A 116,457-nucleotide genomic window follows, 5' to 3' on the forward strand; every position below is an offset into this window, starting at 1 on the left:
GAGAGACGAGTCAAGGATGACACCGAGATTGCGGGCCTGAGAGACGGGAAGGATGGTCATGCCATCCACGGTAATAGGGAAGTCTGGGAGAGGACTGGGTTTGGGAGGGAAGATGAGGAGCTCAGTCTCACTCATGTTGAGTTTCAGGTGGCGGGCCGACATCAAGGTGGAGACATCCTGGTGGCAGGAGGAGATGCGAGCCTGAAGGGAGGGGGAGAGGACAGGGGTGGAGATGTAGATCTGCGTGTCATCTGCGTAGAGATGGTAGTCAAAGCCGAGAGAGCGAATGAGTTCACCAAGGGAATGAGTGTAAATGGAGAACAGAAGAGGGCCAAGAACTGACCCTTGAGGAACTCCAACAGTTAAAGGATGGGAGGGGGAGGAGGCTCCAGCGAAGGAGACCGAGAATGACCGGCCAGAGAGACAAGAGGAGAACCAGGAGAGGACGGAGTCCGTGAAGCCAAGGTGAGATAAGGTATGGAGGAGGAGGGGATGGTCGACAGTGTCAAAGGCAGCAGAGAGGTCAAGGAGGATTAGAATGGAGTAGGAGCCATTGGATTTGGCAAGAAGGAGGTCATGGGTGACCTTAGAGAGAGCAGTCTCGGTAGAGTAGAGTGGAGTGAAAGTTAGCATTAGAGGAGTGAAGTGTATGAGCTGGATTATAGTAGAAGAGTAGCGAGGTGAGGAAGGAGGGGGTCAAGGTGATTAAGTGCTTTAAAGTCAAGAATAAGGAGTTTCTGTTTGATGTGGAGGAGGATAGGGAACCACTGGAGGTTCTTGAGGAGTGGGGAATCATGGCCTGAATGTTTTTGTAGAAAAATGGTGCGGGCAGCAGAGTGAAGTATAGACTGGAGTGGGGAGAGAGAGACAGGAAGCAGGGAGGTCAGCAAGGAGGCTGATGCAGTAATCAAGCTGGGATAGGATGAGTGCTTGAACTAATGTGGTAGCAGTTTGAATGGAGAGGAAAGGAGCAGATTTTAGGAATGTAGTACGGTCAAACTGACAGGATTTAGTAATGGATTGAAAATGTGGGTTGAATGAGAGAGAGAGGAGTAAGCATAATGCCAAGGTTATGGACTTTTGAGACAGTTGGATGGTGGTGCTGTCTACAGCAATGGGAAAGTCAGGGGGAGGACAGGGTTTGGGTGGGAAGAAAAGGAGTTCTGTTTTAGACATGTTATGCTTGAGGTGATGGTGGGACATCCAAGTACAGATGCCTTGAAGACAGGAGGAAATGTGAGATTGCAGAGATGGAGAGAGATCAGAGCTGGAGATGTAGATTTCGGGATCATCCACATAGAGGTGGTAAATGAAGTCACGTGAGTGAATGAATACTCCAAGGGAGTTAGTGTAGATGGAGAATAGAAGGGAACCCAGAACTGAACCTTGAGAGACACCCATAGTTAGGAAGTGGGAGGTCAAGGAGGAGCCCACAAAAGAGAATGAGAATGAGGAAACAGAGAGACGAGGAGAACCAGGAGAGGACAGTGTCAGTGAAGCCAAGGTTGGATAAAGTTTCCAGGAGAAGGGCATGGTCAGCAGTGTTAAAGACAGCTGAGAGGCTGAGGAGGATTAAGATGGAGTTGAGGCCACTGGATTTGGCAAGAAAGGGATCAAGGAGATCATCTCCACATTCTGGCACCCCACTTTTGAGACCAGCCTCTCCTCAAAAATAAAGACAAAGAGCAACCAACAAGAATTCTATAAACATTTTATATTTTTTAAGAAATCAACTTGAGAAAAACAGAGGAAAATAATCTAGATTATTTCTTGAGAGATAGATTTTTTTAATATAATCTTCAGGCAACAGACCATCAGTTACCCTGAAGTTTGGGTAAAAGGCAGGCAGTTCCGGGCAAAGTGGGCAACCTTCATTCCTGCAGCCAAGCCCTCATGTGATGAAGGAAAGGGAGGAAGGCAGGGGTAAAGGGGACTGATTTCCTGCTTGAGCCAACTGCCAGTGTGTGGCTCTGGCCCCTAGGTCGCTCTTCCTCGATAACCCAGAGTCTGTGCCTACCATTCACCTCCCCCAAGATGCCAGAGAAGAAGCAGAGGTGGCAGGTTCGGGTGCTGTGGGACCTCAAAAGGGTCCTTCTTGGGCAGGTTGGCCCTGACCCACCCCAGTGGCCCCCGATTGCTCTCAGACAGTCCTGGGGGACAGTAGCTCAAGAAAGACGAGACAGTTTTGGTTGGAGGCAGACTTGCTCTCCTCTGGGTTGCTGCTTGGCTGGGCATCATGTGGTTTTGGGGATCAGGCAGGGCAGAATCTAGGGAAGGTATTTGACATGTCTATAATCCCCTCATTTGACATAAAACTCGGTTAAAACATCCAATAGGAGGATGGCAGGGGCCCAGGCCCGGGCAGAGCCTCTAACTTCTGAGTGGACTGGAGAAAGACACATGGAGTAGGACTGCCTCCCTCTAAAAAGCCCTCTGTGTCCTCTTGGCCCCAGAAAGGAGGGCAGGTCCCATGTTCTCAAGCCAGAAAATTCACAAACTCCAGGTTGCTTGCCCTGGACTCTGCCTCAGGTCTTTTACTGACTAATAAAAACCAAAAACAGGCATATGATGTTGTTGAGGATTCTAGAACAGAAGCTTGAGTCTCAGATTCCCCCCACATCCCTGTCCCACAAGTTCATTCATTCATTCATTCAATAGTATTTATTGAGCGCTTACTATGTGCAGAGCACTGTACTAAGCGCTTGGGATGAACAAGTCGGCAACAGATAGAGACAGTCCCTGCCGTTTGACGGGCTTACAGTCTAATCGGGGGAGACGGACAGACAAGAACAATGGCACTGAACAGCGTCAAGGGGAAGAACATCTCGTAAAAACAATGGCAACTAAATAGAATCAAGGCGATGTACAATTCATTAACAAAATAAATAGGGTAACGAAAATATATACAGTTCCAGTAGCACTGAGGGGCCAGCCTCCCCATTCTCCAGAGAAGCTATGAGCAGGACCCTCAAAGGGTGCTGCCAGTGGAATTAAGGCAGGGTGGCCTTGGGCCCTGGAGCTATAAAGGGTATGGGGGACTGGGGAGGGGCCGGGGAAGGAGCATGGACCCAGAAGTCAGAGCACCTGGTTCTAATCGCGACTCCACCACATGTCTGCTGTGTTACCTTGGGCAAGTCACCTAACTTCTCTGTGCTGCAGTTACCTCATCATTAAAAATGGGAATTAAGACTGAGCCCCACATGGGACATGGACTTTGCTTGGTACAAAGTAAGTGATTAAGAAATACATTTAAAAAATGATGTGTGCGTTTTATCTTGCCTTAATGTATCTGTTGCCTGTTCATCTATCCCCATTATTCTTAGCCAGTAAGTCCCTTTGGGACCAGGAACTATGTATAACTCTATATCTCATATTTTCCCCACAGTGTTTCCCACAGTAGATGCTTCACAAACACTACGGAATGAATAAAAGGACTCAATCAACCAATCAAGTGTATTTATTGAGTGCTTACTGTATGCAGAGCACTGCATTAGGTGCTTGGGAGAGTACAACCCAACAAAATAAGGGACATATTCCCTGCCCATAATGAGCTTGCTGTCTAGAGGGAGGAAGGCAAGTTGTCACACTGGAAGTGTGCTGCTGATACTGGAGGGTATGGCACCAAATGGCAGGGTGAGGGACCTGAATTCTACCTCCTTTTAGGCCCCAGAGCAATTCCCCTGAACAGCCCTCAGCTCCTTCCACACCACAAAGAGAAACTCCATCTCATGCTTAGGGAGCTGCTACAGGAAACCCAGGAGAGGGCAGAAGCCACTGACTAGTGAGTGGACTGAGCCTTTCGTGACTCTACTGGCCACTGTTGGCGGTGGGCAAGAGGGATGGAAATGCCAGTGTCAGGGTTCGGATGCAAATCAAGAACCGGGACCCTGAAACCTGTAATGGAAATATCTTGCCTTCTGGAGATGTCTAATGAGTAGATGGAGAGCTCAATGTGGGTAGGGAAGGTGTCTGCCAACTTAGTTGTATCATACTCTCCTAAGCACTTAGTACAGTGCTCTGCATATAGTAAACACTCAGTAAATACCATAGATTAATAGATTGATTGTGGCTTGACTATAAATCATCTTTGGGGAATCTCATTTTTAATGTTTCTATTCTGTCAACAGTTCTTGAAATCATCCAAGCGTCTTGTTCCCCTTAAGCACTTTGATATTGGCTCAGTGGAAAGAGTACAGGCTTGGGAGTCAGAGGTCATGGGTTTGAATCCCAGCTCTGCCATTTGTCAGCTGTGTGACTGTGGGCAAGTCACTTAACTTCTCTGAGCCTCAGTTACTTCATCTGTAAAATGGGGATCAAGACTGTGAGCCTCACGTGGGACAACCTGATGATCCTGTATCTATCTCAGAGCTTAGAACAGTGCTCTGCACATAGTAAGTGCTTAACAAATACTAACATTATATCCACTCCCCTCCCCAACCCAGTCTCACATCTCTTAGGTACATACCTATCTGTAATTTCTCTTAATGTCTGTCTCCCCTTCTAGTCTGTAAACTCCATTTGGGCAGGGATTTCTCTATCTACTCTTTTGTATTGTACTCTTCTGAGTGCTTAATACAGTGCTCTGCACAGAGTATGCACTCAGTAAATTCAATGGATTGATTGATCGATTGACAAGTATCTATTTGACACTGGTTGAGACCAGATGACCTGGGTCCAGAAGCAAGTACAAGGCTTAAAATGACCATCCTTTGAGCTACTCATCTCTCTACACCCTGTTTTTCTGAGAATTAGAGGAGAAACTTATGACAGTGTGCCACTCCATACTGTGATGGAATGGGCAGATACAAAAAAAGAAATCATTCAATCTTCATCTAGTCTCCTCACCCATTTCTGGTTGGGTTGTAGAGGAGGCTCCCTTTGGAGAGCACTTGAAGTGTGGGTGGTGGGGGAGGGCACAGCACTGAAAACCTGTACTTGCTAATATGTGCAGTCCAGGTCATTCGGTTACCATGGACAGTAAGGGGCACTATAGAGGGCATGTTACTAGAGCAGGGATTTCAGGATTTAAGAGCACAAGGAACGAGGGTTTTCTGATAACAGGAGGGACACATCCTTGCCGACAAGGATGAGGGACACATTTCCTATCCACAGGAGCTTAAACTCTGATGGGAGATTAACATTCAAATATTTTCATTTATTAGAGTGGTCGAAATAAATGAGCAGCTATAGGTAAGCATGAGTGCTACAGAGGGTCTATTTAAATTTAGAACTACTATTTCCTGATACTGTTCCTGCCCTACCTCATGGGTCCAGAGCACTGACAAGAAAACCTGAATGGAAAGTGAAACTGAGACATGCAAATGATAAAGGGGAGAGAATATGGGTAGGTGATCACCCCTTCTGCTGATAAGATAGCGAGTGCCTTCAGCCAATATGAGAGTCCATTCTGGCTTGCCCCTCCCTTCCCATTTTCTGCTTAATAACTGCAGGTGGGATGCTGTCCTCTTTACAAATGGTCCCCAGCCTCCCACTGACCCTGTAGTGTGAGAAGATGCTCCAGAGATCAAAACAGGTGAGTTCCTAATTTCTCTTCTCCTCTCTCTCTTTTTCAACTCCCCTTGAGATGGCGTCTATTTCCCCCACCACAGTTCCTGTGAGCGATGAAGACAGGGTTCCACAGGGCTCCCACGAACTGGTCATCACAACATGCACCAAGTAGGCGTTCACTTCATGTCCTTGATGAGGAGGATGGTATCAGCTGAACAGGTTGAGAGAGAACAGTAAGGAATGCCCCCAGGCTAAGAAGATCCATGATATCATGGTACAACCCCACCCTCTCTCAGGCCAAGTGCTCCAGGTCTCCCCACCAATTGGGGACACCTGCTCCTCTCAGGGAGGCTGTGGAGGCTACATTAGGCTTGGCTTAGGGAAATGCAAATTATCCCAGCCAGAGAACTGAGTGAAGAGTGAAAGCATTCTTGGGTCTCCCCACTTCCACTCTCCCCACCCCCTCCCATCCGCCTCCTTACAGAACAACTCTCCACCCCCCAGTGGCCCTATCCTCTGTTCCCCATTGGTCACACCCTCTGTCCCATCAGGTCCAGCCACTTACCAACTCATGCTCCACCCCTCACTGGTCCCGCCCTCCTGCCCTGCCCTTCCATCCCCTTCTCGTGCCCCCAGGCCCCTTTCTGTCTCCAATACTGGGCTTCTGTCCCCCCGCGCTCCTAGTCAGTCAATCGTACCTACTGAGCACTTACTGTGTGCAGAGCACTGGACCAAGTGTTTGGGAGAGTACAATATAACAGACACATTCCTTGCCCACAACAAGCTTACAGTCTAGAGAGGGAGACAGACATTAATATAAATAAACTATAAATATGTACATATGTGCTATGGGGCTGGGAGGGGGAGATGAATAAAGGGAGCGAGACGGTGATGCAGGAGTGGGAGAAGATGAAATAATAATAATGCTATTTGTTAAGGGATTACTATGTGCCAAGCACTGTTCTATGCACTGAGGTAGATACAAGGTAATTAGGTTGTCCCACATGGGGCTCACAGTCTTAATCCCCATTTTACAGATGAGGTAACTGAGGCACAGAGAAGTTAAGTGATTTGAGTAACTTGCCCAAAGTCACACAGCTGACAAGTGGTGGAGCAGGGATTAAAACCCACAACCTCTGACTCCCAAGCCCATGCTGTTTCCGCGAAGCCATGCCGCTTCCCAAAGAGAAAGGAGTGCTTAGTCAGGGATACCCTCTTGGAGGAGATGTACCTTCAATATGGCTTTGAAATAGGGGAGATAAATTTTCTGTTGGATATGAGGAAGAAGGGTGTTCCAGGCCAGGGGCAAGATGTGTGCTGGAGGTTGACAGCAAGACAGATGAGGTCGAGGCACAGTGAGAAAGTTAACCTTAGAGGAGTGAAATGTGCAAGTTGGCTTGTAGTAGGAGAGTAGCAAGAAGCAGCATAGCTCAGTGGAAAGAGCATGGCTTGGGAGTCAGAGGTCATGGGTTCGAATCCCAGATCTGCGTGGCTCAGTGGAAAGAGCACGGGCTTTGGAGTCAGGGCTCATGAGTTCGAATCCCAGCTCTGCCACTTGTCGGCTGTGTGACTGTGGGCAAGTCACTTGCCTCAGTTCCCTCATCTGTAAAATGGGGATGAAGACTGTGAGCCCCACGTGGGACAACCTGATTCCCCTATGTCTACCCCAGCGCTTAGAACAGTGCTCGGCACATAGTAAGCACTTAACAAATACCAACATAAAAGATCTGCCACACTTGTCAGCTGTGTGACTGTGGGCAAGTTATTTCACTTCTCTGTGCCTCAGTTACTTCATTTGTAAAATGGGGATGAAGACTGTGAGCCTCATGTGGGACAACCTAATCATCCTGTGTCTACCCCAGCACTTAGAACAGTGCTTTGCAAATAGTATGCACTTAAATATTAACATTATTATTTTTATTATTATTAAGTAAGAAGAGGCAAGATGAGTGAGTGTTTTAAAGCAAATGGTAAGGAGTGGAGTGGTGGATTGGAAACCACTGGAGTTTCTTTAGAAGTGGGGAAACATGGTCTGAATATTTTTGTAGAAAAATGATTCATGCAGCAGAGTGAAGTATGTCCTGGAGTGGGGAGAGACAGGAGGCCGGAAAGTCAGCAAGGAGGCTGACAAAGTAATCAAGGAGGGTTAGGATAAGTGATTGGATTAACGTGGGAGCAGTTTGGATGGAGAGGAAAGGACAGGTTTTAATGACGTTGCGAAGGTCGAAAAGACAGGATTTAATGATGGATTGAATATGTGGGTTGAATGAGAGAAGGAGTCAAGGACACTGCCAAGGTTACGGGCTTGTGAGACAGAAAGGATGGTGGTGCTGTCTACCATGACGGGAAAATCACTGGGAGGACAGGGTTTGGATGGGAAGATAATGAGTTCTGTTTTAAATATGTTAGGTTGGAGGTGATGGGAAAGTAGCCAAGTAGAGATGTCTTGAAGGCAGGAGGAAATGCGAGACTATAGAGAGGGAGAGAGATCAGGGCTGGAAATGTAGATTTGGGTATCATCCACATAGAGGTGGTAGTTGAAGAGATGAAAGAGAATGAGTTCTGCAAGGAAGTGAGTGTGGATGGAGAATAAAGGAGACCCATAATTCAACCTCGGAGGGAGATGGGAGGAGCCCACAAAAGAGACTGAGAATGAGCAGCCAGAGTGATAGGAAGAGAACCAGGGGAGGACAGAGTCAGCGAAGCTGAGGTTGGATGGTGTTTCTAGGAGAAGAGTGTGGTCAACAGTGTCGAAGTCCATTGAGAGGTAGAGGAGGATTAGGAAGGAGTAGCAGCCACTGGATGTAGCAAGAAAGAAATCATTTGTGACCCTTGAGAGGGTGGTTTCAGTAGAGTGAAGAAGACAGAAGACAGATTAAAGGAGAGAATGGAAGGAGAGGACTTGAGACAGTGGGGTGTAGACAATTTGCTCAAGGATTTTGGAGAGGAATAGTAGGAGGGACATGGGGCAATAACTAGAGGGAGCTGTGAGGTAAAGGGAGGGTTTTTTTTAGGATGGGGAGACGTGTATGTTTGCAAGCAGTGGGGGAAAAGCCACTTGAGGGTGAACAGTTAAAGATGGTAATTAGGGAGAGAAGTTGGGAGGGACAAGTGTTTTGATAAGGTGAGAAGGAATGGGGTCAGATTCACAGGTGGAGGGGGTGGATTTTGAGAGAAGTCAGGAGATCTCCTCTAGAGATATTGGTGGGGAAGATAGGAGAGTTGAAGAAGGGAAAGAAGGGTGGAGGGACTGTGCAAGGGCAGGGGAGATTTAACGTAGAGCAGGTCTGAGAGTTTCAATTTTCTCAATAAAATAGGCGGTCAGGTCATCAGAAGCAAGAGATGGGGAAGGCAGGAGGGGGATTGACAGCAGGGGCCCTGAGGAGAGAGTTAAATGTCTGGAACAACTGGCAAGGGAGATGGGCATGGATGTCAATAAGGATGGAGAAATAATGTTGCCAGGCAGAAAAGCGGGCAAAGTTACTGCCCGTGAAGATAAATTTGAAGTGGAAGAAGTTAACGTGATATCTAGATTTCAGCCAGCAGTGTTCTGCTGCTCAAACACAAGAGTGAAGGAGTTGGACAGTGGAGATGAAAGACCGGAGGTCTCTGTGGGTGAACAGCAAAGATTTGTGGGTAGGAGGTGCATGGGAAAGAAGGCAGGTGAGGAGGCTGTGGTCAGATAGAGGGATTTCAGAGTGGGTGAGGGGTGGATTTTGTGTCTTGGCTAGAGATGATGAGATCGGGTGTGTGCCCAAGTTGGTGAGTAGGTGAGGTTGGTGGGGTGACACCTACGCCTTTCCCAGTGAGTCTGGGGGAGTGGGTGAAGATCAGGCCCCTCTGGAAAGAGCAGCAGAGGAGACCATGCCATCTGGGGAGAGCCAGGTTGCAGTGATGGCGAGGAGGAGGAGTGATTGGGTCAGGAGCAGGTCAAGGATGAAGGGCACCTTCCCCATGATGGAGCGGGGATTCCACAGGCCGCATACTTGGTTGAGGCTGTAAGGGGTGAGGTTCTTGGGGAGGAGATGGCAAGAGGAGTGGGGAGGGGTAAAATGGGAGGGATAGAGGGAGCAGGGATAGAGCCAGGGAGAGAGGTGGGGACGGTGCAAGGGGTGGGGGGAGGTTTGGTGGAGGAGGAGGGGTAGAAATGAGGTGGGAGGGGAAGACTGGAATAGGCTGACTGGAGGGAGGGGATTGAGGGGTCATGGTGGAGTCAATGAAGTTTAAGTATTTTAGGTGACAGCAATAACTACTTAATCTGGTGATACCCTGAGGAGATGGTTGAATTGGATGCAAATCCTTGGGTCCTTGAGAGTGAAAAGGCCGGGGTTTCGGAAAAAAATAGGGGCTGGGTTAGTGTGAAGGGAGGCAGTGGCCCAAATATGTGTCGTTGTCCCCTGGGGGATGAGGCAGCCACTCCTGATCTGTGGGATCTGACCTGACTCCCCAGAAAGGGGGAAGAGGAAGAAAGGGCCATTTCTTAGCCGCAGAAGATTGGCAGTGAAATGTCAAAATCCAGAAGGATGCTAGGCAGTTATTCCAAATGTCGATGACCTGGTCCAGATGAGGCCTCTGAAGAGATTTCGTGCCCTCAGAAAGGACTCTGTCCTGGGCTATGATCACTGGTCCATGACAGTTTATGGCCTCTCGGCGGAGAGTTCTCTGTGTCTTTGGGCAGGTCTCACTCCAGGAGAGCAGGCCTTCATTACAAACTGTTCCTTGGTTACAAACTGCTGTAATGTGCACAACGGTTGAAAAGTTGGGAAGTCAGACTTCTGCTCACCCTCCTCCCATGATGGGGAGTGGATGAGGAGAGGAGGGAGCCATTCCTGCAGTTCCTGATGGGAAGAGAAAAACCAGGCTGTGCACACAATGTCCCAGGAACTCTGCAGTCTCAATGGCCTGGGCCCCTGGGACCAGGTGGTTGTGAGCTTCCGTCCACCCTCTGCTCTTCTCCCCCACTCCTTCCTTTCATCCATGAGGTGTGGACTGTGCCTGGACTGATGAACTGGTAAGTCTACCCCAGCGCTCAGTACAGTTCTGGGCACATGGTAATCGCTTACAGGTACTATAAATAATGATAATAGCATAAACTCTAAATACATGTCATAATGAAAATACAACACGTAGCAGATACTGGTTGGGGGAGTACTCACCGAGCAGCTCAAAACCAGTTGAGGGGTGGCCCAGCATTTGGAGCAAAGGAGCACCTAAGACTCCCAACGTCTCCCAAGGCCTTGGGGTAGCGTTTTGCGAAGCCACTGAGTGATCTTGGCCTCAGGAGCAGGGAACCAATTTACCGGGCGGGACTCTCTTCCCTCCGGATTAAACCTTTCAATTAAGAGGATCAATTGAAAAATTAACTAGCGATCTGTCCAAGGGGGGCCTGGAGTTGTTCCTTTAAAATCTACTGCCTCAGCCTCCTCTTCCTCTGTCTCAGTTAGGCCCCCAGGGTAGTGGTCAACACAAACAGATGATAAAGACTCCTGCCCCCTAGAGATTTGTGAGAGTGCCTTGGGGAAGAAAATCTTGTTGATTTCTCTGTAAGGGGAGGTCATGAAGCAGGTGTGAATAGGGAAGGCTAAAAGTTAGTTTTGCATGTAGTAGGCAGTTTGGAGATTAAGGTGAAAGGGAAATGAGAAATCTCCTAGGGGTAGAGGTGATTGGATGTTCCCCCACCCTTTTTGGGGTATTCACTCAGTGGGGTGCTGTGCCACTGCACTGGGGGGTGTCCCCATGGCTGGGGGGAAAGAGCGCACTCATTCCATCTGATAACAGTGTAATGATCACATCTCAAACTTAATGTGTCTAAAACAGAATCTCCCATCTTCTCACTGAAGCCCTTCCTCCCTCTGACTTTCCCATAGTTGTAGGCATCACCTATCAAGCAATCAATGCAATTTATTGAGTATTTACTTTGTTCAGAGCACTGTACTAAACTCATGCCATTCAACTCACATATTCAATCCATCAATAAATCCTGTTGGTTGGACCTTCACAACATCGTTAAAATCCACCTTTCTTCTCCAGCTAAACTGCTACCACATTAATCCAAGTTCTGATCCTATCCCACCTTGATTACTGTATCAGCCTCATTGCCAACCTCTCTGCCTCCTGTCTCTCCCAATCCAGTCCATACTTCACTCTGTTGTCCTGATCATTTTCCTACAAAAACATTCAGGACATGTTTCCCTACTCCTTGAGAAACTCCAGTGGTTGCCCATCCACCTCCGCTTCAAGGAGAAACTCCTCACCACTGTCTTCAAAACACTCGATCACCTTACCCCCTCCTACCTCACCGCACCACTCTCCCACTACAACCCAGCCCACACATTTACCTCCTCTAATGCTAACCTTCTCACTGGACCTCCGCCTCATCTCTCTCGCCGCCAACCTCTCGCCCAAACCCTGCCCCTGGCTTGGACTCCTCAAATCCGACATAATTTCTCACCCCAACCTTCAAAGCCTTACTGAAGGCACATATCCTCCAAGAGGCCTTCCCTAATTAAGACCTCCTTTCCTCTTGTCCCACTCCCTTCTTCATTGCCCAGACTTGCTTCCTTCATTCTTCCCCCTTCCCAGCCCCACAGCAATTATGTACATATGTGCAATTTATTTTAATGTCTGTCTCCCTCTCTAGACTGTGAGCTCGTTATGGGCAGGAAAAGTATATTGTTATATTGTACCTTCCCAAGGGCTTAGTACAGTGCTCTGCACAAAGTTAGTGCTCAGTAAATAAGATTGAACAAATGAATGAGTGAATGAATACAATACAACGAAGTTGGTCTATCCCTACCTGCAGCATAGAGCTAAAAGTCCATCATCCTTCCCATCTCACAAGCCCATTACCTTGGCATTATCCTCATCTCTTTCATTCAAGCCACAGATTCAACGACACCATTCCTGTCCATTCTACTTTCACAACATCTCTAGACTCCACCTTTTCCTCTCCATTCAAACTGCTACCAAGCTTGTAACCCACCTAGATTACAGCATCAGTATCAGCAGACCTCCCTGCCTCCTGCTCTCCCCTCTCTAATCTAGACTTCACTCTGCTGCCTGGATCTTTATTCTGGAGGCCTTCCCAGACTAAGCACCCCCTTTTCCTCCAATCCCCCTCCCCTCCCCATCACCCTGACTCGCTCCCTTTGCTCTACCCACCTCCCCGCCCCACAGCACTTGTGTATGTATGTACATACTTACAATTATAATTTTATTTATTTTTATTAATTATGCATATATACCTATAATTCTGTTTATTTATAATGATGCTTCTGATGCCTGTTTACTTGTTTTGATGTCTGTCTCCCCACTTCTATACCATGAGCCCATTGTAGACAGGGATTATCTCTATTTGTTGCTGAATTACACTTTCTAATTGTTTAGTACAGTGCTCTGAACACAGTAAGTGCTCAATAAATATGATTGAATGAATGATTCAGTCCATATATTCCTATTCCTCAAAATCCTCCAATGATTACTCACCCAACTCTTCATCGAACAGAAACTTCTTACTATTGCTTTTAAGACACTCAATCAGCTCTCTCCCTCCTCAGCTCTCTCCCTCCTGACTCACTGATTTCCTACTGCAACCCAGCCCACATGCTTTGTTCCCCTTTTGCCAACTTCAATCTCATCTATCTCACTGCCAACCCCTTGCCAACATCCTCCCGCAGGCCTGGACCTACCTCTCCCTTCATGTCTGACAGTCCACCACTCTTCCCACCTTCAAAACCCTCCTAAAATCCCATCTCCACCAAGAAGCCTTCCCTGACTAAAGCCCTCATTTCCCCAATCTGCCTACCCCATTGAGTTGTCTATGCAAATGGCTGTGTATCCCTTAAGCATTTTGATACTCCCCCTCGCCCCACAGCATTTATGTAGATATCCTTTAACCCTGTCATTTCCTCTATCTGTATTTTATTTTAATGTCTACCTCCCCTGAAGACTATAAGTTCCTTGTGGGCAGTGATGTGTGTCTACCGATTCTATTTTACTGTACCTTCCCAATCACTTATTACAGTGCTCTGCATGTAATAAGAACTCAATAAGGATTCTATTTTACTGCACCTTCCCATTCGCTTAGGACAGTGCTCTGCACACAGTTGGAAATCAATAAATATAAATGATTGATTGAAAGCACTATGCATGATGTCATCCATATCTCAGGTCATATAGAGGGATCCCCTTGATGGTCTGGGTCTGGGCAAGATCATATGAGGGTTGTTGTGGCAGGAGATGCTAATGGAGCTCTTTGTAAACTTTGGAGCCAGTGCAATGTAAACATCCTAATGGCTTTCACAAACTCTTCCCAAAGCTGGGCTATCGATCAATTAATCAATCATATTAATTGAGTACTTGCTGTGTGCGGAGTTATGTGCACTTGGGAAAATACAGTACAACAAAGTTGATAGATGAGATCCTTGTCCATAAGGTGCTAAGGAGCTGGGGCCATGGTTTTGAGTCTTCTTAGAAGCATAGAACCTGTCTTCCATCTATGTAGTCCAGGAAGCCCCTAATCTTACGAAATTATCATACCTCAAAAGCCTTGTTTTAACTGCACATTGACATGAGAACATAAAACTACGCACCATGTCATTACTGGGTCAGACCAATAATCCATCTTTCCCAGGATTCTGTTTCTCAAAGTAAAGTCAGGATGCTGGAAGGAACTGTGAGATGGTTGCACTCCTGAACATCCATGATTAGGGATGGATTACTACCATACCTTACTTGGGCTACTCAGCCCCAATGTCCCTCCAGCAGCCCATTACAGCTGTTCCCTCATTCTTTCATCTACTTTTGAAACTCTTCTGGAGAATCTTTTGTGGAATTAATTTTTTGAGAATGTAGTGGTCTTATTTATAAAGCACTTACTACTATATGTAAAACATTCATTCATTTGATCATATTTATTGAGTGCTTACTGTATTCAGAGCACTATATTAAGCACTTGGGAGAGTACGATGAAACAATAAACATTCCCTGCCCACAATGAGCTTAGTCTGGAGCACTGAACTGAGCACTAGGAAAGAGTACAAGGATGAGAAGCACATGAAGTCACTGGTACACAAGTAGCTTCATAGCTAAGAATAAAAGGGGGAGAGGGACCTGGCGACAGTCACATAAGGAGAGATGAGACACAAAACAACCTAAAGACAATGACAAACTAAAAACAAAATATCAGTAGGATATAAAGGAATTCTGAGGGCTACAAAAGCAAGATCTCCATTTTCTAATTATTAACAGAAACAGGACTCCAGGACCCTTAGTAAACAAAATATTTCCTCACTTTGTTCCCCAGAGGAACAGGGTTGACAGATGGTTAAGTTGAAAAATACCACATATATCCTTTCCTGGAGGGACAGTGACATTCAAGAGGTTTAGATTAGTCCCAATTAATTTTGTTCCTTGTAGTTGTTTTGAGTATTACCGGTATGCTATTCCCTTCTAGGAACGACATCCATAATTTTTCCACTGCCATGTCTACTCCACAGGCATCCCAGGAAGACTCCTCTCTCCCTGGGTCAGTACAACAGTCGAGGTCTGAGGAGAAGAAAGGTTTATCTTTGGAAGCAAAAAAACAAAAGAGCAGGCAGGAAGCATTCAAGAACAGGGAGGGAGAGATGATTCAGACTTTCTGAGCCTGATCCGACTGCTGGGCCTGGACCAGTACTACCCATGGAAGATGGGCAGAGAGGGTTTCCACCTGATTTACAAAGCCTCACTGCATGACAGTTAAGCCCCGCACTGACCTGGAATTGCCGTTTTATTTCCTGCAAAGGCTGCTAATGCTGGACTATCGGCTGAGGTATCTGGTCCATGAGGATGATGGGAAGACAAAACAGACAATGGTTGAACCCCTGAGCTCCACAGAGAATGAAAGGAACACCTCAGATCTCCTTGAGGACATTTATAACATCTTTGAGAAGCACACGGTTCCCCCCAGCATCACTCAGGCACATGTTCATCCAATGGACATCCGATGGCCATTTTCCATTATGCAGATGATTTCACAAGACAATTTATTTCAACCTAACCTTTTATCTGTCAATTTACTCTTCCATTTGTGGTGCCCAATCCCTGTACTTCCCAAATCAAATACCCTCTCTGGTCTCTGCACCAAGTCAAGAAGATCTGGTGAAGGGTGAAGAAATTAGAGGAGAAGATAGAAAACTACAATAGCAAATTGATCTGCAGGTCACCCACCCAGATCGTGTCCTTCCTGAGATTTGGAAATTCCTTCTCTTCATCCAAGTCCCAGATCCTAAATTTACTGCTGAGTAAAACAGAAGCATGACATATCGTTCCACCGTCACTGCAGGGGGAGCAGCAAAGACGTTCTCCTGATGGGAGGAGTGATGGAGGTCTGCTGGTACTGTTATGGAGGAAGGACGATGACAGCTTTGACAACTGCATCACCTTTTCCAATCTCCACGGAGATGTCCTAGAAGGCCCAGCTCAGTTTCCTGCAGAATATCTCTTCTGTCACCGTCGTCCTCTTGTCAGCTTCTAAGCAAAGTGAGAGGAACAGGCAAATGGTTTGCGAGCTTCTGCAATTGCCAAAAGCTTTCATCTGCCTGTTTGATGACAGAGAGAAGATTGTGGGTGGTAACTATGGCCTCAAAGTGAGATTTGGGATCAAGAACCAAAACGAAGCAGAGTTGACGGAGGAGCTGAGAGCCACAATTGCACGCCTCCTTAAGGTTCAGGGAAGATTTCTCAGCCTTGTTGACTGTGCCGAGATTGCTCGCTGGCATGGGTTTCTCATAGATGAGGACCAGAATGAATGCAAGGAGGCTGAAATATTGGCCCAGAAATTAGTGGATCTCTTGTCAAAAACCAATTTATCAGCAATGAAGGAAACATTCCTGCCCCTCCAAGGAGAATTATGGCATCAGTGGTATAAGAAGGACTATATATAAGAACTCAGTAACCTGCATGTGAAAGACAACAAAAACATCGAAAGCACAGGAGTGCAGAAAAGCAGGAAATTTGAAGTACTCAGTGAAAGAAAGCATCTCACTTCGATGCTCCAGGGAGATCTATGGTTGACAGTCTCCTGGCCCAGTCAACCACAAACACCCAGCTGTACTTTCTGGAGTGGTTGAGCATATTTCTGAAGAATCTGACTGCAGGTCACCTGGAAACTCATCAGAAATACGATGAACTGTTGTCCCAAATGTCAGAAAAAAAGCAAAAAGAGATAGTCAGTGATTCAGTAAAGCATTTACAAAGTGAGTTAGAATCTATATACAAGGAGATAGATGACTCTACAGTTGGGATTGATCATTTTCTTAGGGAAGTTGGACAAATTTATGAAGCTGTGATTAGGCATTCACCTGAAAAGGACACATTAAAGCATCAGTGTGTCCCTTCCCCAGATTGCCACCGACCTGTTGGTTGCCAGATATCCCAAGGAGCTTATGGATGGGGATGCTTCCTACGTACCCCTGAAATGGATGACAGCTGTTTTGGGCAGGTTAACTGAGAATCTGGGAGACAAAAGACTACTTGTGCTTTCCATTCTGGGTCTCCAGAGGAGCGGGAAGTCCATATTGCTGAATGCCATATTGGGTCTGCAGTTCACTGTCAGTTGGGGGGAGATGCACCAGGGGAGTCTATATGCATCTCCTCAAGGTGGAGAAAAAGGTCAGTGAAGACCTATGGTTCGACTTTGTGCTCGTGGTGGAGACTGAGGGTCTCCGGGCCCAGAGCTCACCAATAAATCACTGAATAATGACAATGAGCTGGCAACCTTTGTCATCGGCCTTGGTAACCTGACCGTGATCAACAATTTTGGAGAGAATCCTTTAGAAATGCAGGATATCCTGCAGATCGCAGTCCAGGCCTTCCTGAGAATGAAGAAAGGGAGATTCTCCCCCAGCTGTGTGTTTGTGCATCAGAATGTGGGGAGATCATGGCAAAAGATCAAAATAAGGAAGGGCGCAGGAGACTGCAGCAGAGGCTGGATGAAATGGCGGCAGCCACTGCAGAGCAAGAACAGATCTCCTACGTCACCCAGTTCAGTGACGTGATCCAATTTGACCTGAACACCCAGGTCCATTACTTTACACACCTGTGGGAAGGGAATCCTCCTATGGCCCCTCCCAATCCCAGTTACAGCCACAACATTCAGGATCTGAAAAGCTGGATTCTTACCATGGCAAAAGGAGAGTCTCAAGGTCACATCTTGGCACCTCTCAACTGCCTAGAAGGTAAGAAAGAGGATTTCTTCATGAGTTTTAAGATTTCCTGTCAGGTTCGAAGGACCGGGTCCAGGATCTGTGGAGAGCCTTGGTAAATGAGAATTTCATTTTCAGCTTCAGGAACACTTGAGAAATTGTGGCCATGAGCAAGCTGGAGGTGAAGTATAACAGCTGGACCTGGCAGTTGAGGAGTCATCTAGTGGCCTTGCAGAATGACCTGAACAAACAGATTCAGAATGGAAAAATAAAAAATCTCACTCTAAGTCTTCTCGAGAACCAGTATCAGAGAAATGTATGGCTATCCAGCAAGAACTTGAAAAGTATTTCAATGAAGATGAAGATAGTGAAATATTGATTCAGTGGAAAGCAAATTTTGAAAGTAAACTGCAGGTGCTTAAAGAGACAATAGTCTTAGAAACAAGAAGAAAAACTGAAGAGCTTATTGCCTTTAAAATCAAAGTGAACCAGACAAGAAGAAATCAGAATATGAGAATGAGTTGCTGGACCAGAACAGAGAGCTTGCATGGTCGTTATGAGATAAAGAATTATGTGAGGAAGAACTGAGAGGAAAGTTTGATGACCTTTGGGCAATGTGGGTGACAAAATTATCCTCAACTCACCCTTCCATCAGAGATCCCAACATTGGGTTGGATTTGGAAAACATCCTCCAGGACCAGTTTAAACAGGAGCACGATACTGGGAAGATAATTGGTGATATTTCCAGAAGGGAAAGGTTTTCTATGAACTACTCCAAATATGTAAAAATGAATAACAAATATTATGCTTCCACCCAGGCATTAGATGAGGGTGATACAATGGATATCAGTTAAACCACAAAACAAATTACCTGAGCTCCCAGACCATTCCAGCTTCCGACCTCTGCTTGTCCAATCTCCGCCTCCCCCTTCCTCTATACCTTATTTAATTGGTGGGGGTGGTGAGGGACACCTTCTCTATTCCTTGTCTGTGATGTCAATCTAGCAGATTCAGCTATGGGGGAGGTGTCCTGTGTGCAATTCCGAGTACCTCTTTGCTGGCTCAGACAGTCACAAGACAATGTTTGACCTCGAGATGGGGGGTACCTCGGTTGACCTTGGTACAGTATCTTACGTACAGGTAGAGGGGATGATTCAGAGAGCAGGTGGAAGATTTCCTTTTGAAAAACATCTGGAAAGGAGAAGAAAGATCAGGAGAGAGATATAGAGGGGTGAGGAGGTAATGGGGAGACTTTGGGAAGTTGGCTACTATTTAAAAAATTAAGGGCTAGGGAGGGAATCAGTAGGGGCTTTGAGGGACTCAGGAGGTTGTTAAAGTCCTGGAAAATTTGGTGGGGGATGTGGGAGTGTGGGTCAAGGAGGAAGGAATAGAAAAGTTGTGCAGTAGAGTACAATAGAGTGAGACAGCTCCCTGATCTCCAGGAGACCTGTTATCAATGACTACTCACATAATTTCTTCCCACATTCCATGTGTGAAATTGAATTTGAGGTGAAATCAAACTTGGAGTGACTTGGCACCTCCCCCATGGACAGAGGAGCCAGACCAGGTCCCCGGAGGTATGATTTCCCTTCTTGTCGCTTCCCTGGTCACCTAGAAAAAAGACAGCATCACTGTTAGAGATACCCTCACCACTTCTGCCCTGTTCCTCCTTTAATTTACACAACACACGCATACACACACACACACACTCCTCCCTCCCAAGACATTTTTGTGTTGGATATTTATTGGACTAAAACACCACTTGCATATCCAGAGGTTTCCAAAGACCAGCCAATAATTATGAATGGGAGTCACTTTCCCTAGTCCCACATTCAGATTTGGGGAATGGTAAAGAAAGACTCACTCCTCCAAGACTCCCCTCCTTGAGGAAAGAAGGATAAAAAGACCTATCAGATGCTGACACTTGGACTCAGCCAAATCTAAGGGGAGGATTGGGAAAAGGATAAACAAGGGACACTAGATAGCAAACAGAAGTCCTTGCCAATTTTTTTTGAGAGGGAGAGAGAAAAAGAGAGAGAAAGAAAGAGAGAAAGGAATGGAAGAAGGAAGGAAGAGTGGGAAGGAGGGAGAGAGGGAGGGAGGGTGGAAGAAAGAAAGAAGAAAGAGAAAAGAGGGAGGAGAGGGAGGAAGGAAGGAAGGAAGGAAGGAAGGAAGGAAGGAAGGAAGGAAGGAAGGAAGGAAGGAAGGAAGGAAGGAAGGAAGGAAGGAAGGAAGGAAGGAAGGAAGGAAGGAAGGAAGGAAGGAAGGAAGGAAGGAAGGGAAGGGAAGGGAAGGGAAGGGAAGGGAAGGGAAGGGAAGGGAAGGGAAGGGAAGGGAAGGGAAGGGAAAGGGAAAGGGAAAGGGAAAGGGAAAGGGAAAGGGAAAGGGAAAGGGAAAGGGAAAGGGAAAGGGAAAGGGAAAGGGAAAGGGAAAGGGAAAGGGAAGGGAAAGGGAAAGGGAAAGGGAAAGGGAAAGGGAAAGGGAAAGGGAAAGGGAAAGGAAAGGGAAAGGGAAGGAAGGAAAGGAAAGGAAAGGAAAGGAAAGGAAAGGAAAGGAAAGGAAAGGAAAGGAAAGGAAAGGAAAGGAAAGGAAAGGAAAGGAAAGGAAAGGAAAGGAAAGGAAAGGAAAGGAAAGGAAAGGAAAGGAAAGGAAAGGAAAAAAAGAAGGAAAGAGAGGAAAAGAAAAGATGGTCTTCTTGAATGTGATCCTGAGGAGAGAATGAGGACACAAGGTGGGGAGATCTGAGATGTAAGCTAAAGTGACATGTCACAGGAGAAAGGTTCTCCCCTGCATGGGGAAAGAAATCTTGGAGAAAGGATTCCTGAGGAATAAGCTCCTTCCCAGGGGAAGGAGAAATGATTGTGAGGATCATATAGGTGGCAGCAGAACAACTCTGACATTCAAAGATCCTGAGGGAAGAACTTGGAGAGGGTGAGACTAGAGCCTGAGACCTCAAAAGAGGTCTCTCCCCTCTCAACTCTCTCTCTCCCCCTTGCCCTGCCCCCCACCCCACCTCTCTCCCTAGCCATTTTTGTGTTGAATAATAATTGGCCCAATGCACCTAATGCATTTCCAGAAGTTTCCGAAGGCCAACCAACACTCTTGCATGGCAGTCACTCAAGCTAGTCCCACACTCAGAGCTGGGGAGAAATACTGAAGGAAGGATCTCTAAGGAATAAGGCTCTTGCCTTAAAGAAGGAAAAATGATTGCAAGGATCGGATAGGTGACAGCAGGTCTACCCTGGCATCCAAAGATCCAAAGATTTTGGGAGGGAAGGACTAGACCCTGGTTCCTCAGTAGGGAGGACAGGGAAAGCCCAGGAACCCATATGAACTAGGACACAGACAGGAAAGGGGAAAGGGTTCTGGGGTAAGAGGGAAAAGGTTAGAAGAAATGGGAAAGACATTTTGAATTGGAATTCTGTTCTATTTGGTACCAAATTGATGTTTTAATAATACTTGCCATTCTTCTATTAAAAACCCACTTGGAGCTCTAACCACTGGGTCTTCTGGGGTGCAGACTTGGCAGGTTCCAGAGTGATTCCAGAGGCCAGGGAGAAGTGCTTGCCTGGTAAGCTGCGGGAGGGGAGGGAGTCCTGTCTTCCCTGAGCTTCCTGCAGCCAAACCCAAGATGGGGGCTGGTGGCTGGCTGGACTCTGACTAATGAACCTGACACTCTGGGGTCGATAGGTGGAAAGGCAAGGGGGTGCAGAAATGGGATTCGCTAGGCAAGGAGTTCCAATCCTGTCTGTCCCTGGAAGAGAAGAATGGGGGGCTTTTGGATTTTCCTGAGGGACATCGGGGCTTTTTCGGATAGGATTCAGGCCTGAAGATTCCTGAAAACACCCATGCCTGTTCCCCCTTTTCCCTTCCTTTTTCCTCCCTTAACTTCCACCTACACCTCCTCCCTCCTTTCTTCCCCCCCTTCTTTCCTAATCATTCTCAGGCTGAATATTGACTGGTCTGAAATATCTGATGCATATGAAGAGGTTTCTAATAACCAATCAACATTCTTGCTGTACTAATACAGTAGATAAATGTCACATTATTCAATTTGTGTTCTAAAACTGATATAGCGGGCAAATACTGATACTCTACATGTCTAATGAGTTTCATTCCTTTTGTCTGAATCAATCCAGAACCTGTACCTAGGAAAATGTCCACTCAAATCTCCTTCCCCAAGCCCTTGATCCAGTATACTAGGTGTTAGGATCAGAACTCTCTCCGTCACTCTCAATTCCCAGCCCCAGGACCCCTCCCCAGTCTCCAGCTCCTATAATCCTGAGCCCTCAGACCCAGGGCTGATCCCTAAAACCTAGGACCTCACAGTACAGATCCCCACATCTCTAAGTTCTGGCCTTTCTCTGCTGCCCAGGGGGACCAGACCCAGTCCTGAGTTCTCAGCAATGCCCCTAGGTTTCCCCTGCTCCAGTTCTCAGGTTCCCCACCAGCTAAGAGTCCACCCATCCCTTCTCACCCATTTCCTTCTCCTCCAGGTCCCTTATTGACCCTTTTTCCTCAGCTCCAATGGCCTCCTACCTCAGCTCCCTCCCCACTGGAATTCCACAATAAACATTCCTGAAAGGAAAGGGTGAAGTAATCCCTTGTCTTCTTATCTGTTGCCACGACTTGTTAGATTGTTTCAACCAAGTCACTATTTCAGAGATTTTGCCCCCAGCAGATTCTGCCTCTCCCTCTCCATTATAGTATCAAATCATCTTTCTCTTAGCCCTAGGCTGCCATCCTGTGTGGCAAGAGGGACCCCTTTCTATAATTTCTAAGCCGACACCCTCTCTAGCAGGAGGGGCCCATTCCTGGAAGGCCTAGGTTGGTACTGTCTCTGGCAGAAAGGGCCCCTAATCTGTAGTGCCTGTCTGGTACCTTCTCTGGTAGGGGTGGCTAGCTCCACTCCCTTAAAGAATTTCTCTCAACACCTGGCTTGAGCTCTGACAACTGATTAGTGCAGGTGTCCACCCTGGATAAACCCATGAGATTGGGAGAGTATATTAAACGTTAGTGGGACACTTTAGGACATATACCACAGATCTCCAGACAACAGCACAGCACAAGCAACATGGCTGAGTAGAAAGAGCACAGGCCTGGGAGTCAGGGGACTTGGATTCTAATGCCCACTCTGCCACTTTTTTATGGCATTTATTAAGGATTTACTATGTGCCAGGCACTGTAATAAGCTCTGGGTTAGATACAAGTTAATCAGGTCAGACAGACTCCCTGTCCCACAGTCTCAATCCCCATGTTACAGATGAAGTAACTGAAGCACAAAGTGGTTAAGTGACTTGCCCAAGATGACACAACAGACAAGTGGCAGAACCTAACTAGAACTCAGGTCCTTCTGACTCCCAGGCCCTTGATCTATCCGCTAGGCCATGCTGCTTCCCAATTGCCTGCTGTGGGATCTGGGGGAAGTCACTTAACTACTCTGGGCCTCATTTTCCCCATCTGTAAAATGGAGATTAAATACCTATTCTCCCTCCCCGTTAGACTGTATCTAATTTGAGTATCTACCTCAGCGGTCGGTACAGTGCTTGGCACATAGTAAGCAATTTAACAAATATCATCATTATCGTTATACTTTCCAAGTGTTTAGTACAGTGCTCTGCACACAGTAATCGCTCAATAAATACGATTGAATGAATGAATTATCATCATCATCATCATCATCACAATCAAGCAGTGCAGTTACAAGCCCAGAAGAGCCAGTACAATCTCTCAGGCCCCTTCCCCTCTAGCTCTGTCCAGGAATAAAGGTCAGCCAGGGACCGCTTTCCGTTCTGGTCGTGCCAGTTTCTGACTTTGGTGGTGGCAGGTGCCCTTCTGTGAAAGGGGCAGGTCTTGCACCAGTCTTGGCTCTGCAGGGGCACTGGTTGTCCCCCAGCTTTCTAGGGATCAATGGGTCTTACGGTTGGGCCAGGATTTCACTGGGCTGGGCTACTGTCCCTTTTCCAGAGGTCTCACAGAGCCATAGGCCAGCCTGGTCCAAGCTGGTCCAATCTGGTCCAGCCTGGCTCCACTCACCTTGGGATAGGGACCTTCTTTTTGAGGTATTTGTTAAGTGCTTACTATGTGTCGGGTGCTGTACTAAGCGCTGGGGTAGATGCAAGCTAATCAGGTTGGACACAGTCCATGTCCCATGAGGGGCTCACAGTCTTAATTCCCATTTTACAAATGAGGTAACTGAGGCACAGAGAAGTTAAGTGATTTGTCCAAGGTCCCATAGCAGACTAGTAGCAGAGCCGGGATTAGAACCCAGGTTCTTCTGACTTCCAGGTTTGTGTTCTCTCCATTAGACCACACTGTTCCTCCCCCAAAGTGTCAACTGGCTAACCCTAGCCCTCCTAAAATCACTTCTCCAAGAGTCCTTCCCCAACTAATCCCTCATTTCCTCTTCTCCTTCCCACTTCTGCATCACCTATGCACTTGGATCTGAACCCTTTAGCCACTTGATATTCTCCCCAACCTCACCCTCACAACACTTCTGTACACATCTGTAATGTATTTAAATGCCTTCTTCCCCCTGTAGACCATAAGCTTTATGTGGCCAGGGGGCATGTCTAGCAATTCTGTTGTATTGTTCTCTTCCAAGTGTTTATTACAGTGATCTGCCTATAATAAGTGTTTAATAAATACCCGGGCTTTCTTTGAACCAGAGCTCAGGGAGTTTGCAGCTCCCACCCTGTGGTCCTGGGGCCAACCTGGGTCAAGGGGGACAGAAATGTCCTGACACACCCATCTTGTTGATTGAAACATCTGGCTGGGCTGAGCCGGGGTGGCCAATTGGGCTAGGCACTGACTCTCATTCATTCAATCGTATTTATTGAGCGCTTACTGTGTGCAGAGCACTGTTCTAAGTGCTTGGAAAGTACAATTCTGCCAAAAAGAGAGACAATCCCCACCCACAATGGGCTCTCAGTCTAGGGTGGGGTGATGGACATCAATACAAGTAAACAGACATCAATATTAATAAATAGAACTATAGATATATAGATATATTCATAAGTACTGTGGGGGGGGGGGGAAGAGCAAAGGGAGTGAGTCAGGGTGACATGGAAGGGAGGGAGCAGTGAGGAAAAGGGAGCTTCATTTGGGAAGGTCTCTTGGAAGAGGGCTTTGAAGGGGGGAAGATTGGCGGATTTGAGGAGGGAGGGCGTAGATAGGATGTGGGCCAGGGGTCGGAGGCGAGACAGGTGAGATAGAGGCACAGTGAGAAAGTTAGCATGAGAGGAGCACAGTGTGCGGACTGGGATGTAGGGGAGAAGGGAAGTGAGGTAAGAAGGCACAAGGTGATGGAGAGCTTTGAGGCCAATAGTGTGAAGTTTTTGTTTGATATGGAGGTTCATTCATTCATTAATAATAATAATGATGGTATTTGTTAAGCGCTTACTATGTGCAGAGCACTGTTCTAAGCGCTGGGGTAGACATAGGGGAATCGGGTTGTCCCACGTGGGGCTCACAGACTTCATCCCCATTTTACAGATGAGGTAACTGAGGCCCAGAGAAGTGAAGCGACTTGCCCACAGTCACACAGCTGGCGAGTGGCAGAGCCGGCATTTGAACTCATGACCTCTGACTCCAAAGCCCGGGCTCTTTCCACTGAGCCACGCTGCTTCTCTAGCCACGCTGTTTCTCTTCATTCATTCATTCAATAGTATTTATTGAGCACTTACTGCAACAGATAGAGACAATCCCTGCCCAATAACGGGCTCACAGTCTAAACAGGGGAGACAGACAGCAAAGCAAACAAACAAGACAAGCAGTCTGGCGTAAATATCAAGATAAATAGAATCATAGAAATATACACACCATTAACAAAATAGAGTAATAAATAATATATACAAATATGGACGGTGCTGAGGGGAGGGGAAGGGGGAACAGCAGAGGGAGGGGGGGAAGGGGAGGGGAGGAGGAGCAGAGGGAAAGGGGAGCTAAGTCTGGGAAGGCCTCCTGGAGGAGGTGAGCTCTCAGTAGGGCTTTGAAGAGGGGAAGAGAGTTAGTTTGGAGGATTTGAGGGGGGAGGGCATTCCAGGACAGCGGTAGGATGTGGGCCAGGGGTCGACGGCGGGAGAGACGTGAACACTGGACCGTGAGGAGGTGAGCGGCAGAGGAGTGGAGTGCATGAGGTAGGCAGTAGAAAGAGAGAAGGGAGGAGACGTAGGAGGGGCCAAGGGGATGGAGAGCTTTGAAGCCAAGAGTGAGGAGTTTTTGTTTCATGCGAAGGTTGATAGGCAACCACTGGAGGTTTTTGAGGAGAGGAGTGACAGGCCCAGAGCGTTTCTGTAGGAAGATGATCCGGGCAGCGGAATGAAGAATAGACTGGAGTGGGGAGAGACAGGAGGAAGGGAGATCAGAGAGGAGGCTGACACAATAATCCAGATGGGATATTGTGAGAGCTTGTACCAGCACGATAGCAGTTTGGATGGAGAGGAAAGGGTGGATCTTGGCGATATTGTGAAGGTGAGACTGGCAGGTGTTGGTGACAGATTGGATGTGTGGGCCGAATGAGAGAGCCGAGTCAAGGATGAAACCCAGGTTGCGGGCCTGTGAGACGGCAAGGATGGTAGTGCCATCCACAGTGACAGGGAAGTCAGGGAGAGGACAGGGTTTGGGAGGGAAGATAAGGAGCTCAGTCTTAGCACTGGAGATTTTTGAGGAGGGGAGTGAATGTTTCTGTAGAAAGATAATTTGGGCAGCAGAGTGAAGTATGGACTGAAATGGGGAGAGGCTGGAGGTTGGAAGGTCAGGAAGGAGGCTGATGCAGTAATACAGTCGGGATAGGATGAGTGATTGTACTAACATGGTAGCAGTATGGATGGAGAAGAAAGGGCAGATCTTGATGATCTTGTGAAAGTGAGGAGAAACGGATGGTCCACAGTGTCAAGGGCAGCTGAGAGGTCAAGGAGGATTAGGATGGAGTAGGAGCCATTGGATTTGGAAAGAAGGAGGTCGTTGGTGAACTTTGAGAGGGTGGTTTCAGTGGAGTGAGGGGACTGAAGCCAGATTTGAGGGGAACCAGGAGAGAGCTGGAAGAGAGGAATTCAAGGCAGCAAGTATAGACGACTTGCTCAAGGAATATGGAGATGAAGGGTAGGAGGGGGATGGGGCAACAGCTGGAGGGGGCTGTGGGATCAAGGGAGGGTTTTTATAGGATGGGGGAGATGAGGGCATATTTGAAGGCAGTGGGGAGAAGTCTTTGGAGAGTGAGCAGTTGAAGATGGTTGTTAAGGAGGGAAGGAGGGAAGGGGAGAAAGTTGGCAGAGCTGGAATTAGAACCAATGTCCTCTGACTACCAAGCCCATGCTCTTTCCCTTAGGCCACGTTGTGCTCCCTGCCCACAAGGAGCTCACAGTCAAGATGAGAAGACAGGCATTAAGGCCCGACCCAATGGTCTTTTCCCACCATCACCATCTCACCCCTTCCAGAGATGGGCCCCCAGGTCTAGGCAAGGATCAAGGAGCAGATTGCTCTCTCTCCCACAGCTGTTTAATTGGAGCAGTGGGAGCTGGCAGGTCCAGCTGGGAGTCTTCTCGAGGAAGCTGGGAGGGGCCTCGAGCCAGGGATGGGGAGGGGCGGGAAGCAGAGCCAAAAGGCTGCACCTTGGCCCTCTGAACTTGACCCCCACCCCGGGCATTAACACTGCTGAGAGAAGGGTGAAGGTTTTAGGTGGGTTAACTGATTGTGTGAGAAACAGCATGGCTTAGTAGAGCAAAGCCCCAGGAGTCAGAGGACTTGGGTTCTAGTCCTGGCTCCACAACTTCTCTGCTGGGCAAATCACTAATAATAATAATAATAGTGGTATTTGTTGAGCGCTTACTATGTGCAAAGCACTGTTCTAAGCGCTGGGAGAGATACAAGGTGATCAGGTTGTCCCACATGGGGCTCACAATCTTAATCCCCATTTTAATAATAATAATAATGTTGGCATTTGTTAAGTGCTTACTATGTGCAGAGCACTGTTCTAAGCGCTGGGGTAGATACAGGTTAATCAGGTTGTCCCACATGAGGCTCACAGTCTTAATCCCCATTTTACAGATGAGGGAACTGAGGCCCAGAGAACATAAGTGGCCTGCCCAAAGTCACACAGTTGACAAGTGGCGGAGCCGGGATTAGAACCCATGACCTCCGACTCCCAAGCCCGGGCTCTTTCCAGTGAGCCACGCTGCTTCTCCAACTACACTTCTCTGTGCCTCAGCTATCTCATCTGTAAAATGGGGATTTAGACAAGTGAGCCCTATGTGGGCCCTGGACTGTGTCCAATCTGTTTAGTTTCTATCTACCCCAGGACATAGTACAGTTCTTATTATTGTAAAAAAGAAAAAACCTCGTGAACTATTATTCCACGTTGATGCTGAGGATTCGTGCATTCGGCCACAAGAAGGCAGCGCCGCTCCACACATTCTCGTCCTTGACAGCTATTTCTACAACTAATAATAATAATAATTAGTATTTGTTCATTTATTCATTCAATAAATCATATTAAGCGCTTATTGCGTGCAGAACACTGCACTAAGCTCTTGGCAGAGTACAATGCACCAATAAGCAGACACATTCCCTGCCCTGAAAGTGCTCACAGTCTAGATTTGTTAACAGTTTACTGTGTGCCAGGCACTGTTCTAAACACTAGGGTAGATTCAAGGTAATCAGGTTGGACACAGTCCCAGTCCCATACGGGGCTCCCAGTCTTATCCCCATTTTATAGAGGAGGTAACAGGTATAGAGAAGTAAAGTGACTTGCCCAAGTTCTCACAGTAAATCAGTGACAGAGCTGGGATTAGAATCCATGTCATCTGACTCCCAAGCTCATGCTTTTGCCCCTGGGCCACGCTGATTCTCCAGGTAAGCTACTAGTTCCCGATAGAGGCTTTTAGAGTGATGCAGAGAAAGCGTTTTTTGGGGTTCGAGTAAACCCAAGGTGAAGATGAGACAGCTACCTTTGTCCTGCTGCCCTTAGCTACCCCTTCACACTCCCCTCAGGGGTAATTCCTTTCTTCCCCAGAGCTCACACTGTGGCTGGGAGAGGAGTCATCCGATAGGCAACGTAATGATAATCATTTCCGAAAAGCACTTACTACATGTAGAGCTCTGTATTAAGCGCTGGGATAGATACAGTGTATTCAGATCAGACACAGTTCCTAACCCACATGAGACTCACAGTCTAAGTAGAAAGGAGAACAGATGAGAAACTAAAGCACAGAGAAGTTAAGCGATTTACCACAGTTCACCCAGCAGGCATGTGGTAGAAACAGGAACAGAAACAGATCCTCTAACTCCCAGGCCCATGCTCTTTCCACTAGGTCACGGTGCTTCTCTAGAGAGGGGTGGGCTCGAGTTGGAGTGAGCACAATGGCTGTGACCTGCACCTGACCCCGTCACTGTGAGGTGTGAACTCCCTAAAATCTCCCCTGCCCCTCTTCAACTCTCCCATCTTTCCCAGCAGTAGACCTCCTGCCTTCTCTCAAAATCCACCCTCTCCACCTGTGCATCCTACCCTATTCCTTCACACCTTATTAAAACACTCGCCCCCTCTCTTCTTCCCTCCCTAACAGCTGTCTTCAACTCTTCGCTCTCCAGTGGCTTCTTTCCCACTGGTTGCAAACATGTCCATGTCTCCCTTAACCTAAAAAAAAAGACCACTCCCTTGATCACATGGCTCCCTACAATTACCACTCCCTATCCCTCCTGCTATTCCTCTCCAAACTCCTTAAGCGACTTACAGAGCTCCACACTCAGAAGAACAGTGCTTGGCACGTAGTAAGCAAATTTGTTAACTATGTTCATTATAAATACGATTGAATGAATGAATACACCTGCTGTCTCAGATTCCTCTCTTCCAATTCTCTCCTTGACCCTCTCTAATCTGGTTTCCATCCCCTTCATTCCACAGAAACTGCCCTCTCAAAGGTCATCAGAGATCTCCTTACCAAATCTAATGGCCTCTACTCCATCCAATCCTCCACGACCTCTCAGCTGCCTTCGACAATGTTCCCCCTTCTCCTGGAAACATTATCCAACCTTGACTTCACTGACACTGTCCTCTCCTGGTTCTCCTCATCTCTATGGCCACTCATTTTCAGTCTTCTTCGTGGGGTCCTCCTCTGCCTCCCACCCCCAACTGTGGGGGGGGTCTCTCAAGGTTCAGTTCTGGTTCTCCTTCTCTTCTCCATCTACACCCACTCCCTTGGAGAACGCATTCGTTTCAGTGGCTTTGACTACCACCTCTATGTGGATGATACCCAAATCTACATTTCCAGCCCTGAACTCTTTCCCTCTGTCCAGTCTTACATTTCCTCCTGCCTTCAAGACACCTCTTCTTGGATGTTCTCCCATTACTTCAAACTTAAAATGTCCAAAACCTAACTCTTTATCTTCCCACTCAAACCCTGTCCTCCCCATGACTTTCCCATCACTGTAGATGGCACCACCATCCTTCCTGTCTCGCAAGCCTGTAACCTTGACTCCTCTCTATCGTTCAACCCACATATTCAATCCACCACTAAATCCTGTCAGTTCCACTTTAACAACATCGCTAAAATCTGCCCTTTCCTCTCCATCCAAAATGCTACCACATTAATACAATCACTCACCCAATCCCACCCGGAATACTCCACCAGCCTCCCTGCTAAACTCCCAGCCTCCTATCTCTCCCACTCCAGTTCATATTGCTCTCTTCTGCCCAGATCATTTTTCTACAGAAATGTTCAGGCCATGCTTCCCCACTCTTGAAGAACCTCCAATGGTTGCCCATCCACCTCTGCATCAAAGAAAAACTCCTCTCCATTGGCTTTAAAGCACTTAATCACCCTGCCCCTTCATACCTCACCTGACTACTCTCCTACTATAACCCAGCCCTCACACTTTGCTCCTCTAATGCTAACCCTCTCATAATAATACCAATAATTATGGCATTTGTTAAGTACTTACTGTGTGCCAGGCATTGTTCTAAGCACTGGAGCAAATACGAGATAATTGGGTTGGACACAGTCCCTGTCCCACACAGGCTCACAGTCTTAATCCCTATTTTACATATGAGGGAACTGAAGCAGAAATTAAGTGAGTTGACCAAGGTCACACAGCAGAAAAGTAGCAGAGTCAGGATTAGAACCCATGACCTTCTGACTCCCAGGTCTGTGCTCTATCCCCTAGGCCATGTTGTTTCTCACTGTGTCTAGATCTTGCCAGTCTCACTGCTGACCCCTTGCCCACGTCCTGCTTCTGGTCTGGAACTTCTTCCCTCCTCAAATCCGACAGACAATACTCTCCCCCACTTCAAAGCCTTATCGAAGGCACATTTCCTCCAAGAGGCCTTCCCTGACTAAGCCCTCCTTTCATCTTCTCCCACTTCCTTCTGCGTCACTCTGATTTGCTCCCTTTATTCATCTCCCTTCCCAGCCCCACAGCAATTTTGTACATATCTTTAATTTATTTATTAATATTAATGTCTGTCTTTCCTTCTAGATTTCAAGCTCACTGTGTGCAGGGAATATGTCTGTTTATTGTTGTATTTTACTCTCCCAAGTGCTTAGTACAGTGCTCTGCACACAGTAAACTCTCAATAAATACGACTGAATGACTGAATGAAGAATTGGAGGAGAGGAACTTGAAACAGCGGGTGTGGACGATTTGCACAAGAAGCTTGAAGAGGAAAGGTAGGAGGGAGATGGGGTGATAACTGGAGGGAGCTGTGGAGTCAAAGGTTTTTTTTTTATGATGGGGAGATATGGGCATGTTTGAAAGCAGTGGAGAAGAAGCAACTGGAGAGCAAGCAGGTAGGGAGAGAAGAGAGCGGGTGAATGGTTTGATAAGGTGCGAAGGAAGGGGGTCAGGTGCAAAGGTGGAGGGAGTGGATTTTGAAAGAATGCGGAGATCTCTTCTAGAGATACTGCTGGGAAAGACGGGAGAGTTGAAGAAGGAGCAGCAAGGTGGGAGGGACTGGGGAGGGGCAGGGGAGATTTTAGGGAGATGATGCCTGAAAGTATCAATTTTTTCTTAGTAAATTAGGTGGCCAGGTCACTAGGGGCAAGAGATGAGGGAGGCGGGGAGATAGGGGGTTTGAGGAAGGAGTTAGACATCTGGAACAACTGGCAAGGGCAATGGGCATGGGTGTCAATAAGGAGGGAGAAATAACTTTACCGGGCAGAGAGAGGGCAGAGTTACAGAACATAAGGATACACCTGAAGTGGATGAAGTTGGCCTGATACCTAGACCTTGAAAAGCGTCTATCATCGATTGCAGATAATTTAGCATTCCTGACCCTTTGTTGACATCATTCTGGTTGCAGTGGGTGGACCCAAATCAATCCCTTTCAGAAATAACTCTCCCAGTTAGCGTTCCTGACCCTCTGTAGACATCATTCTGGTTGCAGTGGGTGGACCCAAGTCAGGCCCTTTCGGAAATAACTCTCCCAGTTGCCGAAGGCTTCTCTCCACCCTGTCTTGGTGAGGCTGGATTTTCTTTTCACAGTGATTAGGCCTGGGCCCAGGACACTTTTTCTGTGGAGTCAAACTAAACAGGCTCCTCCTCTTCTCCAGTTGACCTGGAGCAGTGCTTGACGGGAAATGTAGAGGACTTTCACTCCTTCTTCATCCATCAGAGGCCTGTTGAGGGTTTTCTCCAAATTCTCTTGTTCCCATTTTGGAGGGAACAATTGTTTTATTGTTACTGTCATATTATACCCTCCCAAGCATTCAGTGCAGTTTTCTTTTAAGGTTTTTGTTAATCAATCAATCAATGGTATTTATTGAGGACTTACTTCATATAGAGCACTGTTCTAAGCACTTGGGAGAGTGTAACACAAGAGAAATAGCAGACACCTTCCCTGCCCTGATGAGCTTACAGTTGGGGGGAGTCAGACATTAATATGAATGAATAAGTAATTTATAATGAATAATTTCAAGATACATACGTAAGTGCTGTGGGGCTGAGAGTGGGACGAATAGAAAATGTCCTAAGGTCACAGATCCAAGTGCATACTTGACCCAGAAGGGAGAGCAAGCTGCGAAAAGAGAGAAGGACTCATAGAGAGGATGTGACCTTAATTCAGTCAATCATATTGAGTGCTTACTGTGTGCCGAGCACTGTACTAAGGCTTGAGAGAGTACAAAATAACAATATAACAGATACATTCCCAGCCCACAGCATGTTTTGAAGGTGGAAAGAGTGGTGATCTGCCATATATGGAGGGAGAAGGAGTTCCAGGCTAGGGGGAGAATGTGGGAAAGGGGTCAGTGGTGAGATAGATGAGATGTGTGGGCTAGCCTGTCCAAAGGAGCTTACTAATAGGAGCTGTAGTTAAGAGCTTACTATGTGCCAGGCACTGTTCCAAGCGCTGGGATAGATACAAGGTAATCAGGTTGAACACAGTCCATGTCCCACGTGGGGCTCACGGTCTTAATCCCCATTTTACAGATGAGGTAACTGAAGCACAGAGAAGTGAAGGGACTTGCCCAAAGTCACACATCAGACAAGTGGAGGAGCCGGGATTAGAGCCCAGGTCCTCCTGACCCCCAGGTCCCTGCTCTATCCATTAGGCTACCCCGCTCTCAGAGTACTGAGTTCTGCACACAGTAATCGCTCAATAAATATGACTGATTGATTGAAGGCAGGGCCCACCCCTAGGTCTCCTTCAATGGGCAGAAACCTGGCACGAAAAAAATCCTCCCGCTCTGAAGCCCCCTAGGAGCACTCAAGTGGGTCCCTTGGAGAATTTGGCTCGACTGTCGGAATAACGCCCCCCAACTCCCCGGCCGCATTCTAGCCAAAGCACACGTGGAAAACCAGGGCTCTGGCAGGGCTGAGTGTCCTGGGGTGGATCCACAGAGACATGTGGCCAGTTGAGTTTGGGAAGCTGTTTTCAAATATTTTCCATTTCAGCTCACTCAAATTCCTTCACACATTTTGAAAGCTCCCACCCAGCACGGAAACCCCTTCCCCGCCTCCACGCCTCCCCCTCGTCCCCACCCCTACCACGGCATTCAGCCTGCCAAAGCAGCTCCCCCGGCCCCTCCCTGAAGCTGCCCCCCCTCAGGGTAGGGAAGACCCACAACCATGTAAGGGCCAAGGGTGCCCGCACTGGGGGAAAGGCTGGGGTCAGTAGGTCAGAGGCAGCAGAGGGGAAGACGCTGAAGTGTGGAACAGGCGAGGAGGCCCAGAGGCCACCAAGGTCAGGGAGCCCCTCCCCTGTCCTCTAGGAGAGAACCCAGCTCTGGGTATGTTTCCCCTCAAAGGGGAAATAGCTTCTGGGTATGTTTCCCCTCAAAGGGGTCCCCACAGTGAAGTGGGCTGAAGTCGTCAGAGCAGCCTGCCAGGACTCAGGCTTTGTTCAGATTACTCAGATCAGTATGGTCTGAGCCCTGGGGCAGAAGAGGCAGGGAGCACTAAGGGGGAAAAGAGGAAGAAGTGGAGGGAAAAAAGGAGGAAGAGAAGGGGGAAGGGGAGAGGTTTCCCAACTGCGAGATCAGCAAGGGGAGTCCATAACCAGAGAGGAGTGGGAGGATGCCCAGCTGTTCCCCATCTCCACTGATGATGAACTCGAGGAAATGGACTAAAACAACTGTAGCAGGAGGGATTTAGGTTAGACATGGAAAGAATGTCTGGGCAGGCCCTGACAGCAAAAGTTACAAAGATTGGAACGAGTGACCAGGGGTGGCTGTGGAATCCTAGGAGGCTTTTAAAGTATGTTTCCCTGTTTCCACTCTCAACTTAAAAGCCCATCTCTTTTACGAAGCCTTCCCAGATTAAGCCCTACCTAGTCCCTCCTAGCTTCCTGCTGGCCACGCTTCCTACGTGCCTGTAATTGCGTCCCTGGTTCCTCGTGTTTACGTTTGTGCCATTTGGGTTCAGAGGGTTCTCTGTTTATTTGTTCAGTTGTGTGTCTGTGTCTGCCTCATCTCTCCTGCATGGGGATCAGAAATGCGACACAGATCTCAAATCGAAAACATGGAGCGGAGTTGCCCTGCCCAGAGCGTGAGCCTAAGCCTGTCCCCAGTCGACTGTCCACTGGACATGAGGCTACCGAAGGACCATTTCCTGCTACGCAAGGAACAGGGGGAGCTGGAGAACTCCAAGGACTCGATTTGGGTTTTAGTTTTTATTTGAATGAAAACTCAAAACAGACAAAAAGCAATACTCTTCTCCGTCCAGTGGCTGGTTAGAGCTTCCCATTGGAAGTCATGTAGCTGAAAAGGTTCTGGAAGGGTTTGGATAGAACTTTGGACAGGTGGTCCATTCAAAGAGAAGCAGCGTGGCTCAGTGGAAAGAGCACGGGCTTTGGAGTCAGAGGTCGTGGGTTCGAATCCCGGCTCGGCCACTTGTCAGCTGTGTGACTTTGGGCAAGTCACTTAGCTTCTCGGTGCCTCAGTTACCTCATCTGTAAAATGGGGATTAAGACTGTGGGCCCCACGTGGGACAACCTGATTCCCCTGTGTCTACCCCAGCGCTTAGAACAGTGCTTGGCACATAGTAAGCGCTTAACAAATACCAACATTATTATTATTAAAGTCACTGCAGTGGGCTGGACTGCACCATAGAAGAGGAAAAGCAGCACTTTGTCTTCAGTACAGAAGCAGCGTGGCCTAGTGGAAAGAGAAGTCCCTGGGAATCAAAGGACCTGGGTTCTAATTCCAGCTCCTCTACTTGCCCACTCTATCACTTAACTTCTCTGTGCCTACCAGTTACCTCATCTGTAAAATGGAGATTTAAGATTGCGAGCCCAATGTGGGGCAGGGACTGTGTCCAATCTGATTGTCTTGTGTTTACCCTAGCCCTTAGTATAATGCCTGGCACAATAAGCGCTTAACAAATACGGCTTAGTGGAAAGAGCATGGGCTTGGGAATCAGAGGTTGTGGGTTCTAATCCCAGCTCTGCCACTTGTCTGCTCTGTGACCTTGGACAAGCCACTTAACTTCTCTGTGCCTCAGTTACCTCATCTGTAAAATAGGGATAAAGACTGTGAGCCCCATGTGGGACAACCTGATTACCTTGTATCAACCCCAGGACTTAGAACAGTGCTTGACACATAGTAAGTGCTTAACAAATACCATAATTGTTATTAAATATCATTTTTTTAAAAACAGAGCTCAAGAATGAGAGTCAGGAGGCCTAGGTTCTAATCCTACCTCTGGCACTTGCATGCTCTATGGCTTTGGCAAGTTTGTGCCCCAGTTTCTTCATCTTTAAAATGGGGCTGAAATTCCTATTTTCCTTCTTTCTTAGACTGTGAGCCCCAGGGGGGCAATGTCCAATCTGCTTATGTAGTATCTATCCTAGAGCTTAGCACAGTGTTTGGCACACAATAAGTGCTTGGCACTATGTGCTTGGCAAGTAGTAAGAAACACGACATAGTGGATAAAACACGGGCCTGGGAGTCAGAAGGTCATGGGTTCTAATCCTGACTCCGCCTCATGTCTGCTGTGTGACCTTGGGCAAATCACTTCATTTCTCTGTGCCGCAGTAACCTCATCTGTAAAATGGGGATTGAGACCATGAGCCTCATGTGCGACAGTGACTGTGTCCAACCCAACTTGCTTATATCATCCACCCCAGAGCCTAGTACAGTGTTTAGTACATAGTAAGCATGTAACAAATGTTATTATTATATCAAATACCCCAGATATTATTATTGTTATTATTATTATCATCATTATTATTGTTACTGTTGTTACTTTTATTGCTATTCTAGACCATAGGCCTCTCCCTAGACTGTAAGATTGCTACGGGCAGGGAACGTGTTGTATTATACTTTTCCAAGCGCTTATCACTACAGTGTTCTGCTCTGAGTAAGCACTTGGTAAATAATCACTGATTGATTATTGCTGCTATTACATTTTCCGGTACCCTGCTGAGACAAAGTCATTTATCATTTATTTCCTTGTTTACTCATTTTATATTGGAGTGTGTTTAAAGAAAGACTTTGATGCCCTGATCTAGTTTGTTCTTTTTAGCACCTTCCCCCACCTCGGAACCCCGAATCGAAGCTGCAGTCATGGCAATCCGACCACCCAGCTGCCTGATGACTGAATCCCACCAGAGTGTGGGATACCAGTATCCTGGCATAGTGGATAAAGCACGGGCCTGGGAGTCAGAAGGTCATGAGTAATAATCCCAGCTCCACCATTTGTCTGCTGTGTAGCCTTGGGCAAGTCACTTCACTTCTCGGGGGCCTCAGTTACCCCATCTGTAAAATGGGGAGCCTCAAGAGGGACAGGGACTTTGTCCAACCCCATTTGCTTGTATCCACCCCAGCACTTTGTACAATGCTTGGCACAGAGTAAGCGCTTAACAAATGCCACCATCATCAATAGCAGGGTTTTGAGACCTTCTGCTCACTGAACTCCCAGCTTCACTGCCATGTCCCTTGGCTCAGAGAGACTGCCCCATCAGGCTCCATTAGGGCCCAGCTGGGATGGTGACCTTCAGGGGATGGGGAGGGGAAGTGGGACATGCCCTCCTCCTGCACACAAACTACCACCTGCCAGCCCGGAGAGATCTCCTCTGGGAAGGGATGGGGAGAATAGATCAACGACTGTCAACTACGTGTAGAACACTGGGGTAATAATAATGTTGGTATTTGTTAAGCGCTTACTATGTGCCGAGCACTGTTCTAAGCTGGGGTAGACATTGGGGAATCAGGTTATCCCACGTGGGGCTCACAGTCTTAATCCCCATTTTACAGATGAGGGAACTGAGGCACAGAGAAGTTAAGTGACTTGCCCACAGTCACACAGCCGACAAGTGGCAGAGCTGGGATTCGAACTCATGAGCCCTGACTCCAAAGCCCGTGCTCTTTCCACTGAGCCATGCACCATGAGAAGCAGCATGGCCTATGGAGAGTGCCTGAGAGTAAGAGGTCCTGGGTTCTAATCCCGGCTCCACCACCTGTCTGCTGTGCGACCTTGGGCAAATCACTTAACTTCTCTGGGCCTCAGTTACTTTATCTGTAAAATGGGGATTCCTTAAACTGTGAGCCACATGTGGGACAGGGACCATATCTAACCTGATTAGCTTGTACCTATCCCAGTGCTTAGGACAGTGCTCGGCACAGAGTAAACGCATAACAAATACCATTTAAAAAAACACTGAGCACTCTACTGAGCTCCTACTGCATGCAGAGCACTGTACTAATTACCTACTGTGGGTAGAATACTGTTCTGAGCACGTACTGCATGTAGAGAACTGTACTGAGCGACTACTACATAAAGAGCACCCTCGAGCACCTCCTGGGTGCAGAGCACTGTAGTGGCCATCTACTGAATGTTACTTGGTACCTAGTATCTTTTTAATAGGCACTTAGTTTGGGGCTCTATTAGTTTATTTGTCCTTTCAGTGTCTTAAAGCAGTGTGAGGTACCAATATTCTGACCAAACTGAACTTCATCTCCTCTATTCCACCCATACCAATGTCCTATGATCCAGAACCTCGAGTGGTAATGCGAGATCACCTGCCAAGGGGTCCTGGATGGCAGCCAGCCCATCAGCAATGAAGTACTGCTTGCCACGTCACACTTGAATGGGTCGGACCCTGGCGGAGAAGTTTGGAGAACCAAACAGCTACTCCCAATAAACTGCAATGGGGAAACCATAGAGTAGGTGAGCCAAAGAAACATGTTAAGGAGACAAGGAAGTAAAAGCTGAAATGAAATGAAATGAAATGAAATGAAATGAAATGAAATGAAAGCTCTGGGAGACAGCAGCAGAAGATGGGTGGGAGGCAATCAGAAATGGAGGTGATTGCCTTGGAGTAGAGGTTTTGGAAGATTATGATACCCAGAGGGGGAGACAAAATTGGAAGTAGGCATGTGGGCACAAAATACCACCATGCTTTGAGGGACATGGCCTTATGAAGGGAATGTCAGTTCCTCCTGTGTCATCAGCCACATCTGCCCTCTCCAGTAAATAATCAGTAGTGACATTTTCTTATCCAATGGATGGAGAGATTTACGTCTTCTATTCTTTTAATGGTATTTGTTAAATGCTTACTATGTGCCAGGCACTGTACTAAGTTCTGTGGCAGATACAAGATAGTCAAGTTGGACACAAACCATCTCCCATGTGGAGCTCACAGCCTGAATCCCCATTGTACAGATGGGGTAACAGCGACACAGAGAAGTGAAGTGACTTGCCCAAGGTCACACAGCGGACATGTAGCAGAGCCAGTATTAGAACCCAGGTCCTCTGACTCCCAGATGCTTGCTTTTTCCACCAGGCCACACTATTTCTATTTTACCTATTTACATATCCCTTAACTCCCTAATTAACACATTCTTTCCATTGCCTAACCTCAGCACCTCTATTTAATAATCAATCAGTGGTATTTGTTCAGCGCTTACTCTACAGAGCACTATATTAAGCATTTGGGAGAGTACGATATAACATTCTCTGCCCACAACAACCGTACGTAATCAGTCGATCAATCAATGTTATTTATTGAGTGCTTACTATGTGCAGAACACTGTACTAAGTGACTCATCTCTCGCTGCAGGAAGGGGATGTAACAGCTAGAAATAGGGGAGTGCCTACTAGAGCTGTATCATCAGGGGTGAAGGTTCTGGACCAAAGGACCACCCAGAGTGTTCTGCAAAGTAAACTCAGTAGGAACCCTGAAAAGAGCTGGCCAATGTGGGCGGCCAAGACCGCAGCGGCTGCTAGTTTGTGGCACTTCAGCACAGCATTAACACTACATTGTGGTCACTTCAGCTGTAAAAGGGTCCTGCATGGCAAAAGGAACTTTACGTGCATTTCGCAGTGCCCCCCTTCCTACTCACCCATCACACTCTGTGCCCCCTTGGGAATGCATCTGGGCAGGGGCTGAGAGCGGGCACGTGGTGCTGCTGCTGCTGATGGTATTTGTTAAGTGTTTACTAGGTGCCAAGCACTGTTCTAAGCACTGGGGTAGATACAAGGTAATCAGGTTGCCCCACGTGGGGCTCAAATTCATTCATTCATTCAATAGGATTTATTTAGCGCTTACTATGTGCAGATCACTGTACTACGCGCTTGGAATGTACAATTCGGCAACAGATAGAGACAATCCCTGCCCAGTGATGGGCTCACGGTTTAAACAGATAGATGAGGTAACTGAGGCACAGAATAGTTAAGTGACTTGTCCAAAGTCACACAGCTGACACAAGTGGCAAAAGCTGGGATTCGAACCCATGACCTCTGACTCCCAAGCCCAGGCTCTTTCCACTAAGCCACGCTCTCTCCCCCACCTCTGGCCCAGAACACAACCCAGACCCAAGGACCAACTCTTGTTCTGAGACCCAACATTCCTCCCTTCTCCTCCCTGCCCGGGCTGGGGTCACCCCAACAATAACTCTCCACAAGACCGCTTCCCTTCCCTTAACGGCAGTGGGCCCTGCCAACTCCAGCAGTCCCTGTGCATAACGTCCTCACATGAATCAATTCCTTCGCCCAGGCTCTCAGCCTTGAAGACTTCTACAGGAGCGAGTCTCCCCCTGTCATTTTCCACAGGAGACTCCATTACCCCATTGGAGAGGGGGAAAGAATCAGGCAGACCAATGGAGCCAACCAAATAATGACAGAGTAAATCGTGCTAGATTGAAAAAAGCGTGCCTCAAAATAATATTCATTTTGGTATTTGTTAAGCGCTTACTATGTACAGAGCACTGTTCTAAGCACTGGGGGAGATACAGGGTAATCAGGTTGTCCCACGTGAGGCTCACAGTCTTAATCCCCGTTTTACATATGAGATAACTGAGGCACAGAGAAGTTAAGTGACTTGCCTACAGTCACACAGCTGACAAGTGGCAGAGCCAGGATTCGAACCCATGACCTCTGACTCCCAAGCCCACGCTCTTTCCACTGAGCCACGCTGTGGGCCAAAGCCAAGTCAGTCCTCTAGATTGTAAGTGTATAGTGGGCAAGGAATGTGTCTATTGTTATATTGTATTGTACCAAGCGCTTAGTACAGTGCTCTGCACATAGTAAGTACTCAATAAATATGATTGACTGAATGAGAGAGTATAATAAAAACAGAGTTAGCAGACATGTTACATGAGCCATTGCTCATTTTAATGTCTCCTAGATAGAAAGGGATTTTTCCCAGATGATCTATTAATGCCCCTCTCAGGGTTGCACCTGGGGAGTTTCCAGTCCTCTACCAGTCTCGACTACTGGAGGGAGAGTCAAGCAGAGGCCTATCCATTCCATTCCTAGCTTGGGCAGTGGCTAGCGATTGGAACACAATCTGCTACAAGTCAAAATTCCCCTGTGCTGGGCAGTGGCGGCGTGGGAGAGTCGGGGGCAGAGACTCAAGTTTACCACGTGGAAGGCGGCAACGGTAAACCACTTTGAGATTTTTACCAAGAAAACTCTGAATACACTGCCAGAACGATTGCAGGTGGAGGTCGGGCGTTCCGGGAGAGATGTGTCCACAGTGTCGCTATGGTCACAGACAACTCAGCGATGTAAGAGAGAAGTATTGACACTCTTGATATATTAGCTAACTTCTACCAATTCTACCAAGCTGCGTGGAAAGAGAGGAGAAAAAAGACTATATCTGGAATATATTCATATTAATATCATTCTCTCACTTTAGTTCGTAAGCTCTTTGTGGGCAGGGTATCTGTTATATTGTTATACTGTACTCTCCTGCGAGCTTAGTAGAGTGCTTTGCACACAGCAAATGCTCAATAAATATGATTGACTGACTGACAGATACAAGTTCAAGGGTACAGAAAAAGAGGTGAAGGGTCGGTCAGGAAGACGCACAGTACTCTGCAGGCAGTAAACGCTCAGTAAATACCACAGATGGATTAGCTTGCAAATGGACAGATCTGGGGCTAGCTGGTGCCAGGGCACCCTGGTTGTTTAGTGCCCCAGGATGAAGATTGCTTGTATCTAATCAGCTGTACTGCCACTGCTCATGTGGCTGGACGGCCCCTGAGTTAATCATCTCAAGAATATGGCCCGTTCCATCCATGAGGGGCCTCCGGAAGATACCCTTTGTGACTCTGCTGACTTGTTTGATCACTCTCAATGCCAACCCTGCCCTGCCACTCCTCACTTCCCAACCAGGCCAGAGAGCTCCAGGATCTTCCCCCTCCCAGTCTGCTTTTCCCTTCCCCAAGATATTGTCCTGCCCCATGATAGTTCTCCGCGACAGATGGGCCCCGCTGGGATACAGGGGCCAGATTGGACTCTACCCTGGGCATGGCCTTGCTCCTAGGCCTCTCCCACTGAATCCACACTCAGGCGTGAGGAGGGCAAGAGGTTGTCGGTAAGGCCTGTGATGACATCAGCTCTGCAGCTATGGGGAGAGCTGTGGGAATGCCTTGGGCCTCAGCGGAGAACGACCATAGTGAGGAGGAAAAGTCACCGGCTGCTTTTGTGTATGCCCAGGAAATTAAGTGCTCCCCTACCCCCCCTTCCTTCCCTCCCACACCACTGTCCCAGCCAGAGCCCAGGTAGCAGTGCCAGAAAAAGGCCCTTCAGCTCTCTGCCCCTCTCCTTCCCCCTCTGGTAACGATAATATTTGTGGCATTTGTTTAGGACTTACCCTGTGCCAAGCACTGTATTAAGCACTGGGCTAGATACAAGATAATCAGGCTGGATACAGTCCCTGTCCCACGTGGGGCTAAAGTTGAAGAAGAAGGGAGAACAGGTACTGAATCCCCACTTTACAGATGAGGAAACTGAAGCACAGAAAAGTGAAGTGACTAGCCCAGGATCACCCAGCAGACCTGTGGCAGAGCTAGGGTTAGAACCCAGGTCTTCTAATTCCCAGATCTGTGTTCTTTCCACTAGGCCACCCTGCTTCTCTGGTTATTTGTGCTTCTAGCATTAGGGTCTCAGAGCTGGGTCCAGAGGAAATGATTTGTGTGCTGGTACTCATCACCCCACTGACTAGACGGATATAGATTCCCAGTGAGTCACCTCTGCATCATCTCTGAACCAGCCCAGGCTGCTTCCTGCACCCAAGTGGGTTTCTGCTTCACCTCAGCTCCAGGAATTGCCTCCAGTCTTTCTCCACCCTGGTCTGCACTTCATCCTGCTGCCTGGACCATTTTTCTAAAATATACTACTAAGCACATCTTTCCGCACCTCAGAAGCCTCCGATGGATGTCCATCCACCCCCGTGTCAAACAGAAACTCCTCACCATCAGGTTTAAGGCACTCAATCAGCTCTCTCCTTTCCCCCTGTTCTCGTTCCTCTCCCACTAAAACCCAGCTCCCACATTCGCTCCTCTAATGCCAAACTACTCACTGTCCCTTAATTGCACAGCTTTTGACATCAACCCCATGCCCACACCCTCCCTTCTTCCTGGAACTCCCTCTCCCTTCATATCTGTCAGATCGATCAATCAATCAATCATATTTATTGGGTGTTAACTGTGTTTACTGGGTGCTGTTCTTGGGAGAGTACAATATAACAGAGTTGGTAGACCTGATCCCTGCCCATAGTGGGCTTAATGTCTAGAGGGGGAGACAGACATTAATATAAATAATAATAGTTATTATTTGGAATCTGTTAACCGCTTACTATGTGCCAGGCACTGCACTACGTGCTGGGGTGGATACGAGCAAGTCAGGTTGGACACAATCCCGGTCCCATCCAGGACTCACAGTCTCAATCCCCATTTTACAGATAAGATAAGGTAACTGAGACCCAGAGAAGTGATATGCCCAAGGTCACACAGCACAGAAGAGGCAGAGCTAGAATTAAAACCCATGACCTTCTGACTCCTAGGTCCGTGCTTTATCCACTATGCCATGTTGCTTCCCAATAAATTATGGATATATACATAAGTGCTATGGGGCAGAGGGACCACTGCTCTCTCCACTTTCAAAGCCCTGCTAAAATCGCATCTCCTCCAGAAACTCTTTACTGACTTAACAACTCATCTTCCCCAGCCAACCCCATTCTTTCTCAATCCTGTGTCTCCTAGAGGAAAGAGCAGAGGCCCGGGAGTCAGAGAACCTGGGTTCTAATCCTGGCTCTGCCATCTGCCTGGTGTAATACCTTAGGCTAATCATTTAACTTCTCAGTGCCTCAGTTTTCTCATCGGAAAAATCAGGATTAAATACCTGTTTTCCCTCCTACTAGACTGTCAGTCAGTGAGGGACGGGGCCTCTGACCAACCTGATTATCTTGTATCCAACCCACCACTTAGAACAGTACTTGGCACATAGTAAGCACTTAACGAATTCTATTTTTAAAAAAGTTCATACCCCCAAGCACCACGCCTCACCACAGCATTTATGCACATATCCTCACACTCTTTGCTTCTACTTCCTGAAATTCATTTTAAGTTCTGTGTCCCCTGCTAGACTGTGAGCTCCTTGCAGGCAGAGATCCTAACTACCAACTCTATTCTATTGTAGAGAAACAGCATGGAAAGAGCTCTGGAAGTCAGAGGACCTGGATTCTAATACCAGCTCTGCCACATGTCCGCCGTGTGATCTTAGGCAAGTCACTTAACTTTTCTGTGCCTCAGTTATCTCATCTGGAAAATGAGGATTAAAATCCTCCTCCCTCCAACTTGGACTGTGAGCCCCAGGTGGGACAGGGACTGGGTCCAACCTGATTAACTTGTGGCTACTCGATGCTTCATATAGTGCTTGACACATAGTAAATGCTTAACAAGTACTATATCATATTACTACTTTTCCAAGACTTAGTAAACATTCAACATTCATTCATTCATTCAATAGTATTTATTGAGCGCTTACTATGTGCAGGGCACTGTACTAAGCGCTTGGAATGAACAAGTCGGCAACAGATAGAGACAGTCCCTGCCGTGTGACGGGCTTACAGTCTAATCGGGGGAGACGGACAGACAAGAACAATGGCAATAAATAGAGTCAAGGGCAAGAACATCTCGTAAAAACAATGGCAACTAAAGAGAATCAAGGCAATGTACAATTCATTAACAAAATAAATAGGGTAATGGAAATATATACAGTTGAGCGGACGAGTACATTGATTGGGCCATCTCTAGGGAATATGATACTGTTCCTCAAACCTCCCTTCCCTCCATCCATGGATATGAGTCATTGATTCCCGAGGGAATATTGACCAATGTCTACCAGAAACTGGACGTGACCCCGACTTCACAGAACCACGGGCCCTGGAAAACCACCTGAGAGGCAGGACAGAGGGGAAGCCACAGAAACCGAGAAGCGGCCATCATGTTTGCGCAAGAGAGACAAGGTCCAAAGACCTCTGAGGCCAGGAAGCAACTCCAGGGCTGCCAGGCCTGTAGAAGATCTCAGGTGTTCTCAGTGATCACTGGCAATCGGAGTGCTGTGGTTCCCCCAGCTCCCACCAGCGTGGTTGGGGAGGTTTCTTCAGATGGGGGAAGTAGCGAAAGTGGCAGTGTTTGGCAGACTTTTCTGCCTCTGCAAGCCTGGGTTATACTCCCCAGAGAGTTTGATCCGCCCTCCAAACATCGGGTCACTCTACAATTTGGGGCACTGAGAATTTGCCCGCCCTTCTCCGGGGAATCGACCCAACCTGCATTAAGGGCCTATGGCCTTCTGCTCCTATCCACCACCCTCCCTTTCCCCTCCTAGCCACTGCTGGGAGGAGGCTCGGGAGATGGGCTGAGGCCCGAATCATCCTCATAATAATAATAATGGTGGTATTTGTTGAGCGCTTACTATGTGCAAAGCACTGTTCTAAGCGCTGGGGGGGGATACAAGGTGATCAGGTTGTCCCACGTGGGGCTCACAGTCTTCATCCCCATTTTACAGATGAGGTAACCGAGGCCCAGAGAAGTTAAATGACTTGCCCAAAGGCATGCAGCTGACAGGCGGAAGAGCCGGGATTAGAACCCATGACCTCTAACTCCTAAGCTCAGGCTCTTTCCACTAAGCCACGCTGCTTCTCATCCTAGGGGGCCAGGAGAGTTGCCCGTGGGAAATCAACCACTCTTAAATCATGAACGCTTTAAGGTGCCAGGGACCTCGTCTCGTTCTCACCCACAGATTAGCACAGTGCTCTGCCCACAGTCAGTACCTAATAAATATTTTCGCTACTGCTACAACTATTAGCATCCACCTCCGAACCCAGCACGCCTTCTGAGTACGGAGATGGGGCAGCCAACCCTGCCAGCTCCAATTTTTGATTGGTTCCTCTGCCAGGAGCCAGGCCTGGGAGCTAGACTTGCTCCTTCACAGCTCAGCCAAAGGTCACTTCCTCCAGAAAGTCTTCCTTGATTCATCACACTCGCTATCCAACCTGACAGAACAAGAAGAAGCATGGCCTAGTGAATATAGCAAAGGCCTGGGAATCAGAAGGATCTGGATTCTAACCCTGGCTCTGTCACTTGTCTGCTTTGTGACCTTAGGCAAGTCGCTTCACTCCTCTGGGCCTCAGTTACCTCATCTGTAAAATGGGGATTAAGACTGTGAGCCCCATGTGGGATATGGACTGTGCCCAACCTATTCATTATGGGCAGGGAACGTGTCTACTAATTCTCTTGTACTCTCCGAAGTACTTAGTAAAGTGCTCAGCACATAGTAATGCTCAATAAATACCACTGATTGATTGACTGATCTACTCCAGCACATAGTACTTTGCCTGACATAGTAAGTGCTTAAAAAATACCACTTTTTAAGAAAACTATCCACAAACACCCTTCCCCTACAACTCCCTCCTGTTTTTACTGCACCAGTGTGAACTCATTTATGATGATCCCAGGGGAAAGAGGTTTAAATTGCAGCTAGGGAGATTTCAGTTGAGCAGGAAGATCTTCCTGAGAGTCAGGTGAAAAAACTCTAATGTCACTTGTGGAGGGAGGGGTGGGGTCCTTCCCCGGAGATACTTCAGAAAGGAACAGACACCCATCTGACTTGAGTGGTTACTTCTTCACCTTTGTGGAAGCAGAGGGCTGGATCAGATGACCTCTTGTGGGCCCATCTGATTCCAGGGTTCTTTGACTGTGCCCAGGACTGGCCTATCTCCTGACGCACTGAGAGCTCCCTGGGACCAACCTGGAGTCTTCTCTACCCTAGCTCCCACCTCCTCTTCCTCCTCCCCAACCCCTGACCCCTGCCTCACTGGCTCCCGAGCTCAGTGCAGACCCAGAACAGGCCCACTGTTTTCTCCCTCCCCTGGACATTTCCTTCCCCTTTGTTGGTTTCAGTTTCAACTTCAGACACAAAGGGCTCAGTGTGCATCTGCAACAGAGTTCCGTTGGGGTTGGGGAGGGAGGTCTGTGCTGATAGACAGAGCCCTAACTTGTGGCTACGGTCCTGGAATAAAATCCCAAGTCCTCTACCTTCTCCGCTCCCTCCTGGATGCCACCCGGTGGCCCTGATCTCTCCGGCGTGGTCTGGGAAGGGACTCCCAGCTCTGGACCCTGAGTTGTCCCTGAAGAAAGAGAGGGACAACATGGCAAACCCCAGGAGGGTGAGTGCCCCTCCCCCCAACCCCTTCTCCCTCCCTGACTCACTCTCCAGTTCAGTGGAGGACCTACTATGGGCTGGCCAGCTTCCGTCCCAGGGTTGGGTAGGGGTGGGAGGGGAAGTAAAAGAGGGGTGAGGAGGGGGCCTTCAGCAGATTTCAATGCCAGGGACATTGAAGAGGGAAGGGTGAGAGGGAAGTCTGGCTTACTGCTGCTTCTGGGGGGTCAGTGAATTTGCACCCACAACCCCGGCTCCCATCCCCAGCCCTTACTCTCCCAACAGTCTTCACTGCTGTCTCCTGCAGCAAAAGGTTTCCAGATACCTCTATGGTTGGTGCGTCAGGGCGCTCAGGGCTAAGGTCCTAGGGGGTTTCTGATCCCCAGAAAACAGATCTTGATGCCTCAGGATCAACTCCCCATTCCAGACCTGTGACTGAATGGAGAGGAAATCTCAGCAGGGATGAGGGGGAGTGTGAGTTTAAACCCTCCCCTTCAAGACTCCCTTTCTAGTCCATGTGGGGTTGGGAGTCTATTCTTCACTCCGCTGCCCGGTTCATCTTCCTGCAGAAACGATCTGGGCATGTCACTCCCCTTCTTAAACACCTCCAGTGGTTGTCTATCAACCTCCGCTCCAAACAAAAACTCTTCACTCTAGGCTTCAAGGCTCTCCATCACCTTGCCCCTTCCTACCTCTCCTCCCTTCTCTCTTTCTACCGCCCACCCCGCACGCTCCGCTCCTCCGCCGCCCACCTCCTCACCGTCCCTCGGTCTCGCCTATCCCGCCGTTGACCCCTGGGCCACATCCTCCCGCAATCCTGGAACGCCCTCCCTCCTCACCTCCGCCAAACTGATTCTCTTCCCCTCTTCAAAACCCTACATAAAACTCACCTCCTCCAAGAGGCCTTCCCAGACTGAGCTCCCCTTCTCCCTCTACTCCCTCTACCGCACCCCCTTCACCTCTCCGCAGCTTAACCCTCTTTTCCCCCCATTTCCCTCTACTCCTCCCCCTCTCCCTTCCCATCCCCTCAGCACTGTACTCGTCTGCTCAACTGTATATATTTTCATTACCCTATTTATTTTGTTAATTTTGTTAATGAAATGTACATCGCCTTGATTTATTTAGTTGCCATTGTTTTTACGAGATATTCTTCCCCTTGACTTTATTTATTGCCATTGTTCTCGTCTGTCCGTCTCCCCCGATTAGACTGTAAGCCCGTCAAACGGCAGGGACCGTCTCTATCTGTTGCCGACTTGTTCATTCTAAGCGCTTAGTACAGTGCTCTGCACATAGTAAGTGCTCAATAAATACTATTGAATGAGTGTGCAGCGCTGAGAAAGAGTCAATCAATCTCATTTATTGAGTGCTTACTGTGTGCAGGGCACTGTACTAAGCACTTGGGAGAGTACAACACAACAATACAACAGACGCAATCCCTACAACAATGAAAGAACTCATCTTCCGGGGCCTGGAGGGTCCCTGGAGCCAGGAGTGGGGTGGGACAGAGGGTCCATGGCCTGGGCGATCCAGACCTGGGAGCGTCCCTTGCCCAAGTGTACCCCACAACTGAGCTGCCCCTTGTTGGCAGCTTCCCCAAGCCCACCCAGTGGAGAGGTCCCAGCCTTAGAGCCGATCTGTGTCCCAATGTCCCAGGGGTCAGCCGGGGCCCTAAAGCACAGTCCCTCCCTGAGCGATACGTGGGGGACTGAGAGGCTGGCAGCAACAGAGTCGGCGGGCCGGGATAAATGCTGAATTTACTGAATTCATTGGGCTGGTGGAGGAGAGGAGGAGGGCGACCAGAGGAAGGAAGTGGTCTGCCTGCGTCTTACATTACCGACACACAGGGCATGAGGCAAGAAGGGAGAGGGAAAGGCGGGGAGAGGGAAAGGTCAGGGGAGGAGATGATAATAATAATAATAATTTGGTATTTGTTAAACCCTTATTATGTGCCAAACACTGTTCTTAGCGCTGGGGTAAGCAGGCTGTCCCACGTGGGGCTCACAGTCTTAATCCCCATTTTTACAGAGGGGGTAACTGAGGCCTAGAGAAGTTAAGTGACTTGCCCAAGATCACACAGCACAAGTGGCAGAGCCAGGACTTGAACCCACATCCTCTGACTCTCAAGCCCGTGCTCCTTCCACTAAGCCAAACGTGGCACTGTAGGCTGGGACAGGAATAGGGACAAAATCAGGGGCAGGTGTACAATATGACACATAACACAGCACACGCCCTCCACTCTGCCCTCCACACTAGGCCCAGACTCAGCTCTTCCACTTTTGAGCCAAAGCTCACAGGACCCTACCTCATTCCCCAACTTGGGAGTCCTTCCCCGTTTTACTCTGCCAAACCACATCCTGCTCCCTTTCAAGGCCACCTCCTCCAGGAAGTCCAGCTAGCTCAGTCAGACCAGCACCCCTTGCTTCCTCAGCACTATCTAAGCAAGATAGTAATCTAGGGTGACATCCGGTGTGAGGGCCGGGAGGAGGGATGGAAGGAAGAGGCACAGAGGGCCAGGACAGAGGGCAAGGACAGGGTCAACCAGATAATATGGGGTAAGGGCTGGGGATGGGCACAGGCCAGTGGCAAGGATAGGGAAAGGACGAACCCCTCTTTGACCCCCCATCCTTTCCAGCAATAGTGCTTAGAACAGTGCTTGGCACATAGTAAGCGCTTAACGAGTACCTTAATCATTATTATTTCCTCAAATCTATCCCCTCTTCCTGTGTCTCCAACCCCATCCCTTAGCACCTTAACCAAACAGCTGCTCCCCTGTTCTTCCTCTCCATTTGCTCCTTCCCCACTGCTTTCAGATACCCTTCCATCAATCAATCAATGTATCTATGATTTTTGTTGAATGCCTACTGTGTTCAGTGTACTGTTTTAAGTGCTTGGGAGTCTACAATACTGCAGAGTTGGTAGACAGAGTCCCTGCCCACAGGAGCTTACAGTCTAGGGGGGAAGACAGGCATTAAAATAAATCACAGATAGTGGAAGTGGGACAGAATGAGAATATATAGATAAGGGCTCTGGAGCTGTGGGAGGGGTGGACCCTCATTTACCTTCTCTGCCCTCCCTTCTGTGTTGCTTATGCAGTTGAATTTGCATCCCCTAAGCACTTGATATTCACCCCTCCCTCAGCTCCAGAGCCCTTATCTACATATCCTCATTCTTCAGGTTATCACCCCATCCCCCGACTCATCAGTCCTTTCCAAACTCAAGCAAGTTGTTTAAACCCACTGCCTCCACTGCCTCTCCTCCATTTCTCTACCTTTCATTCATTCATTCAATAGTATTTATTGAGCGCTTACTATGTGCAGAGCACTGTACTAAGCGCTTGGGATGAACAAGTCGGCAACAGATAGAGACAGTCCCTGCCGTTTGACGGGCTTACAGTCTAATCGGGGGAGACGGACAGACAAGAACAATGGCACTAAACAGCGTCAAGGGGAAGAACATCTCGTAAAAACAATGGCAAATAAATAGAATCAAGGCGATGTACAATTCATTAACAAAATAAATAGGGTAACGAAAATATATACAGTTGAGCGGACGAGTACGGTGCTGTGGGGATGGGAAGGGAGAGGTGGAGGAGCAGAGGGAAAAGGGGAAAATGAGGCTTTAGCTGCGGAGAGGTAAAGGGGGGATGGCAGAGGGAGTAGAGGGGGAAGAGGAGCTCAGTCTGGGAACGCCTCTAGGAGGAGGTGATTTTTAAGTAAGGTTTTGAAGAGGGAAAGAGAATCAGTTTGGCGGAGGTGAGGAGGGAGGGCGTTCCAGGACCGCGGGAGGACGTGACCCGGGGATCGACGGCGGGATAGGCGAGACCGAGGGACGGCGAGGAGGTGGGCAGCAGAGGAGCGGAGCGTGCGGGGTGGGCGGTAGAAAGAGAGAAGGGAGGAGAGGTAGGAAGGGGCAAGGTGATGGAGAGCCTTGAAGCCTAGAGTGAGGAGTTTTTGTTTGGAGCGGAGGTCGATAGGCAACCACTGGAGTTGTTTAAGAAGGGGAGTGACAGGCCCAGATCGTTTCTGCAGGAAGATGAGCCGGGCAGCGGAGTGAAGAATAGACCGGAGCGGGGCGAGAGAGGAGGAAGGGAGGTCAGAGAGAAGGCTGACACAGTAGTCTAGCCGGGATATAACGAGAGCCCGTAATAGTAAGGTAGCCGTTTGGGTGGAGAGGAAAGGGCGGATCTTGGCGATATTGTAGAGGTGAAACCGGCAGGTCTTGGTAACGGATAGGATGTGTGGGGTGAACGAGAGGGACGAGTCAAGGATGACACTGAGATTGCGGGCCTGCGGGACGGGAAGGATGGTCGTGCCATCCACGGTGATGGAGAAGTCTGGACAGAGTCCGTGAAGCCAAGGTGAGATAAGGTATGGAGGAGGAGGGATGGTCGACAGTGTCAAAGGCAGCAGAGAGGTCAAGGAGGATCAGAATGGAGTAGGAGCCATTGGATTTGGCAAGAAGGAGGTCATGGGTGACCTTAGAGAGAGCAGTCTCAGTAGAGTGGAGGGGACGGAAGCCAGATTGGAGGGGGTCTAGGAGAGAATGGGAGTTAAGGAATTCTAGGCATCGATTGTAGACGACTCGTTCTAAGATTTTGGAAAGGAAGGGTAGTAGGGAGATAGGACGATAACTGGAGGGGGAAGTGGGGTCAAGAGCGGGTTTTTTTTAGGATGGGGGAGACGTGGGCATGTTTGAAGGCAGAGGGGAAGGAGCCCTTGGAGATTGAGTGGTTAAAATAGAAGTTAAGGAAGGGAGGAGGGCAGGGGCGATGGTTTTAAGAAGGTGAGAGGGAATGGGGTCCGAGGCGCAGGTGGAGGGGGTGGCACTTGCGAGGAGGGAGGAGATCTCCTCTGAGGATACTGCAGGGAAGGATGGGAAAGTAGGGGAGGGGGTTGTTGGGGGGGAGGGGAGAGGTGGGGGGGTGACTTTGGGGAGCTCAGACCTGATTGTGTTGATTTTCGTGAGGAAATAGGTGGCCAGATCATTAGGGGTGAGAGATGGGGGAGGGGGAGGAACAGGGGGCCTAAGGAGAGAGTTAAAGGTCCGGAACAATCGGCGGGGGTGACGGGCATGGGTGTCGATGAGGGAGGAGAAGAAGCTTTGCCTGGCGGAGGAGAGGGCAGAGTTAAGGCAGGAAAGGATAAATTTGAAGTGTGTGAGGTCGGCTCGGTGCTTGGACTTTCGCCAGCAGCGCTCAGCAGCTCGAGCATAGGAGCGTAGGAGGCGGACGGAGGAGGTGATCCGGGGCTGTGGGTTAGTGGAGCGAGAGCGGCGGAGGGAAAGGGGGGCGAGAGAGTCGAGATGAGTAGAGAGGGTGGAGTTGAGAGCGGAGACCCGATCGTCGAGAGTGGGAAGAGAGGACAGGGCGGCAAGGTGAGGCGAGATGCTATTGGAAAGACGGATGGGATCGAGAGAGCGGAGGTCTCTGTGGGGCAGTAGCGAAGATTTGCAGGGGGAGGGAGTGTGAGAGATGAGGCAGGTGAGAAGGTTATGGTCAGAGAGAGGGATTTCAGAGTTGGTGAGTGAGGAGATAGTGCAGCGGTAGGAGATGACGAGATCGAGGGTGTGACCGAGTCGGTGAGTGGGCGCGGTATGGTGGAGGAGGAGGTCGGCAGAGTCGAGGAGGGATAGCAGGCGGGCGGCAGAGGAGTCGTCGGGTACATCCGTATGGATGTTGAAGTCTCCAAGGATCAGAGTGGGCAGAGAGAAGGAGAGAAGGAAGGTGAGAAAGGGGTCAAGGTGGTTGAAGAAGTCGGAGGTGGGACCGGGAGGGCGGTAGATGACGGCGACAAGTAACTGGAGTGGGTGATAGAGGCGAATGATATGGGCTTCGAAGGAGGGGAAGGAGAGGGAGGGGGGAGGAGGGATAGTGACCTACTGCAATCTGGTTTCCAGCTTCTCCACTCCAGTGAAACGGCCCTCTATAACTAAGTTCACCAGTCATCTCCTTCTTGCCAAATCTAGTGGCTTCTATGCCATCCTAGACCTCCTCAACCTCTCAGCTGCCTTCAGCACTGCGGACCACTTCCTTCTCCTGGAAACACTAACTAACCTTGGCTTTGCAGACACTCCTGGTTTTCCTCCAATAATAATAATAATAATTATAGTATTTGTTAAGCACTTACTATGAGTCAAGCACTGCTCTAAGCGCTGGGGGAGATACAAGGTCATCAGGTTGCCCCACATGGGGCTCACAGTCTTCATCCCCACTTTACAGATGAGGTAACAGATCCAGAGAAGTGAAGTGATTTGCCCAAGGTTACAGCAGACAAGTGGCGGAGCTGGGATTAGAACTCACGCCCTCTGACTCCCAAACCCAGGCTCTTGCCACAAGAGCGTGCTGCCTCTCCTATCTCTCTGGCCATTCCTTCTCAGTGTCTACCTCCCATTCCCTAACTGTGGAGGTACTTCAAGGCTCAATTTTGGGACCCCTCCTATTCTCCATCTGTATCCACTGCCTTGGAGAATTAATTTGCTCCCATGGCTTCAACTACCATCTCTACATGGATTATTCGATTAGACTGTGAGCCCATCATGGGCAGGGATTTTCTCTATCTGTTGCCGAATTGCACATTCCAAGCGCTTAGTACAGTGCTCTGCACATAGTAAGTGCTCAATAAATACTATTGAATGAATTAATTATTCCCAAATTTACCTGCCCAGCCCCTAACCTCTCTCTTTCTGTGCAATCTCAGATTTCCTCCTACCTTCAGGACATCTCTACTTGGATGTCCTCCTGATATCTTAAACTTAACATGTCCAAAACAGAACCCTCATCTTCTCAACCAAACCCCATCCTTCCTGAGACTTTCCCATCATTGTAGACAATGTCCCCATTTTCCCTGTCTCACAAACCTGTAACGCTGTCCTTAACATTTCATTCATTTCTCTCATTCAAGCGACACGTTCAGTCTGTCACCACATCCCGTCAGTTTTTCCTTCACCACGTCGCTAGAATCTTTCCCTTCCTGTCCATACAAACTGCTGCCAAGATGGTCAAAGCACTTATCATATCCTGCCTCGACTACTGCATCAGCCTCCTCGCTAACCTCCACACCTTCAGCCTCTCCCTATTTCAGTCCATCGTGCTTCACTCTGCTATCCGGGTCATATTTCTAAAAATCTGTTTTGTACATGACTCCACACTCCTCATAAACCTCCAGGGATTATCCATCCATTTCCACCATCAAACAGAATTTCCTTTCCTCAGCTTTAAGGTACTCGGGCAGCTCTCCCGCTCCTACCTTCCCTTGCTGATTTTCTACTACAAGCCAGCCCACACACTTTGATCCTCTAATGCCAACCTACTCACTGTACTTTGATCTCACCTGTCTTGCCTCCCACCCTTTGCTCACACTCTCCCTCCTGCCTGGAATTAACTCCCCCTTGCTCCAGCGCTTAGAACAGTGCTTGGCACATAGTAAGCACTTAACAAATACCATCATCCTTCTTATTACTATATCCAACAGACCACCATTCCCCTGACTTTGAAACCCTACTAAAAATCATATCTCTTTCAAGAGGCCTTCTCTGCCTAACCACTCATCTCCTCACCCTTTGGCCCACCTTGGTCTCTGCTCACATCCCCCCACAGGTAGAAGTGAGAGTCATTAATATCACATTTGAATAATACTCTCCCAGGGGCTTAATACAGTGCTCTGAACACAGTAAGTGCTCAATAAATACCATTGATTGATTTGGTTTGAAGGTCCAGTTAATGCACTAGTGGTCCAGGCCTATTGGTTCCAATGCATGAATCTCTTGCTCTCTTTCCTGCCGTGATAACCCCACCTTCTCTACTTAGCAGTCTCCCTCTAGAGCACACTCTCAAAGCCTTATTAAGGTCACAGCTCTTTTGAGAGGCCTTCTCCCACTAAATCTTTTTTTCTCCTGCTCCCTCTCCCTTCTATGTACTTAGATCTGTACTTTGGGCATTTGGTATACACCCCGACCTCAGCCGCACAGCATGTGTGTACAGATCTCTAAATTATTTTTATTAATGTCTGTCTCCCTCTCCAGACTGTAAGCTCGTTGTAGGCAGGGAATGTGCCTACCACCTCTCTAGTACTGTACTCTCCCAAGCGCATTGTACAGAGCTCTGCACACAGTACACACTCAATAAATACCACTGACTGATCTCTCCCTTATTTGAAGACGCTGCTGGGAATGACCAGTTTGGGACGAGGCTCACGGAAGGGGTCAATTAATCAGAGATGAGGAAAGGGGCCAGGTCTGGTCACTGGGGAGAGGCCAGGCAGGACATTTTGGCCGAAGAAGACAAAGGGGCCTATGCCCAGGGGCACGAGAGGGTGGGTTCAGCTCAGGGGAAGGTGATGATATCTGGGGACTCTGGCACCCTGACAAGCCTAGGGCAGAAGACCAGGAAGACCTTGGCTTCTTGGGGTTCTTACAGGTGAGAGAGGAGGATGGGAGCATAGAGGTGTCAGTAGAGGGTAAGGCAGACTGGTGGAGTGGTCTCCTTGTTCCTGACCTGGAGAAATCCTTGGGGGGCTGGAACCCAACTACAGGTGTCTCGCTGGACGGCCTTTCAATGGAAATCAACTGGGCACTGACAGCATGGTCAGACCAGGAACTTCCTGTGTCCCTCCTTGGGGAGGCTGGTCTGGACCGGGCCCGAGAGTCATGGAGACCAGGCATGGACATTCTGTTTCCTCCATGTGCAGTGGAGGGGAGGGACAATTGTCCTCCGTGGATTGAATGAGTGAAAGAATCAGCGTCCTGGTCTGGGCAGGGAGAGGGGTCCAGGTTGGGGGTCATCTTCCTGAGGTGGGTTGGAGCTGGAGAGGGCGAGGAGATGGCTTTTCCCGGAGGCATCACATCCCTGCTAGTCACCTTCCCTCTTTCCCTCCATCCTTCCTTCCCTCCCTCCAACCCATCCACTCCCAGCCCCCACTTCGACCTGTACCAATCTTGAGGCATCAGCTTGCTTCCCATCCCAGATTTCTCCCACTGCCAAGGGCAATGTTTCCCAGATTACCTCTTTCCAGTTGCCACTCTGTCCTAGACCTACGATAATAGCCTCCTCACTGGTCTCCACTCCCTGAAAATTTCCAATCCTGCCCCGTCTCCCTCGGCATCAAGCAAAAACTCCAGATCATTAGCTTCAAGATTCCTGACAGTCGCCCCATTTTACAAATGGGCTGTCGTCACCTGTTCCTCCCTAGCCTGTGCTCTTCACTCCTACCAAACTCACTTTCTAACTGTATCTTTTTCTCCACTCCATTCCTGCACAAACACTGTTTCCCTGGCCTGGGACTCCCTCACCCAAACAAATCAGCACTACCTCAGCCCTGTCCATCTTCAGAGTGCTCCTAAAATCCCATCTTCTCAAGAAGGCTTCTCAGATTAGTTCACAATAATCTAGTCCCATCAAGCCTACCTTACCTTACCTTACTCACTGCTCTCCTACTACAACCAAGCCCACACACTTTGCTCCTCTAACGTCAATCTGCTCACTGAACCTCAATCTTGTCTATCTCACTGCCGACCTCCTGCCCACATCCTGCCTCTGGCCTGGATCGCCCTCCCTCTTCATATCCAACAATTTTTCTCCCCACTTTCAAAGCCTTATTGAAGGCACAACTCCTCCAAGAGGCCTTCCCTGTCTATGTCCTCATTTCTTCTCCCAATTCCTTCTGCATCACCCTTCCACTCAGATTTACTCCCTTTATTCACCTTTCTTTCAGCCCCACGGCGCCTATGTATCTATCTGTAATTTATTTAACTTATTTATTGTCTGTAAACTCATTGTGAGGAGGGAATACATCTCCCAAGTGCTTAGTACAGTGCTCTGTACACAGTAAGCATTGAATAAACATGATTGGTTGATGGATTGATCTGGGCAACACACACTCTCAGAACTTAAACTGTAAGCTCGTTGAGGGAGGAAAATGTATCTACCAACTCTATTGTATAGTACTCCCCCAAGCACTTAGTACAGAGCTCTGCACATAGTAAGCCCTCAGTAAATACCATCGATTGATCGACTGATTATCCTCCGCACTTCTATACAGAATTCTATTCCTCTTTGTATTTTCGTTTTTCTATTCAATTATTAATTCAGCTATTTATCCTGATATAACTTGATTTGTACATTCCAAGGGCTCAGTACAGTGCTCTGCACATAGTAAGTGCTCAATAAATAATATTGAATGAATGAATAACTGTACTACTTACAGTCATATCCCCTGTCTCCCTCCTGTTTCCACTACCGATACATATTTTCATCTGCCTGTCTGCCCCCTTCCCACTCAAACCTTTTCCTTCCCACCCACACCCCTGACTTTCCCATCACTGAAGATGGCACCACCATCCTTCCTGTCTCACAAGTCCGTAACCTTGACATTATCTTCGACTTCTCTCTCTCATTCTATCCACATATTCAATCCATCACTAGATCGTGTCGGTCCCACCTCCACAACATCGCTAAAATATGCCCTTTCCTCTTCACACTGCTACCACGCAGTGTGGCTCAGTGGAAAGAGCATGGGCTTTGGAGTCAGGGCGCATGAGTTCGAATCCCATCTCTGCCACTTGTTGGCTGTGTGACTGTGGGCAAGTCACTTAACCTCTCTGTGCCTCAATATCCCTCATCTGTAAAATGGGGATTAAGACTGTGAGCCCCACGTGGGACAACCTGATTCCCCTATGTCTACCCCAGCGCTTAGAACAGTGCTTGGCACATAGTAAGTGCTTAACAAATACCAACATTATTATTATTATTATTGTTACTCCTCTGCATCACCTATGCATTTCTCCTATCTGTAATTTATTTTAATGTCTGTCTCCCCAACTAGATTGAAAGTTCTCTGAGGGCAACGATCATGTTTACCAACTCTATTGTACTGTGTTCTCCCATTTGCTTAATACAGCGCTCAATAAGTGCTCAATAAATACCACTGACTGACTGACAGATGGAGATGGGAATGGGGCTGTGCAGAAAAAGAGAAGGAGCAAGTGCAGGGCAGGACTGGGGGGATAAGGAAGGAGTGGGGATAAGGGCCTCTAGAGACAGAGGAAAATCCCATGTTAGGAACAGGACATGAGCTGGGACAAGAACCAGAGGAGAGGGGGCAGAGGGGGAAGAAGAGAAAGACAGAGAAGATAGGGAGAAAGGGGGAAGAGGACAGAGTGGGAGAAGATGGGAAGGAGTAGGGGAAGAGGAGAGAGGAGGAGAAGAAAAGGAGGAGTGAGGGAAGAGAGGAAAGAGGGAGAAGAGAGGAGGATGAGAAGAGAGGAAATGGGGAGGAGTGGGGGAAGAGGGGAAAGAGAGGAGGGAGAGGAGGGTGAGAAGAGGGGAAATGGGGAAGAGAGTGGGGGAACTGGGGGGAGAGAGGAGGGAGAGAAGAGTGAGAAGAGGGGAAATGGGGAGGAGTGGCGAAAGAGGGGGAAGAGGGGAGGGAAAGGAGGTGAGAAGAGGGGAAATGGGAAGGAGTGGGGGGAGAGGGGAAAGAGGGGAGGGAGAGGAGGGTGAGAAGAGGGGAAACAGGGAAGAGAGTGGGGGGAAGAGGGGGAAGAGGGGAGGGAGAGGAGGGTGAGAAGAGGGGAAATGGAGAGTAGTGACAAAAGAGGGGGAAGAGAGGAGGGAGAGGAGGGTAGAAGAGGGGAAATGGAGAATAGTGACAAAAGAGGGGGAAGAGGGGAGGGAGAGGAGGGTAGAAGAGGGGAAACGGGGAGGAGTGGGGGAAGGGGGAAAGAGGGGAGGGAGAGGAGGGTGAGAAGAGGGGAAGAGGGGAAAGAGAGGGAAGAGGGGAGGGAGAGGAGGGTGAGACGAGGGGAAACAGGGAGGGGGAGAATAACAATAATTGTGATATTTGTTTAGTAATAATATTTGTGGTATTTGGGAGAAAGGACAGAAGGCTAGGCAGAGGAGGAAGAGGGGGAATGGGAGGAGGGCAAAGTAGAGAGAGAAGAGAGGGGGAAGAAAGGGGAGGAGGGAGGGAGAAGGCGGAGCCGGGGCCTGGGAGCCGGTGTGCTCCGCCTCGCTTCGTTTCCTGGCCCGGTTAAGGGGGGAGGGCCGGGGCCCGGGACAGACTGTCGGGGGTCGGGACAGACTGGCCGGGGGGCCGGGGGCCACACAACCGGTAAGGCCCGGGCCGCCAGGGGGCGCCGGGAGCTCCATCTGCCCACCAGGGCGAAGGAATGGGCGGGACGGCATTCTCTCTGTCTCTCTCTGTCTCTGGGTCTGACTCTGTCTGTCTCTCGGGCGGGGGGGGGAGGAGAGGTGGGAGGACACGATGACGCCCCACTCTGTGTGTGTGTGTGTTTGTGTGTGTGTGTGTGTTTGTCTGGAGGGGAGGGAGGAGAGGTGGGAGGACACGATGACACTCCACTCTGTGTAATGTAATGTTGGTATTTGTTAAGCTCTTACTATGTGCAGAGCACTGCTCTAACCGCTGGGATTGTGTGTGTGTGTGTGTGTGTGTGTGTCTGGGGGGGGAGGAGAGATGGGAGGACACGATGACACTCCACTGTGTGTGTGTGTCTGGGGTCGAGGCGAGGTGGGAGGACATGATGACACTCCACTGTGTTTGTGTGTGTGTCTGGGGGAAGGGAGAGGTGGGAGGACACAACAACTCTCGTGCGTTTGTGGGTGTGTGTGTATGTGTCTGGGAAGGGAGGGGAGGTGGGAGGACACGATGACACTCCCCTGTTTGTGTGTGTGTGTGTGTGTGTGTGTGTGTGTGTCGGGGGGGGAGAGGTGGGAGGACACAACTCTCGTGTGTTTGTGGGTGTGTGTGTATGTGTCTGGGAAGGGAGGGGAGGTGGGAGGACACGATGACACTCCACTCTGTGTGTGTGTGTGTGTGTTGTGTCTGAAGGGGGCGAAGAGGTGGGAGGACACGATGACACTCCACTGTATGTGTGTGTGTCTATGTGTGTCTGTGTCTGTGTGTGTCGGGGTGGGGGGAGAGGTGGGAGGACACAACAACTCTTGTGTGTTTGTGTGTGTATCTGGGGAGGGAGGAGAGGTGGGAGGACATGATGACACTCCACTGTGTGGTGCGTGTCTGGGGGGGAGGAGAGGTGGGAGGACACAATGACCCTCCACTGTGTTTGTGTGTGTGTCTGGGGTGGGGGAAGAGAGGTGGGAGGACACAATGACACTCCACGGTGCATGTGTGTGTGTCTGGGGGGGGAAGGAGAAGTGGGAGGACACATGATACTCCGCTGTGTGTGTGTGTTTGTCTGGGGGGGGGGGAGGAGAGGTGGGAAGACACAATGATACTCCACTGTGTTTGTGTGGGTGTGTGTCTGGGGGGGGAGAAGAGGTGGGAGGACTGGATGACACTCCACTGTGTGTGTGTCTAGGAGAACAGTGGTGGGAGGACACAATGACATTCCAGCCTGGGCCTCCCTGGAAAGGTCTGGGAGGGAAACGAAACATCCTGCACTGCACTACTTCCTGGTATATCCTTGCTTCCTCCCGCTCCCTTTACTCACACATTCATTCATTCGTTCAATCGTATTTACTTGAGCGCTTATTGTGTGCAGAGCACTCTTCATTCATTCAATCATATTTATTGAGCGCTTACTATGTGCAGAGCACTGTACTAAGCGTTTGGAATGTACAATTCGGCAACAGATAGACAGTCCCTACCCAACAGCACGTTCACACTGTTCTAAGAGCCTGGGAGAGGACAGTAGACGATATCACAGACACATTCCCTGCCCACACCGGGCTTACGGTCTACATCCTTTTTGTTTGTCCATCCCCAATAGACCCTAAGCTCTTGGAGGGCAGTGACCATGTGTCTGGTTTCCGTGGCACTCTCCCAATCACTCATTTCAGTACTCCGCACTCCGTAGGTGTCCGGTAAATGCCATTGATAATGAAGCTGCTGATGATGAAGGCGGACGGTGTAGAAGAAACAGGGGAGTTCCATGCTGCACCAATGTTTCCACTGGTAAATATTCATCCGTTCAGGCCTCCCTCCTCAAAAACTAATCCCACAGGCCCCAGATCAAATGTTACAGAACCCTAAAGCCCTCTCCCCAACTCTGACCCTGGCTCGCCTCATTCCCGGGAATTGGGACCACAGCGGGGGCTTTCCTGTGTTCTTTCAGCTCCGCTCTGCACCCCTCCTATCCGAATCCTCAGATTTTTATTCAGAATAACAACCCCATTCACCTTAGTTTCCCCCCAGACACACAAATTCCTCCTACAAAAGACCGATGACAACCTTCAGACCCTTCCCGCTCAGCTCAGCCCACCTACCCACTGAGCTCCTCACCACCATCATTTGACCAGTACTGGGACTGGGGCAGGAGAGCTCTTGAACCAACCAATAATAATAATGTTGGTATTTGTTAAGCGCTTACTATGTGCAGAGCACTGTTCTAAGCACTGGGGGAGATACAGGGTAATCAGGTTGTCCCACATGAGGCTCACAATCTTCATCCCCATTTTACAGATGAGGGAAGTAAGGCACAGAGAAGTGAAGTGACTTGCCCACAGTCACACTGCTGACAAGTGGCTGAGCCGGGATTCAAACCCATGGCCTAGTGGATAGAGCAAGGGCCTGAGAATCAAAAGGACCTGAGTTCTAGTCTTGACTCTGCTGCTTGCCTGTTCTTGGGCGTCACTTCACTTCTCTGTGTCTCAGTCACCTCATCTGTAAAATGGGGATTAAGACTGTGAGCCTCACATGGGACAGGAACTATGTCCAATCTGATTAGTTTGTATCTACCCCAGCGCTTAGAGCAGTGCCTGGCACATAGTAAGCACTTAACAAATACCATTAAAAAAATCAATATGATTTATGGAGCACTTCTCAGTGTCGAGCACCCTACTAACCACAAACCACCCTCTCTTCTTCCCCTTTATCGGGTAACAGGTCCCATCTCTGTTTCCATTTCCAGGACCCGGGCTCCTTTACCTCCCATCATCAGGAACACACAGAGCTTCTTCTTCAATGAGTCCAAAGTGGCAGCTTGGTTTGGTCCCCGAGAGGTCAGAGTCATGACCACCGCTCTCTCGGGGAAGCACCGAACTGGCCACTTTGAGCCGATGAGGTCCAGGGATGAATTTCACGGTGCTGCGGCCCACAAACCGGCGCAGTCCTGCAGCTGACAGTTTACCTCGCCCCAATGGCCGCCCAGCCGGGTAAGTCCCAGGGACCGTGACACAAGCCTCCCGTAGCAGAGCCTAGGAAAGACGAGAGGAAATTGCAAAAGATGAGACTTGTCTTGAAGTCAAGGGAAGGGTGAAGAGGCTTAAAAGCCTTCTTGACCAAGGGATGTTGAATTTATATGTGTTCTTTTCAAAAGTTTGACTCTACCCCAAGGAATTCCCCACCCCAAATTATTTACTCATAAACAGACTGAGAATTTTATCAGGTGACTCGGCCCCAAATCGCATCTCGTGTTTCCAGTCTCACCTTTGTCCCCTGAAAAAGGAACATATTTAGTGTTTTCTATCTAAGTAGTAAATGGTGAAATTGTGCCATTGAGCACCTTCCAGGACAGGGTGGAAGGGGAGGAATTCAGGAGGGTCGGGATCAGCTCTTTGAGGGCAGGGATCATGCCTCCAAACTCTAATGTACTGTCCTCTCCCAACTGCTTAGTTGAGTGCCTTGCACACAGTAAACACTCAATAAATGCAATTGATCGATTGACAGAAATCCCATATAGCGTGGAACTGACCAGCCTTCCAGGCCATAAAATGTCTTCCCCAAAATTGGAGTCTACTTGAACTAAGTGAGTGACACACTCTGTCCTGAAATAACTCCCCTCTGGCCAGGCTGTGGGTTCCACACTGATCTCTGCTTCCCCCCTTCTCCAGAGCAGCCCAGCCTTCTGGTTCCGCACCACTGCCAACTATTTTCTTTCTTCACAGTATGTGTTTTCTTCACGGTATGTGTTAAGGGCTTACTATGTTCCAGACACTGGGCTAAGCGCTGGGTAGATATCGGCCTATCAAGTTGGACCCAGTCCATGTCCCAAATGGGGCTCACATTCTTCATCCTCATTTTACAGATGAGGTAACTGAGGCACAGAGAAGTTAAGTAACGCCCCAGGTCACACAGCAGACAAGTGGCAGAGCTGGGATTCGAACCGTGGTCCTTCTGACTCACAAGGGCATGCTCTATCCATTAATCCAGACAGGACTCTGGCCAAGAGCCAGGTTCTCACCTGAGACCCACCCTCTGCCCTCCCAGAGCTCTGGAGCCCAGCAAGACAGGCAATAATGACAGGAAATCCAGGCTGAAATTGGAACTATCCCAGGTGGTGGAGCTGGAGCAGAACACAATAATAGTAATAATGATTGGCATTTATGAAGGGCTTACCTTGTGCCAAGCACTGGGGTAGACACAAAATCATCAGATCAGATAGTGTCCGTGTCCCACATGGGGCTTGCAGTCTGAGAGAGGAAGAACAGGTATTTTATCCCCATTTTACAGATCAGCTAATCAATCAGTGATATTTATTGAGTGCTTACTGTGTGCAGAGGTCTGTACTAAGATTGGGAGAATATAGTACAACAGAGCTGGTTGACACATTCCCTGCCCACAATGAGCTTACAGTCTAGAGGGTGAGGCAGACATTAATATACATAAATAATTTATATTATAGAATTTACAGACACCTACGTAAGTGTTGCAGGGAGAATATAAAATGTCCAAAGTTCACACAGATCCAAGTACATTTCGAGATTGAAGTTTCCAGGAGGAGGGGATGGTCAGAAGTGTGGAAGCCAGCCGAGAAGTTAAAGGAGGATTAGGCTGGATTAGTGGCAGTCAAATTTGGCAAGAAGATCATTGGTTGACTTTAGAGAGAGCAGTTTCCATGGAGAGGAAGGGGCAGAAAACAGATTGCAGAGGATCAAGGAGAGAATTGGAAGAGCCTAAGTGGAGACAGCGAGTGTAGTCAACTCTTTCAAGGAGGGAGATGGAGCGATAACTGGAGAGAGCTGTGGAGTCGAGAGGGATGAGGAAACTGAGGCCCTGAGAGGTTAATCATCATAATTTTTATTTGGAAACTGAGGCCCAGATGAAGTAAGTGAGTTGCCCGAAGTCATAGAGCGGGCAGTTTTACAGAACTGGGGCTAGAAGCCAGGTCTCCTGACTCCACTGCTGTAATCTTTCCTATAATCCACACTGCTTCAAGCAGCAAACATCCCTGTCTTGGGGGAGAGAGTTGGTTTATACAGACCCAAATCTTAATTTTTGTTTGGAAAAATAGAGGCTGTTCTGTTAACTTGCCCACTATATTTTTTAGAAAACATTTTCAAAGGACACTGTTACCTTGATGTCTTTCATTGTCCAGGTTCTGTCCCCTCTGACAACTGTTCCACTCCCACCTGTGGGTTCTGGGCCTGTTGAAGTCCTTTTTTGTCTGATCAAACTCATGGCAACCACTGGCTGTGGAAACTCCAGCCAGAAACCAGCACCAAATCTGCCCTTTCTAGGTCTCTACTGAAAGCTCACCTCTTCCAGGAGGCCTTCCCAGGCTGAGCCCCCCTCTTCCTCTGCTCCTCCTCCCCTCCCCATCACGACGACTCCCTTCCTCTGCTGTACCCCCTCCCCACCCCACCGCACTTGAGCACATATCTATATATATATATTTGTCTGTTTATTTTATTACTGATGTATATCTAGCTATAATTCTGTTTATCTGTTTTGATGCTATTGATGCCCATCTATTTGTTTTGTTGTCTGTCTCCTCCCTTCTAGACTGTGAGCCCATTGTTGGGTAGGGATTGTCTCTGTTGCCGAACTGTACTTTCCAAGCGCTTACTACAGTGCTCTGCACACAGTAAGCGCTCAATAAATACGATTGAACGAATGAATGAAAGTTAAAGTGAAGCCAGTTAAAGAGAACCAAGACCAAGAGCTCAAGGAGTCAGATCTGGGGTAGGCAGGGATTGGGAAGGGGAGAGGAGAGGGGAGAGAAATTAAGGATGTGGAGTTTGAATTTTTTTTACTGTAATTGTTAAGCACTTGTTATGTGTCAAACACTGTTCTAAGCACTGGGGTAGATACACGTTAATTAGGTCAGACACAGTCCCTGTCCCACATGGGGCTCACAGTCTAAGTAGGTGGGAGAACAGGTATTTAATCCCCATTTTACAGTTGAGAAAAGTGAGGCACAGAGAAGTTAGGTGATTTGCCCAAGGTCACTCAGCAAGTCATTGGAAGAGCCGGGATTAGAACCCAGGACCTCTGGTGCCCAGGTTCATGCTCTTTCCACTAGGCTGCTCTGCTTCCCAATCTGATTCAAAAGTGACTGGGGAATAGAGTAGCCCCCGTCAATATTCAGATATACCTGACACCCTTTTCTACCCTGGAATTAGCATTCCTATGTTATGTAAGTTTGGTAACTTAAGACTCATGAAAAGGCTTTTGGCAGAAATCCGCAAAACCAAACTGGTGGCAGGAGACTCCTGACTACCCCCCCAATCCCTTGCTCCAGGGTAGTAACAGAGATAATATCTATGTGCAGAGCCCTGTACTAAGCACTGGGAGAGATTTCTCAGGTGAATTAGACATGGTCCCTGTTCCTAGGAGTGAGCGGGGTAGCGCTCACAATCGAAGGGGCTTTGCTCTCTTCTCCCAGGTCCCTGTGAAACCCAGGCTTTATTTCCAGAAACCAATGTCGGGGCGGGGCTGAGTGGGTGTTTAAAATAAAAACTACCGGACACAAAGGTGTCTGGTGCCATATCCGAATACAGGTCAGGAGATGGACTGGCCCGAAACCAGACTGTCCTGTATGAAACTAGATGAATGGCCACCCTAACCAGTAACGAGGGGAGAGAAGAATGTACTGGAGGAGGAAGGCGAGGTGTGGGGCCTGGAAGAGGAGTAGCTAAGCTCTTTGCAGAGAACTGAAGGTCGGGGTTGGAGGGGAGACATCTTCCCCTAATGTCTCTGCCACTTTCTGGGGCCTTGAAGAGTAGAGGCGGGTGCAGTGACCTTCTGCTTTCCCTGTCGAGGCCCCAGAGTCACCAGGCTGAGCCTTCTCTGGAGGAAGCTGCATTTCACCCCCATCTCCCTCTCCCCTTCTCCTTCTCTCAGAGCTGCACTTTGTGGACCGGCACCGGAAGAGATTGATCGACCGGGTGACGGGGGTGGACAGTATGCTGGACAGTTTGCACGGCCAGGTGCTGAACGAGGAGCAGTACCAGAATGTGAGGGCGGAGAAGACCAACCCTGACAAGATGAGGAAGCTGTTCAGCTTCAACCCCTCCTGGGACCAAGGCTGCAGAGACCGGCTGTACCAGGCCCTGAGGGAGACCCATCCCCACCTGGTGGAAGAACTGGAGAGGTAATGGGGCAGGGCGCAGCGGGGTGAAAGGACACTGGATTTGTGGGGTGTCCCCCACGGAGCAGCCGAGACTCAAATTTCTCTTCTCTCACCTTCGACCTGTCCCGGGGTTCTGGGTTAACATATCCCAGAGAAGCAGCGGGGCTCAATGGAAAGAGCAAGGGCTTGGGAGTCAGAGGTCATGGGTTCAAATCCCGACTCCTCTGCTTGTCAGCTGTGTGACTTTGGGCAAGTCACTTCACTTCTCTGTGCCTCAGTTACCTCGTCTGTAAAATGGGCATGAAGACTGTGAGCTCCACGTAGGACAACCTGATCACCTTGTATGCTCCCCAGCGCTTAGAACAGTGCTTTGCACATAGTAAGTGCTTAACAAATGCCATCATTATTAGTGGAAAGAGCATGGGCTTGGGAGTCAGAGGTCGAGTGTTCTAATTCCGGCTCTGCCACTTATCAACTGTGTGGCTTTGGGCAAGTCACTTACCTTCTCTGTGCCTCAGCTACCACATCTGTAAAATGGGGATTAAGACTGTGAGCCCCATTTGGGACAATCTGATTTCCTTGTATCTACCCCAACGCTTAGAACAGTGCTTGGCACATGGTAAGAGATTAACAAATACCATCATTATTATTATAATACGATAGACGCCATCCACACATTCCCTCAGTGTGCTCACAATCTAATTCATTCATTCATTCGTATTTATTTGGCGCTTACTATGTGCAGAGCACTGGACTAAGCACTTGGGAGAGTACAACAATAAACAGATACATTCCCTGCCCACAACAAGCTTACAGTCTAGAAGGAGGGAGACAGACATCAATACCAGTAAATAAATTCCAGATATGTACATAAGTGCTATGGGACTGGGAGGGGAGATGAACAAAGGAAGCAAGTCAGGGCGATGCAGAAGGGAGTGGGAGAAGAGGAAAAGTGGGGCTTAGTCTAGGAAGGCCTCTTGGATGTGCCTTCAATAAGGCTTTGAAGGGGAGATGGATTTGAGGAGGGAGGGAATTCCAGGCCACAGGCAGGATGTGGGCAAGGGGTCGGGGGCAAGATAGGCAAGATCATGGCACAGTGAGAAGGTGAGCATTAAAGGAGCGAAGTGTGAGGGCTGGGTTGTAGTAGGAGAGGAGCGAGGAGAGGTAGGAGGGGGCTTTGAGGTAGAGTGCTTTAAGGCCAATGTTGAGGAGTTTTTGTTTGATGCAGAAGTGGATGGGCAACGACTGGAGTTTCTTGAGGAGCGGGGTGACATGTCCTGAGTGTTTTTTATAGAAAAATGATCCGGGCAGCAGAGTGAAGTATGGACTGGAAGGAGGAGAGACAGGAGGCTGGGAGGTCAGCAAGGAGGTTGATGTAGTAATCCAGGCAGGATAGGACAAGTGATTGTATTAACGTGGTAGCAGTTTGAAGAGGAAAGGGCAGATTTTAGCGATGTTGTGGAGGTGGGACCGACACGATCTAGTGAGGGATTGAATATGTGGATTGAATGAGAGAGAGAAGTCGAAGATAATGTCAAGGTTACGGACTTGTGAGACAGGAAGGATGGTGGTGCCATCTTCAGTGATGGGAAAGTCAGGGGTGTGGGTGGGAAGGAAAAGGTTTGAGTGGGAAGGGGGCAGACAGGCAGATGAAAATATGTATCGGTAGTGGAAACAGGAGGGAGACAGGGGATATGACTGTACGTAGTACAGTTATTCATTCATTCAATATTATTTATTGAGCACTTACTATGTGCAGAGCACTGTACTGAGCGCTTGGAATGTACAAATCAAGTTATATAAGGATAAATAGCTGAATTAATAATTGAATAGACAAACGAAAATACAAAGAGGAATAGAATTCTGTATAGAAGTGCGGAGGATAATCAGTCGATCAATCGATGGTATTTACTGAGGGCTTACTATGTGCAGAGCTCTGTACTAAGTGCTTGGGGGAGTACTATACAATAGAGTTGGTAGATACATTTTCCTCCCTCAACGAGCTTACAGTTTAAGTTCTGAGAGTGTGTGTTGCCCAGATCAATCCATCAACCAATCATGTTTATTCAATGCTTACTGTGTACAGAGCACTGTACTAAGCACTTGGGAGATGTATTCCCTCCTCACAATGAGTTTACAGACTATAAATAAGTTAAATAAATTACATATAGATACATAGGAGCTGTGGGGCTGAAAGAAAGGTGAATAAAGGGAGTAAATCTGAGTGGAAGGGTGATGCAGAAAGAATTGGGAGAAGAAATGAGGACATAGACAGGGAAGGCCTCTTGGAGGAGTTGTGCCTTCAATAAGGCTTTGAAAGTGGGGAGAAAAATTGTTGGATATGAAGAGGGAGGGCGATCCAGGCCAGAGGCAGGATGTGGGCAGGAGGTCGGCAGTGAGATAGACAAGATGGAGGTTCAGTGAGCAGATTGACGTTAGAGGAGCAAAGTGTGTGGGCTTGGTTGTAGTAGGAGAGCAGTGAGTAAGGTAAGGTAAGGTAGGCTTGATGGGACTAGATTATTGTGAACTAATCTGAGAAGCCTTCTTGAGAAGATGGGATTTTAGGAGCACTCTGAAGATGGACAGGGCTGAGGTAGTGCTGATTTGTTTGGGTGAGGGAGTCCCAGGCCAGGGAAACAGTGTTTGTGCAGGAATGGAGTGGAGAAAAAGATACAGTTAGAAAGTGAGTTTGGTAGGAGTGAAGAGCACAGGCTAGGGAGGAACAGGTGACGACAGCCCATTTGTAAAATGGGGCGACTGTCAGGAATCTTGAAGCTAATGATCTGGAGTTTTTGCTTGATGCCGAGGGAGACGGGGCAGGATTGGAAATTTTCAGGGAGTGGAGACCAGTGAGGAGGCTATTATCGTAGGTCTAGGACAGAGTGGCAACTGGAAAGAGGTAATCTGGGAAACATTGCCCTTGGCAGTGGGAGAAATCTGGGATGGGAAGCAAGCTGATGCCTCAAGATTGGTACAGGTCGAAGTGGGGGCTGGGAGTGGATGGGTTGGAGGGAGGGAAGGAAGGATGGAGGGAAAGAGGGAAGGTGACTAGCAGGGATGTGATGCCTCCGGGAAAGCCATCTCCTCGCCCTCTCCAGCTCCAACCCACCTCAGGAAGATGACCCCCAACCTGGACCCCTCTCCCTGCCCAGACCAGGACGCTGATTCTTTCACTCATTCAATCCACGGAGGACAATTGTCCCTCCCCTCCACTGCACATGGAGGAAACAGAATGTCCATGCCTGGTCTCCATGACTCTCGGGCCCGGTCCAGACCAGCCTCCCCAAGGAGGGACACAGGAAGTTCCTGGTCTGACCATGCTGTCAGTGCCCAGTTGATTTCCATTGAAAGGCCGTCCAGCGAGACACCTGTAGTTGGGTTCCAGCCCCCCAAGGATTTCTCCAGGTCAGGAACAAGGAGACCACTCCACCAGTCTGCCTTACCCTCTACTGACACCTCTATGCTCCCATCCTCCTCTCTCACCTGTAAGAACCCCAAGAAGCCAAGGTCTTCCTGGTCTTCTGCCCTAGGCTTGTCAGGGTGCCAGAGTCCCCAGATATCATCACCTTCCCCTGAGCTGAACCCACCCTCTCGTGCCCCTGGGCATAGGCCCCTTTGTCTTCTTCGGCCAAAATGTCCTGCCTGGCCTCTCCCCAGTGACCAGACCTGGCCCCTTTCCTCATCTCTGATTAATTGACCCCTTCCGTGAGCCTCGTCCCAAACTGGTCATTCCCAGCAGCGTCTTCAAATAAGGGAGAGATCAGTCAGTGGTATTTATTGAGTGTGTACTGTGTGCAGAGCTCTGTACAATGCGCTTGGGAGAGTACAGTACTAGAGAGGTGGTAGGCACATTCCCTGCCTACAACGAGCTTACAGTCTGGAGAGGGAGACAGACATTAATAAAAATAATTTAGAGATCTGTACACACATGCTGTGCGGCTGAGGTCGGGGTGTATACCAAATGCCCAAAGTACAGATCTAAGTACATAGAAGGGAGAGGGAGCAGGAGAAAAAAAGATTTAGTGGGAGAAGGCCTCTCAAAAGAGCTGTGACCTTAATAAGGCTTTGAGAGTGTGCTCTAGAGGGAGACTGCTAAGTAGAGAAGGTGGGGTTATCACGGCAGGAAAGAGAGCAAGAGATTCATGCATTGGAACCAATAGGCCTGGACCACTAATGCATTAACTGGACCTTCAAACCAAATCAATCAATGGTATTTATTGAGCACTTACTGTGTTCAGAGCACTGTATTAAGCCCCTGGGAGAGTATTATTCAAATGTGATATTAATGACTCTCACTTCTACCTGTGGGGGGATGTGAGCAGAGACCAAGGTGGGCCAACAGTTCTGACCACACTACCTACACACTAAGATGGCCCATTCCTGTGCCCCCGTCTCCTTTCTAGCCCTCCGTCCTCCCTCCCCAGGACTCAGTCCTGAGTGACAAGTCCACCTCCATCCACCCCATACTCGCTGACAGTCTCCTCTTCCTCCTCCGCCTCTGAGGAGGGCTCCCAGCTGAATTCCCTTGCCATCACCCTGCCACACTCCCACCTCTATCTCAACCACCAGCTGCTCCCAAACCTCCCAGCTGTCTGTCCCTTCCGACCCAACCTCCCCCACATCGACGTGACACCACAAGCCTCTCCCAGGAATGGCTACGCAAACAATTGTCTCTCAAATTCCAAACAGTTTCTTTCTCTCTCTTTTTTTTAAACAACATTTACATATCGGAGGATGATGCTCTACCCATCTCCTTCCCCTCTCCCAGGGCTATTCTAAGTTGCCAGCACTGAGCTGCTGCCAAATGGACATCAAGCTTGAGGGTGGCATTCTAGTGCTGAGGTGAAATAGGAAGTGACTTTGGAGCCAAGGTGACATCCTGAGGATATTATAAATCACTAATACTAATACCCTTTACTGCCTCAGACTCTGCTTCAGCCTCAGAACCACAATTTACGGCCCCTCTTTGTCTGGCAAATGAATGTTTTTCACCAACACCTTGGTGTATTCCATCCCACAGCCTGAAAGACACAAGTGAGAAAGAGACCCCAGTGAGGGGTAAGTAGAGGGAGCAGGTCTCTCAGTCTGGACCCCCTTCGTGCCCGCTTTTCCCACCACCCAACACCCCCCACATACCTTTCTGCTCTCACCCTCCTTCCCCCTTCCCATCCCTCCTCCTCCTCCCACCCCTCCTGCCTATTCCTCCGTTTTCCCTCTCCAAGGCAATTCAAGACTGCCTCCTCCAGGCCCCCCCAACCTCCATATGAGACCCCACACCCCCACCTTCCCATTCCCCATCCTCCCAGCAAATTCCTGCCATCACATTGTCTGTTTGTCTTCAGGGAAGGATCTGTCTGTGTGTCTGTCCTGTCTCCCCTTAAAGGACTGTGAGCTCACTGAGGCCAGGGACCACCTGGTCACTAGACTGTAAGCTGCTTGAGGACAGGAATTATGTCTACCAACTCTAATGTAGTTTCCCAAATCTCCCAAGCAGAAAGTCCTCAATAAATTCATTGATTGGTCCAAGGGTCTATTCCTGGATGGTTGATTGACAGACTCCTCTCATCCCTGACTGACTCCCCCAGCTTTTCTTTGGCAACCTGAGAAGGGAAGAAGGTGTGGCATCTCCCCACAAGAGCTCAGGCTTGGGAGTCAGAGGTCATGGGTTCAAATCCCAGATCCGCCTCTTGTCAGCTGGGTGACTTAGGGCAAGTCACTTGACTTCTCTGTGCCTCAGTTACCTCATCTGTAAAATGGGGATTAAGACTGTGAGCCCCATGAGGGACAACCTGATTACCTTGTATTTACCCCAGCACTTAGAATACTGCTTGGCACATAGTAAGCACTTAACAAATACCAACATTATTATCATTATTATTATTATTATTCTACTCCCCATGCAGTCTGGGATACAACATTTTTTGTTTCGATGTCGGTCTCCCCTCTTCTAGACTGTGAGTCCGTTGTGGGCAGGAATTGCCTGTCTTTGTTGCTGAATTGTACTTTCCAAGAGCTTAGTACAGTGTTCTGCACACAGTAAGCGCTCAATAAATACGACTGAATGAATGAACATAAACAGGGTCTCTCTCACTTCCCTGGTCAGTTGAGGGCAAGGGGCAGGGTGAAAATTCCAGGGAAGTCTGGCGGGAACCCAGAGCTAGTCACCACCCAGAGCCAGTCACCTAAAGATCCTCTGGCCACAAACTATCACCTTACTTTTATGGTATTATGGTATTTGTTAAGCGCTTACTGTGTATTAAGCCCTAAATGTAAGGGGAGATACAATTTAATCAGGTCCCTGTCCTACATGGGGCTCACAGTCTAAGTAGGAGGGAGAATAGGTATTTAATCCCTGTTTGACAGATAAGTGACTTGCCCAAGGTCACACTACAAAGCCATTGTTAGAGCTAGGATCAGAACCCATGTCCTCTGACTCTCAGGCCCCTGCTCTTTTCACTAGGCCATGCCTCTTCTCATACCTGGGGAGATTTTCCTAGAAAGTTACATAAAGTCCATGTCATCTCTGGGTATGTGTTCCCTGAAGTTACAATCCAAGAAGAATCCACCTCATTGACCATTCCTTCTCAGTCTCCTTTCCTGGCTGTCATCCTCCCCTTATTTTTTAACTGTGGATGCTTCAAAAGTTCAAGTCTAGGTCCTAGTCTTTTTCTACATTGCCTCGTTTGGGGGATTCATTCACTAACAAACTCTCAGCTTTCACTTCTTTGACGGTGATTCCCAAATATACCTCTGTCATTCTGTCCTCCTTCCCACATTACAGTCACATATCTCATATATATATATATATATATCTCATATCATAGAAGCAGCGTGGCTTAGTGGAAAGAGCCCGGGCTTTGGAGTCAGAGGTCATGGGTTTGAATCCCCGATCTGCCACTTGTCAGCTGTGTGACTGTGGCAAGTCACTTAACTTCTCGGTGCCTCAGTTACCTCATATGTAAAATGGGGATTAACTGTGAGCCTCATGTGGGACAACCTGATTACCCTGTATCTATCCCAGCACTTAGAACAGTGCTCTGCACAGAGTAAGCACTTAACAAATACCAACATTATTATTATATCTCTTCCTGCCTTCGGGACATCTCCACATGGATGACTTGCTGGCAACTTAAACTCATTATCACAAAAAATGAACTCTGCTTCCTTCCTTAACCAATTCCTCCTCCTAACTTTCCCATCACAGTCAACACCACCATGATACTCCCTGTCCCAGTAAATAATAAAAAGCTCACAACCTTAATGATATCTTTGATTCCACTCTGATTTTCACCCTCCTTATTTAGTCCTTGGTTAAATCCTGGTTTCTCCTCCACAATATGTCCCAGATCCTCCCCTTTTCTCTACACCCTCATAATCCCCACCCTGATCCAAGCTCTCATCACCTCCCAGCTGGTTTATTGCAGCAGTCCCCTTATCGACCCCTGCCTCCAGCCTCTTTCCACTTCCTGTCTAGCCGTCACCCAGCTGTTTGAATAATCTTCCTAAAACACAGTTCAGAACACATCACTCTGCTTTCCAAAAACCTCAAACACCTACCCATTTCCCATCCCATCAAACCAAAACTCTGTATCACTGGATTTAAGGATCTCCCCCAACTCACTTTCTTCAATTTCCATTCTCTTTCCAATCTTCACTTTTCCCAAGCCAAATCCTAACTAGATCTCCCTCTGGGCTCTCCCATCTCCGACCCATTGTACATCTCTTCTCCTGAAAATAACTTACTCCCCCTTCAACTAGCCAAACCACATCCCTCCCCCATCTTCAAAGACTAAAAACCTACCTGATCAGGAGGGATTCCTTGACTTACCTTCACCTTCCCCGGTCATCCATTCCATTAATACCTTCAGGGCTTTTGTATATTTGTTGGTTTATTCCATTTATTTCTTTCCATATTCCCTTCTGGCCTACTTTGGTTTTTACCAGTTATGTCTATACTTTTACTGTTATCGTACATATCTGCCCGTCTTCCCCACTAGATTCATTCAATCATATTTACTGAGCACTTACTGTGTGCAAAGCACAGTACATTAGGTTGTAACCTCCTCGAGTCAGGAACCTTGACTTTTATACTTTGGTTCCATCCTTCCTTATGTGTCTTGCCAGTCCCTTCCCTGCTTTATTCTTAGAATTGGAGCCCCTTGGTAGCCAGGGACTATATCTATATCTCATCCATGTACTTCTTTCCCATTGTTTAGTACAGTGCTTTGCACAAAGCACACATTTAGTAAAAACTACTACTGCTATCACTATTGTGTTTTTTTACTTCTTTTTTATGTTCCTAAGTATGTAGTGTAATACTATGCCCATATAAGACGCTTAACACTGCAATCAATAATATTTTTTGAGCACTTACTGTGTTCAGAGCACCATACTAAGCACTTGGGAAAGTACAATACAAGAGAGTGGGTAGGCACACTCCCTGCCCAAAACAAGCTTCCAGTCTAGCGTGGGAGGAAGACACTAACATAAACAAACTACAAATATGTGCAAATCTAAGTTCAACTCATCTGATGATGAAATTAGTTCCCCATAAAGACATGGAAAACTGGTCCAGGATGTGGAAGGATGAGGGACCTAGCGGAGCAGAGACACTCACAGGTCACAGGAAATCCCCCACCGGAGGCCCAAGAGCAAACGCTGCCTGGTCACAACCAGAGACAGCAACTTTGCTCCAGTCAGGAGAGAGACAGTAAATTGGCTGGCAAGAGAGTGAACAAACAGCCAGTGAGCCAGTAGGTCACTGCCTGAGCTTCACAGGGTAGACTGCTCAGGCCCAAACTGACCCTCCGTGGGTCTGTCCAAATGTGGTGTGTCTGTGAGTCCATCCGAATGTTTTGACAGTATGTCCCTGTCTTCTGCTTCCCCCCCCGACCGCCCATCCACCTAGGCTGGAAAAATTCCCTATACAACAGGAAAGAGGCAGTAGCTCCCAATCCCTGGCTAACCCGGCTCCCTAACCCTCCCTGCTCCTGCTCCCAGGTCTCAGGAAGGCAGTCTCGATCCCCCGAGGCCTCAGCTCAAGATGGAATCTCCCCCTGCTCGGCTGCGTCCTCGCCCTCCCTCTCCCCCTCCTCCTACTCCCCCGCCTGCAGTTGCTCTCCAGGGCCTCAGGTAAGTAGTTGGGACAGTAGTGGTGGGGGGGTTGGACAGTTTTCGGGACACGTTACAAGAACTGCCTCTCAGCTATCCTCACAAATGTATGCAAAACACACCAACGTACATTTATACATATAAACATACATATATGTACACCCATTTTTTACATACGCAGACTTCCTCTGCCAACCACAACTTTCCCAACCATGGTTTGAATATCGAAGCCGAATTTTCTATATACCATTTTGGCTACTATGGAACTCGGCTGCGAATAGCCATAGTTTTCTTTGGCTGCGGATGATATTTCTGACGCTTCAAGTCAGCTGCATCGCATATCTCATTATGTTTCTTCGACATCTTATCAGTAACCGCTAGCATCTACAGGGAACTTAACTATATATCTGTTTAAGGTTCACTATTACTGTAAATTATTATTGGCAACTATAAGCAGTTACAGTTAGTTCCCTGTGTAATGCTCGTACACTTTTGAAAGAGTGAAAGAAGCACAAAACAGATCCTGGGGCTGGAGGTAATGATACATATTCATGTATCTGTTTCCCTGTCGATTCAGTAGTCCAGGTGTTTGATCTTTTCTGTCCATATTGTTCCATCTCATAGTTCCTAGAGGCAAGGCCAACTCCTGTACCCCAGGTCAGCGCACTGTTATGACTACCAGCAGGTTGGGGTAAAAAAATCAGGAGATACAAGCTGGTGATGGGAAGGGAGAAAAGCTTCTGGTCCTCTGCTGCCCCAGTGGTCATTCCAGGGTTTTGGGTGTGGGCCAGAACTCAGAGTAGAACAGGCTGGTTCTACAATCAGGGACCAGAAACAACGGTTCAGTGGAAACAGATCTCCCAACAAGAGTCCAGATCCTGGATCAGGATCCAGGAGAACTTAGCAATAAAGGCAGACGCAAGCAAGTAGCCCTGGAGTCCCCCGGATAGACAGACAAGCAGCTCTAGGGTTCAGGGGCTGGGGGCACGGGCTGGCTGAGGGTGGGGTATCCCTGGTTCCTGACTCCCAGGTTGATGTTTCAGATGCATTTCCCCAGAGACTGTCTCCCCGGTTGGCAGTTCCTCCCATGATCCTGTCTCTCCTGGGGATGCTTCTGGCTAAGGGGATCTATTTCATGTGGGAGCGGCAACTAGCAAAAGGTAACGAACACCCAGTGGGATCTGGGGCTGGGAGAGGGAGGGCTGCTGGTGCACAGGGACAGAGTGGACAGAGAGTAGCCGGGAGTCAAGGAGGTGGAAGAGGAAGGGAAATTGAGACAGAGACATGGGACAGACCTAAATGAAGAGAGCTGATATTGGAAGAGTCATGCAGGGGCCAGTCCCTCGGCCTAGGGGTCAGGGGAAATGGAAAAACAGTGAGGTTTGGCTTCTCCCTGGCATCCCTCTGTAACCCTCCCCAGTCCCACAGACCGGAGCCAGTCCAGCCCCAGTTAACTCACCCCGGGATGATCGTGGTCGGGAGGGGAAGGAGGGAGGGTGGTCCCGGGCCGAATGTGGCAGAGATGGGGACCACTGCTTGTGACCTCTACGAGACTTCACTGGCTTCCCCGGAGGAGCGGCCAGCTGGTCAGAGTCTTTAGGTGGATGTTTGTCCTTTTCTTCCAGAAAGACTTGCTCTGCAGCTTCATGAAGAGAAAGGTAAATTTCTGGTTCCGATGGAGCCAAGGAAAAGCACCCATTTTGAGCCCCTCAAGGGCTCCCTGTCTAATTCCCACCTGTTTACTCTTTCCCAGTGCTTAGTGCAGTCCTCTGCACACAGTAAGCACTTAATAAATACTATTACTACTAACAACTACTATTACATCTGATATCTCGCCCCTCAGGCCCTTTGGTGTACCTAGGCAACCTCCCTATCCCCAAACTCCTTGCCCCAGACAGAGTTCACTTATACATCCTCTCCTCCTCCAACTCCTCTTCCACCCCACAGGGTCAATCTTCAGCACAAACCCTGAGGAATGGGACATCAGTGAGGCCAGGCTAGGGAGAAGGGAGGAATGGGGATGGAGGTGGCCAAGGTCTCCTTTCAGGTCCCAATCCCTTCAGGAGGCCCCAACCTCCCAGCCTCCAACCCCCGCCATCCCCCAGAACTCGGCCTACACTGGAGATGGAGCAGAGATTGAGCTGGAATCCCGGGGAGCAGAGAAGCATGAGGGTGGGGCGGGGCTGGTCTGGATGCCGGGGGAGGGAAGGAGACAGGGAGCTCCAGCTGGGGAAGGGGCCATCCTAAAGGAAACATTTCCCGCCCTCCATCCCACACTCTTTCCCTTCCTCTCTCCCTCCCTCATATTTGTCTCATTTCTGTTGTGTTTAGATGGACTCCAGAGAGAGCTCGGTGAGTCCATTCACCTCTCACTGCCCCGGTGGACCTGAAACACATCCTGCCTTTGCCCTCCTGTCTTGGAAAGGAGCCAAGAACCCGACTGCAGATGGGGGGGAACCCACACTTGCCGTGCCCCTAAAAATACCCCGCCTCAACTCTGTCTTCAGGGGAGGCCCTGCAGGCCCAGAGTGGCAGCGAATCCTCTGGGGAGAAGACATGCTCCCCTGTATAGCTCCCTCACCCACAACCTGGTTTCCGAGCCCGGAAGCAGAGGATCTGGAATCCCAGACCCAGGGAAGGGGAGGGGATTTGAATCTCCATTCCCATCCTTTAGTGCTTAAGGGCGGGGAGAGGGGGCAGTGATCATCAGGAGGGTGAATGGGTCCATCTGGCTGATAGAATGGAGGTGGGGTGGAGGAGAGAAGAGATCCCCACTCAGAGTTCCCTCCCTCACCTCTCCTGGAAAGAGGGGTGACTGGGACAAGGGCCAATCTGACCATTGACCTCCAGGAGAGCAGAGAGGACTTCGGGCCCGGCACTTGGGAAGGTTCCACTGGGACCCCTAGCTAGGGGTGGAAAGTGGGGAAGTGTTCCTAGTGGCTGCCTGAAGGGAAGTCCCTGCTCAGCCCAAGGGGGAAAATCTACCCTGACCCTTAGTACCCTCCAGAACCTGGGTCTGGTGCAGAACTGACCCCAGAGAGTGGTGGTCCCTCCTGCTAATGGCACCAACACCCTAGGATGGTGTGTCATCCCTCCCACCCACACCCACGCCCCAGCAAAATCCCCCTGCCCACAGTCTCGAACCCTCTCTCACATAAGATTCTGGTTCTGTTTGCCTTGCAGAGAAACTTCAGGGAGAGATTGGTGAGTGACAGCTCTGGCTCTGGAGGGAGTGTAAGGGTGGAACAGGAGGGAGGGGGAGACTCTCTGGAGGTGGTGTAGAGGTTGGAGCAGGAGACAAGGAAAAAGAAGGGTCTAGAGGGGGTGTAGAGATGGAAGCAAGGGAGAGGAAAGCAGTGTGGCCTAGTGTAAAGAGCACAGGCCTGGGAGTCCAAAAACCTGGATTCTAATCTTGGTTCTGCCACTTGCCTGCTGTGTGACCTTGGAAAGTCCCTTAACTTCTCTATGCCTCTTTTCCCTCATCTGTAAAATGGGGATTCAATACCTGTGTTCCCTCCTACTTAGAGTGGGAGCCCCATGTGGGACCTGATTATCTTGTGTCTACCTCAGCACTTAATACAGTGCTTGGCAAACAGTAAGTGCTTAATGAATATCACAATTATTATTATTATTAGGAAAACAGGAGGGTTACAGGGGTGTAGGCTGTTAGAGCAGAGCAGAGAGAGGCAGACAAGGGAGGTAATGGTGGGGCTTGTACAGGGCCTTTGTCCTCACAGGACAGGTCCTCAGGTACCTCATCTGTAAAATGGGGATGAAGATTGTGAGCCTCACATGGGACAACCTGATTAACATTATCTCCCACCTCCTCACATCAGGACTCAACTGCAAGGAGCTGAATGGTTGTAGGCAATGCTAGTTTTTGGGGGGGGGAGGGGCTGTTGGTTTTTTTAATGGTATTTGTTAAGCACTTAGTATGTGCCAGGCATTGTATTAAATGCTGGGGTAGATATAAGCTAATTGAGTTGGACACAGTCCATATCTCACGTGGGACTCAGTCTTAATCCCCATTTTACAGATGAGCTAGCTGAGGCTCAGAGAAGTTAAAAGACTTGCCCAAGATCACAGAGCAGATAGGAACATTCAGGATGAATCCAGGCCCGGATTTCCCACAACCCACTCCCCCTGGCCATAGTCTCCTGGGGTACCCCCTCACTGAATTTTGGGGAGATGACTCAGTATGGCTGGGGATTAGGGTCCCTGTCACTTACTGGGGAGAGAGGAGGGAGCAACAGGTCTTACCTTTCCTCATTTGCTTCTCCCTGTCTTGCAGGGAGACTCCGGAGAAAGATTAGTATGTCGTCTCTCTGTCCCTCGGCCCGTATGGAGGTGGAGGAAGGTATATGTCATTGTGCCCATGAAGGGGGCAATGGGGGGTTCCAGGTCTCTGACCCCTCCCCCTGCACCTAGGGAGGGGGCTGTGGGAATGACCAGGACTGGGTGCTCATATAGAGGAGGCAGCCCCTCAGGGACTCAGTTCCTTTGTCATCTAAAATCACGTGAAGGGGAGGGAGGGGTGGCAGAGGGGGAAGGAAAGGGGATCATTTTGCCACGTGATGGAGGGAGAGGAAAGGAGAACTGAAACTGGAGATTTGTGTGGCTGGAGGGGGCAGGGGTGAAGTGGGTGAATCCTTTCCCTCTTCCCTTGCTTCTCCATTTCTGCAAAGGAAATTCCCGGAAAAGTCAGGGCCACGATAATCCCCTCATGGGCCCAGGGTTAATTACTTTGCAGGGACTCCCACATGATGTCATTATGTCACACTGTGTGTGATGACATCGGAGCCGTTCCCCAGCTTCCTAGATCCGCACAGCGGGAGGACTCTCCCCCATTCCAGCGCTGGCTCCCCCACACCACTCTCCCCACTCTGACGGGACCGTTGAGCACGCTGTTGGTGTCCTCCACCCAACCTTCGCCCATCGCCTCCACAATACACAAATTCCCTGGGTTCTGATAAATGCTAATGACTGGGCCAGAGAGCTGATGCCATCTGCTGATGGGGCTCTCTTGAAGCTGTAACTGATGTGGCGCTGCCCAGATCGGCTCCCTCACTGCCAAGGGTTTTCGGGGCACGGGAAGGGGGACAAGCGGACAGGTGAGAGGTGAATTTAAGCCTCTAAGTCTAGGACTCTATCCTCTTGCTGACTTGGCCAAGCTGAACCGGGGCTGCAGATCGAAGATTCCCCTGCACACTGTCCCAGAAACAGCCCAGAGTTGGAGGCGAGGGAATTCCGCTGCTGTGGAGGGAGTAATTGGTGGGGAATAATAACAATCATAGTAATAATAATAATAATGGCATTTATTAAGCACTTACTATGTGCCAAGCACTGTTTTAAGCACTGGGGTTGATACAAGGCAAACAGGTTGTCCCACGTGGGGCTCACAGTCTTAATCCCCATTTTATAGATGAAGTAACTGAGGCCCGGAGAAGTGAAGTGACTTGCCCAAGGTCACACAGCAGACAAGTGGCAGAGCCGAGCTTAGAACCCATGACCCTGTAACTCCCAGGCCCATGCTATAACACCCACTCTATGCAAAGCATTGGACTAGACCCTTGGGAGAAGACAATAGAAACTAAAGACATGGTTCCTGTGCTTCACGATCTTACAGTCTAATGGGAGTGACAGTCCATCACAAGTCCAGAAAGAACAGGTCACCTCGATCCCCAGACCCTCCATGGCCCCCTTCCCCACAAAAAGGGCCACTTCTACCCAGCCCCACAAACCAGTCCTCTTCTCTTCTAGCTGAGCCTCCCACCTGCCCCCTAACACAGTCTAATGGGTCCTTCCTTCCTCGCTCAAAGCCACGGCTGCCCCAGCGGAACTCCTTGGCGATACCCATGATGGAGGCCCCACCAGGAGAGATCTGGCAAGGAGGCTGAGCGCCGGAGAACTGGATGCAGAACCCCGGCAGCCGGTCCTAGGAGAGTCACAGGGGGCGACCGGCCTCCAGGGCCCCCCGCCCCTGGGACGGGACTCCACCCTGAGCACAGAGGGGGACCTCCCAGCTTTCTTGGAGGATGTGAAATCCTGGGAGGTCACCGATCCTGAGAAGCAGCTGGAGAAGTTGGTGGATTTCATGCAAAAGCTGAATGAGCAAAGGAACAACGACAACGCCTGGAGTCGCATCTGCCTCTCAGATCGGGCCGTGCAGAACTTCCTGGTGAATGCAGCCACCGCTTGCAAGGACCTCCCTCCCCGGGACACCAGACTCATCCGGTCCCACCTGCGCCTCCTCCTGGACCCTCACGTCCGCTCCGTGCCAAACTTCCCCCAGGCTCCCTGGCTCCTGCAATGGGTCTGCAGCCCAGGGGAACCGCAGCAACCCCAGACCGAGGGCTCTGAGTTTGCTGACTTTATCCAGATCCTAAAGGAAATCCAGAACGGTGTCCTCAGGGTGGACTCTGACTCTGTGTCCCCAGCATCGGCGGAGGAAGCTCGGAGACAGGCCACGGCTGCGGTGGGATCCGCGCTCAGCTCCCTGCTGCAGACGCTCAGAGCCACGGACCGATCAGACACGGAGCTGCTGCTCCTGTCCATTGCAGCTGCAGCCGGCTACGTGGCAGAAAGCCAAACCTTTGGGGACCTCCTAGGGAGGGAAGAGATCAACTTCTTGTTACAGGAAATGCCAAAAGCCCATGAGACTCACCTGGCCCTCAGAAGACAGCGTGGGCCCAAGGCGCAGGCCTTCCTGCTGCTCACGGGCCTGACCGTGACTTCTGGGTCCACAGCCCTGACCCTCCAGCAGAAAGAGAAACGTTTGAGTGTTTTGAGGGAGCACTTGGGAACGTCCTTGTCCAAGGAAGTTGCGGCGGTCTTTTCCAGAGCAGGTGCCGATGGGGAGTCTCTGGAGGGAGACCTGAAATCCCTCATCTTGGGAGACGGTGAAGCCACGGTCCATTCTCTGCCAAATGATTTGGAGAGAAGAGAAAGGGAAGGTGTCTGTCAGCACAAGAAACAGGTGAATGGCCCAACCTCCAGACCCAGAGACGAGCAGAGGGGAAGTGTTAGAGAGCAGGCAGGGAGGGACAAGCAAGACTTTCTGAGCCTGATCCGGAGGCTGGGCCTGGACCGGTACTACCCACGGAAGATGGGCAGAGCGGATTTCCACCTGATTTACAAAGCCTCTGTGCATGACAGTCAGCCCCGCACTGACCATGAATTACCGTTTTATTTCCTGCAAAAGCTGCTGATGCTGGACTATCGGCTGAGGTATCTGGTCCGCGACGATGATGGGAAGACAAGGCTGACCGTGGCTGAGCCCCTGAGTCCCGCAGGGAATGGGCGGAACTCCTCAGACCTCCTTGAGGACTTTTTTAACATCCCCGAGACACATCTGCCTCCCCCTGGTCTCGCTCAGGCGCACATCCATCCAATGGACATCCAGATGGCGATTTTCCACTGTGCAGACGACTTCATGCGACAATATATTTCAACCAAACTTTCCATCTGTCAATTTGCTCTTCCATTTGTGGTGCCCAATCCCTGTACATCCCAAATTGAATTCCCTCTCTGGTCACTGCGCCAAGTCAAGAAGAGCTGGCGACGGGTGAAGAAATTAGGGGGAGAGAAGAAGATGAAAAGTTATGACTACCAACTAATCACTCAGGTGGCTACCCACATCGTATCCTTCCTGAGAGTTGGAAATTCCTTCTCTTCATCCAAGTCCCAGATCCTGAACTCGCTGCTGACTAAACAGAAATATGACATATTTTTCCACCGTCACTGCACGGGGAGCAGCAAAGACGTTCTCCTGATGGGGGGCGTGGTGGAGGTCTGCTGGTACTGTCCCGGTGGGAAGGACGACGACAGTTTTGACAACTGCATCACCTTTGCCAATCTCCACGGAGACGCCCTGGAGCACAAGGCCCAGCTCAGGTTCCTGCAGGAAATCTCTTCCGTCACCGTCGTTCTCTTGTCGGCTTCTGAGCGAAGTGAGAGGAACAGGAAAATCGTCCGTGAGCTTCTGCAATCGCCAAAACCTTTCATCTGCCTGTTCGATGACAGAGAGAAGATCGTGGGTGGTAACCGTGGCCTCAAGGTGAGAATTGGGATCAAGAACCGAAACGAAGCAGAGTTAGTAGAAGAACTGAGAGCCACGATCACACACCTCCTGGAGATTCAGGGAACACCGCTCAGTCCCGTTGGCTGTGCCGAGATTGCTCGCCGGCACGGGTTCCTCGTAGATGAGGACCGCAAGGAATGCAAGAAGGCTGAAACACTGGCCGGGACACTGGTGTCTCTCTTGAGAGAAAACAAGCTGTCAGCAATAAAAGAAAAGTTCCTGCCCCTCCAAGGAGAATTATGGCACCGGTGGTGTAAGAAGGATAGGGAGCTCAGCCATCTGCGTGGGAAAGGGAAGCAAAGCATCGAGCAGCACAGGAGTGAGATTGAGGCAGAGAAGCAGGAAATTCGGATTGCTCAGTGGCAGAAAGCTTTTCCCCTCAGTGCTCCGATGAGATCTATGGTTGATGTTCTCCAGCCCCGATCCGAGACAAGCACGAAGCTCTACTTTCTGCAGTGGCTAAGTGTCTTTCTGGACAAAATGACTGCGGGTCAACTGGAAGCCCTTCAACAGAAGTATGATATTTTGTGCTCACAGGTGCTGACTGAAAAGGTAAAGATGAAGAATGACACACAGAAACACATACAGACTGTCCTGGAAGCCGTTTCCAAGGAGATAAGTGACTGTACAATTGGGATTGATCATTTACTGAGAGAAGTGGGGCAGATCTATGAAGGTCTAGATGGAGGTTCACCCCAGAAAAACACAATGCTTCTCTCTCTTCCCCAGTTGGCTGCAGACCTGATGGTTGCTGGGTATCCCATGGAACTCATGGATGGGGATGCTTCCTATGTGCCCCTGAAATGGGTGGGTGCTGTTTTGGACAGGTTAACTGAGATCCTGGGAGACCAGAGGTTGTTTGTGCTCTCCGTCCTGGGTCTCCAGAGCAGAGGGAAGTCCACGCTGCTGAACGCCATGTTCGGTCTGCAGTTCGCTGTCAGCGCGGGGCGATGCACCCGGGGAGCTTACATGCATCTCTTCAAGGTGGAGGAGAAGGTCAGGGAAGACCTGGGCTTCGACTTTGTGCTCGTCGTGGACAGTCAGGGTCTCCAGGCCCCAGAGCTCACCAGCGCATCACTGAATCGGGACAACGAGTTGGCGACCTTTGTCATTGGCCTCGGTAACCTGACCGTGATCAACATTTTTGGCGAGAGTCCATCTGAAATGCAGGACATCCTGCAGATCGCGGTCCAGGCCTTCCTTAGAATGAAGAAAGTGAGACTTTCCCCCAGCTGTGTGTTTGTGCATCACAATGTGGGGGAGATCACGGCTAAAGAACAGAATAAGGGAGGACGCAGGAGGCTCCAGCGGAGACTGGATGAAATGGCCGTGGCCGCCGCTGAGCAAGAACAGATCTCCGACATCACCCGGTTCAGTGACGTGGTCCGGTTTGACGTGAACACCCACGTCCATTACTGTGCTCCCCTGTGGGAGGGGAATCCCCCCATGGCCCCTCCCAACCCCAGTTACAGCCACGACGTTCAGGACCTGAAGAGTCGGATTCTTACGGTAGCCAAAGAAGAATCTCAAGGCTTCATCTTGAGGGTGTCAGAATTAAAAGTCCGGATCCAGGATCTGTGGAGAGCGGTGATTAATGAGTCCTTCGCTTTTAGTTTCAGAAACACCAGGGAGACAGTGATACTGAACAAACTGGAGACGGTGTATAACGGCTGGAGCTGGCAACTGAGAAGCCATGCACTGGGTTGGCAGAACCAACTGAACAACCAGATTCAGAATGGAGACCTCCAAGACCTCCCTGGAGGACATTTTGAGGGTCCAATCTTAGAAAAATATAAGACCGTCCAGGAAGAACTTGAAAGCTATTTCAGTACAAGTCAAGACTGGGAAATACTGATTCGGTGGAAAGCTGGTTTCGAAAATAAACTAAAAGCCCTTAAAGAAACCCTAGTTTCCGAAATTAGAAGAGATACTAAAGATTTAATAGATTTGAAGAAGAGACAGTATCTACTGAACCAGAAAAAATCAGGGTATGAGAACGAGTTGCTGGTGGAGACTAGAGAGCTGGCTTTGTCACTAAGAGGAAAGAAATTCAGCGAGAAAGAGCTAAGAGAGAAGTTCAATCAACTCTGGTCCAAGTGGGTCGTCCGAGTGTCCTCGGTTCTCCAGCTTGCTAACGAGCCTAATATCCCTGTGGATTTGGAAAGAATCCTCCTGGCACATTTTCAACAGGAACCCAACAGCACCAACAAAATCAGGGATCCTTCTAGAAGAAAAATGAGTATTGACTATGCCAAACACATCCAGATGAAAATAGGTCTAGTTTTCACATTGGAGGAGAGTGATAAAATGAACATCCGACAAGCAACGCATCACATCATGGGTCTGGTCAAGAAAAAGATCGATACCCAGGAGAAGCAGAGAGAAGGATACAATTCTAATTATTTCCATGAAATTCTGAGAGTCATAGATACCGAGACAGAATCAGCAGCTCAGGGTGCAAGATACACATTTACAAACCAGTACAAACTAGACTTGGCTTTGTCCTTATGCCAGGGAGCTTCGGAGAGATTCCAGGATATGCACACGGCATTCAAAAGAGCAAATGATCCTGTCACCTACTTAGAAAGTAAGAGAGAAGAGTTATTTGTGAGCTTTAAAATTGGCTGCCAAGGAGCAGCTTCCACCACAGAGTTTGTGGATTTTCTGTGGGACAAAGTATCTTCTGCTCTGCTTAGTGCTGTGTGGGACAAGACAGCCATCGATCTCGCTGGTGACATGAAGGCTAACTTCCCAGCCTTTCAGGGCAACAGATCGGATCTGGAGAGACACATTCTGATTTCCCTCGCGGAGGAAGAAAATTTTGAGAACTACTGGCAGTACATTCATTCTCCCAGGGAGTTTTTCAGGACTTACATCGAAAAACAGACAGAAGCTTATTGCTCTGCCCAAAACTGGGAAAAACTGAACAGCGCCCTAATGCTCAATCTAGAGATTTTCAAAGAAAAGGTTCTCGCGGCCATTCGCGACTCAGCCGCCGCTGATCAAGCCGGGAACGGCTCGGTGTCCCTGTGGTTGGACGAATTTTGTAAACACCTGGGGGATCACTTACCTCTTCCCCGAGGAGAACTGAAGATTGTTGAACACCAGGAGACCTCGGACGTGGAGCTGGTCAGAGGGGCCGTGAGCGAGGCCTTGGCTGCAGCCGGGCAGAGGCTGGCCCAGACCTGTAGTCAGCTGGCTCGGGACAAGGTGGCACCCAAAATTCAGGCCATGCTTTCTGCCCAGTTCTGCGGCTGCTGGAAGCAGTGTCCCTTCTGCAAGGCGGTCTGCACCAATGCGCTTCCCGATCACGACGGAGACCACAGCGTCCTCTTCCATCGCCCTGAGGCCATAAGCAGTTACATGTGGGATAAAGCAGAGAGCTTTTCAGTGGACTTCTGCACCAGTTTGGTAGCAAGTGACTGCATCATAGTGCTGCCCAGTGGCAAAAGAATCCCGTGGAAGTTGTATCGCCAGGCTGGAGGGGAATATGCCACGTGGAGCATCACCCCAGACGCATCCGCCCAGCCCTACTGGAAGTGGTTCCTGTGCCGCTTCCGGGCCCGGCTAGAAGAGACCTGCGGGAAGAAATTCAAGGGCCGAGGCCAAATCCCTGATGCCTGGACCACTATTACCAAGGAAGCCATCCTCGCTGACCTAAAAAAGACCTAACGGCCGATAGCCCCAACAGACGTTGGTCTGCATCATTCCAGACCGATGTTGGATACTGTGAATGTCTGAAAATTACCTCCGGTATGCCTCAGTGAAAAAGGTTTTGCAAATCCTTGCTCTCCTCTGTGCCTCTGAATCTTTCCTGGTGAAAGCCGGGAGATATAAGACATCCTCATGTTATCCCGGGATGGGGATCGATCAATCAGTCGGTTGTATGTACTGAACGTTTATTGTGTGCAAAGCACCGTATAAAGCACTTGGGAGAGTACCGTACAACAGAGTTGGTAGACACATTCCCCGCCCACAGTGAGCCCACAGTCTAGAAGGGGAAGGTGAGAACACTCTGGAAGCTTCATTCCAGGACAGAAATCTTCGGAGAGGATATCCGGAGGTCTCAGTCCTGAGGCTGTCGCAGGAAGGTACAGGCAAGCAGCACAGAAACACAAACACACACACAAGCACACCACCCCAACGCCTCCGTGCCCCTGGCCAATCTTCCTGCTAGCTCTCCCACGGCCTGTCTGTTTAGACAAGGGGGGAGTGAGATGAAATGACAGGGTGGAAGAGTAAGAGAGTGGTCTCCATGGGAGATATGGAAGGTCCTTGCATAGAAATGTCCGGTACTCCCAGTTCTGGCATAAGCAGGCCCACCTCAAAACCAGTCAACTCAACTGATCCCTCTCTGACCCATCTCTTCTCCCACAGTTGTCTGTCCCAACCCCCGCCGCAACCCTGAACCGTGTCTGTCTCCCCTTCTAGACCTTAAGCTCGTGGTGGGCACGGAGTATGTCTATCACCCCTGTGGTAGGGTACTCTCCCAGGCACTTAGAACAGTGCTCTGCACAGAGTAAGCGCTCAATAAATACCATTGACGGTGATGATCTTACCTACTTCCCTACCTGCCAGCCAACTGGAATTGAGGAGTGCCCATCGCAGTGCTGCTGACCCTCCTGGGAGTCCACCTCCCCGAGACTTCCAATCATGCTTTCCTCAAACAAGCCACCGTCCTGCCAGCCATCTGAAGGAGATAATTCCCCAAGCCTGGCAGACAGGCGCCAATCACGCATGGGAGGTGGAAAGGTAGCCTAAGGGATGCTGGGCAAGACCTGGCACCGTCTAAAGGCCAAGACGCAGGCCCAAGAAGGCTGGGGAACAGAGCGGCTCAGTGGACTCTGCCAGCATCCACCTGCACTCCCGGCCCCTACAGACGGAGCAGGTTTTTGGGGGGTTTTGTCTCCCTTGTTCCCCCATGGTGCGCAGTGGCAGGTAAATAGAGAAGACCACGGGCCTGGAAGACAGAAGGTGCCTCAGTTACCGCATCTGTAAAATGGGGATTAGGACTGTGAGCCCCATGTGGGGCACTGACTGAGTCCAACCTGATTAGCTTGTATCTACCCCAGGTTCCCACTTCAGCAAGGATCTGGGAACCACTGCATCACTGGCTACAGTAGCAGCAGGGAGGGGACAGGGAGGAGAGGAGAAGGGAGGGGAGAAGGAGGAAGAGGAGGAACGAAGAAAGGGTGGTTGCTGCCCAGTAACTCCTTCCACCACCATGGCGGCAGTCAGTCAGCCAATCCTATTTACTGAGTGCTTACTGTGTGCAGAGCACTGTAATAATAATAATAACGGTGGTATTTGTTAAGCGCTTACTGTGTGCAGAGCACTGTTCTAAGCACTGGGGTAGACACAGGGGAATCAGGTTGCCCCACGTGGGGCTCACAGTCTTAATTCCCATTTTACAGATGAGGTAATTGAGGCACAGAGAAGTTAAGTGACTTGCCCACAGTCACAGAGTTGACAAGTGGCAGAGCTGGGATTCAAACCCATGATCTCTGACTCCAAAGCCCGTGCTCTTTCCACTGAGCCATGCTGCTTCTCCAATAAATACCATTGACGGTGTACTAACTGCCTGGCAGAGCTCAGTACAGCAGACACATTCCCTGCCCACGACGAGCTTACGGTTATGTGCTTACTATGTGCCAGACATTGTATTAAGCTCCGGGGTGCATATACGCAAACCGGGATTAGAACCCAGGTCCTTCTGACTCCCAGGCCCGTGCTCTAGCCAGTAGGCCACTAGAACCACACTGCTTCAGAACTGCAGCTGGTCCATTTGGATCTGGGCACAAATGAGGGTTTCCAGCCCAGAGGATACTGCGGGTCTTTTTTTTTTTTAATGGTTTTTGTTAAGCACTTACAATGTGCCAGGCACTGTAGTAAGCACCGGGGTAGATACAAACTAATCAGGTTGGACACAGTCCTTGTCCCACATGGGGCTCACGGTCTTAATTCCCATTTTACAAATGACGTAACTGAGGCACCTAGAAGTTAAATGATTTATCCAAGGTCACACAGCAGATAAGCGGCAGAGCTGGGATTAGAACTTGAGCCAGTGCTCTATTGGCTAGGCCATATTATTTCTCTTTTACTTAAGCAGTGTTTGGGGGGCGGAGGGATTTTTTTTTAAATGGTATTTATTAAGTGCTTATTATGTGCCAGGCACTGTTCTAAGCCCCCGGGTAGAGATAAGATAATCGGGTTGGACAGAGTCCATGTCCCATATGCGGCTCCAAGTCTTAATCCCCATTTTACAGATGAGGTAACTGAGGCCCAGAGAAGTGAAGCGACTTCACCCAAAGTCACACGGCAGAAAAATGGCAGAGGCAGGATTAGAACCCAGGTCCTTCTGACTCTGAGGCCTGTGCTCTATCAACGAGGCCACGCTGCTTCTCTATCATATTTAAACCTACTTAATTAGGTGTGGAAAGCAAGCCAAACACATATAATAATTGTGGTATTTGTTAAGCGTTTACTATGTGCCAGGCACTGTACTAAACACTGGGGTGGATACAAGCGAGTCAAGTTGGACACAATCCCAGTCCCATCCCGGGCTCACAGTCTCAATTCCCATTTTACAGATGAGGTAACTGAGACACAGAGAAGTGAAGTGATTGGCCCAGGGTCACCCAGCAGACAAGTGGCGGAGCTGAGATTAGAACCCATGACCCTCTGACTCCTAGACCCGTGCTCTTTCCACTGCACCATGCCGCTTCAGAGTCAGGTCGCCCCACCTGATCTCTGCCAGGGCAGCACAAGAGCCCGTGAAGACCGCAGGGACTGCTAGCAATGAGTCGGGGGATCAATCAGGTCCCGGGGGGAGCCTGGGGAGGGAAAAAAAAGCTGTCACCGGGGCGGAGGGACAAAGCCCGCAGTCGTTTCATCGCTCAGAGGAGGGAGGATCCGACTCCCTTGACAATAAAAGGGAGCAGGAGAAACGGGGTGGATAGGAGGAAAAAGAGGGAGCTGAGGGAGGGGCTGCTGTTCCTGACAGCTGGCTCCCGTTCCCCCCACCCCAGCTGCAAGGGCTGTGAGAGCCGCAGCGACAGCCCTCCGCCTCCGCGCTGTCCCCCGGCTGCCAACTCCCGCAGCCGTGCCCGCCACAGCTGTCGCCGAGCGCGCTGGGCCGGGGCGCCCTGAAGCCCGCCGGGGCCGTGGTATTTATGGTTAATGAAACAGTTCTATGGGCTTCAGGACACGAGGAAATGGGGGCTCATTTCTGAGGACCTCTGGGACGGGGGAGCCCTCTGGCAGCTGCAGTGGGAGCGTCGGCGTGAACTGCGGACAGTCAGTCGCCACTCCCCTCCCTCTTCTGCCCCTTGGCGACCCGTCTGGGCCGCACGGGCCGGGGCCTGCCCGGGTCAGATGGCCAGCTGTGGCCCGAGGGTGACCTTCCCTTTTTAGATAGTCCAGCTAAGGCTGGGCACCTTGCACCTCACGCTTGCAGAGCTGGGTTCAGTCACCCTGCCTCCCTGGCAGGGGCAGGGATGGGGGGGCAGCCAGGAGGGGCTCCCATAGCCTCCGCTCCCGCTGCCACGCCGAGAGGAGATGCCAGATCCGTCTGGACTGTAAACTCGTGGTAGGGTTGTAGTAGGAGGGGAGAGGTGAGCTAAGAAGGGGCGAGGTGATTGAAGTGCTCTAAAACCATTCATTCATTAAGTAGTATTTATTGAGCGCTTACTATGTACAGAGCACTGTACTAAGCGCTTGGAACAGATAGACACAGTCCCTGCCCTTTGATGGGCTCACAGTCTAATCGGAGGAGACGGACAGACAAGAACAATGGCAATAAATAGAATCAAGGGGAAGAACATCTCATTAAAACAGTAGCAAATAAATAGAATCAAGGTGATGTACATCTCATTAACAAAATAAATAGGGTAATGAAGATAAGTACAGTTGAGCGGATGGAGTGCAGTGCTGAGGGGAGGGGACGGGAGAGGGAGAGGAGCAGAGGGAAAGGGGGGAGAAGAGGGTTTAGCTGCAGAGAGGTGAAGGGGGGGTGGGGCGTAGAGGGAGCAGAGGGAAAAGGGGAGCTCAGTCTGGGAAGGCCTCTTGGAGGAGGTGAGCTTTAAACCAATGGTGAGGACCCCCACACCTGGGGTGTGGGAGGCAGAGGACCTGGCTTCTACAACTAGCTCCATCACTTGTCTCCTGTGTGACCCTGCGTAGTCGCTTAACTTCTCTGGGCCTCAGTCACCCCATCTGCAAAATGGGGATTACAACTGTGAGCCCTATGTGAGGCAGGGACTGTATCCAACCCGATTAGCTTTTATCTACCGTTTACCGTCGCACCTGGAGAGTTTCCAGTACGCTACCAGTCACGACTACAGGAGGGTGAGTCAAGCAAAGGCCTATCCATTCCATTCCTAGCTTGGGCAGTGGCTAGCAAGTAGAAGACCAACTCCTACAAATCAAAACTCACCTGTGCTGGGCAGCAACGGCACGGGAGAGAGTCGAGGGCAGAGACTTGTTTACTGCGCGGAAGGAGGCGATGGTAAACCGCTCCTGCCTTTTTACCAAGAAAACTCTATAGATCCGCTACAGAATGACTGCAGGTGGAAGTGGGGCATTCGGGGAGAGACGTTTCTATCGCGCTACTAAGGGTCGGACACGACTGGACGGCATAGGACAACCACCACCACTCCAGTCACTGTCTGGCGCATAGTAAACAATAAATAACATTAAAAAGGAAAAATGGGCTTTGGAGATGGAGGGAGCTGTGGATTGACAGATTTAAATGGGAGGGTGTTCCAGGAAGGAGAAGGGGCTTGAGCAAGGCGGCAGAGTTGAAAGAAGAATGAGGCACAGTGAGTAGGGTAGCTTGAGAGAAGTAAAGAGCGAGAACTGGAGTGTAGTGGGAGAAGAGGGGGAAAGAGGAAGAAAGCTGCTGGAGTGCTTTGAACACAATGGCCAGGAATTTCTGCTCAGTGTACAGAAGGAACGGTAACTATGGAAGGTTTTGAGAGGGTGAAAGGGAGTGGAACATCAGTTTGCCACTCAGAAGAGGTAAATGATTCCCAAGATATTTACAAAAATCATCCAGCCACAGGGGATACTGAGTCATTACCATCCTGAACAATATCAGTTGATTTACAAATAATTGAGAAAACTTAAAACATTTCCTTTAAAAAAAAAAATCTAGACAGAGAGTTACAAAATCCTTCTGTTTTTCTAATCTTTGAACTGAACGATAAACCCAACCCAGTTCCCAGTGTAATTTCTTAAATAGTCTCTGGGAAAATGAAGATATTGCCAGCAATTTTCCAAGTTTTCTTCCTTCCCCAGTGAAATCTGAATCATTTCTCCAGGTCGGACATGTTGCCACTGATGGTCAGGAAACTAAATCTCCTGTTACCAGCAAGGTCATCGGTTGTCTCCTGCCAGATGGTCCCAGACCACGCAGCAATAACCTGTTCCCCAACAATCAGCAATCAACTAATGACATTTATTGACTGCTTCACTCTGTGCAGAGCACTGTACTAAGTGCTACAGACGTGATTCCTGCCCGCAAGAAGCTTGCAGTAAGCTTCGTGTAGACAGGGAATGTGTCTTTTATATTAATATAGTGTATTCTCCCAAGCGTTTAGTACAGTGCTCTGCACACAGTAGCACTCGAAAACACAGCTGATTGATTGACTGCAGTATAGAGAGACAGACACTGAAATAAATGACAGGTAGAAGGAAGCAAATCAATGAATACCACAATGGACCTTCAGTTAGAAATCTGAAAGGCCGGGGAAAGGTCCGCCTCTTGCTTTTTAGGCTTGTGGTGAGATTATTTGTCCTCGTGACTGCTGAGAGTGAAAGCCAAGATCTTTCTGCTGCCACTTGGCAGTCATGTGTTGTTAGTAATAGTAGTAATAATATTTATTAAGTGCTTTGTGTGCAAAGCTCCGTACTAAGCGCTGGGAAAGAAGGAGGGGGTGAAAATTAGACACGGCCCCTGGCCCTCGAGGGGTTCATAATCTAAGAACTAGTGGCAAAGAGCACAGGCTTCTCAGTCAGAGGTCGCGGGTTTAAATCCCCCCTCCGCTACTTCTCTGCTATGACCTTGGGCAAGTCACTTAACTTCTCTGGGCCTCAGACATCCCATCTATAAAATGGGGATTAAGAGTATAAGCTTCATGTGGGACAGGGACTGTGTCCAGCTTCGTTAGCTTGTATCTATCCCAGCATTTGGAACGCTGCTTGGCATGTAGTAAGTGCTTAACAAATACCATAACCATCATTCTTAAGAATAAATGGGGAAGAGGGGACAGGCAACAATCATATAAGGAGAAAAGAAACAATAAGAACCCTGAACCAGCATAATCGACAAGGACAAATACAGAAAATAAAAAAACAAGCAGTAGGGCACAGTGGCTAGTGGGGCTGAGGTTCGGATTCCTCTCTGTTCAGAATCCAACAGTCACAAACACAGCGGTTGCTTCAGCAGTAACCACCACAATCTATCCAGCATCCTGTATTTTTGAATGGTATCTTAAGTGCTTACTATGCGCCAGACGCTATACGAAGCACTGGGGTAAATAAAAGCAAGTCAGGTCGGACATATGTCCCACCTGGAGCTCACAGTCTTAATCCCCAATAACGCAGATGAGGTAACTGAGTCACAGAGAGGTGAAGTGATTTACCCAAAGTCCCCACAGCAGACAAGTGGCAGAGCCAGGATTAGAACCCAGGTCCTTCTGACTGCCAGGCCCATGCTCTTTCCACTAGGTCACACTCCTTCCACCGCCACCGCTTTGGGGTCCTTCCCTCCAAGGCAGAACAAGGGAGACAAATATTCAGTGGTATTTACTGAGCACTTACTGTGTGCGGAACACTGTACTAAATGCTTTGGAGAGTACAGTGGAGTCAGGAGGTACAATCCCTGCCCTTTAGGATCTTAATGGTCATAACTAGGTCAGGTAATTGCTTGAACCTATATTCCTCACACTGCCTATCTACTGCTGATCTAGGGAGTCAAAGAGAGGAGAATGGAGACAACAAAACTGCACAATTAGTGGACTTGCTTTAGTTTCACCTTCAGCTGCGCAGCTGATAAAACCAGTCAGTGATATTTAATGAGCACCTACTAAGTGTAATGGATAGGATCCCTGCCCATTTTATAGTTTTACAATCTCACAGGAAGATAGAGACCTAACTTTCCCATTACAACTGACATCTCCATTACAGTGCCCTGCACGCAAAAGCATTCAATAGACACCATTGACTCATTATCCACATCCCAGAAGTACGCAACCTTGGTAACAATAATGTTGGTATTTATTAAGCGCTTACTATGCGCAGAGCACTGTTCTAAGTGCTGGGGGAGATACAGGGTAATCAGGTTGGGTCCCAGTCTTAATCCCCATTTTACAGATGAGGTAACCGAGGCACAGAGAAGTGAAGTGACTCGTCCACAGTCACACAGCTGACAAGCGGCGGAGCCTGGATTCGAACCCCTGACATCTGACTCTCAAGCCCGGGCTCTTTCCACTGAGCCACGCTGCTTTTCTAACTTGTCCCTCAACAAGCAGCTGCCAACACAGCTCCCTCTAGTTATCGCCCCCTCGCCCTCCTACCACTCCTCTCCAAACTCCTTGAGCGAGTTGACTACACCTGCTGTCTCAAGTTCCCCTCCTCCATTTCTCCTCCTGAACCCCTCCGATCCATCCCCTTCGGTCCACAGAAACCGCCCTCTCAAAGGTCACAAACCATCTCCTTCTAGCCGAATACAGGGGTCTCTACTCCATCCTAATCCTCTTCGACCCCTCAGCTGCCTTCGACCACCCCCTTCTCCTGGAAATATTATCCAAACTCAGCTTCACTGACACCGTCCCCTCCTGGTCCTCCTCCTATCTCTCCGGCCACTCATTCTCAGTCTCTTTTGGGGCTCCTCCTGTTCCCACCCCCTAAATGTGGGGGTTCAGTTCTGGGTCCCCTTCCATCCTCCATCTACATCCACTCCCTTGGAGAACTCATTTGCTCCCATGGCTTCAACTATGACCTCCATGCAGACGATACCCAAATCTACATCTCCAGCCCTGATCTTTCTCCCTCTCTGCACTCTCATTTCCCCCTCCCCTTGGATGTCCTCCCAACCGCTCAAATTTAATATGTCTAAAACCGAACTCATCTTCCCACTCAAACCCTGTCCTCCCCATGACTTTCCCATCACCGTAGATGGCACCATCCCCCTTCCTGCCTCCCAAGCCTCGGTGTTATCCTTGACTCCCCTCTCTCATTCAACCCACGTATTCCATCCATCACAAGTCCTGTTGATTCCACCTTCCCAGCATCGCTAAAATCTGTCCTTTCCTCTCCATCCAAACTGCTAACACGTTAATCTAATTGCTTATCCTATCCTTGATTACTGTTATCATCCTCCTCGCTGACCTCCCAGCCTCCTGTCTCTCCCCATTCCAGTCCACACTTCACTCTGCTGCCCGGATCATTTTTGAAAGTGTCTACTAACTCTGTTATACCGTACTTCCAAGCACTCAGAACAGTGCTCGGCACACAGTAAGCGCTCGATACATTTGACTGACTGACAAGAGCAACCTATTTCCCTCCTTATCAACCATAAATTCCTAACCCCTGACTTCAAAGCTCTCTACCAGATCTCATCATCCCCTACACCCCCATCTAAACTTCTCAATCAATAAATCAATCTTGCTCAAGCCCTTCCCTGTGTCTGAAACTCCCTTTTCCTTCCACTCTCCCAGATCACAGCCCTTCTCTTTTTCAAAGCCTTCCTGAACAATCCAGCTCCTTCAGATCTTCCCCAACTAATTTTTACCACTTTATGTCATGCCTTCCCTACAGCCAGCCTTGGAATTTATTATTAGTTATAACAATAATAATAATAGCACTAATTAAGTGGTTTCTGGGTGCTCAACCCTGGAGCACAGGATAATCAAGTGGAAAATCTGAAGCATTCAAAGCATTTTAAGCCCTCTAGACTGAAAGCTCCTTATGGGAGGAAACATGTCTACCAACTCTGCTTTATTGTACTTTCCCAAGCACTTAGTACTCTGCTCTTGTTCTAGAAATATGATTGCTACATTCCCTGTCCCGCACAGGGAGCCCCATTTTATAGAGGGGCAGATAATAATAATAATTATTATGATTATAGGTATTTGTTAAGCACTTACTATGTACCAAGCACTGTTCTAAGCACTGGAGTAGATCTGGGGCATGTGGGGCTCACGCTTTTAATCCTCATTTTAGAGATGAGGTAACTGAGATACAGAGAATAATAATAATGGCATTTGTTAAGCACTTACTATGTGCCAAACACTGTTAAGTGACTTGCCCAAGGTCACACACCGGTGTCATGGTCAGAATTAGAACCCAGGTCTCTAGACTCTCTATCTTGTGTCTTTACACTAGGCCACATGGCTTAATAATTATTATGGTGCTTGTTAAGCGCTTACTAGGTGCCAAGCACTGTTCATTCATTCATATTTATTCAGCGCTTACTATGCGCAGGGCACTGTACTAAGCACTTGGAATGTACAATTGGGCAACAGATAGAGACAATCCCTGCCCAACGACGGGCTCAGGGTAGATAAAAGGTAATCATGTTGTACCATGTAGAGCTCACAGTCTTAATCCCCATTTTACAGAGGAGGGGACTGAGGCCCAGAGAAGTTAAGTGGCTTGTCCAAGGTCACACAGCAGACAAATGATTAGAACCCACGACCTCTGACTCCCAAGCCCGGGCTCTTTCCACTAAGCCAGGCTGCTTCTCTAGCGGAAGGATCCCATTTCAGCCTGGCTCAGTGGAAAGAGCCCGGGCTTGGGAGTCAGAGGTTGTGGGTTCTAATCCCGACTCCACCACTCATCAGCTGTGTGGCTTTGGGCAAGTCCCTTCCTTCCTCTGTGCCTCAGTGACCTCATCTGTAAAATGGGCATTAACACTATGAGCCCCACATGGGACAACCTGATCACCTTATATCCCTCACCCAGGGCTTAGACCAGTGCTTCGCACATAGTAAGTGCTTAACAATTGCCATCATTATTATTATTATTAGAGAAGCAGTGTGACTCAGTGGAAAGTGCCCGGGCTTGGTAGTTGGAGGTCGTGGGTTCGAATCCCGGCTCTGCCACTTGTCAGCTGGGTGACATTGGGCAGGTCTCTTCACTTCTTGGGCCTCAGTGACCTCATCCGTCAAATGGGGATGAAGACTGTGAGCCTCACGTGGGACAACCTGATTATCCTTTAATAATAATAATAATAATAATGGTGGTATTTGTTAAGCGCCTACTATGTGCAAGGCACTGTTCTAAGCGCTGGGAGAGATACAAGGTGATCAGGTTGTCTCATGTGGGGCTCACAGTCTTCATCTCCATTTTGCAGATGAGGTAGCTGAGGCACAGGGAAGTGAATAATAATAATACTAATAATGATGTTGGTATTTGTTAAGTGCTTACTATGTGCCAAGCACTGTTCTAAGCGCTAGAATAGATACAGGGTCATCAGGTTGTCCCACATGGGGTTCACAGTCAGAATCCCCATTTTACAGGTGAGGGAACTGAGGCACAGAGAAGTGAAGTGACTTGCCCACAGTCACACTGCTGACAAGCGGTTGAGCCAGGCTTAGAACTTTATCTCCCCCAGCGCTTAGAACAGTGCTCTGCACATAGTAAGCGCTTAGCAAATACATACATTATTATTACCCTGTATCTCCCCCAGCGCTTAGAACAATGCTCTGCACAGACTAAGCGTTTAACAAATACCAACATTATTATTATTATTACCCTGTCTCTCCCCCAGCGCTTAGAACAGTGCTCTGCACATAGTAAGCGCTTAGCAAATACATACATTATTATTACCCTGTATCTCCCCCAGCGCTTAGAACAATGCTCTGCACAGACTAAGCGTTTAACAAATACCAACATTATTATTATTATTACCCTGTCTCTCCCCCAGCGCTTAGAACAGTGCTCTGCATATAGTAAGCGCTTAACAAATACCAACATTATTATTATTATTATTATTAACCTGTCTCTCCCCCAGCGTTTAGAACAATGCTCTGCACAGACTAAGCGTTTAACAAATACCAACATTATTATTATTACCCTGTCTCTCCCCCAGCGCTTAGAACAGTGCTCTGCACATAGTAAGCGCTGAACAAACACCAACATGACGATGATGATGATCTCGCCTTGGCCGCCAGGGGGCGCAGCGGCCCCGCATCGCGCTTCCCGCTGTCACGTGACAAGAGCAGCTCTTCCTGAGCGGGCGGGGCAGGAGGCCCTCGTCGCCACGCATGCGCAGACCCGCACCGCCGTCCCTTCCGGACACGCAGGCGCCCCCTCCCCCCCCTCCCCCCTCACTTCCGGTCTGGCTATCCTTTCTTTCTCCCCCCCCCCCCCCCCCTTCCGGTTCCGGGCCGGAGGTCAGCGCTGGGGCGATGCGGCTGTCGGCGGCGCGGGCCGTTTCCCACGGGCGGGTGTTCCGCCGCCTGGGCCTCGGCCCCGAGTCCCGGATCAATCTGCTGCGCAACCTGCTCACCGGGCTGGTGCGGCACGAGCGCATCGAGACCACGTGGGCGCGCGCCGATGAGCTGCAGGGCTACGCCGAGCGGGTAGGGGGCGGGGCCTCGGACCGTCACGTGACCGCCCCCCTCCGCGCGGGAACGGGGGGCCTGATTGAGGTGGGCGGGGCCTTGCCGCCACGTCATCGGGCCGCCCCGCACGGGATTGGCGCCTGGAGGAGAAGGGGGCCGGGCTTCTACCGTCACGTGACGGGGGACCACCCCCGTGCGGGGGCGGGGCCCCAACCGTCACGTGGTCAGTCCCCGCTTGGCGTGGCTTCAACCATCACGTGACCAGCCCCCTCCCATCGGGAGCAGGATGACCATTCATTCATTCGTTTATTCATTCATTCATCCGTATTGATTGAGCGCTTCCTGGAGGCGGGGCCCTGGACTAAGGGGGCATCATGTTCGTGCAATCGTATTGATTGAGCGCTTACTAGGCGCCGAGCACTGTACTAGGCGCTTAGGTAGCAGCGTGGCTCAGTGGAAAGAGCCCGGGCTTGGGAGTCAGGGGTCATGAGTTCGAATCCCGGCTTGGCCATTTGTCAGCTGTGTGACTTTGGGCAAGTCACTTCACTTCTCTGGGCCTCAGTGACCTCATCTGTAAAATGGGGATTAACTGTGAGCCTCACGTGGGATGACCTGATGACCCCGTTATCTCCCCCAGCGCTTAGAACAGTGCTCTGCACATAGTAAGCGCTTAACAAATACCAACATTATTATTATGGTATTTGTTGAGTAAGAGAAGCGGCGTGGCTCAGTGGAAAGAGCCCGGGCTGGCGAGTCAGAGGTCATGGGTTTGAATCCCGGCTCCTCCACTTATTAATGTTGGTATTTGTTAAGCGCTTACTATGTGCAGAGCACTGTTCTAAGCGCTGAGGGAGATACAGGGCAATCAGGTTGTCCCACGTGAGGCTCACAGTCTTCATCCCCATTTTACAGATGAGGGAACTGAGGCACAGAGAAGTGAAGTGACTTGTCCAAAGTCACACAGGTGACAAGTGGCAGAGCCAGGATTCGAACTCATGACTTGCTCCACTCCACTTGTCAGCTGTGTGACTGTGGGCAAGTCACTTCACTTCTCTGGGCCTCAGTTACCTTATCTGTAAAATGGGGATGAAGACTGTGAGCCCCATGTGGGACAACCTCATTACCGTGTTTCTACCCCAGCGCTTAGAACAGTGCTCTGCACATAGTAAATGCTGAACAAATCCCAACATTATTATATTATTTTTATAATAATGTTGGGATTTGTTCAGCGCTTACTATCGGCCAAGCTCTGTTCTAAGCACTGGGGGAGGTACAAGGTAATCACGTTGTCCCACATGGGGCTCATAGTCTTCATCCCCATATTAATGTTGGTATTTGTTAAGTGCTTACTATGGGCCAAGCACTGTTCTAAGCATTGGGGGAGGTACAAGCTAATCAGGTTGTCCCACGTGGGGCTCACAGTCGTCATCCCCATTTTACACATGGGGGAACTGAGGCACAGAGATGCTAGTGACTTGCCTAAGGTCATACAGCTGACAAGCGGAGGAGCCGGGATTAGAACCCATGACCTGTGACTCCCAAGCCTGGGTTCTTTCACTGAGCCATGCCTGTTAAGCATTTACTATGTGCCAAGCACTTTTCTAACCACTGGGGGAGGATACAAATTAATCAGGTTGTCCCTTGTGGGGTTTACAGTCTTAATCCGCATTCTGCAGATGAGGGAACTGAGGCACAGAGAAATGAAATGACTTCCCAAAGTCACACAGCTAACAAATGGCAGAGCCGGGATTAGAACCCGTGATCTCTGACTCCCAAGCCCGGATTTCTTTCCACTGAGCCACGCTGCTTCTCTACTATGTGCTAAGCACTGCTGGGGTAGATGCAAGTTAATCAGTCCCCCTGGGGCTCGGTCTTAATCCCCATTTTACAGGTGAGGTAACTGAGCCCCAGAGAAGCGACTTGACCAAAGTCACACAGCTGATAAGTGGAGGAACAGGGATTAGAACCCAGGACCTCTGACTCCCAAGCCTGGGATGTTTCCACTAATCCACAATACAGCAATGAAGAGAGACAATCCTTTCCCGCAACAATCTCACTGTCTGGGGCAGGGGAGAGACAGACATCAATCAATATAAATAAATAAAATTAGAGATTTATACATTAGTGTTATAGGGCAGGGAGAGGGGGGAAGACCAAAGGGAGCAAGGCAGGATGATGCGGAAGGGAGGGGGAGATGAGAAAAAGTGGGGCTTAGTCTGGGAAGGCCTCTTGGAGGAGATGGGCCTTCAGTAAGGCCTTGAAGCAGAGGGGGAGAGTCATTGTCTGTGGGATTTGAGGAGGGAGGGCGTTCCAGGCCAGAGGCAGGATGCGGGCCGGGGTCGGCGGAGAGACATGTGAGCTGGAGACACAGTGAGAAGGTGAGCACCAGAGGAGTGTGCGGGGTGGGTTGTAGGAGAGAAGCGAGGTGAGGTAGGAGGGGGCGAGGTGATGGGGACGGGTACGTGTCCCTCCACCCCTTCGGCACCTTGTGCCCTGTGACTTTTTCCATCCACCCCCTTCCCCACAGATCATCGACTATGGGAAGCTTGGAGACACCAACGAGAAAGCCATGCGCATGGCCGACTTCTGGCTGACGGTGAGGACCGCCCCCTCTTCCCCACACCCTCCCTGCCCTCGAATGGAACGAACCTTTCTCCTCTCCCCACCTCCAAGAGCACGGGCCTGGGACGTAGACAATCGTATCTACTGAGCACTTAATATGTGGAGAGCACTGTACTAAGCGCTTGGGAGGGTACAGTAGAACAACCCTGTCCACGACGATGATCCAGCAGTCTAGAAGAGATCTGGATTCCAAACCCGGGTCTGCCACTTGCCTGCCGGGGAGACCTTGAGCAAGTCACTTAAATTCTGTGCCATGGTTTCCTCCTCTGTAAAAATTGTAATAAGATACCTGTTCTCCCACTCCCTTAAACTGTGAGTCCTGTGAGAGACATAATAATAGCTATGGTATTTATTAAGCGCTTACTATTTGCCGGGCACTCTAGTAAGTGCTGGAGTAGATAGAAGGTAATCGGATTGGATACAGTCCCTGCCCCACCCAGAGCTCACAGCCCCTCATCTCCATTTTACAGATGAGGTAACTGAGGCACGGAGAAGTTGTGAGTTGCCCAAGATTGCACAGCAAACAAGTGGATCAGAACCCAGGTCCCAGGTCCATGCTCTATCCATTAGGTCACACTGCTTGACGTGTCTTATATTGACCCCAGCACCTGCCACATCGTATGCTTTTAATGCCACAGTTATTATGACCCCAGTGTAATTTGTATCAGTCAATCGGTCTTATTTGTTGAGCGCTTGCTGTCTGCAGAGCACTGTCCTAAGTGCTGGGGAGAGTACAGTATAACAGAGTAGGTAGACACGTTGAATTACAGTCCCATGATGAATTTACAGTCTAGAGGGATATAGTCACCCTATGCTCCTGCCCCTTACCCCTCTGCACACAATGTTGGAGTAAATACAGCCTGCCCTCCTAAGCTTCATCTCCCTTCTCACTCCCACTCCCCAAGGGCAGAGTGGAGGCAGGAGATCCCTAACCCCCTTCTCGGCCAAACCCCCCGACCCTTTGCTCCGCAGGAGAAGGACCTGATCCCGAAGCTGTTCCAGACTTTAGCACCCCGCTTCCGGGACCAGCAGGGAAACTACACGCTTCTCCAGCGCATCCCCAACCGCAGCAACCTGGACCGTGCCAAGATGGCCGTGATCGAGTACCGCGGAAACGCTCTACCCCCGCTGCCGCTGCCCCGCAAGGATGTGAACGGCACCCTCCTGAACCAGCTGCTGTGGGGGTACCGCCAGGATCTGGCTGATGCCAAATCCAGCCCCGGGGGACCCCCGGGACCCTAGACACATGAGCCCTGACCCCAACTCCTTCCCCAGCACCACGGATGGTGGTGTCCGGACCACCTTTCAGCGAGGTTTTACCGACTGATTGCACCCGGCCCCAGGAGTTCTAGTCATCCACTCCGACTGCTCCACGAGGGGCTTTAAAGCCCAAAGCTCACCCCTGTGGCCCTGGTTCTGTAGCGTGGTGGGAAGCAAGAGGGACAGGAGTCTGGAAGAGGCATGTGAAAGACCCATGACCCCCCTCACCCAATAAAGACTGGTTGATGGTGAAACGCTCTTCATGACCCCCTTGGGCCTTTTTCTAGCAGTCTCACAAGCCTGGGCCGTTTCCACCCAGCTTTCAGCCCCTGGAGCTTCTCTGCCTTGGAGCCCTCTGGGCCAAATTCCCTGGTGGGGGGAGAGAATGGTCTGTGCCTCCTTACCCCGTAGTTCCTGGCAGTGAGTGGGGCAATCACTTGGCAAAGCATTTGCTTGTCATTGACGGGTTCCTGCTGCTATAGAGTCAGATATCAAGCAGAAATTTAGCTGGAAGACCTCTGGGTTATGCCGTCCTTCCTAGGAGGGGGCAGGGAGCGGGGAAGAGGGGTAGAAGTTGGGCTAGGGCTTGCCCTTGAGAGAGAAAATACCGAGGAGAGTACACAGAGTACCCCCTTCTAGATTGTAAGCCCATTGTGGGCAGGGATGGTCTCTTGCTGAATTTTACTTTCCATGTGCTTAGTACAGTGCTCTGCACATAGCATTCAATAAATATGATTCAGTGAATGAATACAGGGGAAGGGGACAGGGGCTCCCGCCAACAGGTAGTCCAGTTGGGAATTATTGCCCAGAAACTTGGAGAGCTGTTCAGAGCGGGAGGTTACCTAGATGGTCCTCTGGGCCTGGGAAGACCAGTGGGTGGGCACAGGACCCTCTGAGGCTGGCTGTCTCTGGGACCCTCCTGGGCTGTGGGGACACCCATCACAGGCAACCCTCTTTGGCTCCCACTCCACCCTGCAAATGCCAACAGGGAAAAGCGGCCTCTCCTTGGGGGTCTCTTCCAGGGGCTGGGGGGTGAGGAGGGGCAGCTCCAGCCCGCCAGGGGTGGGGTCAGGGCTCCATTGACACCATCAGGTGTGAGCTCCTTAAAATTTCCCCTGCTTTTCCTCAGTCCCTCCCTCTTCAGGCCCCCTCTTCAGTTCTCTCATCATTCCCAGCAGTTTAAAGATCTGCCTCCTCTCAAAAGCCACCCCCTCCACATGTGCAGCGGACCCCATTCCTTTGCAAAACTCTCACCCCCTCCCTTCTTCCCTCCCTAATGGCCATCCTCCACACTGCTTTCAAACATGCTCGTGTCTCCCTTTTCTTAAAAAAAATCCTCCCTTGTCCCAACATCTCCCTCTGGGTATCGCCCTATTTCCCTCCTACCATTCCTCTCCAAAATCCTTGACACCCTCCATCTCAAATCCCTCTTATCCAGTTCTCCCCTTGACCTCCTCCAATCTGGCTTCCGTCCTCTTCACTCCACAGAAACCGTCCTCTCAAAGGTCACCAATAATTTCCTTCTTGCCAAATCCAACAGCCTCTATTCCTAATCCTCTTCGACCTCTCAGCTGCCTGCGACACTGTGGACCTCCCCCTTCTGGATTTGTTATCCAACCTTGGTTTCACTGACTCTGGACTCTGTCCTCTCCTGGTTCTCCTCCTTTCTTTCCAGCCATTCATTCTCAGTCTCCCTCATGGACTCCTCCTCTACTTCCCGCCCCTACTTGTGGGGGTCTCTCAAGCTTCATTTCTGGGTCCCTTTCTATCCTCCATCTACACTCACCCCCTTGGAGAACTCATTCACTCCCATGACTTCAACTACCATCTCTTTGCAGATGATACCCAAATCCACATTTCCAGCCCCGATCTCTCTTTCTCCCCCTCTTCAGTCTCGCATCTCTCCTGCCTTCAAGGCATCTCTACTTGGATGTCCTCCTGTCCCCTCAAACTTAACATGTCCAAAACGGAGCTCCTTATCTTCCCATCCAAATCCCGTCCTCACCCTGACTTCCCCATCACTGTAGAAGGCACCACCATCCTTCCTGGTGTCACCTTGGTGACAAATCCATAACCTTGGTGTTATCCTTGACTCCTCTCTCTCATTCAATCCACATACTCAATCCATCACTAGATCCTGTCGGTCCCACCTTCACAACATCGCTAAAATCTGCCCTGTCCTCTCCAAACCGCTACCGCATTAATACAATCACTCGTCCTATCCAATCTGGATTACTGCTTCAGCCTCTTTGCTGACCTCTCAGCCTCCTGTCTCTCCCCACTGCAGTCCATACTTCACTCTGCTTCCCGGGTCATTTTTCTACAGAAGTGTTCTGGACACGTCACCCCGCTCCTCCAAAAACTCCAGTGGTTGCCCATTCACCTCCATATCAAACAAAAACTCCCCTCCATTGGTTTTAAAGCACTCCATCACTTTGCCCCCTCTTATCTCACCTCACTCTTCCCCTACTACCCAGCCCGCACACTTTGCTCCTCTAGTGCTAACCTTCTCATTGTACCTCCATCTCACTTGTCTCACCACTGACCCCTTACCCACATTCATTCAATAGCATTTATTGAGCGCTTACTATGTGCAGAGCACTGTACTAAGCGCTTGGGATGAACAAGTCAGCAACAGATAGAGACAGTCCCTGCCGTTTGACGGGCTTACAGTCTAATCGGATCCTGTCTCTATCCTGGAACGCCCTCCCTCAAATCCGCCAGACAACCGCTCTCCCCGGCCTTCAGGGCCTTACTGAAGGTACATCTCCAAGACACTTTCCCAGACTAAGCCCCACTTTTCCTCATCTCCCAATCCCTTCTGCATCACCCTGACTTGTTCCCTTTGCTTTTTCCCCCTCTCAGCCCCCAAGCACTTATGTACACATCTGTAATTTGATTTACTTGATGTCTGTCTCTCCCACTCTAGACTGTGAGCTCGTTGTGGGCAGGGAATATCACTGTTTATTGTTGTTGTACTTTTCCAAGCACTTAGTACAATGTTATGCACACAGTAAATGCTCAATAAATACGATTGAAAGAATGAATACAATATAACAGGCACATTTCCTGCCCAATAGCTTACAGTCTAGTGAGTTCAGGCCACTTCCAGTCTAACATTGAGCCGGGCCAGTCTCTCACAGATGGGGCTAAGTCCAAACACAGTTCCCCCAAACTCAGCTTCAGCCAAGCTGGAACCCCAGTTAACTGTGCCAGGGTGTGGGTGAAGTTATAATGGTCATAACAACAATAATAATTGTATTTATTGAGCTCTTACTATGTGCCAAGCACTGTACTAAGCACTGGAGTAGATAAAAGATCATCCAGTTGGACACAGTCCCTGTGCCATATGGGGCTCACAGTTTTAAGTGCTCCTGGAACAGAGCAGTTTGCTGAACATGCAAGCACATGTTAGGAACATTTTTCAGTGATTATCCCCCCTGAAGGGACAAAGTCTGTCTAATTTCCACCTGTGTATTCTTCCCCAGAGCTTAGTACAGTGTTCTGCACATAATAAGCACCTGAAGTCTATTAATAACTGGTATTTAAGCACTTTCCGTTTACTACTGCTACTAGGTCCTTGGCCCACAAGGAGTTCCCAATCTGAAGTGGGGAGTAAGAGGAAAGACAAAGGAAAAGAAAAGTGGACAATTCAGCAAATAGTCAAGCTGCCAGAGAACAAAAGTGAGGCTGCCTCTGAAAACCTGGAGCGGGACAGGGGCTGGAAAGGCAGTGTGATCTAGTGGATTGAGCCTGGGTCTGGTAGTCAGAAGGAACGGAGTTCTAATCCAAGCTCTGCCATTTGTAGAGAAGCAGCGTGGTTCAGTGGAAAGAGCACAGGCTTTGGAGTCAGGGCTCATGAGTTCGAATCCCACCTCTGCCACTTGTCGGCTGTGTGACTGTGGGCAAGTCACTTAACTTCTCTGTGCCTCAGTTCCCTCATCTGTAAAATGGGGGTTAAGACTGTGAGTCCCACGTGGGACAACCTGATTGCCCTATGTCTACCCCAGCGCTTAGAACAGTGCTCGGCACATAGTAAGCGCTTAACAAATACCAACATTACTATTATTATTACTTGTCTGCTGTGTGACCTTGGGCAAGTCACATAACCTGTCTGTGCCTCAATTGCCTCATCTGTATAACTGGGGTTAAGATTGTGAGCCCCATGTGGACCATAAGCCTGTCCATAAGATTGTGAGCCCCACATGGACCAGGGACTGTCCACCCTGATTATCTACCCCAGCTCTCAGTGCAGTGCCTGGAACATAGTAAGCGCTTAACAAATACCATAAAAAAAATATAGGGCACTTACTAAACATTTGGTAGAGTACAATATATGCGGTAGACACGATCCCTGCTTCCAAGGAGCTTCCAATCTTGCTGGTTAAGACAAGTAATTTACAATTATGAGAAAGAAATGGTTAAATAGCACACTGTCAAGTAATATGTACAAAAGCACAGCAGGAGTTTGTGAGTGACAAAGCGTTGAGATGAAAGGGAGGATGTAATTTGGGGAGAAGCAAAATTAATCAGGGAAAGCTTCCTGGAGAAGGTAGGCTTTGAAGGTGGAGAGAGCAGAGGTCTGGAGGATTTGAAGGGGGGAGGCCAAAGGAAAAGCGTGAGCCGGGGGTGGGGGAGGGAGAGTCAGGAACCAGGCCACAGTGAGAACTTGGGCGGGGGAGAGTGTGAGTGAAGGGAGTGGATAAGTTATAGCACGTGAGCTGACTGGTCTAAGAGCCCCCGCACAGGAGTTTTCTCTCCTTGGCAGAGAGAAATGAATAACCCCTGAAGGTTCTTGAGAGGAGGGAGGTGAGGGAGTGAAGGGTAATCTGGAGAAGGAGAGGCTGGAAGCAGGGAGACCAGGAGGAGGCTAATATGGTATCCTGGAAATGTTTCTGAGGAATGAGCAGCAGGATTTGGGGAGAGATGGGGTTACACTCACATAATGTATGTTTGGTAATCTGTGTCCATTTGTCTACTGCAGTAGTTGGTAAAATCATCTGTTGTATACTGACCCTGCTCCTAATTCATTCATTCATGAATGAATTACCTGTAATGTATTTTAACATCTGTGTCCCCTTCTAGACTATAAGTTTTTTGAGAGCAGGGATCATGTCCGCTAACTCAGTTGTACTAATCAATCATATTTATTGAGTGCCTACTGTGTATTAAGCACTCAGGAGAGTACCCTATAATAGTAAGTGTCTAGTACAGTACTCTGCACATAGCATTCAATAAATACCAGTGATTGATTACTCTCTCAAGTGCTGATTATAGTGTTCTGCACACATTCATTCATTCAATTGTATTTATTGAGTGTCTGCTGTGTGCAGAGCACTGTTGCTATTGTTTTTTCTGTCTGTTTCCCCTGATTAAACTGTAAACCCATCAATGGGCAGGGACTGTCTCTATCTGTTGCCAATTTGTACATTCCAAGCGCTTAGTACAGTGCTCTGCACATAGTAAGCGCTCAATAAATACTATTGAATGAATAAGCGCTTGAGAGAGTATGATATAACAATAAACAGACACATTCCCTGTCCCCAACGAGCTTCCAGTCTAGAGGGGAGATGACTATTAGTATAAATTAATAAATGACAGATATGTATATAAGTGCTGTGGGGCTGGGAAAGGGGATGAATAAAGGAAGCAAGTCAGGGTGATGCAGAAGGGAGTGGTAATGGAGGAAAGGGGGGCTTAGTCAGGGAAGCCCTCTTGGAGGAGATGTGACTTCAATAAGGCTTTGAACAGCGGGGAGAGAAATTGTCTGTCGGATTTGAGGAGGGAGGGCATTCCAGGCCAGAGTCAAGATGTGGACGAGGGGTCGGCGGCGAGATAGATGAGATCGAGGTACAGCGAGTAGGTTAGCATTAAAGGAGTGAAGCATGAGGGCTGGGTTGTAGTAGGTGAGCAGCAAGGTGAGGTAAGAGGGGGCAAGGTGATTGAGGGCTTCGAAGCCAGTGATGAGGAGTTTTCGTTTGATGCGGAGGTGGATGGGCAACCAATGGGGTTTCTTAAGGAGTGGGAGACATGGCCTGAACATTTTTTGTAAATGATCCAGGCAGCAGAGTGAAGAATGGACAGGAGTGGGGAGAGACTGGAGGCTGAGAGATCAGCAAGGAGGCTGATAGAATAGTCAAGATGGGAGAGAATAAGTGTATTAATGTGATAGCAGTTCGGATGGAGAGGAAAGGGTGGATTTTAGCACTCAATAAAGAGTCAAGATGGGAGAGAATAAGTGTATTAATGTGATAGCAGTTCGGATGGAGAGGAAAGGGTGGATTTTAGCACTCAATAAAGAGTCAAGATGGGAGAGAATAAGTGTATTAATGTGATAGCAGTTCGGATGGAGAGGAAAGGGTGGATTTTAGCACTCAATAAAGGTGTTCAACAAATACTACTGATTGATTACTCTTCTAAGTGCCCAGTACAGTATTCTGCACATAATAGGTGCTGAGTAATATCACCAGTTGATTAATGGATTGATTGGTATCCTCTCCCAGACCTCCCAGTAAGGAAGGTTTCACCTTGGCCAAAAGCCAAGGATTTCTCAGCTCCCCATAATAATAATAATAATGATGGTTATCTGTAAGGCACCTACTATGTGCAAAGCACTGTTCTAAGCGCTGGGGAGGATACAAGGTGATCAGGTTGTCCCACATGGGGCTCACAGTCTTAATCCCCATTTTACAGTTGAGGGAACTGAGGCCCAGAGAAGTGAAGTGACTTGCCCAAAGTCACACCGCTGACAAGCGGCAGAGCGGGGATTTGAACCCATATCTCACCCCGTGCCCCTAAACCTAACCCTGTAACCTCAGCATCACCTGACTCCTCACTTCCATTGAATGAAAGAGCCTCGTTTGGGTACCTCGATCCAGGTGTCAATCAGTCAATCCATAGTATTGAGGTTTTACTGTGTGCAGAGCACTGTACTAAGCATTTGGGAGAGTACAATCAACTTTGCCTGCTGGGTGACCTTGGATGAGTCATTTCAATCAATCAAACAATGGTATTTCTTGAGCACATACTGTGTGCAGAGCACTGTACTAAGTACTAAGTACAATATAACAGAATAGACAGACACGTTCCCTGCCCACAGTGCGCTTACAGTCTAAGCACTCAATTTCTCTGTGTCTCAGTGTGGCAGTGACTTCTATTCTTCCTCCCTTAAAGTGAGAGCCTCATTTGGGGCAGTGCCTGAATCTGGTCTGACTATCTTGTGCCTACACCAGCACTTAACACAGTTCTTAATACATAGTAAGGCACTTAATGCCATTATTCATATTATTACAGCACTTTTAGGGGCTTGGTGATATACAACATGAATAAAAGATATGGTCCCTAACCTCAAGGCACTTATAATTTAAAGAAGAAAAATTGCCAAACCCATTACATAAGAATAAAAGCATAGATGCATGTGATAAAAACAAAAGTAAGCAATGAATAAATAAATGAGTGGATGCACACTTCAGTACTTGTCCACTCATAAGGCTTCATTAATAGCATTACTTAATATTACTTCTGTATTGTTTATGATATTTGTTAAGTTCTTACTATGTGCCAGGCACTGTGCTAAGCACTGGGGTAGATACGAGCTAATCATGTTGGACACAGTCCATGTCCCACAGGGGCTCCCAGTCTTAATCCTTATTTTGCAGATTAGGTAGCTGAAGCACAAAAATGTTAAGTGATTTGCCCAAGGCCACACAGCAGACGAGTGGAGGAGTTGGGATTAGAACCCATGTCCTTCCAACACCCAGGCCCGTGCTCTATCCGATACACCACATTGTTTCTCTTGACTTCAGCTCTCACTTCTATGTAGATGAATCACAAATCTCTCCCTCTGGCTCTATCCTTCATATGTCCTGCAGTGCTGCATCTCCTCTTGCCTCCAGGACATCTCCATTTTGATGCCCTGCTAATGATAATAATAATCATGGTACTTGTTAAGCACTTACTTTGGGCCAGTACTGTTCTAAGTGCTGGGCTAGACTTGTCTTGCTTTATGCTGTCAAGTCATTTCCGACCCATAGTGACACCACGGACTCATCTCTCCCAGACGTCTCGCTCTCCATCTGCAATCGTTCTGGTAGTGGATCCATAGAGTTTTCCTGCAAAAAAATTTGAAGTAGTTTACCATTGCCGCCTGCTGCACGATAAACCCGAGTCTTCGCCCTCGACTCTCTCCCGTGCCACTGCTGCCTAGCATGGGTGAGTTTTGATTTGTAGCAGATCACCTTCCACTCTCTAGCCACTGCCCAAGTTAGAAATGGAATGGACAGGCCTCTGCTTGACTCTCCCTCCCATAGCTGAGACAGGTAGAGGACTGGAAACTCTCCAAGTGCCACCCTGAGAGTCAGGGTAGATAGTAGATACAAGTTAATCAGGTTGGACACAGTCCCTATCCTACCTGGGCTCACAATCTAAGTAGGAAGCAGGAGGACATAATCCCCATTTTACAAATGGGATAACAGATCCAGAAAAGTGAAGTGACTTACCCAAGGTCACACAGCAGGCATGTGTGTGGATTAGAACCCAGATTCTCGGGCTCCCTGGTCCGTGCTCTTTCTACTAGGCCATGCTGTGGCTAGCACCTCCAACTCAATTGTCTAAAACAGACCTCATCATCTTTCCCCCAAAACTTACTCCTCCCCCTAACTTTCTCATCTCAGTCAGTCAGTGGTATTTATTGAGCGCTTACTGTATGCAGAGCACTGTACTCTGCATTTGGGGTAGTACAAACTCCAGTTTATTCTTCATTCCGCTGCCCAGATCATCTTCCTACAGAAACGCTCTGGGTGTGTCACTCCCCTCCTCAAAAACCTCCAGTGGTTGCCTATCAACCTTCGCATGAAACAAAAACTCCTCACTCTTGGCGTCAAAGGTCTCCATCCCCTTGCCCTCTTCTACCTCACCTCCCTTCTTTCCTTCTACTGCCCACCCCGTACACTCTGCTCCTCTGCCGCCCACCTCCTCACGGTCCCCCATTCGCACCTGTCCCTCCGTCGACCCCAGCCCACATCCTACCACTGTCCTGGAATGCCCTCCCTCCTCACCTCCGCCAAACTAACTCTTTTCCCCTCTTCAAAGCCCTACTGAGAGCTCACCTCCTCCAAGAGGCCTTCCCAGACTAAACCCCCTTTTCCCTCTGTTTCCCCTACCCTTGCCCCTCCCCCTTCCCCCTTCGCCTCCCCTCAGCACTGTGCTCATTCGTATATATTATTTATTACCCTATTTATTTTGTTAATGAGATGTACATCCCCTTGATTCTATCTCGATAATGTTGTCTTTTTGTTTTGTTCTGTTTTGCTCTGCTGTCTCCCCCGTTAGGCTGTGAGCCCGTCATTGGGCAGGGATTGTCTCTATCTCTTGCCGAACTGTACATTCCAAATGCTTAGTACAGTGCTCTGCACATAGTAAGTGCTCAGTAAATACTATTGAATGAATGAATGAATGATAAACATAATCCCTACTCACAAGGACCTTACAGTCTACATCACCTTCCTCGCTGCTCCAGAAACCTACTTCAGTGTCATCCTTGACACCTTACTATCATTCAACTCTCACATTCTCCCTCTCTAGACTTTAAGCTCCTTGTGGGGCAGCAATGTATCCATTATATTGTTACATTGTCCTCTCCCAAGGATTTAGCCCAGTGCTCTGAATGCAGTAAGTACTCAATAAATATGAATGACTGACATTCAATCAATCAGCTACCATGTTGGTACAAGCTCCAGTCTTGCTATGGCTAGCCTCCTTGCTGGGCTCCGACCCTCCAGCCTTGCCCTGCCCCAAACTATACCCCACAGCAAGGATCATCTTCCTGAAGGGTTTTTCTTCAAACCCTCTCCTGGCTTCCTGTGTCTCTTCCCCTGCCCCCAGACTGTAAGCTCATTGTATCTACCAACTCTGCTTTATTGTACTTTCACAAGCCTTTGGTACTGTGCTCTGCATGCAGTAAACACTCAATAAATACCATTGATTGATTGATCAAACAAAAACGCCTCACAATCGGCTTCAAGCCTTCCCACCATATGGCTCTACTGCATCTATCTGCTCTCTTCACACTCTATTCCCCAACCTGTTCTCTTCATTCTTCCCAAGGCAACCTTCCTGCTTTATCATATGCTCAACTCTCCTGCTTCTGCCCCCTTGCTAACATTTTTGCCCAAGCTTGGACCTCTCTCCCTCTCTCCCATATCAGACATATCAGACAACTCACAGCCCTTCTGACTTCCAAAGCTCTCATAAAATCCTACCTCCCCATCAAGCTTATCCTGCTCCATTTCCCAGCATCCTGAATCATCCCCATCCCTTGAGACAATTCTAGCCCTTATGAACTTATTTACTCCCCTCTGCTGCGGCTACTAATATAATGATGATAATAATGACAACTGTGAGCCCCTTGTGGGATAGAGACGGTGTTTGACCTGACTATCCTGTGTTTATCCTACTCATTCAATCGTTCAATCGTATTTACCGAGTGCTTACTGTATGCAGAACACTGTACTAAACACTTGGGAGAGTACAATAAAACAATAAAGCGACACATTCCCTACCCTCAACGAGCTTGCAGTCTAGAGGGAAGACAGACATTAATACAAATTAATAAAATACAGATACGTATATAAGTGCTGGTGGGCTGGGAGGGGGAATGAATAAAGGGAGCAAGTCGAGGCAACGCAGAAGGGAGAGGGAGGAAAGGAAAGGAGGGCTTAGTCAGGGAAGGCCTCATGGAGGAGATTTGCCTTCAGTGAGGCTTTGATGTGGGGGAGAGTCGTTGTATATCTGATCTGAGGAGGGAGGGTACTCCAGGTGAGAGGTAGGATGTGGAAAAGGGTTTGAAGGAGAGATGGACGAGATCGAGGTACAGTGAGGTTAACATTACAACACTTGATTTTAGCAAAAAGGCCAAGAAGCTATTAGCATTTGAGAAGCAAAGTGTGGGCTGGGTTGTAGTAAGAAACTAACTCGATGAGCTAAGAGGGGGCAAGGTGATTGAGTGCTTCAAAGCCAATGGTGAGGAGTTTCTGTTTGATGTGGTGGTGGACAGGCTGGAGGTTCTGGAGGTTCTCAAAGAGGGGGGAAACATGTCCTGAATGTTTCTGTACAAAAATGATCCAGCAGCAGAGTGACGTATGGACTGAAGTGGGCAACGACTGGAGGCTGATGGAGTAATCGAGACAGGATAGAATGATTGGATTAATATGTAAGCAGTTTGAGTGGAGAGAAAAGGGTGGAGTTTAGAGATGTTATGAAGGTGGAACTGAGTATGTGGGTTGAATGAAATAATAATGGTATTTGTTAAGCACTTACTATTGTACCAAGCATTGTTTTAAGCGCTGGGGGAGATACAAGGTAATCAGGTTGTCCCACGTGGGGCTCACAGTCTAAATCCCCATTTTCCAGATGAGGTAACTGAGGCCCAGAGAAGTGAAGTGACTTGCCCAAAGTCACACAGCTGACAAGTGGCAAAGCCGGGATTAGAACCCATGACTTCTGACTCCCAAGCCTGGGCTCTTATCACTAAACCACGGCAGGAGTCAAGAATAACACCAAAGTGGAGCTTCTGAGACAAGAAGGATGGTGGTGCCTTCTACAGGGATGGAAAAGTAAGGGGGAGGGCAGGGTTTGGGTGAAAAGATAAGGAGTTCGGTTTTAGACATGTTAAGCTTGAGGTAATGGGAGGACATCCAGGTAGTGTTGGGTTGAAGGGAGGAGGAAATGCTAGACTGAAGAGAGGGAGACCGATCAGGGCTGGAGATGTAGATTTGGGTATCATCTGCATAGAGGTGGTAGTTCAAGCCAAGGGAGCGAATTCCTTAGCACAGGGTTTGGCACAGAGTAAGCGCTTAACAAGGTCACACAGCTGACAAGTGGCGGAGCTGGGATTATAAAGAAATCAGTACCAATAAATGAATTACAGATGTGAACACAAATGCTATGGGGCTGGGAGGGGGGAAGAACAAGGCAGAAGTGAAGGTGACACAGAAGGGAGTGGGAGAAGAGGAAAGGGGGGGGCTTAGACAGGGAAGATCTCTTAGAGGAGTTGTGCCTTCAATAAGGCTTTGAACAGGGGGGAGAGTAATTGTTTGTTGGATTTGAGGAGGGAGGACGTGGACTAGGGTTCAGAGGCGAGATAGGCGAGATCGGGGCACGTGAGAAAGTTTAAAGGACCAAAGTGGGCGGCTGGGTTGTAGTAGGAGAGAAGCGAGGTGTGATAGGAGGGAGCAGAGTGATTGAGTGCTTTAAAGGCAGTGGTGAGGAGTTTTTGTTTGATGCGGAGATGGATAGGCAACCACTGGAAGTTCTCGAGGAGCGGGGAAACATGTCCTGAATGTTTTTGTAGAAAAATGATCCAGGCAGCAGAGTGAAGTATGGTCATGTCCAAAACAGCTCCTTATCTTCCCTCCTAAACCCTGTCCTTTCCCGGACTTTCCTGTCACCGCAGATGGCACCACCATCCTTCCCGTCTCACAAGCCCATAACCTTGGCATTATCCTTGACTCCAATCTTTCATTCAACCCACATATCCAATCCGTCACCGAATCCTGTCAGTCTCACCTTCACAACATCGCTAAAATCCACCCTTTCCTCTCCATCCAAACCGCTACCACGTTAGTACCATCACTCATCCTACCCCGCTTATATTACTGCATCAGTCTTCTTTCCACCTCCCAACCTCCTGGCTCTCCCCACTCCAGTCCATACTTCACTCTGCTGCCTGCATTATCTTTCTACAGAAACGTTCAGAGCCTGCCATCTTCCTCCTCAAAAATTGACAGTGGTTGCCTATCCACCTCCGTATCAAACAAAACCTGTTCACCATTGGCTTTAAAACTCTCCATCACCTCGCCCCCTCCTACCTCACTTTGCTTCTCTCCTTCTACAACCCAGCCCACACACTCCGCTCCTCTGATGCTAACCTTCTCACTGTTTCTCGATCTCACCTGCCTCACCGCCGACCCCTGGCCCATGTCCTACCTCTGACCAGGAATGCCCTCTCTCCTCAAATCTACCAGACAATTACTCTCCCCACTTCAAAGGTACATCTCCTCTAAGAGACCTTCCCAGAGTGAATCCCACTTTTCCTCATCTCCCACTCCCTTCCTGACTCACTCCCTTTGCTCTTCCCGCCCCCCGCCACCCCGCAGCACTTATATATATATTTCTATAATTTCATTTATTTATAATGATGTCTGGTTACTTGTATTGATGTCTGTCTCTCCCCCTCCCCCTGTCCCCGTGAGCTCACTGTGAGCAAGGATTTTCTCTCTTTATTGCTGTATTGTACTTCCCCAAGTTCTTAGTACAGTGCTTTGTACACAGTAAACATTCAATACATATGATTGAATGAATGAATGAGTGAGTGAGTGAGTGAGTGAATGAATGAAGGAATGAAGGAATGAAGGAATGAAGGAATGACTGTAGTGGGGGGTGACAGGAGGCTGGGAGGTCAGCAAGGAGGCTGATGCAG

The 116,457-nt window shown here is 49.1% G+C and overlaps 2 protein-coding genes, 1 long non-coding RNA gene and 1 other non-coding gene across 4 annotated transcripts; 3 read left to right on the forward strand and 1 right to left on the reverse strand.

Moving 5' to 3' along the window:
- Positions 1–14,499: 14,499 nt before the first annotated feature.
- On the reverse strand, positions 14,500–63,422 carry LOC114808736. Its single transcript, XR_003756537.2, has 5 exons — positions 63,383–63,422; positions 61,973–62,241; positions 19,162–19,304; positions 17,671–17,934; positions 14,500–16,020 (listed from the first exon to the last, which is right to left on the reverse strand). It is a non-coding gene; the product is annotated as an uncharacterized LOC114808736 (long non-coding RNA).
- Positions 40,785–40,922, forward strand: LOC114809592. The gene has a single exon (XR_003757368.1). It is a non-coding gene; the product is annotated as a small nucleolar RNA SNORA7 (small nucleolar RNA).
- Positions 62,113–87,477, forward strand: LOC100087255 (interferon-induced very large GTPase 1-like). Its single transcript, XM_029056556.2, has 10 exons — positions 62,113–62,199; positions 66,110–66,359; positions 71,359–71,396; positions 75,339–75,470; positions 76,493–76,609; positions 77,075–77,107; positions 77,781–77,801; positions 78,633–78,653; positions 79,741–79,806; positions 81,269–87,477. The coding sequence occupies exons 1-10, from the start codon at positions 62,184–62,186 to the stop codon at positions 87,199–87,201; spliced, it is 6,627 nt and encodes a 2,208-aa protein (XP_028912389.1). The 5' UTR covers positions 62,113–62,183; the 3' UTR covers positions 87,202–87,477.
- Positions 87,478–98,918: 11,441 nt separating this feature from the next.
- MRPL17 (mitochondrial ribosomal protein L17) lies at positions 98,919–103,239 on the forward strand. Its single transcript, XM_029058793.2, has 3 exons — positions 98,919–99,116; positions 101,626–101,694; positions 102,693–103,239. Exons 1-3 carry the CDS (start codon positions 98,943–98,945, stop codon positions 102,960–102,962), a joined length of 513 nt encoding a protein of 170 aa, XP_028914626.1. The 5' UTR covers positions 98,919–98,942; the 3' UTR covers positions 102,963–103,239.
- The last annotated feature ends 13,218 nt before the right edge of the window (positions 103,240–116,457 follow it).

The sequence above is a fragment of the Ornithorhynchus anatinus genome, chromosome 2 (genome assembly GCF_004115215.2).
Source record: "Ornithorhynchus anatinus isolate Pmale09 chromosome 2, mOrnAna1.pri.v4, whole genome shotgun sequence".
Taxonomy (NCBI): Eukaryota; Metazoa; Chordata; class Mammalia; order Monotremata; family Ornithorhynchidae; genus Ornithorhynchus; species Ornithorhynchus anatinus.

Coding starts and splice junctions, on each gene's coding strand:
- MRPL17 (XM_029058793.2), top strand. CDS start 98,943: ATGCGGCTGTCGGCGGCGCGGGCCGTTTCCCACGGGCGGGTGTTCCGC. Junction 99,117..101,625: donor TGCAGGGCTACGCCGAGCGG/GTAGGGGGCGGG, acceptor CCTTCCCCACAG/ATCATCGACTATGGGAAGCT. Junction 101,695..102,692: donor TGGCCGACTTCTGGCTGACG/GTGAGGACCGCC, acceptor TTTGCTCCGCAG/GAGAAGGACCTGATCCCGAA.
- LOC100087255 (XM_029056556.2), top strand. Junction 66,360..71,358: donor CTGGTGGAAGAACTGGAGAG/GTAATGGGGCAG, acceptor TCCATCCCACAG/CCTGAAAGACACAAGTGAGA. Junction 75,471..76,492: donor GTTGCTCTCCAGGGCCTCAG/GTAAGTAGTTGG, acceptor TTGATGTTTCAG/ATGCATTTCCCCAGAGACTG.